This window comes from Cornus florida, unplaced genomic scaffold, assembly GCF_030987335.1.
Source record: "Cornus florida cultivar Cherokee Brave unplaced genomic scaffold, ASM3098733v1 CherokeeBrave_3.0.0_Hap2_Chr05, whole genome shotgun sequence".
In the NCBI taxonomy this organism is placed as follows: Eukaryota; Viridiplantae; Streptophyta; class Magnoliopsida; order Cornales; family Cornaceae; genus Cornus; species Cornus florida.
The window spans coordinates 102,197,984-102,342,162 of NW_026775575.1; the positions used below are offsets into that span (position 1 = coordinate 102,197,984).

Here is a 144,179-nt window from a genome sequence, read left to right on the forward strand (position 1 = left end):
TTTCCAAAATATCCTTAGGTCAGAATATGCAACAAAAGTAAAAAATGAATCCGTAGGAGGCTCATTTCACCAAAGAAGAAGCTTTGCCCGGAAACGACCATGCATGCAAACGTAAATTACCTAGTAAGATGTGCTACAATGGTCCATGGCCCAAAAATATGGCCAATACAAAATATGACCCCCCAATAGCCAAAATGCCAAAAACGAAGTTTGGAACGAAAACTTAGAATTTAAAATCATGAGATGGTTTCAAAATGCCATTTGGCCCTTGGCCACACTTCATACATGGTGAATGAATGTTAATGGAAGAATCAAAATGGAATTCCCACACCCAATGCAAACATGGTGAAGCAAAAACTCAATATTTTTTAATACTTTCATAATATTCCATGAGGCCAAAAATTACATAGGATACAAATTACATGTCATTGGTCTCTGGCCTCATCTCATACATGTCAAATACATCGTAAAGAGTGTACTCATGTACACATTACATATAAGGAATCAAATGTACACATGTTGACATATAAGACTACAATTGGCATTCCAAGCCAACCTTCACAAAAATGAAAGTCTCCAAGTCCACAAACCATCTAAGCATAATAAAGGCCTCAACTTTGATTCTTGTACCTGAAATATGCCCCAGTATCGTAGGGGTGAGTAACATAAAGCTACTCATAGGAAATGAGCATGCATCAACTTATGTTTTACAAGTTTGCATGATTTAATTATTGTGGTTCATTCCACCTAACGTCTATGTCAAAGGTAAGACTCATGGAGCATCCTAGCTACCTAAGATCATTTCTATCATCAATCACCTCATTCATGCAATTTTAGCAACATAGGATCATGCTTACACAAAGTAACAACATAGGAGCATGCTTACACAAAGCAACAATATAAGAGCATGCTTACACAAAGTAACAACATATAGATTCTCAAGGTTATCAACTTGAAGTCCAAAATGCAACATCAACTAAATATAACAATTTACCATAATAAGAATATCTAATACCACACATCAAGACATAGATTCTCTAGGTTATCAACTAGAAATCTAAAAGTGTGAATCAACTAAATATATCAATTTAGTATGGATGTACTTAACAACATCAAAATCGCCAATAGCCAAAACCACAAGTCAACAAGGTAAACATGATTGTCAACTTGGAATTGAATGCGAAAACAAATAGTGGAAGACTTAGACATCACGCTTGGAATTCTGCCGAGACCTCAATGGTTATTCCGGGCACTAACCCATAGGGAAGACCACCTTAAGTGCGCACTATCTCAATGACTTAGAGGACTCACATCCCCATACTAGTGCCAAACCCTAGCCATCTCAACTCAACAATATTCCAAGATTCCAAAATAAGCCAAATAAGTTCATAACTTATACATATTACTACTATATAGTAACAAGTTACCAATATAACTCTCAATTGTGCATAATAAGCATTTCATATCCATAATGCTACGAAATCACAAGCCAACAATATATTCATATAGAAACATACTCTTATGAATATAAATTTAACAACAATGCCCTTCAATGCATATAACACAATCAAGTGAATACTTCACAAGTCTAAATCCATGATCTTAAAATAGAAGCACCTTCTAAAACATGATTAAATCCATGGATAAATAAGATAGAATCTAATTACATCAAAATAATTAAACTCTCTAGATTTCAAATCATTTTCAAATGGCCTCAATTTAATATATGCTAATAGATATATCATGGTCATTACATATATTCACACAAAAGTTTAATTAGGCCCATGAAACCACAAAATTATATTTTAATTAATTCTCTTAATTAAAGTCTCTAAATTTTCAAACTCAACCAAATACTCTCAAATTAAAGTATGTTAACAAACATGCCAAAACTTAATTTAGAAGCATAATACAACTCAATTTCATGCAAGGTACGGCCATTAACTTTAATCTTTCACAAAAGATAAATATTAATTAAAAACAGCAATTCTTATTTAATTAATCCAAATTTAATATATGGTAACCAATATATTAAAAAAAGATTTTCTACCATGCCACAATTCAAATCAAAGTTATATATCATCATGAATTTTAAATCTTATACAAAGAATTAAAAATTACTAACTTTCTAAATTGATACAAGGCACATATATAAGTTGTATAATCATGCTAAATACTCAATACAATACACACAAAAGCCTAAAACATTCCTTACCTCCATTTGAGATGAAATCTCAAATCCCCACCAAAATAAATCGACTCCGAATCCAACGAAACTCCTAGGTTTTATCGGGGATAACACCACGAACATGAATCCCAAGGAAGCCCCATTAAAAACACAACTTGACTTCAAACCCGAACTCAAAAAATGGCCAAAACGAGATTTCAATCGGTTGGAATCGAAGGCCTCGCCAAGGGGAACAATAATCACTAAGGCATTAAAGTATTTCATTGAAGGGAAGAAGCTCAAAAGAAGAGAGAGAAGATGGCAGCCATGGCTGCCTCTAGATCTGGCCAAGAGAGAGGAGAGAGAGAGCAAAAATCTGATTTTTCACTTAAAGGCCCCCTATTTATGGAAAAACTCAAAAAGTATCTCGAACGGGCCTCGCCGGGTCCGGAAAAGTGAAATCTAAGCAGACGCGCTCAAACGGCAAAACTCTGTGAACGAAAAAGATTCCAAATGAGAAAATATAAATAACAGAAGAAACGACGTCGAAAACTGAGTCCCGAGCAAGGAGTTATGCCCAAAACAAGTTTGGCGCAAATCGGGGCCAAAAACCTTGAAACTGGAAAATATCGTTCAGGAGGAAATTCTAAGAGTTCACGACTCGACAAAATGTGAAAATGAATACCATACGAGGATTCAAGCTCAAAACAAGGCATTGAGCAACAACTTTCATTAATTGCACAATGACCCTTTCCAAAAAGTGAAAACTGCGAAACTGCCCCAGAATGAAAATATCTTCCAAAAGATATTTTCTTAGATACCCCTGAAATAAAATATCTTCAAAAGATATTTATGAAAAACACCCCAAGAAAAGAAAAAGTTTCTAAAGAACTTTGCATTTATGCCCCTATGGACACCGGGAACAACTAAAGTATTTTCTCACGAAAGTAAAGATACGTATCTCATAGAAATCATTGGGAATGAAGATACGTGAAGTCAGAAACCAACTCCGAACACAAGAAGTGTGGTTACGCAAACAGAGTGACAAATGAGGAAAAGACGGAATAGGGAAAAAGACAAAAAGTGAATAGTGTCGAAAAACGAAAAATGTGGGAATAACTCGGTCCTCAAAGGAAGTTGTCAATCTACAGAAAAAAGTCTCGGAAATCACTCCAGAGCACTCGAGACGACACTGATCGACAAGAAACCAAACTCAGAAGTATAAAGACAACGGAAAAAATTTATCCGAAAAATCCGGGTCATTACAGAGGGTGTTCTAGGTATTTACGAAAATTATTAATTATATTTCTCCACATTTATATTGAATATAATTAGTGTGTGTAATATTATTTTTGTTTTTCAATACTCATTACCAAGTGCCATCATTATCCTTTAATTTTAGATTAAAAAAAATGAATGTCCAACTAAGCCATGCTGTATTTAAAATCTTATTTTTGAGAGGTATTATACAAAAATTAATTTAAAATCAACAAAGTTATTGTTCATTTGAAAAGAAGATTAATTTTATTTTGTCAACTGATAATTTTAGGGGTAAATTATACTTAGACCTCTTGATGTTAGATCATTTTTCAAGTAGATTAAGGTGCTGTTTGATAAAACTGAAAATTAAGCACTCAAAATTTCAAGTACTGAATTTTAAGCGCTGAAACTTTAAGCACTGAATGTATTAATTTGAAAATTTGTTTGATAACGTTTTAATTTTAAGCGCTGAATTTTATTAAGATTGTTTGTTGTATACAAAAGCTGAAGTCTGAAAGTTGTACATATTATATTTTTGCCCTTAATATCTGATACTCATAACAGTTTTATATGAATATGAATGGTAACAGTTTAAAATATAAATAATTACATAATATATATCGTGAATCAATATGAATATGAATGGTAACAGTTTAAAATATAAATAATTACAAAATATTTATCGTGAATCAATAGAATGGTAATGGTTTAAAATATAAATAATTACATAATATTTATGTAGGGTATAAAAATGGTGTTAACAATATTAAAGAAAGTACTTGAAATTGAATAAAATTCTTATATAAATAATTATTTTCTATATATAGTGAATCAATATGAATGGTAATAGTTTAAAATATATTAGGTAGAATTATGTTTTTTATTTTTTTTGGAATTTGTTCCATGTAATTCATTTTCATTAGCAACAACAAGCAACTAAATATATATGAATCAATTTAAATATAACCAAAAGGCTATTTGTCGTATTTAAAATATTATAGGTAAAATATTTTTCATGAATTTGTAAAGAGGCCCTAGAGAAATCGCAGACAGAAACCCTAAAAGAGATAATGCGATTATATGAGGGTAGCGTAGTCATTAGAAATTTATTTTTTAAACCCAATCACTTATCGTGTTCTGCGATAAGTTTTAAAAATCACTTACCGTCTTATGCATTCAGCGCTGAATTGAAAAATCAAACAGGCCCAAAGATTTTGGTTTTAATTTTTACTTACACCCCAATTTACTTTTTAGCCTCTAATATATGCTAATTGACCATTTTACACTAAATTTTTTAATACAAAACATCTGCAATCTTAAATGACAAAAAGCCCCTATATATATATATATATATATATATATATATATATATTCAAGCACTCTAAGATCCAATCTGCTTTCGCGTCCCCATCAAGCTCTGACATAATCCAAATGATTTCTTTGAATTTTCCAAAAATAATTTCTAACTATATGGGTACAAAGATGTACTAAAAGATCAATACTATATCACAGATTCCTAATAGAGATCATATTTGATTTAGAAAATTTGTAAATTCACTGCTAAATATATATTTCCAACAAATGAAAAAATAATAATAATAAATTAAAAATTAAAAATTAAAAATTAAACGAAATTCTATAATCCGGTCGACAAGGAAGTATCATAGTGAATTAATTTGGACAATTTCTACAGCAGGCTCTATCTCCCTCTCAATTTCTACAAGATCCATGAAATCAACTATGAGATGAAGAATGAGATATTGAAGGAAGAAGAGAGGGAGGACGTGTTTTAGGTTGCTGAGGATGAGTCTCTGGTATACTGGTATAGCTCCCCTGTAGTGAATATGTCACCTCTTGGTTTAGGGTTGTCCTTTTAGTGTCCTAGGGTTTTGATGAAAGCAAGAATGTTTGAATAAATGAACTATGAAAAGAGGTTTTTTTTTTTTTTTTTTTTTTTTTTTGGGGGGGGGGGGGGGTGGGGTGGGGTTGAGGGATGAGTAGAATTGATGGGTGTCTGGGTAGTTTGGTTAAAAAAAAATAATCAATAATGAGGTCAAAGGGTAACATAGTCGTTTTATACCTAAAAGTACTTTGACATCAATGCAAATTGCCATTTAGGGTGTAAATGAAATATGAAATCACTCTAAAATCAAAATCTTTATCTAGGTGATAAATGACTTAACCTCAGAAAGTCTGAGTATAATTTATCCTAATTTTAGTCAGCGTTACTAATAGTTGCATAGCTTGATGTTTGAGTTTTCATCTACTTAATCATGAATAACTCATTTATAGGTTGACTAAGCTTTGGTCATTTAGTCATTTAGTGGTTCATTAAGAGATGGCATAAATGTTGCTATATGAAGTATTATTTTCAGCATAAAATAAATTTACAATATAAGAGTATATAGAGAGAGAGAGAGAGAGTGAGAGATATTTTTGGAATGAAATTAATTTACAGATATAAAATATAATAATTAAGGAAACAATTTAGGAGAATAAAATAATAGATGGTATTTATATTGAAAAAAGTATCTCTATTGTCAAGATCCCAAAAATAAAAAAATTAAAAAGTAAAAAAAAATTAAAAAAATATATATCTATATTGAATAAATTATCTCTTTCTTTTGATAGGACCCATAAAAAATTACCCAAAAAAAAAAGTTATCTCTTTTTGATGAAAAAAAAAAGCTAACTTTGTTGAATAAATTATCTTTTTTGATTGTTAAAAATAAAATTATTGTTATATAATAAATTATTTTCTTTGAGAGGACATCCAAAAAAACAAAAAACAAAAAGAAAGGGAAAAAATAGTAAAGAAGGTAAAAAAAGTAAAAGTTGTATAAAGGGTAATTATGACATTATAAATTGTGCATTAATGAATTCAAGGTCATTCTTGTCATTTTCTTTAAAAGAAAAAGGTAGATGGACTCCAATTGGAGGAAAGTGGAAGAAAAATATTGCTCATAATAAATTGTATAAAGTATATCATATAGAGTGATATTCGTACATATGTTAAAACAAAATGTAGTTGAGTAAATTTCTTTCTTCATTTGTTGATTTGGCATGCTCAGGCGGCACGTGCCCGCCTTAACTCGCTCCATTCCTGTTTACATGGAAGAATGAGAAGGCTTAAGTACCCTGCGTGGGATGATTGGTTTGACCAACTCTCAATGGAACAATTGAAGGGAGTTCATGATGTTCCCATTCCTTATTTGTTCGATCAAACTCATCACGGGCTTCCATTCAATCCTAATCAAACTCATCACGGGCTTCCATTCAATCCTAATTGAACTGTACGCGCCACTGAACAGGCCGGTTTATTGCAAAATTTGGCACTCTACAATTCACCGAAAGCACTAATTCACTGAACTATCGAAACATCTGGCTAATATGGTTTACAAGTATATTCTAACTTAATTCTCGTTCAATCCACATTAGATCAGAATATGCTCGTGAACAACCTAGGAGTGGTAGTAAATCTGCCTGTTTAGTGGCAACGCGCAATCACCATCGTTCATCATCATCATTCTGAGTCAAAATCAATCCTAAACTAGTTTAGCCGTGTGAATAAATATGGGTAAATAAGTCCTTAATTCATGCAATCACCTACTCTATAAAGAAGTGTGCCCTTTTATGGTTCCTTGATTGATTGCCCTCAACATGGAAATTTAACTAGGGTAGTGTGTATAAATTGTCTCAAATTATTGAAGACGGAGAAAATTCCAAATTTAGGTTTTGGTGGTCTAGTTCATGAAGATTCAAAATGGTGGGAGTGAAGTGTCCCCCGCACGGATGGACACAGGATCAAGTAAAACTCGGATCTTCGTATCTTAAAATTTTAATTTTCAAGTTTTAGTTGTTAACTAGAAGATTGAAGATTTACATTATTTAAATCTATTTTTCAATTCACAGTCTCTGTGGCTATTACTAACGAAGTAGCCCAATCAACAAGAGCAAGCACCGAGAAGCTCTCTGCATTGAAAATAATAAAAAGTTCACAATACTAACCACAATACTTTGAAATAAAGCATCACAATCCTTTAATTTCAGCAATTGTGTCGCTAGCACCATAAACAATTAAACATTCAGTTCATTAGTAATAATCCGAAATATAGTAGTAATTTTGTAACAGCAGTGGTAGCAGCATGTGCCACCAGCTTCCACAACCACCATATATCATAGATTCATAATGTACACATCCATAGAGAGAAAGAGGGGATGAAAAAATACATCAGGACTTGGAAGGTGCAATTGGAGAATCTGTATGTCTCATGATAAACTATATAGTTCACCAAGTTTTTGCCTCAAATACGACTTGAATCTCTCCCGAAAATGAATCGCCTTGTCCAATCAGACACCACTAACATCCTTGTGCGCCAGCTTACTTGCTTGCTGAATGTAAAAAAGTGATTCAACTGAATTAGATTCACTTATTGGAACAAAAATTTCATGCTCTACAGGAAATCAAATGATCACCTTGCATATACAGAATACCATAGCCACTGTGTGCTGTGTCCCAAGGAAACCCAGTCTCCTGGCAGTTCTGCTGCTGCCTGCTCGCCACCCAAGGGAGCAAACTGCCCCAAATGCTTGTACCTAGTCATCAAAAGTTATCGGCAGGTCCATGGGTTATCAAAGGGAAAAGGAAATGTGAAGAGGAACTCAAACAATTTTCCATTGTGTGCACCAAGTTATTAATAGGAATTGTTATACTATTGTCCTTGCAGCACATGATTGTCGATGGCATGCACGGTCTTAAGTGCAGAGTGCCATTTAATATCAGCTGGCATGCTTTGATATGCAATAGTAATGCAGGAAAACCGAAAGGCAAATCTGCTGAAAACAAACTTACATATGGAAAACTTATTGATTCGAATCTTATAATTTTGCTAGATAATTACAATAAAAGCTTCACTAGATGTGCCACTGCAATGATCTATTACACTCCTACAAAAAGATTGGGACATTAAAAAAAGGGTAAAATGCAAAAAGAGCCCCTGAAATTACTCAAAGATTTGCATTCCTACCCTGCAGTTTGCTGAAAGAGACATCATGTCTACTTCACTCGACAAATGAGTTAAAAAATTCCTATTTACCTTTTTATTTCGACTAAAATGTTCTCGGAATAGTTTACGGTGCTCTATTTAAATTTGGAATCACAGATGGAATTGCTACAATTTATAAGTTTTGAAGTTGAAATTCCATCCCCTGAAGAGCTGATGCCCTAGTTCCAAACCCTATTTACACCAATTGAATACTTTAACCTCGATCGAGATGATCAGATTCGTTATGAGAGGGGGGTAGATTGGAAATTCTTCAGCAAGTTCAAGAAAATTTGTTGCCAAACTAGAAGTACATGGAAGTAAGTTGCCAAAAGTTGATAGTTTCGGGAGGTTTTTTGCATTTTGCCTGAAAATAACAGTACTATAAAACTAATATGTAAACAACATACAAATTATCCACCAATAATTTATCAACTGAAGTATGTACTATATTTATTTTTTGGTATAACTATAAAATATAAGATTTTTAAAGATGGAATAGGAAACAATGAATGCTTATAAAAGGATGAACGCTGCAAATAGTATGGTATACCGGAAGGGTCGAAACTGATGACGCCCAGAACCTCTGAAATGGAGAGGACCTTCTGGATTACTTGCACACTGCTTCCTACGGTTAAAGCACCTGGAAAGATATGCACCTTGTTGTGCAGCAACCTAAAATTCCAAAATATCACCACTTACAGTAGTTGTTGATACATTCTTCTTGGCAGCAGAAAGCCATAGAACATTATGGAATTTTAGATCTTCTAAGAGAATGAAAGACGAGTACCTGAGCAGTTGCTGGAAAACTCTTCAACTGCGAATCCACATGACAAAGGGCTGCTTTAAAACCTTCGATATCCACTCCATCTCTATCATTTCCCTTCAACGCCTTCAAAAGATCTGTCACATCCGACAGATGCTGGCTTTTTAGATAGTGTTCCACTTGGGGGTACCTTATGAGGATGTCTTCAATTACATTTTTAAATTCTTCAATAGTTAGGGTGCCAGAGTTGTCTATATCAGCAGCCTTAAATATGTTCAAGATATCTTCCTACAAAACAGAATGAATTGAACTGCATATAATATTGAAAAAGAATTCATCCAAATGCAGCACTACATAAAAAAATTTCACAAAAACAATGTAACTAATAAAAACAATTAAAAATTATAAAATTTTAAAGATGTCACAGGGTTGAATGTGCAAAATATGCTCTGAGATGGGGTTTCGTGACAGGATTTAGAACCACCACTCATAATTAATTACCACTACTGCTATTATTATCATTTTCTGTGTTTTATGAGATATGCTATTTTTTTTTTCCCCTTTTTGGCTCTATCAAAATTAGTAAGAAATATATAAATATTGGCTGTCCTGTTAAGTAATATTTTTGAGAAATTTTGATGTTAAACAATTCTATCCAGTGTATTAACAATAGAACTTTTTAAAAATGGTAAGGGGGGTGGAATGGTAGAAAGCACCACACAGTCATTTTGTAACATATCCTAACCACTACCCCCATAAGTGAAGTGACAATGCATAGTTCAAAAAAGCATGTAGGTGGTCTCTAGAAGTTTACAAAGACAAGACAGCTTGGTGCCAACCAGCCCAACTCACCCCCACCTCAATCAAATTACCTGCATTGAACTAGGTATCACCGCTGTAATCCAGAAAAGGTTGGCTGAATCTGTGGTTATTTGAAACTACATTTTGAATAGATCTACCACCACCTTTAAATAACCAAAAGGAATAAACAGGATAAAGGCTTACATACCATGATTTTACGTTGATCTATAGTGGCACAATCACCAAGGGCATACACATCATCACAGCCCTTTACTCTCAACCATTCATCAGTTGCAAGAACACGTCTATGACCCTGTGTAAAGAGTGTCATAAAAATTGCAAGAATACCTAATTATAACTGATTAAGCATACAAAATTCAGTTGTTGTAAATCTTCAATTAATTCTAAGTAAGTAAAGAGTGTGTCATAAAATTTGCAAGTTCGTGTACATTGCAAAATGATTACTGTTTATTAAGCAAGCAGCGATCACTGATTTAAAATTGTGCAGCCTATTAAATTTAAGGGTTTATAATGCAACAAACCTGGCCAATTTGTTCCATCAAGTCCCTCACAACTGGACGGGTCCCAATGCCAGTCGACCACACCACCATCCCATGGGGTATTGAGGAAACCTCTCCAGTTGATTTAATCTTCATGTTGATCAGTTTATCAGAAATACTGACAACCCGACATCCTATTAAAATGTCAATACCATCTCTTTGAAATTTCTGCTCAGCAAATGAACTAATCCTTTCATCGAATCTACAGAGACATGAAATACAAGATCGTCTGAGTTTTCCAGTCATGATCTCGCCTTTGCACTTACAGACTTGCAGGTTGGAGAAAGTATGATGTAAAAGGAGTTACATGCACTGAAGTATCTCTCTCTCTCTCTCTTTCTCTCTCTTCCTGGTTAAGTACCGAAGTCCAATAAAGGGTAGCAAACTCCCTCTTATTTAATTTTTGTTGATATCAATGCACATCTTTACTTATGGTAAAGAATGTTTGGCAGCTAAGGAACAACAAGTCCAAAGATGAGCATAGCAGAGTGAGGATGTTAAGATGACAACAGGAAAGACTAGATCAATGACCTGATAGCTGAAGATGAGAAGCCACAGTGAGCACCAACTGTAGATAAAAAAACAAAAAACAAAAAAACAAGAAGGTTGACAAAAATGGTTTGGTAATGTGTAACAAAAGTCAACTAACATCCTCTCAGAGAGTGATTTGTTTAAGTGCAGCCGCTATATATTCAAGAAGGCCAAATAGGACAGAAATTTAGGCTTTGAGGAAAGAATGATGACCTATGATGTCACATGTTTTTCCAAGAGAAACAATCTCTAGACAGTTAAGATGGTATGATTTCTTAAGCCTAAAACATTGAATTAAGAAAATATGAATTGCGATGAGAATAGGTATACTAGATTACAGAAGGTACTCAAGAAACCATCAACCCTGTCCTTTGGTTGGCTGCTGATTTTGTCATTCCACATCATCTAAGTTCATATCTAGTTAAACACAAGGCAAAAGAAAAGGCCAAAAGTACAATTGGCCAGAAAAAGAAAAACAGTACTTTAAAGTGCACACAGAAATAAAAAACTGACCCTTACCAAAGTAAATAAATAAAAACTGACATCCCATAAAGCTAGAATATGGGTTTGGGATCATGACATATAAGAAAACCTCAAAATATTTTACAAAAGTTATGGACTGAAAATTTCACTAAAACCACATTTGGAACAAGCAAAAAGTGAAATATTATTTTTAGAAAGATGCCATGATACTACATTAAAATATGTTTAAAAAGAAATGTACAAATAAATTAGAGAAGCTAAATCTTTACGTGTTCAGGATATGATCTCCAGATTGGATCAATGAAATTTTTACTAGATCTTTAACTGTAGGATATAACTTGACTAAATCTTCGTTGAGAAAGTCATGCAGCTCTGCAGCAAATTCCACACCGGTTGGACCCCCTCCCACAATTACAAAATGGAGATTTGTCCTCCTCTCTTCTTCACTCAAGCCTGGAAGGACAGCCTTTTCAAAGCAATCTATTATGCCCTTGCGGATCTTTTGAGCATCCTCTACTTCCTGCATGAGATGTCTTAGCTTCTTTTCTGACAAAACAATTAAGAAAGGAATGCTAATAGAATTTTATTCATATTATTGCCTTAACAGAAAATGCTGATCAAATTATCAATTTTCAAGATGCACAAGTCATCCAAGGAGTCTAGCTATAATCTATAATATAAGCACCCACCCTGTAACATAATATAAATGTTCAAATGCTGTATTCTCATTCTAATTGAAACATGGAAGACTCTACCTTCAGAAAATGGCAATGTTCCAAGACGCCAGAGGTGTTGAAAGTGTTTACTTGAGCTCCTACTGCAATAATTAAATAGTCATATTCTAGAAGAAACTCATTAGTTCCAGCTAATTTTTCATCTAGATTAGACCGGCATAAAACTTTTTTGTTTGCTGCATCAATCTTGAGACAGTCTGCTTCCCAAAATTGAATTTCTCCGTTTCTCTGTCAATTGAAGAAAAAAGGGAAACATATTAACAACATTTTTTTTTTTTTTAATAAAGTGAAAATATAATTTGAATTTCCATAGAGCAAGGTCAAGCCGTCAAGGAAACCCTAGGACAAAAAATTTGCAATAACCACAGAGCCATAAAAATAGTCATTGTAAACAAAATATAAACAATGTGATACCAGTAGAGAGTGAGCATTAAGGGCGTATGAGAATATCCTTTCAGACAACATGCAGTAGAAAGACACCAAAATTTCTGTAAAGTCAATTTGTTTTCATCTTCCTTGTGAAGTATATCAAGACAACATGACTAATGACCAATGACGAGAACAAATAAATATAAATTTCATATACCAGTTTGTTCAACACAAGAACTGTTGCAAGTATCCAATATATAAAGTCACATTTACCTTCTTTATTATATTCCGAACTGGCTCTACAATACTTCGTGCCTCAACTGTTCCACATGTGACGCTAGGCAACAATGGTGTAAATGCGAAATAATTACAAGGGGAAACCACCTGAACATCATATGATGAAACATCCAAGTCCTTTAGAAAACTTGTACCAGCCCATCCTGTTCCAAGCACCACCACCCTCTTCTTCTTGGGTTCCGTTTCATTAAGCTCAACACTCTGTCTGCCTCTGTCTGACTGTGATTCTGAGTATGCCACGAAACCTCCGCTACTGCAATAATCAACATAATAGTTACGAAATACAATCTACTAGTGAAGACAGGAACAAACTCAAAAGCAGGAAATATGGTAAAGCGAGGAGAGGAAATCAATAAGCTAAGAGATCTTCCATGTTAATGGCAAACCTAGTGGAAGAACCTAGTTTATCACATTCTATGGAATGGTCACACGAGAATGATGAACTATCGAAGAGAAAGGTCACACGGTCACATTGTTAATCAGGGGGACACTGATTTTCAGGGAATTAGAGGGAATGGACTAGCGCCACAAACATGCACTCTATCTTGTCATTCATCCCATAATGCTATCACCTATCATTTTTTGTTAAGTGAGTCAATTAAATAGTTATGAAACATGCTTACAAGGTAAACCTAATATATTTGCCCTCCTTCCAAAGATACGTGAGAAGAGAAAAAATTGTTGTGACAAAATTTATCATGTAAGACTTTGGCCATCCAATCAAGCCATTATTATCTCAAGGAGGAAGCTTTGAGTATAGAATAACCAGCGTATTGACAGAAAATGGATTCTCTACCAACATATGAAGGTCCTCTCTTGAGTGTTGAACTAATTAGTATTACTTATACAAGGGCAACATCTTTTCCTCATATATCAAAGCTTCACTCCTCATTTTTGGACAAGGAGACCTCATCATGTCATTCAGGGATGAATGGAAAAGTAAGTTATTGTTTTTGAAATTCTCAAGGACATGTGTCGCTATAGCATCATTCAAGAGCATGAGTTTAAATTACTCCTATAACAATTATAATCGGTTTGTAGCCTCCATTGTACAGTTATTCAACTAATTCTGGGGAGAATCTGGTAAGTGGTGACATTAGTGAAGTGTCATATGTCACCTCTGAGCCTTGGTCTCCTATATACTTTACAAGATAGGAAATTGGTTTTCGAATTTCTTCTCTTTTAACCAGCCATAATATAGTGTAGAAATCACATAATTCTTATCACATTCTCACTGCCCCAACAGAAGAGTGGTTGCACACTTGACTAATTTTTTAGGAAATGAGTTTATGAAATTTTCCCACCATTTGCCAGACTTGTCAAGTTCAAGAAACTTCTTGATTATAAAGACACCAGAGGAGTTATAATGTAAAGAGAGCACAATTAACTACAACAAATAAAACCACATAAATTTAATCATGAATTTCGATAGTAGATTAATGATAGCAGGTTTTCATTTTCTTTCAGTGTTAACTAAATTCTTATTAATGGATTATGTCCTGAAATATTTTATAAAGATCCATTGTCATAAAATCAACTAACTTCTCAGTGAACCAGTGTGTCATGATATATGTTACCGTCAATTGTCACTTGCCAGGAATTTGCACATTGCAATTGGGCCATGAAGTAGCATATATTTTTATATAACTCAACCCAACAAGCCCTAGTCCCTACTATTCTGAGTCTGCTAGATGAATCATTTTCTGCTTTCGGGCTCTATGTAAAGACTCATACACATATCAGTCATGTGCTTTTCTCAATCACTTCAACCAGGAGCCTAATTTTACAATGAATCGGCTTAATCGATATTTCAGTCATCTAGATATGAAAAATATGAGTTGGATCAACTTCTCATGGTGGATCATATGATCGCTTCCTTGTTCTAAAGTCTAGAGCCCTAATAATATCTTGCTCCTAAAGAAAAATTATCAAATTAATTACGGAGTAGTTTTTAAGAAAATTTCATGTCATGTTGAATGAAGATCATTACTCAATTTCATAAGCACGTCAAAATAGAATGTTCTTTAACCATTACAGAGATAGATCAACATGGAACAACAATGCAGTGGAAATTACTCAAACAGAAACAAAACAATCATCATATTCAGGAATTTCAAACCGCAAAAGCAAAAATGGGTGTTCCAAACAAGAATATAAAATAAAAATAGAACACAAAAATCTGTAAGTAAAAGCAAAATGAAAGTGAAATCAAATGTGGGGTTAGTAAATGATGCAAGATATGAAATGAAACTGAAGGGGGGAACCAGCAAACCTGAGAGTGAAGATAGCCAGAAGGCCAGAGTAAGCAGGGCGGCCATGGATGGCTCTTTTGAAGTATGAGAAAACCTTCATCTGTGTTACGTAGCCGAGAGTTCTGATGACAGGGAGAGAAAGTCTGAGAAGTGCTTAGTTTGTGACTGTGGGTAGGGTGTGAAATCTCTGTATACTTTTTGGTTTAAGAAGATAAAGGGCTGTAAAAAGTTTTTCCCCTTTTTGTTTTTAATTATACTGTGGGGTCTACAGACTCTGCAGTGTTAGAACTGTTTAATCGGATATAACGGCGGGAGATATTTATAATTAATAACTACGTAGTATTTCGAACAAAGGCCTGCCTTTATTTTTTTTATTATTTGTTTATGGCCAATAATAAGTACGTTCTATGTAGTGTAATTTTTGAGTTTGTATGATTATCAATGTTCAGTATAAAAATTAAATGTCATTTAACTTCAGTGTAACAAATTTTTAAAAATCATTGCGTGCGGGTTCAAAATCAATTGAGTTATTCAATGTCAATTCTGTTGTTCCCAAAATAAGTTATAAAAAATTAATAATAATACTTATATAATATATTTTGTGCCAGTTCAAATACATAATATTTGCAAGAAACTTGTCTCACTTATGTCTATATCAAAGAATAATATTTGCAAATATTATTAATGATTATTTATATCACTTAAAAGAAAAAAAAAAAGAAATTAATATTGAAAATATATAAAACAAAACTATCAAATTTAGCAAAACATCCTAAATTTCCTTTATGGTATGTAGAAGCAACTTTTCTCTTACATCCAAATGACCATAACATTTTAATGGATAATATAAAGTAATTTGCAAATCTGCTATGTTTTTTGTTTAAATAATATAATGAAGGTGATGCAAATATTTAATGAATTAAAGCAATATAAAAATGATGGATGAATATTGTCCTATCTAATACTGTACAAGGTACCACATGTTTCACATGTTTTGAATGGATAGGGGTTAAAAGGGGAGATTTGTTATGCGAATTCAAACGAGAGTGACTAAGTATAAATAGGTGAGTATATAACATTGTCCAATAATTTAAGTTTTTAAATAAATAGATAAGTGTTCACCTGTTATAGTTGGTATCAGAATCAGACTTAAACCTTGATCCGGTACCACTCCAAGTGTCCAGTTCAGAAGGTAACCAAGTATGCAGGGTGGCCCGACCTCAATGAGGGCTTTGCGAGTTCGGGCGAAGGAGAATATTGCAAAGGAAAATTTGTCCCGTATCGAATCTGAATGAAAGAATAATTAGGTATAAATGGATGGGTATAAATTATAAGGAATTACTTTATAATTTATATTGTCAATGCTATATATATAAAGAATAAATTACATTATCCTCTCCTCTTGTTTGGAGGACATCACTAGTGGGATTAGTCGAGGTGAACGATTGTCAATATATATAAAGAATGGATTACATTACCTCTCTTCAGGTTTGGAGGACTTCATTGTATTTTCTTTTCACTAAATTTTATAAAATGATAAAAAAAATTCCTATTTTATATAAAATGTAATATAATAAGTTATTATAATATAAAAGTATTACAGAGTACTAACTTTTTACGCAATAAGTCTCTCTTTTTTTTATTAAACAATAAGTCACTCTTGACAATGGATTTATGAATGGTCAATATAATAAATGTTTAACATTTTATCGCATGTAACTTATCCAAAAGGTTCCACCACTTAAGAAGAAGTTCGAGGTGTGTAAATGGAATTGGGCCACATTACAGAACCCCATTGTACCCCATTAACCAAGTGGGACCTCTGGGACAAGCACCGAGCATAATTAAGCATGTTTCAAATGTGACAATAACTCCCCTGCTCAACTCTTATACAAACAAGAAAAGGTGTGTTGTAAAAAACTATAAAGTGTGTCTTGCCATGTAACACCTAGAAATGATGCATTAGTCTTGCTCAAAATTAGACAGTTCACAAATTGTTGACCCTGTTGGCCCCACTAAACTTCTTCTTCTTTTACCCAAAGTTTTCGCCCCACTAAAACAAATGGAAAAATTATGTATAAGTTGAGTTAGAAGTTCTAAATAACAAAATGATCTATTTTAAAAATATATTTTTTAATTTGATCGATTTAAACAAAATAATTATAAATGCATCAAGAATTATTATTAAAGTCGCAAATACCCTCTTTGTAATGTAACTTGTTTTTTTGTTGTTGAGTTGTTGTTTCCTTGCTTAATTTTCAATATATATAAGAAAGTTTTCAATTATCTTTTCAAAGTGATGTCATGCATAATTTGTAGTGAGTCCAAACTTACGAAATTATGGAATAAAATAAAATAAAAAAAAGCAAAATAAAATAAACTTACCAAGATAAACCTACCAATAAACAGTACCAATGTTATGGTGTAAAAGTCTAATTAAAGACACAAAACACTTTTTGAAACATAAAAATTGTAATAAGATTTTATGATATAAGGCATATGACTTATTGTTGCAGGCAATACTCTTTCAATTCTTTTCTTAATTTTATAATAAAGATAACCATTGTCTTGAGAATGAAATATTAGTACTTGCTACATTATTTTGTTGGAATCATGTGATACCCGTTGTGTTATTCGCAAAATAATATAGGTTTTCTATTTGTACGATTATTTTATTTTATTATATAATCTTGTAAATTTGATCTCACTAAAAATATACATGAAATCAATTTGAAAAGATAATTAGGGAAAATATATATTTGATATACATACATACATACATACATATATATACATACATACATACATATATATACATACATACATACATATATATATATATATATATACATATATATATATTGATAATTAATCAATTTGATTAAAGAAGGAAACAAGCAACACTTAAAAGAGGCATATTTCTGACAACCAAAAAAGTAAGTCAGATTACGAAGAGGGTATTTGGGACTTTAACAATAATTTTTGATGCATTTGTAATTATTTTGTTTAAATCTATAGACTTTTAAAATAGACGATTTTGTTATTTTGAACTCCTAACTCTACTTATGTGTAGTTTCCCCAAAAAAAAATCCCAACAAAGCATGTATTAACCATGTGCAAAACTACAATTTCCATCAAACCTAATTCTCACCTAATATGAATGAGGCCATAACATATCCTTCGTGTGCAAGAAGGGCCTACCGATCATAATATGCATTATTAATTTATTTTCCAAAGGCCCCTTAGTACCATTCTTACATGTCTAATATATGTGTGTGTGTGTGTGTGTGTGTGTGTGTGTGTGTGTGTGTTGAACATGTGGCTCAATTTGAGGCTTGCATCACCCAAGACATCATCTTATTGGCCTCCAAGTATATGTGTTCATCAAGCTTTATTCTTGGCCTCCAAGAATGTGTGCCCAGCAAGTCTTTTGAGTGGTCACCAAGTAGCCTCATTTTGGTGTCCCATTTTGGCTATAAATAGCCTTGCCCTCCATGGTGTTGAAGCATCCCAAATTAATTGAGTGAGTTTGTAATATCAGTTAGTGGGTGAGAGAGTTTGGGTGTAATTGAGTTTTGGGTGTGAGCCACTTTGCCTTGTATCTCTTTATTTCTATAATGAAATATTATTCTGTCTTATTCCCATGGATATAGGCATAACCGAACCACATAAATTCTTGTTTCGTTTGTGTGTGTGCCTATTTTTTTTCCTTGTCATTATATTTCTCTTGTTCTCATAAACTCATATTCGATCCTTTTTTCATAACAAACTGGTATCAGAGCTCAGGTTCGTGTGTACAAATACTATTCACACATACGATACTGTTCATAGATATTATTCGGATACTGTTCACAAATACGATACTATTCACCGAGTAATTTTTTAAGGAGTTTTTTGAGATGTAGACCAAATATGAGATTGAGAAATTTGATGGCAAAATTAGCTTCAGTCTTTGGCGCATTAAGATGCGGGCCCTGCTGACTCAGCAAGGTCTAAAGAATGTGTTGTTCGGGAAGGACAAGTTGCCAACAACTATGTCTGATGAAGACAAAGATGAGGTCGATTTAAAGGCGCGTAGTGCAATTATTCTGAATCTAGCTGATGAGGTGCTGCGTGAAGTTATTGATGAAGACACGACGGCAAAATTGTGGCTGAAATTGAAGAGTCTGTATATGACGAAATCTCTCACCAACAGACTTTACCTAAAACAGAAACTCTACACCCTTCGTATGAAGGAAGGTATGCCTCTTAAGGAGCATATTGATAATTTCAATTCTATTATTATGGATTTGAAAAATACTGATATTAAAATTGATGACGAGGATCAAGCCCTTATTTTGTTGTATTCTTTGCCTCCTTCCTATGAGCATTTTGTTACCACATTGCTCTATGGAAAAAGACACTATTAGTATGGAGGATATTAAATCCTCATTGAACTCTCAGGAGTTGAGGAAAAAGGTGTCTATGAATATTGAAGATGAATAGGCCGAGGGTCTATTTGAAATAGGCAAAAGTGAGACAAAGGGTTCTGGTAGTAGGGGCAAATATAGATCTCATAAAAATATGGAATGTTACTACTGTCACGAGATAGGGCATATCATCAAGCACTGTCCCAAACTAAAGGCATAGAATGGAAATGGCAAAGAGAAGGTTCAAGAAGCAGCTTCTGTGGCAACTGGTATAACGAGTGATTCGGAAAGTGACGATTATGTTCTCGTGACAACCTTGTGTTCAGGTATGTCATTTAACGATAGTTGGATTCTTGATTCTTGTTGTTCCGTTCATGTATGTCCCAGTAGGATTCTTTCCTATAAAGAGGTGAAAGGTGGTTCGATTTTGACGGCGGGCAGGAAAGCTTTCAAAATTTTAGGAATTGGAATAGTCTAGATCAAGACGCACAATGGGTTGGTAAGAACATTGTCAGATGTGCGCGGATTTGAAGATGAATCTTATTTCAGTAAGTGTGCTAAACTCCAAAGGTTACAAGGTTGTAACAGAAGGTGGAGCAATAATGGTTGTGATGGATTCTCTTGTGGTGCTACAGGGCACTAAGGTGAAAATTTTATATCTTCTCCAAGGGAATACAGTAACAGGTGGAGCTTCTTCAGGGTCTTCTACAGTTAGCAGAAATCTGCATTCAAGTCTTGGCAAAAGAAGTGTTCGAAAGAGGAGTTACAATCCTAGTTCTCAAAAGGGTTGTGAGGGGACTACACAACGTGGTGGGAGAATGACATCCATTGTCAGATGGCAACCAAAATTGCAGCAGTCCTTACAGGAAAGCAGACCCATGAGGACAGGTGTGATATTGACTTGCAATAATCTTTGTGGCAATGAAATAATCCATTCGAGTGCCATTAAGATGCGTGGGAGGCAAGTAGTTGGTCACAACAGAGATGCGAGGAAAAGTCAAGGACGTCCTGTTCTTCACAAGGGTGAGATGATGACTTTTCATTACCAGCAGGTGTTTTGTGGGCGGTTGGAGAAGGTTGCTGAAGGAGATGTCAAACTTTGAATTTCTGAGATTGCTTTTGGAAAGCATTTAGAGTTTGACACAAATACTGGAGGTATGCTTATGACTGCGCAAGACATGCATGGGTTGAAGAATGAGAACCCGAGAGTTAAGTTTGAGGATGACTCAAACTTAACTAAAATTCTTAATTAATTTGTTTTGTAGAGAAGATAGTTTATTTTGCAGAGATACAGTGGCTCATTTGAATTTTCACCAAGGTGGAGATTTGTTGAACATGTGACTCAATTTGAGGCTTGCATCACCCATGACATCATCTTCTTGGCCTCCAAGTATATGTGTTCATCAAGCTTTATTCTTAGCCTCCAAGAATGTATGCCCAGCAAGTCTTTTGAATGATCACCAAGTAGCCTCATTTTGGTGTCCCATTTTGGCTATAAATAGCCTTGCCCTCCATGGTGTTGAAGCATCCAAAATCAATTGAGTGAGTTTGTAATATCAGTTAGTGGGTGAGAGAGTTTGGGTGTAATTGAGTTTTGGATGTGAGCCACTTTGCCTTGCATCTCTTTATTTCTATAGTGAAATATTGTTCTGTCTTCTCCCCGTGGATGTAGGCATAGCCGAACCACGTAAATTTTTGTCTCATTTGTGTGTGTGCCTATTTTTTTTTCTTGTCATTATTTTTCTCTTATTCTCGTAAACTCCTATTCTGACAACCATAAAAGTAAGTCAGATTACTAAAAGGGTATTTGGGACTTTAACAGTAGTTCTTGATGTATTTGTAATTATTTTGTTTAAATCTATAGACTTTTAAAATAGACCATTTTGTTATTTTGGATTCCTAACTCTACTTATGTGTAGTTTCCCAAAAAAAAAATCCCAACAAAGCATGAATTATCCATGTGCAAAACTACAATTTCTATCAAACCTAATTCTCACCTAATATGAATGAGACCATAACATATCCTTCGTGTGCAAGAAGGGCCTACCAATCATAATATGCATTATTAATTTATTTTCCAAAGGCCCCTCAGTACCATTCTTGCCTGTCTAATATATCTATACTATTCTAAAAGTGTAACAAATTTCTTAACAATTTTAGATTTTTAAAAAAATATAAAATAAGTTTCATTAAATATTTTACATTACATTTGTTTTACTAACAATTATTATAATTTTTAAATCGAATTATGTTTGAAATTCTAAAAAGTACCAAATTAATCACACTAAAAGACACCAGATTATTATAATTGTTAACAATTTTGTATCTATATTCATCTATCTATATCTATACTATTCTAAGAAAATTTATATTTTTAAAAAATATAAAATAATTTTCATTAACTACTTTACATTAAATTTGTTTACTAACAATTATTATAATTTTTAATTCGAATTCTGTTTGGAATTCTAAAAAGTACCAAATTAATCACACTAAAAAACACCAGATTATTATAATTGTTAACAATTTTGTACCTATATCTACACTTAATTTTTAACTTTTATTTAGTTTGGAATTTTTTTTTTTTTACTTTAACTAAAAGTGTACTAAATTTTTTCTAACACAATTGATGGCATGTTTTTTTATCCTTTTATTTTTAAAATTTTCTATTCTAAAAGTGTAAAAGTCATTTTTTTATTATTTCATGTTATAATTTTTAAATTCATTAAAACACACGTTCTCTGTGCTATTAAAACAATATTATCGATTACATTTTCGAACCCCACTTCAAATCATTCCCTTCAACCACCTTGAAAACCCTAATTCCACTAAAACACGTCCTCAATCTTATTAAATGTGTTACATTAAATTTGTTTTACTAACAATTATTATAATTGTTAATTTGAATTTTGTTTGGAATTCTAAAAAGTACCAAATTAATCACACTAAAAGACACCAGATTATTATAATTGTTAACAATTTTGTATCTATATCTACAGTTAATTGTTCACTTCTATTTAGTTTGGATTTTTTTTTTTTTTTTTTTGCTTTAATTAAAAATGTACTAAATTTTTTCTAACACAATTATTATTTCATTGGTTATTAATGGCATTTTTTTTATCCTTTTATTTTTAAAATTTTCTATTCTAAAAGTGTAAGTCATTTTTTTTTTTTTTTTTTAATTTCTTAACATGTTAAAATTTTTAAATTCATTAAAACACATGTTCTCTGTGGTATTAAAACAATATTATTGGTTACACTTCTAGACTCCACTTCAAATCATTCCCTTCAACCACTTTGAAAACCCTAATTCCACTAAAACACGTCCTTGATCTTATTAAATGTGTGTGTGTTTTTTTAAGGGCTTTAAGTTTAAACCCTCCGTTTTTTTGTTGTTTTCATAATGTGTATTTAAGGACTTCAAATGTTTCATCATGTTGGGTTCATCCTTTGTTGCCTGCCAATGGAGTTTCAAACCATTAGAAGAAATCTTGAGTTGCAAATACATGTTTCAAAAATTCATCCACCAATACCTTCAAAAACTCCTATAAAAAAATATTGGATTTTCAAATGGGTTTAAGATCCAAATGGATTATTCCATGAAGGATGAGACCAAGTAATCTGGAAAAATGGATAGTTTGATTGTTAGAAGAAAGAGAGACAAATTATTGGAAGAAGCCTGGATAGTGTGTCTGAATCTAGATCGATCTCAAAGATAGTGTGTCTGAACCTAAATCGATCTCGAAGATTGATGCATCTGGTTAAGGCGAACTAGAATGACTCAAATCAAAAAGATGGGAAGCAAATCACAATAAGGCAATAGAATGGGCACGCATTGCCAGGATTGCAGACCAAGTTGTTAAACACAGGTCCGTCTAGAGTTTTGGTTGGTGAGAATGATGATTTTTGAAATTTTACTTTTTGTTTTGGAGACTAGCAAATAGTGATAAGTGCTGAAAAGTACACATTTAAACCCCTTAAGCTTGAGTATTTTAGGACATTTATCTATCTTATTTACCCGTTTTAGTACTTATTTGTGTTTTTGTCTATTTCAGGTCAATAACGTTAAAATGGGCTAAAAATGAGTTCTTAAGGCCTTTTTGGAGTCAAACTAAATCTTAGCGATGATCCGGAGCAAAAAGAGGCTGATTTGGAGCAAAAAGAAGCTGATACTGAAAAGCTGAAAAGTTGGATGGATCGTAGAAAAAGTTGAATCGATCAGAAAAGTTGGATCGATCAGAAAAGTTGGATCGATCGAAAAATAAGTTGGATCGATCGAAAAAGTTGGATCGATCGAAAATAAATTGGATCGATCGAACTGGACATGCTGGCAGCAAGCTGTCACTTTTTCCGTGCTCGCCCAAAAGTTCACCTACCAAAAAGTTGCAGGATTAGATATTTTTGGGCATATATTCTAGACTTAGTGACTAAGAAAAGGACCTTCTATATAAAGGGAAGCAACCCATTTGTAAAAGAGGATTCTTTAGGCTTTTTATCATTTTTATTTTCTACATTGTAATTTTTATTTCTCTCTCTAGAAAAGTTAAAGATTAGGGTTAGAAGAAAAGAGAGAAGTGGAGGCACATCCCAAGAACACATCTCTAAATCCACTATATCTCCATCTCTAGAGCTTCAAAGAAGAAGAAGAAGATGGAGCCATGTTTGGAGCTTGATTCCATGACTATATCCACCTCCTCCATGATTGACTAGATCTACACTTAGGGCTTGGATGAGCCCTAAGTCTTATGTAATCTAAACCCTTGTATTTATATTTTTGGGGATTTTTATATATATTGTTGTGATTAGTGTTCTAGCCTTGTGAATTTCATGAATCTTGGTATATTTCTATGATTTCCATGGTCTAATTATTCCTATTAATTCTCTAGTTTATTTACATGTCTATGTGTGATTAAATTAGGAATTATGTCTCACATGATTCATATGGGTTAATTCTTCCATTGATTCTCTATTTTAATTACATGTTGTCTTATGTGTGATTATTTGGGGAATTGATCTCTACACTAGTTTTTCTATATTAATTGCATGTCTATGTGTGGTTGATTGAGAATCTAATGATGGCTAGACATTAGTGCTTAATGGAATGCTCTTGTTATACCTCTTAATGGTTCATACTTATTCCTTGATGGATTGTGCCTCTCCTTTAGTTTATTTTCATGCTAGTAGTGTAGTTGTAGTGTAGTGTTAGATGGGGAGACAATTCATGCTTGTTCTTTGATATTCCATGTTTTTTAATGCAAGAAGCATATGCTCTAATATTGTGGTGTAATGGAATTTTGAGCTTAATGAAGGATTAATGACTTGATTTGATATTTTGTTCTCTTCACATGTTGTCTAGACAATATATTCCTCTTCCAATAGATATATTGTAGCCTTTCACATGTTGTTTAAACGTTATACACTTGTTGAGTCACCTTTGCTAGTCGAACCAATTTTGTTCACAACAATGTATTCCCCGTTAATGGAAAACAAGTGGTTAATTACATGAGCTTAGTGGTGATTCCAACACCCTAAGTCCGCTCTTCTCATCTCTTAAATCCCTATTTCTACTTAGTTTTATTTTAGGGAAAATTACATATAAATGGAGTCAAAGTTTCATATTTACTTAGAGACTGAGTCAAAGTTCCATATTTCTCTAAAATGGATTGCTGAGGTGGCACATGGTTTTTTACTGTTTAGAAAATTGTGGTGCCTAAAATGCCCTTCCCTAACAAAAAAGTAGTACCTTCAGTTCAAAAAAGTAGTACCTTCAGTTCAAAAAAGTAGTACCTTCGGAGAAAAAGTAGTACCTTCGCGGGTGTTTAAAAAACATGGTACCTGGACGCCAAAAAGTAGTACCTTCAGTTCAAAAAAGTAGTACCTTCAGTTCAAAAAAGTAGTACCTTCGAAGAAAAAGTAGTACCTTCGCGGAAGGGTATTTTAGGCACCACAATTTCTAAACAGTTTAAAACCATGTGCCACCTCAGCAATTCATTTTAGAGAAATATGGAACTTTGACTCAGCCTCTAAGTAAATATGGAACTTTGACTCCATTTATATGTAATTTTCCCTTTATTTTAATTGCATTTTAATTAATTCTTTTCTAGAAGTAATCAACATACCCAATTCTCTTTTGCAATCATTTGGTACGCTAGAGTCGAAGTTGAAATTCCAACACGTATAATCCCTTGGGACGATCCCTACTCACTCTTGCTACGTTAGTAGTAGTGTTGGTAGTAGTTTTTATAAATTTAAATTTGACATAAAAGGCTTTTCTTGAACCACACATTCACTACATTTAGTTTGGCGTTTACAAGCGACCTCGTCAGATTTTGGTGCCATTGCCGGGGATTAACGGTTTTGTTGGAATTAAACTAGACAATAGTGTTCACTAGATTACTTCTATTTTTATTTTATTTTCCATTGTATATTCTTTTCTCTTGATTCTCATTATTATTTGTTCAATTAGGTACTTGACTACAAGGAAGGCGAACTTTGGAACTTAAAACAATCATTGGAGCTTAAAAACTAAATTTGGAGTTGAAGTGCTAAAGGACCATTGTGAGCAATTCTTGGCACTCTTGTATTTTAATTGTTTCACTTCTTTGTATGCTTGTGATAGCCCTTGTTGAGGCTCATTTTATTGCTAAATTTTTGTCCAAGCATAGGCCCTTGTTGAGGCCAATTTTTTCTTGCATTTGGGTTTTAATTGTAAATGGATGAATTGTTTGATCCAAGTTTTGGGGGGAATTACATCCCTTCACCTTATGCTCCTCCATCACATTTTAATCCTTATGAGATTGAGTCCAATTCATTTCATGCATCATCTTATTATGGACTTGATCACTCATTTAATCATTCTTATGACTATTACCCTCCACCACCATTTTATGATGAATCAATTCCACCACCTTCTAAGTACTCACCCTGATTTGAAGAAAAAGTGTTAGCTTTACTTGATGTGCATATTTCACACACTTCATTTATTAATTCTCATTCTCAAACTTTAGCCAACTTAGAAACTCAAGTTGAGCAAATTGCAAGTACTCTTTCTCATCAAGAGGAGGAGGAAGAGGCAAATGAAAAAATGGCAAGAACTTCAATGTATATAGATGAGGATGATGAGAGTGAGGAGAATGAAACAAGTGAGCTAATGCCTAGCACTCTATCTTGTATAGAGGAGGAAGTGGCAAGTGAGTTAGTGGCTAATCCAATAGAACATAACATGATTAATGAGGACTTTCCTTGTTTTGATTATGATTTTATCTCGGAGATGGCTATTCTAGAGAGTGAGGAGATGTTGACCACACTTGAGGTAGGAGAGAAGGAGGAAGAACTTGTTGAAGAGGGCCTTCCTTCTATTATCTCTAATGACCCTCTTGAGGAGTGTCTTTTGGAAATGTATAAAAATTGTGGTTTTGACTTTAAAAGCTCTAAAAATGAAATAAACTCTCTAATGGACTCCTTAGCTTACTTAGAAGGTGAGGAAATGGTAATTTATGAGGAGGAGAAGAGGGATGAAGAGAGGGTGTTTCTTATTAATCCAAATGAGTCTTTGAAAAACAATGCCTCACCAATTATCAATATGGATGATCATTTGAATGTGTTTCAAGAACATAGCAAAGAGGCAAGCCTAACCATGATTGATTTTGTTTTCAAGACCGTGGATGAAAGGAACAATATCATCTCTTTTATTTCTTTTCAAGTCATTCTTTTGGAGGGTGATTTTATTGTCATAAGTGGGACATTAAATGAGAAAAGTGAAAAGAGGGTCAACAAGGATGTTTCATATCTAGTTTTTGATTCATTTGATTAGTGAGTTGACCTAACGTCTTGCTAGAGACGTTAAACACTAGTATTCGTAGAGTTTCACAACTCTATTCCTCCCTCATTTCTTTTTATTTTTCATTCTTGTGTACATTCTTCCATCTATTTTTCAAATTTTCATTCTTGTTACCATCATTGGGGCTTAGCATAGGATTTTCTGCACTTTCAGTTCAAAATTAGGCATTTGGTGCCAGTTCGATCGATCACAAGAGCACCTTCGATCGCTCGACTTGTTCTTCGATCGATCCAACTATGGATTCAATCGATCGAACTCCACTTGAGTCCCAACACTTAGAAAAAATTTTGAGCTTTCATCAATTTTGAAAGTGCATGCTCTCGGGATCTCCAGGATTTTCACTGTTCGATCGATCCAACTACAATTTTGATCGATCAAAGAACATTCAATCGATCCAACTTTATAGTTCGATCGATCTCGAGCTTCAACACTTAGAAAAATTTTGGACATGTTTCAATTCTGAAAATGCATGCTCTCGGGATCTCCAAAATTTTACATGTTCGATCGATCGAATTTCATCTCGGATCGATCACAGCTATGTTCGATCAATCGAACTTCATCTTCGATCGATCACAACTTTGCCCCTTTGACCCTTTCACTTTTTGACTTTTTCCTATTTCTATTTTTATTTTATTTTATTTTTTTATTTTATTTTATTTCATTTAGTTACCTCTCTCTCTTGACTAAAAAAACAAAAAACAAAAAAAAAAAAAAAGAAGTTTTGGAAATTTGTTAAAAACACAAAAATATTTTTGTTAATTTTATTTTATTTTCAAAAATTCCAAAAAGATTTTTATTTTATTTTCATTTTTACTTTTATTTCCAAGCTTTATTTTTATTTTTTTTTCAAATATTTAAAATTAAAAAAAAAAAATCAAATCCCAAAAAAACATTTTTCTTTTATTTTATTTTATTTCATTTTATCTTATTTCCAAAAATCCAAAAATATTTTGTTTAACTTTAATTTTTAATTCTTCTAACTTATCAAAAAAAAAAAAAAAAATCTTTACATTCCTTATTTTCTTACATTTTTATTTACTTGCCTTTTTATTTTTATTTGTGTACATATTTGTTTTGTCTAAAAAAATAAAAAATAAAAAAAATGAGACGATTTTTCAAAGAAGCATTCCGTTTTGTTGAAGACGTTAAACTTAGCACCCATTTTGCATATTTCTTACATTTTTCATTTTTCTTTGCATGTTTTCACATATATATTAAAAAAAAAAAATGAAAAACAAAAAGTAAGAAAATTTTGTATATACTTGCATCGTACATATTCTTTCCATTTTTTTTGCATTGTACATGTTCCTTTTCATTTCTTGCATTGCACATATTGTTTTTCATTTCTTACATTGAACATATTCTTTCATTACATTTTGCCTTATTTAATTTTCTTTTTATATTTTGTTCATGCATTTTATTCTTTGTTTTTCTTGCATTTTGTATATACTTGTTTTCATTAAATGAAAAATATAAAAATATTCATCATTGTGCCCTTATGTGTAGTCATGCATACTTTATGCTTTAGTTAGGGCTTGATCTTATATCTCTCTTGCATCATGTGTTACATTGCCTTAGAATGCTTGATTTGATTATTCTTATCCCATTTGATATTTGATGTGAATTTGTTAGCATGGTTATTCAAGTAGGTTGTTGATTCCAAGTTTGGGGGAGACGTCTTTCGAATTGGATCATGACCGGGCTTCATGTCTACACCACCACGCTATACTCCTTCCACTTTTTTTTCCATTGTTCTCATTGCACATTGAGGACAATGTGCGGTTTAATTTTAGGGGTAAGGTGTCTTGTTGCATTCTACTTAAGATTTGAGCTTTAAATGTATGATTGAGATTTGAGATTGATGTTAGCTATGATTTTGATCTTTTGAGGACCATATTGCTTAAAATTTAAAAATTGTTTGACTTGAGAGTCCAATACTCCTTGTATGCCTTGAGGATGCCATTTAGGAGTAAATTTTTCAAAAGATTGATATCTTGCTTGCATTTGTGGTCCACATCATCCTGAATTTGTGATTATTTTGAGATTCATTCTAGGATTCTACACTAGCACCGGTGCACACTAGCATTCATTTGTGGGGTACATGCTTTGTTGATTATTGAATTGGTTATATCCCAATTGGGCTAGTAGTGCATTGAAAGCTTTCATTCTTGATAAAGGTGGATAACAACTCCTTTTCATTGAGTAGCCGGGATTCTTGCCTCATTAAGCAGTGAACTTCTCGCGCCGAAAGGTGGAGGGCCCAAACTCTAGGTTAATAATTGATTAAAAAAAAAAAAAAAAAAAAAAGAGAAAAAGTTGCAAAAGTAATAAAAGTGAGGACTTCTCCCAAAAGGTGAGAAGTAGGAAATGATTAGATGGTTGTTGTCTTGATTTGTAGCCTAGTTGATTTGAGTTTGTAAGTCCGTAGGGGTATCTTAACACCTAATGCCCTAAAGCCATCTGGTTTGGGAGTCATTGACCTAACGCTCGCTACATGAATCTTCTAGAAAGCTTAAGAGATCAACACATTGCACAATATTTCCATCTTTGATCCTCAATAAAAAAAATAAAAAAAAAATAGAGTGAAAAGAATAAGTGCACCTAGAAAGCTTTAATAAAAGGTCCGCTCTCTTATCTTGATGATCGGTACTAGATTTGTGTGCTAGTTTGAGGGTAAAGATGTGATTACTTCTCTAGTTGGCTAAGATAGCAACACACTTGATGCTGGACCTCTCACATGGATTCTAGACTTGTTTCGATTTTCATGATCATTTTCTTGATGTGTGGAGGACCATGCTTACTTGTTTGATGTTGAGATTTTGGGAGATTGCTTGGAAATGGTTGAAAAATTGCATACTTGAGGTGGTTTTCTCCCAATGCTTGTTTGTTATTGGTGCCTCTTTTGAAAGAATGAGCTTAATGTTTGTGGGTACCATTTCTGGAAACCCTCACGAGACTTCACTCGTCCACTAGGGGTAACCTAGGGGTTTAAAAGGCTTGTTGCATATGCTAAATGCAATCGTGTTCCCTACGAAAGTGGCGCTATCATTTTATTGCTTTCTAGTTCATAGTTGTTTAGTTGTTCATTTCATTCCTTACTTCGTAATTCATTGCTATGGACTAGCAATATTTAAGTTTGGGGGTGTGATGAGCGCTGAAAAGTACACATTTAAACCCCTTAAACTTGAGTATTCTAGGACCTTTATCTATCTTATTTACCCGTTTTAGTACTTATTTGTGTTTTTGTCTATTTCAGGTCAATAATGTTAAAATGGGCTAAAAATGAGTTCTTAAGGCCTTTTTGGAGTCAAACTAAGTCTTAGCGATGATTCGAAGCAAAAAGAGGCTGATTTGGAGTGAAAAGAAGCTGATACTGAAAAGCTGAAAAGTTGGATGGATCGCAGAAAAAGTTTGATCGATCAGAAAAATTGGATCGATCGAAAAAGTTGGATCGATCGAAAATAAGTTGGATCGATCGAACTGGACATGCTGGCAGCAAGCTGTCACTTTTTCCGTGCGTGCTCAAAAGTTCACCTACCAAAAAGTTGCGGGATTAGATATTTTTGGGCATATATTCTAGACTTAGTGACTAAGAAAAGGACCTTCTATATAAAGGGAAGCAACCCATTTGTAAAAGAGGATTCTTTAGGCTTTTTATCATTTTTATTTTCAACATTGTAATTTTTATTTCTCTCTCTAGAAAAGTTAAAGATTAGGGTTAGAAAAAAAGAGAGAAGTGGAGGCACATCCCAAGAACACATCTCTAAATCCACTATCTCTCCATCTCTAGAGCTTCAAAGAAGAAGAAGAAGCTGGAGCCATGTTTGGAGCTTGATTCCATGACTACATCCACCTCCTCCATGATTGACTAGATCTACACTTAGGGCTTGGATGAGCCCTAAGTCTTGTGTAATCTAAACCCTTGTATTTATATTTTTGGGGATTTTTATATATATTGTTGTGATTAGTGTTCTAGCCTTGTGAATTTCATGAATCTTGGTATATTTCTATGATTTCCATGGTCTAATTCTTCCTATTAATTTTCTAGTTTATTTACATGTCTATGTGTGATTAAATTAGGAATTATGTCTCACATGATTCATATGGGTTAATTCTTCCATTGATTCTCTATTTTAATTACATGTTGTCTTATGTGTGATTATTTGGGGAATTGATCTCTACACTAATTTTTCTATATTAATTGCATGTCTATGTGTGGTTGATTGAGAATCTAGTGATGGCTAGATATTAGTGCTTAATGGAATGCTCTTGTTATATCTCTTAATGGTTCATACTTATTCATTGATGTATTGTGCCTCTCCTTTAGTTTATTTTCATGCTAGTAGTGTAGTTGTAGTGTAGTGTTAGATGGGGAGACAATTCATGCTTGTTCTTTGATATTCCATGTTTTTGAATGCAAGAAGCATATACTCTAATATTGTAGTGTAATGGAATTTTGAGTTTAATGAAGGATTAATGACTTGATTTGATATTTTGTTCTCTTCACATGTTGTCTAGACAATATATTCCTCTTCCAATAGATATATTGTAGCATTTCACATGTTGTTTAGACGTTATACACTTGTTGAGTCACCTTTGCTAGTCGAACCAATTTTGTTCACAATAATGTATTCCCCGTTAATGGAAAGCAAGTGGTTAATTAAATGAGCTTAGTGGTGATTCCAACACCCTAAGTCCTCTCTTCTCATCTCTTAAATCCCTATCTCTACTTAGTTTTATTTTAATTGGATTTTAATTAATTCTTTTCTAGAAGTAATCAACCAACCCAATTCTCTTTTGCAATCATTTGGTACGCTAGAGTCGAAGTTGAAATTCCAACACGTATAATCCCTTGGGACGATCCCTACTCACTCTTGCTACGTTAGTAGTGGTGTTAGTAGTGGTTTTTATAAATTTAAATTTGACATAAAAGGTTCTTCTTGAACCACACATTCACTACATTTAGTTTGACGTTTACAAGCGACCTCGTCAAATAGGACCCCTCTGGTGGTGGTGAAAAAAAGAAGCAAAATGTAAAAATTTTATTATTAGTTCTCTTGCCAGAGGTGATTGTATATATTTATATATATATTTATCTAATTTATTGTTGTATATATCTATATATCATACCATCTTACGACAAGATCCTTCAATTAAGTCAGCCAACTAGCATACTTTTTTCATGTAAAACAGTTTCCCTACATTATGATCCGACTCATGACATCCATTTCATTTTCATAATAAATTTTTTTCTATAATGTGACATATACTAGCTTATTATGCCTAATGTTTGAATTTTGATATCTTAATAATCATAAATTAATTTTGTTTGTAGTATTAACAAAACGAAGATATCCACTTGGCAATACAAAATGTTAGAGGAGACCAAGTTTTGAGAAGCTACCACTATCGACAAAGGAACTTCAATTAGTGCTAAAACAATTTAAAATTTTGAATTCATGGCAAATAAAAGATTAAGGGAGACCAAGTTAATTGTGTGATTTCATTCTTGTGTTGTGTATCTTTCTTTCCAAATCTTTGGAAGATGGCTCCAATTAGGGAAAGAGTTACTCGATCTTAAAGTTTTTTTTTAGGGTATAAAAGGCATTGCATATGTTGACCTTGGAAATTTTTAAAGATATTTTTTATATTTTTTCTCTTGAAATATGTTTTTGGGATTTTTTTTTTTATTCTTTTTTCTTTCTTGGTTTGTGTTCTCGTATACTTTAGAACTTTGCATATTTTTGTTCACAAATTGAATTTAATTAATCAAATATATGGCTCATATGGATAGTTTCAAAAAGTACGATATTACGAATTATACTTTAAATTTGAGTTTATTAGAGATTTTTAAAAGTGGTTTTGATCTTGCATCATAGAAATAAAAATAAAAAAATGACTTATAGAAATTTTTTGGTTTATACATGTACACATTTGATTTATAAACTAAATTTTCTATTAAAATTTTTATCAAAGATTTTAATCACGTGTATACGTAACTGATGGAATAGCAAAAAAAAAAATGTTTTGTATCTAAATCATAGAATATTAAGAACCAAAATTTGATTCCAATTAATCCGTAACTGATGGAATGTTAACTAATGAACATATAATTTTCATATTAAAATCATAGACTATTAAAAACCAAAAATTGATTGCCATTAATATGATACACATAATAATAATTGTATTAGAAAATTTTAGTGTCAAAAATACAAATAGACAAAGTTGGAAAGAATATTTTAATTCAAGTAATACAATAAGAACATTAATGTAAACTATTTAATATAAATGATTTTGTAATTTTAGAAATATAAAAATGTTAATAAATAGAGACTTTTACCATAATTCATATATTGAAAGAATGTTTTAATTGAAGTAATACAAATATTGTACCAAAAATAAGAATAGACAAAGGTGGGCCTTTTGCCACAATTCTTTGAAAGACAATGTTCATCAACTGTGGAGAGAATGCCCATTCAATCTCTGGACAAAGATCTCGAAAGAGTTTACAAACACAAATATTTTTTTGTTAAATTTTTTTCAAAAAAATATTTACAAACTTTAGTTATAAATAAAGAGTTTCATTAAACACCAACTCATCATTTTTAAAATTTTCCATTAATGTATTCTCTATTTTTTAAAAAATTACAAACTATATTTATAAATAAATAGTTTCATTAATGTATTCTCTATTTCATATTCATTATTGTGGACCTAATTTTTATAATAATTTATATACGGTATGTTTTAATTATTTTTATTTTAATTACTTAATATTTATTTTTATGATTTTGTAATACATAAATGAACATTATTATTATTAATATTATTAGATTATATATAATAGTTTTATATATAATTGTATTATTATTTATATTCGTTAATGATTAGACCACGTGCATCACATGTGAATTTTACTTGTATATATATATATATATATATAAACTTCATGAACCTACGAAGTTGAAACCATTTCTTTCTTTTATTAATGCAGTAAGCCCACTACATTTTGATAAGAAAATTGTAACTTTCACAAGTAGTTGGCCTACATTATTCATAACAAAACACTGAAGTACCTACATTCAAAAGTGGGTTAGCCAACTACATTCATAACAAAACCTTCTTAGGATGTCAGTAAATTTTGCTTCGACCGACTACATTCGTAACAAAAATTTCTTAAGATGTCCTCTAGATCCAGATTGGTAGAATGGAAATGAGAGGAAAAGAAAAGAAAGGTAAAGGAGGGAAATAAAAAATTGTGTTTGGTATAAGGAAAGAAAAGGGAATGGGGGACATTTGTTATCCTCTAAAAAATGGGAGGAAATGAAAGGGGATGAGAAGCTAATGTTATTTTTCTAATACCAAATTTACCTTAAATCAATTACTTAATTCAATTAAATCAATAAGAGAATTTGTAAATAGGCCACTGTCTTATTTCAGTGCATTATTTAGCGGCTGGAAACAAGGTGGGAAATTTGCACCATTCTTCTCATCAAATTAACCATTTTTCAAAAGCATCCTCACTTACAAATTTTTTTTGGGGTAAATGGTAATTCAATTACTGTTGTGAAAATTAGATCAAAGATTTATTTTGCAACAGCATTGATTTTTTTAGCTACCAATGGATGTTATGCACGCTTAATCTATAAATGTGCCCTTTAAATGTAAAAAGATATAGTGGCAAATGCAGGTTGTTATCATTACCTTATCTTTTCTTTTACCAAACATAACATTTTATATATATATATATATATATATATATATATATATATATAGTCATGATCTCTTATTCTCTATGGAACAAGAAAATTATAGACAGTTTTCTAATGGTTATTTTTCAAACCCACCTATGGCCTTTCCTTTTAACTATTTTTAATTTCTATATTTAATTTTACTATTATTACATACTATAACAATAAAAAGTAATTATCAAAATTAAAATAGAAACCTTTAAAAAAAATTAATACATGTACATTTTACTAAAACTTTGTTTTTGTTTAGAGGTTTCTTTGAAAGAAAAATAATACCAGTATTTTTTTTTCTAAAAAACATCTTGTTCTTCTCTGTATAAGTAAATAAATTTAGTTCTCTAGTATAAGTAAATTTACCAACAAATATACAGTAATGTTGCATTTTGGAATATTGAATTGATTAATTGGAATTGAAATTGAAGAAAATTTCATTTAAAGTTTGAACAAAAGTTCTTTCTATTTCAATTTGAAGTTGGACATTTGGTGAAATTCATTATTGAATGTGTGAATTTGTGAGTTTGATTATTGAATGATGATGATATACTACTGACTATGGTGGTGGAACTGTAAAATTCACTTCAGAAACAACAAGGTAACAAAAAAAAAAATAAGTGAAACTCTTCCCACAACCTTATTCATGGAGAGTAAATACATTTCAGGACAAGAAGGCACGTGAACTAGAGTCAAGAGGAGGGAAGGAGCTTCACAGATTTGCTTTGGGTCATAAGACCATTATTGTAAAATTTACTTTTCCTATTTTTACCTTTCAAAAAAAAAAAAAAAAAAAAAAATCTCTTCCTAGTACTTAAACAAAAAGCTTAACATTAGGTTCGAGGAACAGGTTTACAATGAAACCCAATGACACTAAGTTCAATTTGTTTGAAGCATCACACACTATTATGTTGGCAGAAATAGATCCAACATGGTTCTTTTTTCATATTGAAAGTGATGAAGTGAAAATATTAGTTAAAAATAACAAAAGTCTAACAAATTAAAACAATATGCTGTTCAATTATCAGCTAACATTGTTCTTTTATGTTAGGCTTTATAAAGTACGGTCTGTTTTCAACATAAACCACCAGTTCAAGAAACGTTTTTTTGGTTTGATCACCTAACGTTGCATATCTAGATGCATCCACATAATTGAGAAAAGAGCAAACTCAACCTCAAATAAATTTTTAATCTTCAAGAGCAATGGGAAAAAATATATACATAATACATGCCAAATTATTATACATTTTCAAAATATAAAATGAAAGTGCAAGGCAGTTATAACTGATAATCCAAATTCTACTCGGAAAGAGTACCAAGTACCAAGCATAATTTGTCGCATCCCCACAATTGAGCAATGTAGAAGATGCCACTCAACCTAGATTTCAATACTTCCATAAAAATGTCAAAGCAATATACCCAAATAAACACCAAAATGAATTCTAGCTTTCGATATTAGAACAATACCATTGTTTAAAACTAAGTCATCTTTTACATCAATAAGAAACTATTTTGCAGTCGAAAACTAAAACCCCATTAATTTAGGCCTACGAGAAGCAAAAGAGACCTTTTACAAATACTGACAAAACCCTCTACAAATAAAACAAAGATGCTCCTGAAACAATGTACAAGCCAAACCACAAAAGATATTTAACTAACATATTTGTCAATTTAAAACATAAGACAAGTTAACAGCATATCAAGTTTATTGTCATGGAAAACACTGAGGACTGATGCCAATTTATTTATTTCAAAAGGGCAACATTATGGCTGAAACTCAATCACAAAAGGATTTTACATCATTGAAATAATAGAATTGATACAGTAACACATCACAAATGAAAATGAAATGTTGCAATTCCAGTATACATTTAAAATTATAAGGAAATATAAACAACATTTTATTGCAAATATATAAATTCATGCCTGAGTAAAATCCAGTAATATCATGTGAAATGTAGCTTAACCAAGTAGGTTCTCCTTGTAAAAACAAGGACTTGGCTCAACTACACCTCATACAAATGGATTAAATCCTCACAGGCATTACAAAATCATACAGCAAAGTTTCGAAACCAATTACGAATTTCAATTTTTCAAGGTAGCTTACTAAAATCATGAGTCCACCAATGTCCAAGAGAAACCAGCAATTAATATACAAACCTGACTCTTAGCACATTAGCCAAACTTTCCAGAAAGCTATCACAAAGTTTTTCCAATCCACACCTCAAGAAAACATTACACAACTATATATTCATCAATTTTAACACATTGAATTAAGCACACTATTAAACCCAATTTTGTGAAAACAAAAGAAGAAACTCAACACTCACCATTCATTTAAAAGGGCAATAATATGCTCAAACTATTATAAATTTATGCATAATACATGGCAAATTATTATACATTTTTTAAATTTAAAAGTATATACTACATATTTATTCCAGATAGAGATTTATGCATCCAATAATATCAATATCAAAAGTACCTTAACCAAGTGGCCAATTTATACACTACTGCAATTCATGTGTGTTTAAACATCAAGTAGTAAAACCAAAAATTTCAACCATTGCAACAAATCTATCAATATCTTAAGCCTCTGTAAAATCCAAATATCATGTGAAATGTAGCTTAACCAAGTGGACTCTCCCTGAAAAACAGGAACTTGGCTCATCTACACCTCAAACAACATGGATTGAAACGTCACTAGCAGTAGAACATCACAAACATAGAATCTAACGTATATTAACAATTGTAACAGCCCATTAATGTCCCTAACATCTAGTAGTAAAACCAAAAAATTCAACCATTATAACAGATCTATCACTGATATTTTCATATATAGGTAAACACACAACATGTCTGCAATTAATAAGTTTCATAAATGAATAAGCTCAGAGTATTTAACAGCTCTATCAATCAAGGATTTTCAGAAGCAGAACTGGCATTTTAAGCTGTATATAATCAATCATCACGGCCGATCATAAAAATTAAATAAAAAATGAAGTACAAGCAATTATAAAAAAATGGGTATGCAAAAGAGTCGGCTCATATTAAGAAATTCAACCATTGTTATTTTTATGCTTCATGGATTGCTCTCAGAAGCGCGGATAACATCTAATCATAGCCAACAATATTAGTTCTCTGCACCAAATAAACCAACAGGAAAAAAAGAGGTGAAAAATAAGAGAAAATTAAAATATTTAGCGGATGATTTTAGAGGTAAAACACTAAGAAAAAGTTATACCCCCACGTGAACACCGCCGAGATGAATCTATGCCTCTATGACTAGACCTTTTTTCACTGTTTTTTCAGAAAAAAAGCTAAAGGTGTGGGGAGGCAAATAACTGAATTAAAAAGATTAATTTTTTGAAGAAACAACAAGATTTGGCCGTTGATTTGACACAGATGAGCCGTGGGAAAGAGGTACAAGGCAAAACTGCAACACTAAAACGGCGACGTTATAGCACGAGCATTGGGGCATTCTTCGTCACTTCAAAACTCAGAGAAGCCCGGGGTGCACCGTGCAACACATAGAAAATAGAGAAAAAATACAAGATAGAAGGTGGACTATATCTTACGGCATATAGAGATACAGAAGCGGCCACAAACCCTAGATTACCTAGGGATCTCACAAAAGAGACTATATTGAGGAGGAATTGCAATAGAAAAGAAGAGGTTTGGTTTTATTTATAGAGGCCAAAAGAAAACCCTAGCTTCTTTTCTTGGATTAAAAGATTAAAATCCTCGCGGTAAATTAGGAGGGGGTTAATGTAGTACCAATGTCTCGACCCGGACCCGATCCGGATCCTAACCCGTATACTTTGGGTCCAACCACAGTGGAATAGACTACCATTTTGAGCCTGCAAGTTCTGCAAAGACAATCAAGCAATATATTATTGCGAAACTATAAAAACGAAAATGCATAATTTTATATTGTTGTTGCATTATTGATTTATTGTTGTTAATTTAAATGTATTTTAATTTTTGAAAGTATCAAATCAAAATATACACGGAGGAGAGATTCTGATTCCAAATGTCAAGTATTATCAAACCATGTTGCCACCATCTCCTCATAAAATGGCCACATTTTAGAGGGAATAATTAATATTTGTAAACAAGAGAATAGTGAGTATTTATTTAACCAAGTGCCATATTATTGAACATCTCGGAATTCCTAATAATTTATTTATTATCAGAAATTTGTTAATTGTGCCTAAAAAATCATGTCCGTCCAAGTAAAGCTGAAACACTCAAGATATCAGATATTGAAAACCAGTGACATATGAAATTAAGAATTTCACACGTTATTCACTTGAAGAAGAGAGTAATGCATCCATTCTTTTTTCTTTTTTTTAAAAAAGGGACAATTCTAAATTTGACCTTATCAAATATCACCTACACAATAATTCAATTTTTTTTTTTTTAGGTACTAAATTTTCTTAACAAAATAAAAGGCTAGTACCATCTCACCCTTTCTTTACTCTAAAGTTCCAAATACAAAGAGATGTTTCCCCCTCCTAATCATGCCAACTCTTTCTTGACGCTAGCTTGGACAGATTATACCAAGAATGGGTACGATGAGTTTTTGCCATCCTATTAACTGAAAAATTGAATGCATCAAATCTGAAGATCAATCAAAATCTTATTGAAATTTGACAATCTGTCTCCTAATTCTATCCCTCTCCTACCCATACCATGCCACGTAGAATCTGATTTAGATGAACCCAAATTACATGTTTTTTACTCGTCTAAGAGTACAAACACAGGTGCTTAGCCTCTAATGAAGTAATACACAGAAAATTAGGCAGAGCAAGAACGAAATGCCAATTAAATTTCATGAGAAAATTCTAGATCCAGGTTATGTTGGGCTGAAGGCGGCAGCATGCCGGATCCAGGGCTCGTATAAAAATCACTCATATAACCAGAAAGGCATTCTTAGAACCTGCAAGAGACTAGCGGAAGAAATAAAGATGACAAAATTTCAATTGCCACCTCGTGTTTTTTACTTCCAGTTAGCTTCACACAAGGCAGGCACTCACTGCCTTTACAATCCAACAGGCGCAAAAAAGGTTATTTGCCTTGGGATAACAGGGACATTCACTCTGCTGGTCACGTTACCAGCCAAGTCAAATGGCAATACCCAGCCCACTTAGCAGCAACACGTAGGCCGTACAGATCACTGGAATGGGAAACTTCCTACCTGTTGCATCAGCTTCACCTTTGCCTTTACCTTCTGGTAACTTCTTTGAACTGTGATTAATAGCCAACATCAGATATGAGACTATCACTACAACTCTAACCCAAGGCTCTCCAATGGCAGCCAGCACAGCAGCAACAGGCAACGCAGAAGAAACATAATCTCTCTTTTTAATGAACCGAGCAAAACTAAATAAACCCAATAGAAGCATCCAGAAGAAAATCTCAGATATGAAGCTTCTCACAGCTGCAAAGCCAATTAGACCAGCTACTGCAAGAATATATGGTTGGCTGTGTACAGAATCCGGGACACTGTCTTCAGCAATGGCAAATACAGCAGATGCCAACAAGATTATCAAAGTCAGCTCTCGGAAAGGAACATATGCTATCACAGCTGAGCAAAAATCTTGAATGGTGTAGATTGTAATCTCGACACCCCTGATTAGAGAAGTGATTGGGCCACCTATGAAATGGAAAATAAAAGCCAATGCAAGTTTCAAGAGGTATCCTATGAAGTGGACAATACCCACTACAGCCTTTTTCCAGTTGGACAGCTCCCACAATACCGTTCTCCAGGCATAGATGAGGAAAGGCAGCACTACAAGTTATTGATAATAAACAAAGAAACGTCAGAGGCATGCTTCAGTTTTCATTCTGCCCTGGTGAAAAACCTTGCTTAGAAGAATGATAGACAACTCAAGCAAGTCCAGCAAGGAAACTGGCACCATTTGACCAAAAAAAAAAGACAAAGAAGTCACAAGAGATTAATTTATAAATGCTTGAATTGAAATATGAAGGCAAAAAATCTGATTGACTTTGATATCTCATGGCTAAACTCAACAAGCATGAAACTTGTACATCCATTTTCATCATCAGGAGCCCTCATCTTGTGTCATAGATAACCCTGAAAGGCACAAAAGCTAAAGCTAGAGTTTCCTGATACAAGAGCATAACATGATTTTTGGAACTTATGACCCCCTATATGCGCCATTGGTTTAGGGTTTCAAATAACTGAATCAAGCCGAGCTATGCACTCATTTTTTTTTTCCCAGTGTGTGTGTGTGTGGATAAACATGGGCTCGTGACAAGCTAAGAAAGCTAGCTCAAGCTCCACTCAAGTTGTTCATGAGTAGACTAGCCTCAACTTGTTAACTCGTAAACATATTATTTTTCAATTTTGAGGAATAGGAGATATTTTGAGGGGAAGGAGAGGCCTATTTCTTTTCTTAAGTTCTCTATTGTTTCCACTCTTTTTTGTTGGGTCTCAGGTAGAGATTATAGATCTTTAGATGAAATAGTTGATTTTTTGGCCTCTTTAAAAGTGTAATGGCTGTTTTGGCCTGTTTTTGTTCCCTTGGGATGCGCTTCCCTTTTGAGTGCTTTTTATAAATTTCTTACTTGTCAAAAAAAAAAAAAATTATTTTTCAATTTTTATTATATTTTATCAAATTTATTAATTTGTTTTTTGATAAATAGGTCAGAAATTGTTCAAAAGTACCCCACCGGGAAACAAAAAAATAAAACTATTATTTGTGTGTCACAAGTTTACAGAATACCATAATGCAAACTCAACATGTTCAATAAACAAACTAGTAGTTGATACTCAAGCTTGACTCATTCCCTTAATGGATAAATATGAGCCAAACCTGAGCTACTTATGAACAACTCGATCTATTTCTAGTCAGGGATGGGCCCAGCACAGACCAGGGGGGGAGCGGGGCAGCTGCCCCCTGGGCCCATGCTGGGCCATTAAAATAAATTATTTATGTAAATATATGTATATAATTTGACACAATGCCCCCCTAAAGTTATCTTTTTCCAAAATTTCTCTAATTCTTTCATTCTTACTCTACTTCTTCAAAAAAAATTTATTTTTATTTTTATATTTTATTCTCTTCAAATAAATCACATTCTGTTTCTTCAACCAAACCCTAATTTGTTATTCCCTTTCATAGTTCTCTCTCTCTCTCTCTCTCTCTCTCTCTCTTTCTTTTTTTTTCTTCTTCTGTGTTTTTCGTTTTTTCTTCTTCAATTTTTCTTCTCCTTGTGCTCATGTATCCTTGCTTAGTAAGAAATTTATTATTATTATTATTTTTTAAATCGAATTCCTGGCTCTGCACCTGTTTCTAGACCTAGCCACTTGATACCCCAAGGGTGATAGGATTGTTAGTAGCATAGGTCAATCAAGGATATTCTTGCTACAAACCTCCAATAGACAGTGAAACCTTAGCACTTCAAAGGTTGAGCCCAATGTTTAATTGGTAAAAATATTTTTATTGTATGCTAAACAACATTTTTCACGACTAATTGGGTAAGATCTATATCCTGAATCAGTCGATTATATAAATGTGATTAGAGTACTAAAATAAAATTAAAAAATCAGTTACATCCTTTAGTAGGTTCAACCTGCCTAATTTATGCTAGTCAATCACGGATTAGTGTTTATTACACTATTGTTTCAAAACAAATGAAGTGCTCAGAAAATAAAAGAAGAATATTAAATAAATAAATAATATGAAAATTTAGCTATGCTCTCTTGGGTTCGAATCCTCTTGGGTGCCAGCACTTCCTTGAGGAGGGTGTGTGTGAGTATCGACTAGGAAAAAAAAAAATGCATCCAGGCCCTGCACCCAACACTAGTACACCAGTCCTTGTAAAATAGGTTGTTCCTTTAACGGTTGCTTTTTTTTTTTTTTATAAATATTCCTTTAACGGTTGTTTATCAAACAAAAAAGGAGCATTGGCATGAGATGACAGAATTGGGCCAATTTTGATGCGTGCTTGCAATTAGAATTTAAAAGGCTAGAAGAGTCCCCCTCAACATTACAAAATTTCATGCTAATGGTTACCAAGTCCCGGCAATCATGGGAGAATAAAGGGAGCTAGCCATTAGTTGGGTATAAGGTGTGGAATTAGACCAAGGGGAATCTCCATAGGAACTAGACCCTTAGATTTTGTACATATGAGATCAAGACACAACTTCGAGACATAGCCCCAGGGTTATGGGGAAAGATAGAGATCCTATTACAATGAGGCCTAAGACCTATTACAATGGCTTCATTTAGAATGAGTGGGTTTATCATTCCACATTCAATGTGGAAGACGTTAATTGGATTTGGCCAAAAGAAGAGGGCAAAGAAGAGTCGAACATTTTAGTTTAAACAAGATAGTATCACAAACACCAACTTGCCTCCAAAAGTTCTCTTTGCCTTGGGCAAGTTAACCTTCCACCATTTGTTCAAGATGATTCGGGATCTAATAGGGTTTGGAAAATCCGACCTACACTACTCTACATCATTCAGCCCTAAAACCCGGACACAAGACAAAGCTTCTCTTCCACTTGGGAAGGGGCTGAACATTTCATTATAGAGAAGAACTAAGCTGAACATTTCATTATAGAGAAGAACTAAGCTGAACATTTCATTATAGAGAAGAACTAAATTAGCAAAACTGTACTCCTTACCTATAGCAAAGATTGAAGTTTTCTCCCATTAGTGAACCCATATACGTTGATATGACTGTGGCTTGCTTACTCTTGGCCAATGTACCAATAGAAAATACAAAAGGAAGATGAAGAATAGACGGTGACCAAATCAGGGCTTTTATTTGATAGACCTTGAATTCAGCACACTTGCATAATAAATAGCCCAACAGATTCTATATATTTTTTGGGTTTACAAGTATTCAGCCAAACCATATCACAATAGTACCCAAACCCAACATCAATCACCAACTATTTGAATTTGCTCTAAATGTAACACAATTTAATTTTTCCAGTGCTTTGTGTGCAAAAGCTAAGCAGCTAAAAGATTTAAGCTAATAATCAAGCATAAAACACATAAATAGATAATTCCGCACCAATCTCAATCTAGCATAAAACACATAAATAGATAATTCCGCACCAATCTCAATCTATCAATGTACACGTAAACACATACATAAACACATACAAAAACGCGTGTTTAGTTTTAAATAGAAGTGATACCTATGAGCAAAGGCCACCTTATAGGAAGGTCTGGGGCTTCCTTAGTCAAGTACCTGAACCGTTCAGGCATAGTGCTCTGCCCTCGCGCCTCTTCTTCAGCTTCGTCCACCACACTCTTACTCTCTCCGTCTCCATTCTCTGCACTTACACGAAACCCTAACTTCCTACCCAATAAAAACCCAGACTGTTTACCACAAAACCCTAACAAATTACGGGTGTACTCAGGTTTTAACGATTGTATTCTGACTGGAGAAGAGCGAAACGGAATGATATGGGAACAAATTGGAGTGGAGATAAGTTTCAGTGAGGAGAGTTTGAAGGAAAACTGAGGAGGTTTGAGGGATGGGATTGGAGAGCATATAGTAGAAGACAATGCCATCGACATGGTTCAAACTTACAGAATAATTAGAGAGCAAAGTGTAGAAGACAATGACATAGACATGGTTCAAGGTTACAGAGGTTTAGCGGCCATTTTCGGTGAATTCAATGGTGAGACGGTGAGACCTGATCCATCATACCATATAGAGTAATATGCTTTGGGACCTTACTCGTGTATAGGGCTCGGTTTGGTAACATGAGAAAAAGAGATCTCGTATATCGTATTCGGGAACAGAACACTCTTTATCCCCCTCCTCTTTTTCATAATCATTATATGTATGAGTGTTTCAGTTTATTACCTATGAAATATATATATATATATCAATATACGATTATTAAAAATGTAAAGATTTTTAGTATTTTAATATTTATTTATTAATATAAAAAAATTTATTAATTGATATAAAATGAATTTTTAAAAGAGATCTATAAAACTTTAACACAAATTATCTATTTATCATGAGTTTTATTTTTTTAATTAATATAAAGTGTTTAGAAGAGTTACTCAAATTAATTATTTATTATGAGTTTTTTAATAGAAGGAAATAAGGTGTTTAGATATTACGAGTTTTTAAATAAATTAATTAATTAGAAATAATAAGAGTTTCTATAAAATTCAAATTACCTATTTATTATGAATTATAAAAATAAATAAGGTGTGATATTATGAGTTTTTTAATAAAAGGAAATATAATTAGACAAATAAATATTTAAAGAAAATCAAACAATATTAAAAAGAAAATCTAATTAGACAAGGAAATATTATCATTATAATTGGTATTGAGAAGACATCAATAGTTGTTGTTGATCTGGTAAGTTTAAATTGGATTGTTAATTTTTTTTTTCTTTACTTTTTCTTTTTAGAAGCATTATTATTTCTTTTCTTTTTTTTCTTTTTTTATTTTTATTTTTCTCTTTCTAGTTGATGATTAGAAGTAGTTGATTTGTTTTATTTTTATTTTTCTATTTATAATTGATGTTTAGAAGTGGTTGATTTGGTAAGTTTACTTTGGATTGTGACTTTTTCTCTTTCATTTTTTCATCTTTTTTATTTTTGGTTCATTCTTAATTTATCATTATTATGAGTCGTTGCTGGTATTTTTTTTTTTTTTACTTTTTATTTTTCAGAAGTATCATTCTTCTTTTTTATTTAGTTTTTATTTTTATTTTACTCTTTGTAAGTTTACTTTGGATTGTAATTTTTTTCTCCATTTTTTATTTTTTATTTGTGGTTCATTCTTAATTTAATATTTTGAGTCAGTTTTTCAATGTTTTTTGAGTTTGGGTTGAACTTGATTTTGAATTAAATTTGTTACTGAATTTTTTTAATATGTTAATCTTTTGTTCAGTTTTTTTTTTTTTTTATTTTTGAAATTGATGTTTAGAAGCAGTTGATTTGTTTTATTTTTATTTTTATTTTTCTCTTTCTAATTGATGTTTAGAAGTGGTTTGTTTAGTAAGTTTACTTTGGATTGTGATTTTTTCTCTTTTTTTCTTTATTTTTTATTTTTGGTTCAGTCGTTATTCTTATTTTTTATTCTTTACTTTTTATTTTTCAGAAGTATAATTCTTCTTTTTTCTTTAGTTTTTATTTTTATTTTACTCTTTATAAGTTTACTTTGGATTATAATTTTTTTCACCTAATTAGACAAGAAAATATATAAAAAGTTTAATAATGAATTCCTATTAAAAAGTTTAAAAATTGAATTCCAATTACAAAGTTTAATTAATAATTAATATTTTTATCTCTTTAAAATTCTAACACAAATTACCTATTTATTATGAGTTTTTATTTTTAAATTAATATAAGATTTTCATAAGAATTTATATAAAACTCAAATCACCTATTTATTATGAGTTTTTTTAATAAAAGGAAACCGAATTAGGCAAGGAAATATATAAAGAAAATAAATAATTTAGTTTATCTAATTAAACAAGGAAATATATAAAAAGTTTAATAATGAAATTCTATTAAAATGTTTAATAATTGAATTCATATTAAAGTTTAATAGAATTCTTTATAAATTATTTCCCATAATTTAATACATAACCAATTTATACATTTTACATAAAAATAAATAATACTAGGTATCTCTCAATTTTTCTTTTCTCATTGATTTTTCCATTCACCAAGGAATTAGTATAAACTTACCTTACTAAAAAGGAAATATAGATTTTTATAATATGACATAAGTTTTTATTTATTTCTATATGACTTTACTTAATTTAATCCCAAAAGTAATGTTATTTTATACCGTTACAAGTTTAATCTCTCACTAAATAAAATATAGTTCACTAAAATCAATATATTTCTTTTCAATATCCTTCAAATTTTTTGTGTCCGAACTTTTGTTTTTTAAATTTGATGTATATATAGTTTATATGAAAATTTTAATCAATAATTATATTTGAAATAGAATTTTCCCCTAATCAAAGAAAGGATTCATACTATCCCAATTGCATTTTATATGTAGAAATCAAATTACACAAAGTCACAAATTCAATTATATTGGTGATTTTTTCACAATATTTGTCTCATACTCCATTTTTTCAGCTATTCACGATTCAACATTCACAAATAGTGGGTTTAAATTATCGACACCAATATCACTCAATTGTTAAACTTATATTGTGATAAAATGTCCGCTAGAGCTACATTGTCCAAGCAAAAAAAAAAAAAAAATCTATTAAAGCTTCACATCCAAAGTCAAAAAAGTAGTTAGAATTATTTTATACACTTATGATTTGCAATTATGACTAATGGTTTAAAACTATGAATTTTAATATTTATCTAAACTTAGTATTTATATCGTAGTTAATAATTACTTAAGTAAAAATTTGTAACTCCTTCAATTTTAATCTTTACTCTTATAATATTATTTGTTGCTCATGATTCATGATTATGCAAAAAAAAAAAAAAAACAATACATTTGATTTCATTAATATTTAAAATTGTAATTACTCAAACAAGTTACTAATTAATTATTTTAAAATAAAATTTATTTTGATAATTCTCTATAATTTTTTTATTAAAATTATAAAGTAACTTTTGATTACGTGCATCGCACCTGATTTTTACTAGTATATATATCTAATCTCAAATTAGGTTTACCATTGTGATTAGTTTAAAACCCATTGTCAAATTTTGGTACATTAGAGATATACTGAACTTGTTTAATTCAGTTTTCTAACCACAGTTTTACATTTTAGTTGTTTTTTTTTTTTTATTTTTATTTTTATAATTATAGTTGGAAAACAAAGAAAAATAGTTTTGTGATATTTTTTAGAACAATTTACACAAAACTGAACTGAATAGTTCCATTGTGATTGGAGCACGAAATTTAGAAGCACGAAATTTAATGCTCCTAATGGCCATTGAGATCCTTGAACATAATAGAAGATGATCAGTGATCCAATTGCTAATTTTTGAAACTTTTTAACTTCATAGTGGGAATGCATTTCATTTCAAAAATTCATAATATTTGACAATCCAAATAGTAGTACAAAAATGATCTCCTAAAAGATTAGTAGGTATAAGACAAATAGCTTTGAAACCGCAAATACACACTGTACAAGAATAAGGGGTCACAATGCTTCACATTGTCCAGAGTGGTAGAAACAATCCCCCAATGAATTTTTCCAGCATTGTAGATTTGATTAGTGGGCCTCATGTTCCAAACACAAAAGACTGACTCATACATTTGTTCCATATGACACATTCAAGCAAGTCACTCTTAATAGTCATCTCAATCCTGTGACTGTTATAGATCATGTTTTGGCTTTTGCCAACTCTTTGATCATCACAACTAATAAACCAGAACTGTCAATCTCCAGATGTATCTTCGAGGTTATTGTCACATGCCCGGGAATCACGCAGCACTCCATTATTAACATCAATCTTGATATATAACCCAACTACTACCTGGTGCTGTCTTCACTCCCTTCTCCTCCATTTCTCGTCTCATTCTCTGGGCTTCTTCATGTCTTCCTGCACTTGCATAAATCCTAGCCAACAATACATAATTGGCAGCATTGTCAGGCTCTATCTCAAGCAAAGCTCTACCGGCTATCTCTGCAAGCTCCAACTCCCCATAAGTACTACAAGCACCAAGAAGGGCACCCCAAGCTTTTGCAGTTACCTTCACTGGCATATCTCGTATGACTTCATATGCCTCGTATAATCTTCCCGCTCTACTCAAAACATCCACCAAGCACGAATAGTGATTACTGCTCGGTTCCACGCCATAATCATCACGCATTCGAGCAAAGTACATCCTGGCTTCATCGGCAAATCCTGAATGGCTGCAAGCTTTCAACACCCCGAGAAAAGTGATCCCGTCGGGCTTTACTTCCGCCAATTCCATTTGTCCAAAGATTTCCAGAGCAGCCCTTGCCTCCCCATGAAGTGCATAGGCTGATATCAAGCTGCTCCACGCAACTACATCCCTCTCCCTCATACTTTGAAACACAAAACGTGCATTCTCAAGACACCCACATCTTCCATATGCTTCTACTAAGCCACTCCTCAATTGTGGGTGAGGATCAATGTCGTTCCTAATGGAGTAACCATGAATTTCTTTAATCAAATTCAAAGCTGCTATGCCTACACATGAGGATAGCAAAGCAAGAACTGTAATCAAATTTGGCTTCAATCCCATATTTTGCATTCGTCTATAGAACATAATAGCCTTAAACGACCCATCTTCCATTTCCGATAAACCGCCTATAATTGAATTAAATGTCGATGCGTTTGGTGTAACATTGATACATTCAAACAACTGCAAAGCCTTGGGCAAATCATTAGAATGGGTGTAAAGCGAAATCATGGAATTCCACACAACAACGTTTCTCTCGGGAATTTCATCGAACAGTTTGCGTGCCAGGGAAAGCGAGCCGCATTTACCATACATATCCACAAGAGCGCAGGCGACAAATGGGTTTGAGAGCAGAGAAGCTTTCGCTGCGTGTCCGTGAATGGCTGTGCCGAGCTGAGGGCGGTGGATGGCGGCGCAGGACTTGAGAGCAAGAGGGAAGACGAATGAGTCGAGAGCTAGGGTGGAGTGAATGTGATGGAAGAGAGAGATGGCTTGCTCATGGCGACCTTGGTTGACGTGAGAGGTTAAGAGCTTAGTGTAAGAAAGCAAGCGGAGATAGTTTGAAGAGTATGAACCCATGGTAGTTTTTGGCCGTTGGAGTTGGAAGGATCATTTTAATGTTTCAGTTCATATTTGCTGCTACAGAATACGTTCAATTGTTGCTTATAAGTTATAAATACGGAAGGGCTTGTTGTTTGACCTCCGCTTTTGCATCTTTTTTTTTTTTTTTTTCACAGCAACACATTTATCTTTGAAAAAGACCAAAAAAAAAAAAAAAACTCAAATCTGAAAGCGTTTGTTGTAGTTTATAAAGTATATATTTTTTGTTTCTAGATAACTGAAAATTAATAAATTATATAATTTTTTTTTTAATTTTTTAAGAATTATTTTATAAAAACTCAATTATAAAAAGTCATATAAAGAATTCTAAAACAATGTTATGTTTAATAAACTGTTGAAAACGGTTTTATAAGTGACAAATTTATTTTTATTTATCTTTCGGTAACTAAATACGGAGTAATTGTAAATAATTTTTTTCTTTTAAAAAAAACAGAATATAATATAAATTCTAGTTATTATTTATTTTTACAATCATCTAAAACAGTTATCAAATATGTTTTTATTTCAGAATAAATCACACTACACCAAAAACATTTTTTTCTTCATATTAAATTTAAAATACAAAACAAATACAATTAACAAACTGATGGTAAGCTGGGGTATTAATTAAGCTGGGTTTTTATTTCCACGCACTCTTTATAGTAAAGAGTGCGTGGATTTTGTGCTCTAGTTACATGTGAGTTCCTAGGAATTAAGTTTTTTTTCTTTTTTTGTGCCACTTCTCCTAAAATAAATAAGAGTTAAAAAAAAAAAATCTTTTAATTTCAAGGCACCAAGAAACGGAACATATCTTTACTAGATTTTTTTATAACAAGAAAAAGAAAGTATCATTATTCAAGATAGTTACGAGTAATTTATGCTAGGTATTAGAAAAGAAAGACCAGTACCGACCATAGGCAGAGCCAATTAAGGCCTAGTGCCTGACCTGGCCCATATAGTTAATTTGTGATTTTTTTTTAGTATATATAAAAAATTATATATCGTTCTATTTGTGCCTCTAAATTTTTAATTTCTAAAATTATCTTAACTTTTTCTTTCTTTTATTCTTTAAATTTCTTTAAAAAAAAAAAAATCAAATTTGCCTTTTTGAATCATACTCTAATTTCTTTTGCGTGTTATATCAATGTTAGTTGAATTTTTTTTTTTTTAAAAAATTGTGCCCTCTCTAAATTAAAATTCTGGCTCTACCTCTAGTAACGACGATATTTTTGCATGAACAATGCTTGTTAATTACAACAGAATTTCACAAATAATTTTCATACATATTTTTTGTACTATATGAAAAAAATCTTAATGGTAACCCTTCATCAAACATATATAGTTACGTAGGTAGACAAAATATTCATTTAACTAATTAAATTATTGGTCCTATAAGAAGCGATACAAATTTAAGATTGTGTGTCCTAGGATTTGAATTTTTCAAAGTGAAAGGAAAGAGTCAAGTGAGACAAAACGGTGGGTGAGTTAATGAAATTAAAAAATAAATTTTTTTTTGATACAGCCTTGACAAACGGGTGGGTGTGTTGGACTGGGTTGGGCTTGGCCGAAGCCTACTAAAACTTGGGTTGAGCACGGGCATTCCCAACACGACTAACCCCACTCGCAGCCCTAAAATCTAGGGCTTTCTTATTCAGTCAGAATTCTCCTTGTATTTGCTAGCTACGTAACTCTTTCCTTATTCTTTCCGATCAATTGGCGTTGCCATATCCGATCAGGTTAGCTTTCAGTAACTCGATTCATTCTTCTCCTTCCTTACATTCACGGTTTGCGATGTAGCTGAGTTGTTTGGTTGCTTGGAAGATGTAGGGAAAAAATTGAACCTGAGACCTCTTAATTAAGAAACTTTAACTCAAATGAACCAAATTCAACTCTTTGGGATTCGTTGTGATAAGTTTTTCAATTATTCATGATTAGGGCAACTTGGGACATATTTTAATTTTATGATTTATCCTACTGTTATATATATATATATATATATATATATATATATATATATTTCCTCCAGCTAAAATTTTAATTTCACATGGCTCTCTCAGATTACTTGTGTTGTGATTTGTGTTCTCCATGCGGATGGTTTGCAGGGACAGCTGGGTATTGGAGTTTGGTAGCTAATGATTAACTGCTTTCCTTTTTTCCATCTCTCGTAAGTTTAAAGTTTTGAGTATGTGATTCTAGCATTTCAATTTTCTCTTTTGTATGGCTGAACATCTCTATTCATATAATATTATTTCTGATTAAAAGGGTTTACCAGTATAGTAATATTCACCCGAACTCACTGCTATCTGAGATTGTTACTACTCAATTATTCAATTTTTCTTGATCAGTTGTTTGTTTAGCTGTCTTAATTTGTTCAAAATTAGGTCTGCTCTCTGATCATACAATTCAATCATAACATTTCTTGTTATTTTACTTGAAATTCAATATTGCATTCATTATCTTGGTATTTTATTGTGCCTCTTCCCTTCCACAGCCCTGTAATTGAAAAAAATAGTTTCAGGATGCTATTCTTTGCAGTGTGACATGGCACGATAGGTTAGGTATTTGCAAGTATTATATGTGATAAGAGCTTCATCAAAGAAATGCTACGGTTGATAAAAATCATGACATGGTTATTTGATACATAAATGTCTATTATAAGTAAGCACACCAGAAGGGGTGCAACCAATGTACACAGTGTGCAGGCGCATATAATCTAAGCTCCCACTGGACAACTCAAATGAACTGTAGAATCTATTAAGGAGTATAAAGAATCCGGTGAATGCCAGAATTGAAAAAAAGAAAAAGAACAAGAGAGAAGTAGATAACATCCATCTTTAAGCCTATGAATTAAAAGCTCTAACATCCTTAATAGTACAACTTTTCTGTTGTAAATATAAAAATTATGCCTGCCAGGTTGTATGGACTTCTTTAGATACACAAACACCAAACCCACATTCCTACAACTCACACTTTGGTCAAGGCATAACCTAAAAAATCAACAAAGATGGAGAACAATGGACATCGAAGAAGGAGATTAGTAGTTCTGACTGCTCCACGTGTCATTCTTGCACATATAATATCAATTTGGGGTTTCTCCTTGTCAATGTCAGATTGTTTATTGTTAAAATAGCTTCCAAAATGGTGGTCCAAGCAAAAGGGGATACTTTTGGAAGGATGCATGGTAGGACTCAGACACAATATGGATACAGGGATATGACAAATTCTTAAAAAAAGGATGCAGTGAAGACATGGCAATATACACGTGTGTTCACATTTTATATGTGCATATAAATTAATATATATATATTTATATTAAAGTAATAATTTATATTTATTATATGTTTATCAAAAAAAATAATTTATATTTATTATTATTATTTGGTAAAAAGGGTAAGTATAATTGTAGTTATGCCATTTACGGAAAAATATTGGGTACCCCGGGGGTGGCGGTTACTAAATACCTCACCCAATCAAAATATACACGTGTGTTCATATTTTATATGTGCATATAAATTAATATATATGTATATTTATATTAAAGTAATAATTTATATTTATTATTATTATTTGGTAGAAAAGGGTACGTATAATTGTAGTTATGCCATTTACGGAAAAATATTGGGTACCTTGGGGATAGCGGTTACTAAATACCCCACCCAATCAAAAAATCATCTTTCCCTTAATAATAGGAACTTGGGTGGGGGTATTTAGTAACCGCTACCCCCGGGGTACCCAATAATTTCTCGCCATTGACATAGAAAGTGGCGAATATTTTCTTACATAAAATTACGACTAACAAGTAATTTTATGGTTTATTAAATGTTGTACTCCGTACATTTTTAGTTTAAAAATCAAATGAAAAAGTGGGAGGATTTGCTCATTATATTTCAACTCCCTTTTAAAAAATGTCCAAGTACGTGAAACTCTTTTTTCATGTTTATTCTAACAATTATAGTATGCTAGCATATAACTAACACATGATAGAAGAACCTCAAGTAGAATTCATCTTGGCAAATCCTACCACGTCTGAGTGAAACCCTCGACAACTAGCCTTGCCTTGTATCTGTCAAACATCCCATTCACCTTTGGCTTGATAGTAAATACCTTGTGGGCCATTGGTCCTGTTTCCCTTAAGAAGAGAGACCAATTCCCATGTTTCATTTTTTTTTTTTTCCAGGTGCTTTCATTTCCCTTATCATAGCATTTTTCCACTTGGGATCAACAAGGGTTTCTTTCCATCCCTGCGGAAGAGAAATTGAAAACAAGGAAGACACAAAGGCACGATAGGAAAGAGATAGGGAATGGTATGGAGACATAATTGCAGATGGGATATTGAGTGCAAGTCCATACTCCTTTTCAAATAGCAATCAAAGGATTATTGGTAAAGGCTCATTACCTACTTGTGGAAAAGATTGAAGCGAGAAATTAAGCATGATTGCATAAACAACACAAAAATATAATGTGGTTCGGCCACTACGGCCTACATCCACGGCACACAAAACCCTAAGGGCTACATCTTTTTCATTATATTCTTTCTTAATTTTGTTTACAATGATCACCTCTATTTATTGGTAAAGAATACAAACATGTGATAAATATGGAAAATATATTGATGGAGTAAAATAAATCCCATGAATCATTCTAATCAATATTTTATCAAAGTTATAAATTACTCTTACAATGATATTGTCTAATACTCCCCCCTCAACAGAGATTTTAACTCAAGTGTACCAACTTGAAAATAAATACAAAGTTGTCAAGAGTGAACTATAATTGGGCCTGTAATAGTGAAGAACACAATCCCAAACAACACTTGATCAAAATGTGACAACTAACCAACAATATTGATATCCGAGATGAGTAAATCCGATCACAGAATTTGAGCGAGAAGAGGATCGCTGAACTAGTCTAGAGTGAGGTATGATAAACCTGCTCTGATACCATGCTGAAAAACAAACGATTGAATAGAGAAATTAAGCATGGACAACGCAAGAATATAATGTGGTTCGGCCACTACGGCCTACATTCACAGCACACAAAGGCCAGAGGGCTACATCCCTTTCATTATACTCTCTCCTAATTTTCTTTACAAAATTTATAGGTGAAAGAACAGAAAAGTGTGATAAATTTGAAAATATATTGATGGAGGATTCCTAAAATCAATCTTATGAACCACTCCAATCAATATTCTATTAAAGTCTTGAATCACTCCTATGATGATATTCTCTAACATAGACTTTGCATCTTCCAACATAACGTTTAAATATCATTCTCCTTAATAAAACTAGAGAACTCACTCCTATGATGATATTCTCCAAGATAGACTTTACATCTTCCAATAGGATGTTCAAAGATCATTTTCCTCAATAAAATTAGAGAACTCACTAGTAGCTGCTGATATCCTCTCGCATCGTAGTTTCTCCCTCGGATAAGGAGTTACTTTAAAAGTTGACTCTAGTGTGCTATGGGTTATTCACCTATTTTCTTAACCCCGTCAGATCCTCGCAAACCTCAAACCTTTCCGAATTTTACACTGGCGCATGCGCCCTAAGAATAACAATAAAAAACTATGTGTAAGGATGGAAAATGGATAAGAGAGAGAATGATTTCCAATCTTCTCATCCATTCCCTTAAGCATCCACTTGATCCACATCAAAAGAATCCCCAGCTCCCAAGGATATTTGATCTATGATTCTTGACTTCCCATATATCTTCACAGCTTCTTCAAAATTATCCACACCATTGATAGCTCTATAGGTGTAATGATTCCTAGAGAGGTATATTCCTAGCATAGGCAAATTGGCTGAAAGCTGCAGCCACCTTCAATCACTCTCGTCAAGGTTCTGTTCAGATAAAGTCACAGACCACCTTCTCCTGTTAATCTGTGATCTCTCTCCAACTTCGACAGATTCCCCACTATTAGTGTCTTTAAGGAAGTTACAGTAGCAGCATTCTCCAACCTGGATGTTTCCAGTGGAACCCCCTCTCCCCACTGCACCTGAGACTTCTTTAAAGCAGTTCACTACCATCTAATGGCTTCCAAGCATGTCTATACCTAGAAGACAGCTCATTCATCTCTCTCAATTAACCTAAAAACTGCCGTGATGAGATCACACTTTTTCTAATCTTTCCAAATTATTACTTTCTGTGGCATCTCTCTCTCTCTCTCTCTCTCTCTCTCTCTCTCTCTCTCTCTTCTATTTCATGAGATACTGAATTGTTAGTTTTAGTACGTCAAAGTTATCTTCATTAAAACTTAAAATAAGTTCTAAAATAAACACTCTCGAACTTACTTGAAACATTTTTAACTAGAATAAGTTTATGTTAAAAGTTATCTCATGACAAGTCGAAATTGTTCTTATCCACTTAAAAAATGGTACTATATTGTTGAGTTGTAGGTTTAAAAATAGGGCAACCTCAACTCTTATGGTTTTGTTTGGCATAAATGTAAAATTTTGTTAATATTAAAGTGCCAAAATAAATTTCTAAGTGACTGTAGTGTTTGGCATGATTTGAGAAGAGGGTAGTTACTAATTTGTAAATAGAGTTGCTAATTATTTCTGATATTTATACTATTGTAAAGGTAAGAAACAAATCTGACGTTTCCAACCCTTAGGTCATCCTGACCATAGGTCATGCTTGTCACAGGTCCACAGGGCTTTACCTCCATCGGCCTTTTGATTTGTCTCCGGATGTAAATACTTGGAATGTCATTCCGTTATTCTGGTTATCCTGAGAATATAGCCAATTACAAGTTGACGTAGCTGATGAAGATAACAACTTATTTCAATCCTGTCACTGTGACATTCTCAACACAGACATGGGCAACTCTACTTGCTGGTACCTTTGTTCTGCTTACTCTGACGCTCTCAATCTACCTCTTATTTGAGCATCTTTTGGCATACAAGAATCCTGAGGTTTTTTTTTTTCTCCATCCGCTTCATAATTCACAGCATTTTCTTGCGATCAACATGCTTACTCCTTTTATTTGTTTACTTCTGTTTACATTCTTTTTGGGTTGCCTGACAGGAGCAAAAGTTTTTAATAGGAGTGATATTGATGGTCCCATGCTATGCAGTTGAATCAGTAAGTTTGTTTTACTGAAAATTATACCGCATTATTTGGATAGAACTTAAATTGTTTGCTGATCAATGAATATCCAATTTTACATACAAGTTACCCTTATTTTAATGAATAAAATCTATCTCATTCAAATTGTACACTGAACTTTTGATATATGCGTCCCAATACTAATCCAAGGAAGGAGGATATTAATAAAAGAAAGTTCAAACAAGGATCCCACCACTCTTAGCAAGGAAATGAATAATATATATATATATATATATATATATTTTCCTTCGGGGTCCACAACCATGAATATGGACACTCTTGAATCCAATGACATTCGTTCTTTAAGTCCTCCTACTGGGTCATTTTTGTTTATCAAATTTTTGGCTAGTTAGGGTTCCATCCTTTTGATTGGTAATCTGGTTTTTTAACCTGTCTCCACACTCAAATTCCTTGCTTAGGCTGTAGCTTTTTTTTTTTTTTTTTTTTTTTTTTTTTGATAAGTAATAATTGAATTAAAATAGGCGTTCAAGAGGGGAATGCATCCCTTATACAAAAGTGGAACTAGGGATTAAGATCCCAAAGAAGCCAAAAAAATAATTAAATCTTCGGAAGAAGAACATGACTTCCTCTTCACATAACTGAAAAGAGAGCGTATGATGTGAAGTTTCAGAATCGTTCCCTTTGAACATTCTACTATTCCTCTCCTTCCAAATGCACCACCAAACACAATGTGGTACAACTCTCCAATAATCGCGAATAGCGCTACTCACACGGCATCCTCGCCATATACAAATCAAATCCTTAGGATAACGAGGCATAACCCAACGCATACCAAACAGACAAAAGATAAGATTCCAACAATCCCTCGGCATAGGACAATGCATGAGAATGTGAGCAACTGACTCACCATCTTGTTTGCATAAGCAACACCAGTTAACAAGACAATTGCCCCTTTTCCTTAGATTATCAATCGTAAGGATCTTACCCCAAACAACGGTCCAAACAAAGAATGCCACTCTAGTTGGAGCCATAGAACGCCAAATAGTCTTCCATGGAAAATCAACAATATCGAAATCAAAAAGACATAAGAATAAGGAACGAATTTCAAAGCGACCATGGGAAGAGGGAATCCATGTCATATCATCACTACCTCTGCCAACTGCCTCCTGTCGATACAACAAATCCAGGAAAACACATACCTCGTCCACCTCTCAATCCTAAAAAGAGCGTCGAAATTGCACGTCCCACGTAATCCCTCTGTTATCAAGTTGATAACAGTTGGCTACGTAGGCAAGTCTATCAACTGTAATACTGTATAACCTGGGAAATGAACAAGATAAAGGCCGGTCTCCACACCAAAGATCCTCCCAAAAGCGTACATATGCCATCACAAACTTTGAATCTGATATGAGTAGAAAAAGCGTCCCATCCCTTCCTTATGAATTTCCATGCCCCAACTCCTCCCACAAGAGAAACCGGACGAGTAGACCAACCACCACTCTCTTCCCCATATCGACATGAAACAAGCCTTCGCCAAGGGCGATGTCTTTCCCTTCCATACCTCCACAACCATTTACCCAAAAGAGCTTGGTTAAAGGGGACCAGTCTTCTGATACCAAGACCACCAAACTTCATTGGCTTGCAAACTTGTTCCCAATTGACAAGGTGATACTTAAATTCATCACCTCTCCCACCCCAAAGGAAATCCCTTTGAATTTTCTCAATCCTATCAGCAACAGAGCAAGGAATTTGGAACATAGATAAAAAATATGTGGGAAGGCTCGATAAAGTGCTCTTTATAAGCGTAACTTTCCCTCCCTTAGACAAGTATTGCTTTTTCCATCCTGTTAATCTCTTCGCATACCTATCAATCATAGGTCCCAACACCCCACCGTTCTAGAGGAAACCCCTAAAGGCAAGCCCAAATACGAAATAGGAAAAGAATTCACCTTACACCCAAGGACTTCCGCTAAAGAAGAAATATCTTGAACATCTCCAACCGGAACAAGCACACTTTTAGCCACATTAACTTTCAGACCAGAGACAGCCTGAAAATAGGCCAAAATGCACCTCAGATATCTAAGCTGAGACACATTAGTATCACAGAAAACCAGTGTGTCATCTGCAAAAAGTAAATGAGAGACCTCCATCTGATGGACAGGATCTCTTCCTACCAGAAAGCCCTTGATAAGATCAAGATCCTCTGCCCTTCGCATAATTCTGCTTAAGCCCTCCATAACAATAAGAAAGAGGAAAGATGACAGGGGATCTCCTTGTCTTAAACCCCAAGAGCACCCAAAGAAACGGAGACCCGTTTACAAGAACAGAGAATTTGACAGACGAAAGGCATGTCCTAATCCATTTCCTCCATTTACTACCAAACCCCATTCTCTGAAGCAAATAAAGCTGGAAATTCCAATTCACATGATCATACGCTTTCTCAATGTCAAGTTTACATAAGACTCCGGGAACACCACTTCTCAATCAGGAATCCACACATTCACCTGCAATAAGAACTGAATCAAGAATTTGTCTTCCTCCAACAAAAGCATTATGGGAATGTGAAATAATCCCATCCATTACTCCCCTTAACCTAAGAGCAAGGACCTTAGCCAGAAGCTTGTAAATACATCCCAGTAAGCTAATAGGACGAAGGTCTTTAATGTCAGAAGCACCTCCCTTCTTAGGGATAAGGTCAATGAAAGTTGCATTAAGCGACTTCTCAAAGGCACCAGTAGAATAAAACTCTTGAGAAGTGATGACATTGTTTTTCACAACTGTCCAACTTTCCAAAAGAAACCGCATAGTAAACCCATTAGGCCCCGGAGCTTTGTCCCCATTACAACTAGATAAGGCCTGTAGAACTTCTTCTTCAATAAAAAGAATCTCAAGCCCTTCCCTATCAATCTCGGAAATGGCCTCGAAATGAAGACCATCAAGTTTAGGTCTCCAAGTAAGCGGTTCGGTATAAAGCTTCTAATAAAAAGAAGCAATCCCATTACGCACATCTTCCTCCCTCCACAACTCTACACCTTCCGCCCGAATACATCCTATATGATTACTTCTTCTATGAGAAGTTAGCGAGTCTGTGAAAATTTTTTGTATTGCGATCTCCCTCTTTTAGCCAAAGAGCCTGGGATTTTTGTCGCCAAGATATCTCCTCCATACTAGCAAACACCCGTCAAAAACTGCCTGACAAGAAGCTCTCCTAGAACGCAAAAACTCCACATCCCCACCCGCCTCTTCTAGGTGATCAATCTCATAAAAATCAGCATGGATTCTACTCTTCCTCCATTCAAGATTCCCAAAAACGTCTTTATTCCACTTTTTAAGATCAAATTTGAGAGCCTTCAACTTTGTAGTTAACATGAAACTAGATGAGCCTATGACAACAACTCCCTCCCACCAAGACTGAACTTTTCCTTGGAAGTCCTCCGCTCTTAGCCACATATTCTCAAATCGAAACGGAGACCTTTGAGAACTCAAACCTCCACAATCTAAAACCAAAGGAACATGATCAGAAATAACCCGAGCTAAAACTGCTTGAACGACATCCGGGAATTTCTCTTCCCACTCCTCAGAAATCAAGAAACGATCCAGCCTTGAAAAAGTGACTGGGTCCCTGCCATTTGACCATGTATAGGCTGCGCCTCCCATATGTAAATCAATGAGAAGATGCTCATCAATGAAATCAGAAACTGATCCATTTCAGAAGACCTCCTACCTCCTGTGGACCTCTCTAATGGGAATCTAACAGAATTGAAATCCCCACTCAAGCACCAAGGAAGAGACCACATTTCTTTAGCATGATTAAGCTCCTCCCAGAAAAAAGGCCGATCAATATCAAAAACTGGTCCATAAACCCCAGTCCAACTGAAATTGTCCTCTTCCAATTTGAACTTGCATGACACTGAGAATCTCCCCACCCACACATCCAACCGAGACACCCATCTACAATCCGACATAACTAAGATACCGCCCGAAGTACCTGTAGCATCCAAGACCTCCCATTCAACAAACCTTCCTCCCCACAAGCTCCTAACCACCTCATACGTAATGGATGCCAACTTTGTTTCTCGCAAACAAACAACTTGGGCCCCCCACTTCCTCAAAGCAACCTTAACCACCCTCCTTTTATTCGGGTCGTTGAGACCACGAACATTCCAAGAAATAATTCGTAGCTTCATTAAAAACCAGATAAAATAATCTCCCCTCTTCCTTTCTTCGCGCTCCGACTCCTAGTCCTTCCCCTCTCCTTCACCACCCTTTCTTTCCTACATAATTGACTTCAGAGATAAGATTCTTGATCTCCTGTGCCCCTTTCCAGGATGATAAAGGCCTCGGGTTCACTACCTCTTCAGTCACAGCTACCTCTCTGCCTTCCACTATTGGTTGAAGAATGGAGAGTGTCTGGTTACTGTTTCCCTCTGAAGAAACACCTAGCAACTCACTAGCTGCTATTATATTTTCAATCATCCAGTCCTTACCCAAATCAACATTTGTTACTGAACAACCAGATCTCTCAATTGCCAAAGGTCTCTCCTCTATCACTTCAGAAAAATCATTCTCCATCCAAGGTACAAACTCGTTAGAACAGACTTCTTGGATAGAAACCAAATCAGTAGCCACCTCCTCATCACAATCCCTTCCAAAATCAAAAGGCTCTGAAAACGAGTTAGAATCAGTACAGTCTCCCAGTCCACTGCTCAAGAAACTAACCAATTTATTCTCCTCTTCCCCGTCAGACGATATGCAATTAAAACCTTTCAAAGCAACATAAGGGCGAAGTTCTTTGAGCAGAGCCGTGGTTGACTCATTTTTTTTTTTTTTTTGATAAGTAAGATTTTATTAAAAACGCTCAAAAGGGGAGCTTTTTTTTTATAAGTAAGATTTTATTAAAAACGCTCAAAAGGGGAGCGGAACCCAAAGAAACAAAAGGGCCAAAGGGCGCCTTAGACCTTCAGAGAGGCCAAAAAAACAATAATCTCCTCCGTAGACCTTCAGAGAGCCATGGTTGACTCATTAGACAGCTGAAAGTGTAGGTCTCTCCCAACTTAGACCAAGACCCCATCTGATGAGTCCTGAACTTCACAATTGAGTGAATCAGCTTGGCCTGAAGTGACAATTTTGCTGGCAGTCTTCTTTGTAACCAGCCCAAACTCTTCAGCAGGTGCCGAGGGCACATCAGACATAACACAACTCTTCTCCATTGACATCTCAACATCGCCCCTCACCTCTCCAGAAAGGGTGGAATAAGAAGGTGCTTTAAGGGAGCTCTGAGAATGAGAAACAGAGGACATACCTGGGTCAGGGGAGGTCCATTTCTGTTTATCTTTCCTCGACCATCTATAAACATGGTTGCTTCTGTGAGAATCCCGAGATGAAAGTCTAGAGCTGCTTCCCATTATCTGAGTTGTAGCTGGAGGGGGCTTGAGTGAAGAATCAGCGCAACACTGTAGATGATGAAAGCCCTTCTTGTCTGTTCCCACACCAACCTCATCTTCACTTAATTTCATCCATCTCCTCTTCTCCGGCGAGTTCCATAAAGTCACAGAGGGAGCATGAGGAAAACGACCCTGTATATGATCAATAATTGGTTCGGTGGCAGGACTGGGTTTTGTATTAAGAAAAGAAACTGACTTCTGATTATTGGGCCCCCAATGAACCATTCTTTTTAAGTCTTCAAATGGCCCAATACGTAACTTAGCATTGTTTCGGCTGGACTTGGGCAACTGTGGTTTGGGTTTATCATTGAGGAAAGAAATGGATAGCTTATTGTTGGGTCTCCACATAACATTCCTTTTAAGTGAAGCTTGTGGTCCATAAAAACCTAACGGCCCATTGTTCAGCCCAAAAAAGAGGCCCATACTTACGCCCATCTGAGTCCGCTGCATGAAAGGCCCTCGTGAAGCCACATGGTTGCCCACGTGGTTGATTACCATCAAGGCGATCAAAAAGAGGATTTGAAAAGCATTGATGACGGGCGTGATGCGTACGCCTCGGATATCTATCTATCCCACTCACTGCCGGCACGTTGGCATACGCTCTTCGCTTTCCTTGAGAACTCAGTTGAGTCTGCAAATGCCGATGACGCCCACCGTTGAATTCTCCATCAGACGGAAGGGGAGAAGCCTCACTAAACCCATAATAGGATTTTGGAAGGATGCAAGGTGTGGTTTCCTCAATCAAACTGATCTTGAAGGCTGCTCGTTGGTCTTCAACAAAAACAAACTTCGGCACCACAGCTCTGGCGGAAACAAGAAGGAGAACTCGTTCGCCTCTCGCTTGATCATCCGCTTCCACTCCTCAAAATGGTAAACACAACTTACTTCAGTTAATAAGGACGTTCAAAGTTCTTCCTTCTCATGTTTGCGGTTCATCAATCAATTCTCTTAGAATTAAACTATTGAAGACAAAAGTATTGATGGAAAGACTGAAAGGATGGTAGTGTTCCCCTTGCACTGGGTCTAAAACAAATTCAAAGTACTGGAACCAAAGTAGGACCTCATCTGAAGCAACAAGATTGCATGACTGATGAGCCTAAGACTCTAAGACCAAAATAAGTTTAACTTTGTAATTTTTTTTTTTTGACTCACCCACAACACGACATGGTATGCTAGAAAATTCTTGTGGAACCATTTTTATTGCTCATGTTCAACTTCAAACTGAGTGTTATATCTTGCTCAAAAGAAGATTTTGTTGTCGAAAAAATTAAGTGGAGGACACACTCTCTTCTAAAGAATTTCATCTCTTGCAAAGAATAAATTCTCTCCCGTCCTCCCCCTGCCCCGCCCCGCACGGTAATATTTTCTTTTTCTGTCATTGCTTTTCGTCTTTTTTTCTCAATTAGTATTTTTCTGTTCAATTTAGGCATAAGATGCAAAATTTATGACTATACATCTCTCCAAAGGAATTCTTAGTTGGATCTGCACTGGTGATAATTTTTACAAGAATATGCATTCTTGTTCCAATGAATGGTATTGCCTTTCATGATCAACTGCTTCTCAGTGAGAATTGTTTCTCTATATTGCTTCATGTTACTAAACATTTGCCAAGTCACACCTAATTTTCAGATATCAACAATTCACATCCTTCTCTTCTATCATTTTGGTCGTGCTACCTCTTCCTTGAATAATCAAATGATTGGAATTTCCATGGCTTTGAAGAAACGGAAGATGATGCCGTGCCGCAAGTGAATCTGGAGCATAGTTCTTCTTTTGCTCAAGTTTTTGAACTTTGTTTTTCCAAACGCGGTCCAATTTAAAATTGAACTGATTATTTTTTATAAATAAAAGTATCAAATAAAAGCACCAAAAGTGGTGTAATTGCAGTACATGACAAATATAAAGGTTAGAGGCCCCCCAACAGGTCTGACACACCTAGAATCATGTCCCCTAAAAAATAAGAAAAAGAAGTAGATACAAAACCCTTCCCTGAAAGCCATTTGATAAAAAGAACTAAGCATCTGCTGCTTTGAATTGTTTACTGGAAGCTCCTCCATATCAAAAAAACCTTCCCCAAGTCCAAAGAAAGTACTAAAGGTCATGCAGACGTGTAAGAATTTCAGTAGCCACGACTTTATAGAATCATCCAAGGCTTGAAATCAAATAATCATTTAGGAAATTAAAATTTCTGTACATCTCTTGGATTTTTGACACATTTGTTATCCAACTTATTGATGCTAACAGTTTTCATACTGTATAGTTCATACAATTTTGAGGAGGATTATTGGAAAGAATGTTGAGATAGTAATAACAATACGGATTGTAGGTAGTCCAATAAAAAATCGGCAGCAGTTTCAATCTGAAATTTTCAATTAGTGCTGATTGGTGTCTATTCACATATTTAATTGTGCTAATGTTATATTAGCGAAATAACTAATGATTAATATCGATATGTGATATTCACACTCAATTATTGTACTCTTGCACTCCATTTAAATTTTTAATAAAGGAAATGACATTATCACTCCTCAACATTGCGGTGCAAGAGTACTTTTTGGGATAATTATGGAGTGTGAGAGTGTTTTTTTTGATAAGCAATAATCGATTAGAAAAGCATTCAAAAGGGAAACACATCCCTAATACAAAAACGGAAGTTGAACCTAAGGACCCATAGAGTCCAAAAGATCAACTATGTCAACGGTAGAGGAGCAAGTGCTTCCTTTCACATAACAAAAAATAGAGCGAAGAATATGAAGTTTCAAGGTCGCCAAAGGCGATTTCTTTCCTTCAAAAATTTTGTTATTCCTCTCTTTCCATATGCATCACCAAACACAGTGTGGAACTATCCTCCAGTAATCTTGAGCGTGACTTCTCACTTGGTATCCTCCAATTACCCAATGCATGCCACCTAAGCCGAAAATGTGGTTCCAACAATCGTATGCCACACGACAGTGCCTAAGGATGTGATCCACAGACTCGCCATCTCGTTTATATAGACAACACCAATTAACAATAGTATTACCTCTCTTCCTCAAATTGTTCAGCATCAAGATCTTACCCCAGACGGCAGTCCAAACAAAGATCTTACCCCAGACGGCAGTCCAAACAAAGTGTCATCACTACCTCTGCCAATTGCCTCCTGCTAATACAACATGTCCAAAAGGGCACATACCTCATCTATCTCCCAATCTTGAAAAGAACGCCTAAAGCGCATATCCCACGTAATCCCACTGCTATCAAGCCGATAACAATCAGCTACATAGGCGTGTCTATCGTCGGTTATACTATAGAGTCTAGGAAAGGAGCAAGACAACAGCTGATTTCCACGCCATAAATCCTCCCAAAATCGGACACATCTACCATCGCGAACCTTGAATCTAATATGGGAAGAGAAGACATCCCAACCCTTCCGAATGAATTTCCACGTGCCAACGCCTCCCACGATAGAGACTGGACGGGAAGACCAACCACCGCTCTCCCCCCCAAAACGACATGGAACAATCCTTCTCCACTGGCGATGTTGTTCCCTACCGAATCTCTACAACCACTTTCCCAAAAAAGCTCTATTAAAGGGAACCAACTTTCGGTACCCAGACCGCCTAGCTTCAAGGGCTTGCATACTTACTCCCATTTGACGAGATGATACTTGAACTCCTCACCCCTTCCACCCCAGAGAAAGTCCCTTTGAATCTTTTCAATTCTTTCGGCGACAGAGCATGGGATTTGAAACAGAGATAAGAAATAAGTGGGAAGGCACGAGAGAGTGCTATTTATAAGAGCGACCTCCCCCCCCCCCTCTCTCGACAGATATTGCTTTTTCCACCCTGCCAACCTCGTCTCAAACCTATCAATTACAGGATATCAACTCCCCACCCTCTTAGAGGAGACCCCCAAAGGCAGTCCCAAATAAGGAATAGGAAAAGCACCCACCCCACACCCAAGAACTGCAGTTGAGAAGGAAATATCCTGAACATCCCCAATTGGGAGAAGCACACTCTTGCCAAAAATTACCTTCAGCCTAGAAACCGCTTGGAAACAAACAAGAATGCACCTCAAATATCTAAGTTGGGAAACATTGGCATCATGGGTATCGTCCGCAAACAGCAAATGGGAGATCTCCATCCGATGAGCTAAATCTCTGCCATTTTGAAACCTCTGATAAGACCCAAATCCTCCGCTCTCCTCATTAGTCTGCTTTTGCAGGACAAACCTGTCATTTTTTTTTAATAAAAAGCAAGCGGAGCGTAATAGTACAAAAGTAGAGTGTGAATACCTTGAAGGGCTTAGCCCAAGTGATGTCTCTTCCTCTTTCCAAATAGAAGGTTGAGGGTTCAAGTCTCCGATGGACAAAAATGGGGGTCTGTGTGAATTGTGATTTACTTACCAAAATAAAACTCTGTTATATGTTCTTTATATTATGAAGTTAACTTTTTGTTTTGAATGTAGTTTTGGCATTGCACTGTAACATATTGCCTCTGGTATGGTGATACATCATTTAAATTCTAACTTGGATTTGTTTTGTACAGTTCATATCGTTGGTGAACCCATCAATCAGTGTTGATATTGGGATATTACGTGATTGCTATGAATCCTTTGCCATGTATTGCTTTGGAAGATATCTTGTTGCATGTTTAGGTATGTCTCTCTTGTGGGCTATTTGGAAAACAGTCTCTTGTGCTACAATGATTGATGGGATTATCTTAATTTTTGTATTATTCATTTGATGGATTACCGTTTAAATTTCATATTCATGATGACAATTTTTTAATTCTTCTTCTTATTTATTTATTTATGCTTATTTGTTAATGATTTTATTGTCCTCATAATATTATAAATTGCTTACTCATACTGGAAGTTTAGATTGCCCTAGATGTTTGAGTCAGACTCTATTGGTTTATTTAAATCAACGTACTTTAAATAATCTTGTAATAATAAATTCTCTAACTCCTAAGAAAAATATGTGAATTGTGTTTTCTTATATTTACAGTACATTTTTGTGCTAACATTCTGTGAAAGTTAGCCCCCCCCCCCCCCCCCCCCCCCACTTTTTTTAAAAAAAAAAAAAAAAAAATCTAATTTTAATATTTTTTTAATTAAAAAAATCTAGAGACACGGAGATGTGGATTAAATGATCTAATGTGAAAGCTAGTAGCCATATTTTCACTAATCAATGTGTACCCTAACATAATTATACAAGCTATATTTAATTTTTTTTTTTTTTTTTTAATTGAATCTTAACACCACCTCCCAAAATAAATAAATAAATTATGTCTCTCTTTTTCGAGGGGTAGAAGTATTTAAACCTAAAACCTGTAGATGTTTTAGCGTATTAAATAAGATTTGTATTGTTGAAGTCTAGAATGAATATGAAATCAGATTAATGCATACCTTCGTCCTTACTACTCCTTTCCTGAACTTATAAAGTTCAGCTAAAAATCCCTTCAGTCCTTAAGTGAAGGTCTGTTTACGAGTCGAACTGTCATAAGTTCAGGAATGTTCAGGGCTTAACAACTAATTATTAAGGGTGTTCACGGGCTCAAGTCTACTATCGATTAGAGTAAGAGAGGCTATAAACCGACAGGCTGGCTTTGTGGCCGGATTAACTGGCAAGGAATTTGCCTTACCCGGGATGCATATCAGTTTTTCCTGTATACTTTACTTGAAATTTTTTATGTTTCTTGGGGCTTCTTTGGCAACCGTGAAGTCACCAAATGAATTAACATATGGTATTTGGTATTCAATGTTGCACCTATGCAGACATATCCCTTATTGTAAATGCAAACGGGTATATGATTACCTTGTCTAGTAAATAGTATTCTGCCATTTTTGCATGTTTAAATTCTCCTCTCTCATTAAACTTAGGCATTTTAATTTTCTTTTACAAAATATCCTTTACCTCTTCCGTTTCCCTTTGTCCTTCCTTTCTTATTTCTGTTTTCTCCTCCCCTTTTCTTATTTTTTTCTCTTCCACTACCTTCTAATTGTAAGTATTTACCCTTTTCCTTCCACTATCATGGACATGGTAAATTAATTGCAATTGGTTTGAATTTGTTCACCTTTCTCATGTTCTGCTCCCTACTGAATGTGACATCTTTTGTATAGTTCCAGCTGGTTTGATTATTGGATTATCATTTTCTTTTCAGTTTAGATGTGGGTTTTATAAAAGTGCTTCACAATAATCATTCAACTTCTATATAATAGATCCGTATAAGTTTCTCACAGGTATAAATTCTATAGGAAACTCATGATTTGTTCGTTACATGCTTTCATTGTTTACATTTAGAACTGGTAGTTATTGAACGGACTCAACTTTGGTCAGAATTGGGTTGGGTTGGTTTGTAGATGGAAAATCAACTTGGTTTGGATCATGGTTTTAAGTCACAGACATGGCCGCAGACTCAGATGTGTGGTGAAGGGGCATCATGTAACATTATTCAAAATTGTGGTTGTGAAATTTTCTCGACCTTGCACACTATTAGATAATGTGTTGACTTGTCTGCGTCTCTATACTCACCACCATATCAGTGGGAGTCGGGATCACAACAAACTTGTCGGATGCAATTGCATTTGGTCACACGGTTGTCATTTATAAGATACTTTTAACTTCAAGTGTCCATGTGTTGAACACTTGCCAACAAACATTTGTCTGTGTGTTTGACACTAGTCAAGAACTTAAGACACAGATATGTGGAAGTTTGTTTAATTTTTATGGATACTTTCCAGAATTGAGTAATTTATGCATTGAATACTACCTCATAAAGTGCCGTTGGCTTCTTACTTGAAGATTTGGCCGTCATGCAAACATCCATGGTAAAGTTCAATATTAACATTGTAAACGTAATGTGCTAACCTAATCTCTGTTTGTTAGATTCAGAGCTCCCTTCTAGTTTCCATTCATTCACATGCACACACGGCCCTGGTTATGCAAGTCGTCTTCATGCATAAATAGGCTTTTGACCATTTTTGTTTTTCTTGGTGGTTTAATTTTTCCTTTCTTTATTTGAATAAGGTGGGGAAGAGAGGACAATCGAGTTTATGGAGAGGCAAGGCCGTGTAAGTTCAAAAACCCCCTTACTGGAGCACAGTTCTGAAATGGGAACCGTAAAGCACCCTTTTCCAATGAATTATTTTTTAAAGCCTTGGAAACTGGGTCAGTGGGTTTACCAAGTTATCAAGTTTGGAATCGTTCAATATGTAAGTTTGCCTCATGCAGAAAGCTTTTATTTTGTTGCTATTTGCTGTTATCAAGTTCTTGATTACATGGTTTATGGAAAAGCACATTGATTTCTTTTGCAGATGCTAATAAAGTCTCTTAGTGCTATTTTAGCAGTAATTCTTGAAGCCTTTGGCGTATATTGTGAAGGAGACTTCAAATGGGGATGCGGGTAATATAATCTTGAATGACTGTTGGACAATATATTTATATCTTGATTTATTGGCAACATAAAGTAAATTTGCTTATTTAAACACTTGTTTTCTGTCAATGTGCATCTGTTATAAGTTGTTATTGTGGATTTTATTGTTTTGTTTTGATTTATTTCTTTCATCTTTTTGAAAACATTATCAATGTAAACCAACATGTGTATACTTGTCAATCTGTGTATTAATTTAAATTGACTTGCAACCTGCAACGTGTCATTCTTGTGGACTTGATATGTAATTTTTGCCATGTATTTGTATCTTATGCCTTTCATGAGGCATTATGGCCCTATATAAAAGTAACAACATAAGATGTTATCCCTTGAAGGAAATATAGATGAAGACTTGCATGCACTACACGTGCTTGACATTTTCCCCTTTATTATTCTTTTATTGGGAGTGGGTGGAAGGTGGGGAGGGGAAGGGATTCTATTACATTTGGAGATATGGTTGTGGCACTACTTTCAAGAATTTATTGGCTGTTGCCTTTGTAAGGGCCTCACCGTTTGGTGTCTGTCAACCAGGACGTGACATGTAGCTTTATTGCTGTTTTGGATGCAACCCCTTGATTGATGACGTTTAGTGCATTTTTGGTGAAATGGTGCAGCAATGACAAATAACTGCGCGGGCCCACTGCTTAAATTGCATGCAATCTTGGGCAGAATGTGGGCTTTGCCTCATCCATTTTTGAGGACGCCAAAAAGGGCATGGGCCGGGCACGACCTAGACCGCTAGAAGCGGGTCGGATAAGTGACATTGAGCCGAACTAGGTCTTCACAAGTCAGGCCCAGGAATGGAAGATAATGTTTGAGGCCCGATCATAAGAATTAGGCCCATGGCTAAGAGGAGCCCAAAAGGGCAGCCCGATCCAAGGGGTTAGTTAGGAAGCTTCTTGAAGGTTTGTAACAGTCTATAAATAGGTTGAAAATAGAGGGAAAAGGGGATGGAAAAAATTCTTGAAGTGTAAAGTTATTTTGTCAAAATAGAGAGAGAAATTTCTTACATCTTCAATGGCGCCGTCTGTGGGAAACGATCAAGATTGATTCGCGTTCGATCAAGATTGATTCGATCAAGGCTGATTCGTGAAGAAGAAGCTTGATCTCTGGAACCTGGATTCAGGTTGGCGAGATTATGCTCTGTCTTGCACAGACCTGGTTCTAGTTGTTCTTTAGAGATTGGAATCAGATCTGAGAAATCTCGATCTGTTTACTGAGATCAGATTTGACAAGTTCACGGCAAGAATAGAATCAACAGATTGTAGATCAGATCCGGTGGAAAGAGATTGGAATTCAGCTAGTTTAAGGCCAGATCTAGTGTATTCGCATTAGTAGCGATCAGATCCGATCAGGAAGTCACAGTTGATGACTTTGTTGCGATCAGGAACGATGATCGAAGGTGAGAGCTCTAATCCACTAGGGAATGGCTAGCAGGCGAAGCTTGATGAGTTGATGAATATGATCGAGGCTCTAAGAAGAGAGAATGCAGAATTGCGAGCTGGAATGGAGCATCGGGAAGCTCCGGCGATTCCACGACCACCTCCGGTAGGGGAAAGAGTTATGCAACCCGGTGTGACTCACGAAGGTGAGCAGGAAGGTAACAATCGCGTGGATCCTCACCGCGAGGAGATCAGACCAGGCGATTTGCCACCAAATGCTCGTCACGTGGAAGATCGAGAAGGATCTATCCATCTGGATCCGCACCGTGAGCGGATCAGACGGGAGGAAGTCATGGCATTCAATCCATATCAAGAAAGGCCGAGGCAAGAAGAAGCCATGGAGTTCGGTTGCAACAAGGCTACACCGTCATGGCAAAGGGAGTTAATAGAGGAACGGTCTTATGATCCTCCATATCGACCGTTAATGGCCACACACGAATATAGAGGTCTGGACAGGGGGTCTGTTGAACAGAAGACATTCTCAAAGTATCCAAGGGAGAATGAAGCCCTTCGTTCATTAGCAAGAACGGTTGCTTCACCGTTTACTAATGAGATCTTGGACGCTCTGAATTCGAGGAAGTTTTCCATGCCAGTTTTCATCCTGTTTGACGGAACGAGTAACCCTATCGATCACATTTACCAAATTCAGTTGCAAATGGCTCTGAACACGGAGAATGATCCTTTGATGTGCAAGTGCTTTCCTACAAGTTTGACCGGACTAGCGCTCAATTGGTTTAAGAATTTGGCCAAAGGCTCAATCGTTAGCTTCTAAGACCTGTGTAACAAGTTCATAAGCCAGTATTATGGAAACAAGCGCCCGACCAAAGATGTCTCAAGTCTGTTGACAATGAAGCAGCACGAAGAAGAGCAACTCCAAACTTTCCTCACCAGGTTCAACCTCGTCAAAAGCATGGTAATGGAATGTCATCCATCCACAGCGGTTCAAACATTCAAGCTAGCAATGAACCGAGGGACACCGTTCCACACAAGTCTGGTGGTAAACACGTCGAAGACCATGGACGAGCTGAACGAGAGAGCTGACGATTTTGTGCGTTTGGAGGAAGAAGAAGCAGCTAATGCAAGGAAGATGCGATTATATCAACAGAGGAGAAGTTCAAAACCAAGATCTGGCAAAAACAAGCTCAGCCAGAGCGTCAGACCTCTTGGAAGGCAGAGAAGAGGCCTAGAGAAGAGGAGTTGGTCACTCCACTTAAAGTCACTCTCGTAAGGCTATATCAGGAGAACAAAGATAAGTTTCGCTCTCCCTTACTAATTAGACAACCTCTCGAGCAGAGAGATCAATCTAAACATTGTGCTTTCCATAGTGATTTTGGTCATCAAACTAATGAATGCAGGAATTTAAGGAGGCAAGTGGAGATGCTGATAGCTAGGGGAGAGTTTGCAGGATATATTCAAGGACTGGCTGTGGAACAAAATCGACCGGCAGAGCAAGTGAAGAAGAATCAAAAGCCAAGCTACCATAACGCACAGCCCGTTCGAATAATAAATGCAATTCACGGCCGACCTGAGCCGATCGAGGAGTCAGAAGAACTACTCCGAACGCGCCTCCGCCAAGCGCAGATGAAGAGAAGGATAGGCAGCGTTAACGCTCTGCACCAGCAGAGCGCATCAGTTCAAATGAAATTCGCCAAAACGGATCTACTGCGTGTACAGGTCCCACATGAAGATCCTCTGGTAGTCAGTCTGACAGTGGCAGAATGCTTGGTGCGGAGAGTTCTGATTGATCCAAGGAGTAGTGCGAATGTCATGCCGATAATAACGTTTGATCGACTCGAAATTAAGCCAGAAAAGCTCAAACCCATTGGAAATCCATTGCTGGGGTTCGATGGGAAACAGGTAGAGCCCATTGGTATGGTGGAATTGCCAGTACAAGCTACTAAAAGAGTTGTGACAGAGAGCTTTGTGGTCGTCGAGATCCATCCGTCTTACAACCTCTTGATGGGAAGAGGATGGATTCACAGGTCCCGTGTGTCCCATTAACTCTGCACTAGGTGATAAGATGTTTGAGCCCGGATGGGAGTAAAGTGATTGGCATCCATGGGGATCAAGTCGCAGCCAAGGAATGCTACTCCGTGACATTGAAAGCTGCTGGTAAGGAAAAAGCTCCAGCCCGATCTGACAATCCGAAATAGCAATTACAGGGACCTCCCCCCAAAGCGATCAGGGGGGAGGATGAGCCTTTGGTTCTTACTGAAGAGCCCCTCATTGATGTACAAATAGATCCTTATAAGCCAGATAGAACAACAAGGGTAGGGTCAGGCCTTGCAGAAGGGGAAAAACAACAACTAATTGATTTCCTGTCTCAGAAAGCAGATGTGTTTGCTTAGAGCCATTCAGACATGCCAGGAATCAGTCTCTCCATGTCTTGTCATTCCTTCAATGTAGATCCGAACGCCAAGCCTGTAAGGCAGAAGCAGAGGAGGTTCGCCCCAGAGCGCAATCAAATCATAGCTGATGAGATTGACCGATTGCTAGATGCAGGGTTCATCAGAGAAGTTCAGTATCCGGTTTGGCTCTCAAATGTAGTCGTTGTGTAGAAGAAGAATGGGAAATGGAGAGTATGTATTGACTTCACCAATTCAAACAAAGCATGCCCGAAGGACAGCTTCCCATTGCCAAAGATTGATCAAATGGTGAATGCCACTACTGGATACGAACGATTAACCTTCCTAGATGCTTACTCAGGCTACAACCAAATCCCTATGGACCCGAATGATGAAGAGAAAACTTCTTTTGTCACCGAACGAGGAATCTACTGTTACAAAGTCATGCCGTTCGGACTAAAAAATGCTGGAGCTACTTATCAAAGGCTGGTCAGCAAGATTTTCAAAAATCAAATGGGGAAGACTGTAGAAGCCTATATTGATGACATGGTGGTAAAGAGTAAGAAGGCCGAACACCTGGAACACTTGCAAGATGTCTTCGGGGTGTTGAGGAGGTATGGAATGAAGCTTAATCCAACTAAGTGCTCGTTCGGCGTAGGTTCTGAGCAGTTCCTGGGACACTTGGTCAATAACAGAGGAATTGAAACTAGCCCAGCCCAAGCAGAAGCTCTGATAAAAAATGCAGAACCAAGAACGATCAAAGAAGTGCAAGCACTCACAGGTCGATTAGCCGCATTGAGTAGATTCATTTCTAAGTTGTCAGACCGTTGTAAACCGTTTTTCGATACAATAAGAGGCCATGGAAGGCAGGCATGGGGGGATGAGCAACGACAGACACTGACCAGCTTGTAAGAGTATATGCGGAATCCTCCAGTCTTATCTGCTCCCGAGCCAAGTGAAAAGCTCTTTATGTACTTTGGTGTGTCCAGCATTGCAATGAGTGCCGTTCTGGTGCGATGTGAAGAAGGAAAGCAGTTCCCAGTGTTTTATGTTAGCAAAACAATGGCCGAATCAGAAAGACGGTATTCAAAGGCCGAACGAGTGATCCTATCATTGGTGAATGCAAAAAGGAAGCTCAGGCATTATTTTGAATCCCATCCTATCGTCGTTCTGACCACCTTTCCTATAAGGATGATCCTGCATAAGCCAGACTTGTCAGGAAGAATGACAAAGTGGGCCATAGAGTTGAACTCATTTGATATAACTTATGAACCCAGAACGGCCATCAAAGGACAAGCGGTGGCTAATTTCCTGCTGGAATGCGATGCAGAAGACATAGAAGAAGATCTTGGAGGTTCTTCATGGAAGCTCTTTATAGATGGCTCTTCAAATCAAATAGGGGCAGGAATTGGGATCAAACTCCAAACGCTAGAGGGGACCATGCTGAGTCAAGCTGTCAGACTTGAGTTCAGCGCAACCAATAATGAGGCTGAATACGAAGCATTGCTTACTGGACTAAAGCTGGCTAAAAAATTGAAGGTCAAAAGTCTAGTTGCCTTTAATGATTCACAGCTGATTATTCGGCAGGTGACTGGGGAATATGGAACCAAATATGAGACAATGGAGGCATATCGTTCTGCGCGAAGCAAAGGACTTCGATCAGATCAAATTCATCCAATTGCCGAGGGAATGCAATGAAGATGCCGATCAATTGGCTTGTAATGCATCGAGTTCTGGAGAAACATTGGCTAGGGTCATACTAGTTGATATATTATGTCAGCCATCCATCTTTGAGGAACCGTTCGGTTCAGACCCTCAACAAGTTAATGTCATACTATACGAGCCGAGCTGGATTGACCAAATCAAGACTTTCATACGAGATGGTGTGTTGCCCGAGCAGAAAGATGAGGCAAGGAAAATCAGGTCAAATGCTGGTAAGTATGCTATTGTGCACAATCAGTTGTACAAACGGTCTTTCTCGGGTCCGTACTTGAAGTGTGTTACCCCCACAGAAGCTAGACAGATAACCATCCATGAGGGTGTGTGTGGTAATCATTCAGGAGAGAGATCTCTAGCGCATAAAGCGATGACACAAGGATATTTTTGGCCGAATATGTCGCGAGATTTAGAAGAATTCTCTAGAAGATGCGATAAGTGCCAAAGGTTTGGACCATTGATCCACCAACCATCTGAAGACTTGCACGTAATGCCAAACCATAGCCTTTCGCGCAATGGGGGATGGATGTGGTTGGCCCTCTGCTGACCGCGAGATCATAAAACAAATACGTTCTGCTGGCGACAGATTACTTTACCAAATGGGTGGAGGCAGAGCCGTATCCTAGTGTGACCCAAACTCAAGTAAGTAGCTTCATCTGGAGTAAATATTATTTGTCGCTTTGGCGTACCAAGGTCGATCATTATGGACAATGGGACTAACCTCGATAGCAAGCGAGGGAGTTGCTAGAAGAGTATGGAATCAATCAAAAGTTGGCAGCGGTCAGCTATTCGCAAGCAAATGGTCAAGCTGAGATCACGAACAGAACAATCTTTGCTTGTATAAAGAAGAAGCTTGAAGATGAAAAAGGGTAATGGTTGAACGAGTTTCCGAACGTCTTGTGGGCTTATAGAACAACCCCGAGACGGCCGACCGGGGAAAGCCCATTCGCTATGGCGTACGGCACCGAAGCAGTAATACCGATCGAGCACTTAGTTCCAACTGTTCGAAGTTTAGCATGGAATCAAGAGCAGAACGATAGCATGTTGAAGTTTAACCTTGACTTGCCGGAAGAGAAAAGAGATGCAGCGGCAATAAGGCTCGCATCTTATCAGCAGACACTCGTGAATAGCTACAACAAAAGGGTGAAGCATAGAGACTTTGCACCTGGCGACCTGGTTCTGAAAAGAAGGTGGGGATTGTCAAAAAGATAATGTCACCATGGGAAGGCCCATACAGAGTGGCGGAAGCCATAGGAAAGGGGGCATACGTTTTAGAGACTATGGCTGGGGTACTATCAGTAGAAGTTGAATTCCATCCTGAACAATTTTCATTTTGAGTTACATGCTTATAAATGTATAGAATCTCCAAGATCAATGAAAAGAGTTCATTTTGTCTAAAAAGTTGATTTAAAAAGAATTTCTCACTTAGCAAAGTAAGTGGCAAGTGGCACTACGAGCCGAACGCCAAAAACTTGCACAAAAAATGAAAAGTGAAGTGGCAAGTAAGTGGCAAGTAGCACTACGAGTCGAACGCCAAAAACTTGCACTTAGCAAAGTAAGTGGCAAGTGGCACTACGAGTCGAATGCCAAAAACTTGCACAAAAATGAAAAGTGAAAAGTGGCAAGTGGCATTCTAGTTGAGCGCCGAACACTTAGCAAAGTAAGTGGCAAGTGGCACTACGAGCCGAACGCCAAAAATTTGCACAAAAATAAAAAGTGAAAAGTGGCAAGTGGCATTTTAGCTGAGCGCCAAGCACTTAGCAAAGTAAGTGGCAAATGGCACTATGAGCCGAAACGCCAAAAACTTGCACAAAAATGAAGTCAATTGGTGTAATGTTACCATTGATGAGCACCGGATGCGTGCCAAAAGAGAAAAGCAACAAGAGGATATTAAAAGTCGGAACAAGAGTCGGCTAAAAATTATTTATTTCATTCAATTCATAACAGGTACTGAGTTACAAGAATGAAGTGCCTTGATGAAATGAATACAATACAAAAATTGGCACATCTGTAGGGTCCCAACTAGCCCTATCTGCTCCCTCGGCCTCCTGACCACGCTCAGCATTCTCCTCACCATCATTAATCACACCATCTCCTTGGGGAGGAGAGTCAAGCTGGATAATCACCTCATTTTGTTAAGTTCCGCCCTCAGCAACAGTTGCAGGGGGGACCATAGTAGATAGAGGAGGAACATCCAGAGGTTGATCGGATGGTGGGATAGGAATGACCCCAGAAGATGCAACCTCTTTGCACTCTTCAAAGATATGCTCGGCAGGATTGGGTCCGGGTCAGAATAAACTCCGGGGGGATTGATTTTCAATTTGTTGTCAACATCATCCGGGTCGGCAAAGGAACTGGATTGACCTTCAGGAGGAGAACGATCGATGTAGCCATCTCTGTATCCTTCTGCGTACCTGAGGGCTCCAATCCAAGAGAAACGAGCATGGAGAGCCCTCATTCCACCATCGACCCTGCTGATGATGCCGAGTAGGGCATCACGTTCGTCCGAAGCTCTCTTCTCAAGAGCCAGTCGCATGGCCCGTTCGTCATCTAGCGAGCGCTGAAGATTGTCCCTTTCAGCCTTAAGTTCTCGCTCGGTCCGTATAACGTTCTTCTCAATTTGAAGAGCGTTTCTTTCATCCTGAAGGGAGTCTGTTTCTTTCTTCAGAATGTCCCTTTCTCACTCAACATTATTCAGCTGCACCATCAATTTAGCATTTCTGGTTCTGATGATTTTGTTTTCTTTGTTGGCCGAGTTAAGCGCGCCGACAAGCCTGCGTGCCCGAGCGTTGGATGACTCGACATGCTTTTGCATTGTCATCATTCCGAACAGAATCTACAAACAGATGCACGAATACTAATTAAGCCGAACGTATATTAAAAAAAGGTTGAGGTGTAAAGGCTTTTTTGATCTTACCAGATGAGGGATGGAAAAGTACTTCCATAGCGGCTAGGGGAAAACGGCTGAACGTTTCCTTCTGGGTCAGAGCTTTAGCCACCTCGATGTCTTTTGGGGACCATAGATGCTTATAATAGGCCAAGGCGGTTTGGCCTTCTTTGAACATGGTCTCGTTGGAGTTGACGACTGATCCATCCGCCCGGATGAATCGGGGAGTCCATGGAACTGCTTCAAAAGGAGAAGCAGTAGCTTCACCAGTTCCAGAGGTGTTGGTTGTCCTGTTTTGGGAAGTTGCAGTTGCACCCACCCCAGAGGCTCGAACCCTCCTTGATAGAGGGATGTCATCCGGGTCAGGTTCGCTGTCAGGCTGGGGTCTTTTCCTTCGGTCTTTATTCCGAACAAGCACAGGGGCGCTGGAAGGGTTTCTTGCCCTTGGAGTATTGTTTGAATTGGCAGGTGGAGTGTTGACGTTGGGGTTGATGGCAGGTACAATGTTCGGAGTGGTACCGGAAGTGGTGGCAGAAGTAGATGCTGAAGCCGGAGAAGAAGCCAAAGCAGGAACGGCGACGTTCCTTGGAGGGTTTTTTCTTCTGCTGAAAGAGGGGATCTGGATCTGATCCATTAGAGCACTCGAGAGTGATATGTCGCTAAGATTCTCGAATACGAGGAGTTCCGAGCAGGAAGGAACGTTGTTTAGAACGTATTCCTTCAGGTGGTTGGTCCTATCTCTGCAAATGTTGTAACTCAATTCGTTATGAGGAATACCTAAAGAATCATAAAGAAAAGTACAAAAGCGGGGAATGCAAACTTCACAAGGGCAATCACTCTTTTGGTTTTTGTACTTTTTGTATGAAGAGACGAGCATTCACCAAAGGCGCTCAGGATGGGGTAATCCCTAGCAACCGGAGCAAACCAAGCCCCTCTAACCCCAATTGTGTTTTTCTTCCACCCTTTCTCGGAATCAAGTTTATCCGTACAGATGGATCTTTTTTTAATGGGATAAAAATGATAGTACATGTCATCCAGTCTAATCTTAGTGACCTTGTAGCAAAGGAGAAAATCTATGATATCAAGATCTAAACCCCTGTCACGGTTTAGAAGCAAGAGAACGGACAAAACCCTAAGAAAATTGGGGTTTACTTGCAAAGGGGAAAGTCTTAGCCTATTAAAGACGTAATAGAAAAAGGGTGCAAAGGAAATCTAACAACGTTGAGGTGAAAGAGGGAGAACAGGATTTCACCAGGAATAAGACCCGCACCGGTTCTAATGTTCACATTTTTGGGGCACTCCCTAATAAGAATATTACTGGGGAGTTGAAGTTTCATGCGAAGAATGTCTAGGTCGATAGTCATGGTAAGGGCGGACGGGCCTCAAAGAAATGTGAAAAATTTTCAGAAGATAAAGAAAAGCGAGACTAACCTTAAAGGGATTGAAGATTGCAAAAAATGCTGCAAGATAGCTGAGAAGGGAGAACCTTTCGCAAGAATTCGCCAGAGAGGATTTGATTTGCTTGGGATGAAAGAGCACTAAGTTGATTGACAATAGATGTGACAGAGACAGTAGAGAAAGCTGAAAGTACGGATTGGGGGATTTATAAAGGAGAAGTGGACCCAGTAACCAAGACGTCATGAAAGTGAAGAGATTTCAAATTTCAAAACATCAACTCCTGAACCGACCGCTCGTTCCCCCACACCATCATCTCAAGCTGTCAATTCATGATTTGGTCCCTTCGATAATCTCACCCTAATTAATTAGGGAGAGATTATGGGGGCAGATGAGGACGCCAAAAAGGGCATGGGCCGGGCACGACCCAGACCTCTAGAAGCGGGTCGGATAAGTGACATTGAGCCGAACCAGGTCTTCACAAGTCAGGCCCAGGAATGGAAGATAATGTTGGAAGATAATGCCGGAGGCCCAATCATAAGAATTAGGCCCATGGCTAAGAGGAGCCCAAAAGGGCAGCCCGATCCAAGGGGTTAGTTAGGAAGCTTCTAGAAGGTTTGTAACAGTCTATAAATAGGCTGAAAATAGAGGGAAAAGGGGATGGAAAAAATTCTTGAAGTGTAAAGTTATTCTGTCAAAATAGAGAGAAATTTCTTACATCTTCAATTTTGTATTTCAAATGAGATTAATATCCACCATTCGTCTTTCTCTTCTGCAATCCTTAGTCCTAACCATGTGGCAGGACATCTCTCCAATTCTTGACTACCTACTACTTGAAGTACGGAAATCAGTCCCTCATGCAAGGCCTATGAGCAGTTCCCTGGCTGTGGACCTCCAGCTGGGGGTATTACTGGGTGGCCATTCATAGGTTTCTACTTTGGCCTCTCATCCTTGCTGCATCCGCGAGGCATGCTTCCTGATGTATTGGTTTTGTTTGGATGGGGAGCAGGGTTGAGGGAGCTCCTTGAGCTTGACACACGTCTACATTCTAACTCTGGCTTGTCTCGTTGATCTCCTGGGATGTTTGGAGTTTCATGACTTGGCGGTTGGAAGATGGGGGCTAGTCTTGCTGTGCCCTTTTTTTTCTATGTTCTTGAGGGCATATAGTTGCATAAAGGCCAGTCCTCATCACTGGGGAGGAATATACACATGAGCGCATTGAGTTGTCTTTCTATTATCTTAATATACTTCCTTTTCATGATTATCTGGGAATTTAGGAGTCTTCTAAGAAGGAAGGTGGTCTAGGATTTGGTAATCGGTCCTTTCTTAGTTAATTGTTTATTGAAAGTAAGCATGGCTTTTATGGTTAGGATGCTAATCTTTTGAGACTTTCTTTGTCCTTGGAAGGCCATTGTGGAAGGAACCGAAGAATACTCAGATTTCTTCCGTCCTACTAGATACATAATTGGACATGGGTCTAGGTTATGTTTCCGGGAGATCTGATGGTGGGTTAAAAAAGCTTTCTTCCTATTTTTGAATTTCAAGTCCCATGGGGCTCTCATCCTTGATTCTATAGTTCATTACGAAATTCTTGGAACTTCTATTTTTATAGAAATCTATTAGATTATGATGCCTACGAGCTTGCTTCCCTTCACTTTCTCTATAATGTTTATTTATCCGTTTCTTTCCCATATCCTGGATTAGAGGTGTTGGTGATTAGAGGTTAGTGGATCTTGTCTTCCAGTTTCAATTTCGTGTTCCTTTCTATATCCAGCAATCCTCTGTCTCTCTCTCCGCCCCCCCTCCTTCAAATTTCTATTATGAGTATTCTAATTTCTATATCCATTTAGTATCAATGTGGTGTTCAAAATTAAGCTGCCTCGTAAAGTACTTGGCCTAGATATATTTTTTCTTTGTAAAGGCAGTAATGAAATATGATTATTAACAGTCGTATTTATTGCAGGACACTTTATTGACAGTGTTTCTAGACCATTTACTGATTTGTGCATATATAGGAAGGACATCGGCATTGGTAATGATGGAGCCAATAATTCATTTGAGGGGGGAACGACGTTGAATAATAATAATAATAATAAATTTAAACAAAATAATATATACAAAAACTTAATATTGATTGTTAATTATGAAATTTGATGTTAACCAAGATTTCCATAAAAATTGAAGAGAAATTATGTATATTTAAGTACAATTATTATACAAAACAAAACAAATGTGTGTGTGTGTTCTAGTGTATCCCTTATTTCCTCTTATAATGAATAATATTAAGAAATTTTCAAGAAGTCAATTGGGGTGGGTTGGGGGTGGGGGGGAGGGGGGAGACTCTTCTTCGCATTGAAACTTAAACTATAATTTGTTAGGTTCTTCAAATAAAAAACTAATGGATAATTAGATTAAACCAAATTGTCACGACCCAAAACCGGAGTCCGGGTTGTGAACCTACCAATGAACAAGAAAGGCTAACATGCCCCCTTGGCTACAAGACTATCCTGAGCCTTCCACACCTGTCCCAACATACATTTCACAGCCTACATTCATGTAGTCACGTAGTACATACAATAGGAGAAATGATGAAACCGAAAGGCGATAGACGAACATTCATCATTTTTCCCAAGTACATACATCCCAAAACATAAGTCCTTAGGGTCCGTTAATTACATGCCGTAAAGAAAAGTGTACTGAAATTACAAGTTTACAATTCACATGGCTTCTACATGATTACAACATATACAGTGATACAAAATAGATGTCACAGAAGCTAGTCCAAGTCCGTCTAAGCCTGTGGAGGGAGGTCCTCGACAACCTCTTTTCCATGTCCTGAAAAAATATAATAAGGATGGAGTGAGCACGACGGCTCAGTGGGAATTGCTTAAACCGCACTTCTTAATACTTCCGTGAATCTACACAAAGAATAGCTATAAGTAAAGGGGTCATGCTTGCCCGGGAAAAATAACTAAAATACTAGGAAATGTAATGAAATGCAATGTCACTCCCCGTTTTACAAAATTTTCATCCGACACCTCAATCATCAAACCATTAATGTAACCCCGCCCTAGGTAACTCCCCGGCACCACGAGGAGAGGATTGGGCATCTATCCCTGACCTAGGGTGACTCCCTAACGTCATTTGGGGCCTAGTGACCCAACCACGTGTAAGGCGACTCCTTACATCCCCTCTAGGTCCCATTAACGACATAGACACAAGGTAACTCCTTGCCGCCTGGTTTTCGCAAACATTGTTCAAAACAATTTCCCAAAAATCAGTTTATTTTCCATTTCAAAACTCCTCCTTTTCAACAAATCAGTTTTGCCCCTTGTGGTACCCAATGCAATGCGTGAGTAATACCTACTTCACCATATTCTAATTCCATAGCATTTTCGTATTTAAATACTATTCTACACACCACGCATTAGCAAAATCTTACTATGGCAGCATGCGTCATAGAGATATGTTGTCACAGCATTCAAGAATTCAACTCAAGCATGTGATCATTTAAACCATACAATTATACAAGACATTTTGGCCTAGAAACTTATAATTATTTCAAGAACAAAACTGCAATTTCATAAAGGCTACTATGGCAGCATGCTAACTTCTAATAATTTCAAGAACAATCATACAACTTCATATAAGCTCATGGGCATGTAAGATGTCAGTTTGAACACACTAAAACATAACCAACACTAGAGGAGTTACCAATTCAATCCCTAAGTGCTAAACATACACTACTTGAAAGCTACAAAAATTCAGTTTTTATAATCAGAATTTGCAGAATTTCAGTTTTTCTTTGTCAAGTATTTTGCAGCTCAAATGAAGGAAGATAATTGACCAAAAGTAAAGATTGTGGGATTTAGGACAACCCTACCTCCAAGGAGTTCAAAATCTGATACAAACACTCCAAAAGATCACAAATTGATGGATTGAAATCACCAAATAATGAGGAAGAGATGAAGAACAAGGTTTCCTCTAGCAACCCAATTATAACACACCACTTCTAAGGGAATTTCTGAAAACCAGGCTTGAAGAGAAGGGTCCAAAACTTACATCAATGGAAAGCTCATTCTCTTGGGAACATTCTTCATTCACATGGCAACCTCAAATTCACATCACAAAGCTCTCAAATTTGAGCTCAAAAGAGGGTTACCATGGGGGAAGAAAATGCTGAAGGAAAGAGGATGAAAAGAGAAGAAGGAAATGCTGTAGTTGCTAATGTGTAATGCTGCATGCAATAATCTGCCAGGCATATGCAATATAGATGGACAAGTATAGTGTATGTGTCAAGCCTCAAAGTGGTCAAAGGTGTGACTTTGCAAAAGTACTAAAATGCTCTCCCAAACCATCCTAAATCACTAAAATGTCACATCAAGGCCAAATGACCAAAACGCCCTCCAAACCTTCCTAAATAACCAATATGCCATTAACACAACAAATGTCTATATCACCCCTCATGAAATTGTCAATTGACATACAACACCAATAATTATATTAAAAGAAAAATAATGCGGAACTCGGCCATAAAATAATAAATGCATAAATGCGGAATAGGCCCAAAAAATCGGGAAAACGAGAAACATCACACAAATAAACAAGGGATTTCCGTGCCTTTACAATACAGGTCTTCACATTTTCTAGAGGGTGTATATTCTTGATTTGTATTTTTCATATGCAATAAAAGAGAAGTAGACAAGGATACCTTCGTTTTTTTTTTTTTTTTTTACATTCTTAGAGATTGTGATCCTTCATTAAAGAAAAAATAACCGAGAGAAAGTGGGGTAGTATAGAAAAGAGAAGATTAAAGATGGAGATATGGAGTGTCTAGTGACCAAAGAGAGATTAAATTGTGGGCTGAAGATTAGAAGTGTGGAGCAGACTTTAAATTCTATATTTGCAAAATGCAATAAAGAGAAATTTGAAGGGGGCAGTTTGAAAATTATAAAAAATTATACATACAAAATGAAAATTTTAAAAGTTGAGGGGGGGCACTTGCCCCTGCTGGCCCTACTTATCTCCGGCACTGGGCTTTTGATACAAACATGACAAATTCCTGACACATATAAAAGTAAATCCAATTTCTCTACAACTTAAAATTTGCGATATATTATAATCTACCATTGGGCCTTATCATGTTGAGAAACATATGGAGTAATATGTAAATTTGTGATTCTAGTAAATACGGTTTGTGTTTGTGTGTGTGTATATATATGACATTGGGCTTGGCTGGGCTTACAATGCCTAAACAAGGTTGAGTTGTAAACTAAACAGGCATATTCCTTGCCTGGATGAGGAGCCAATATTTGGCTTAGAATCGGTTGGGCCTGAAATTGAATTCCCTAGTTCAGATAGGACTAGTAAATTTCTGTTTTATTGCTTTTGCAATGTCGTGTTCATATCACCTCAATGTTTCCCATAAATGGTTTATTTATAAGTTAACGTCGTGATGTAGGTGGGTTTATTGAAGAGATCAATACTGATTTATTTTATGGTGTGAATTTTTGTTGAAAAAGAGATATTTGGTTTTAATAAGACCATATTTTAGGGGATATGATAGGCGTGTAAATATAGATAGTCAATGACCAGATTTTAGGGGATATTTTAGTGTATAACCTATAGCTTCTATTAGTGCACAGCCTGTAGCTTCTGTTAGTATACAGCCTGTAATTACAGCCTGTAGTTTGCTGTCACAGCTTGTAGTCAGCTTGTAGTTTCCTTTTTTTAGCCCCTTGTATGTCCTATTTAACTAAAGCATTGTAAACCATTCAAAGGAAGGCAATATACAGATTTTCTTTCAATCTTGAAATCGCCTATTTGGTATCAGAGCATCTTACCGATTCTTCTGAAAAAAAAAACCCCTAGCTGTTCCTTTTTTTTTTCTCTTCCAAACAACTCTAATCACCATGTCTGATGACATACCTGAGTCCAAGACCAAGACCTTTGAGTCCCAAGTCCAAAACTCTCAGACACACTCGGTCCAGATTACCACAATTCGGCTAAATGGTGAAAACTTCCTTCGCTGGTCCCAGTCCGTGCGGATGTATATCCGAGGCAGAGGCAAAATCAGCTACCTAACAGGAGAAAAGAAGGAACCAAAACCTGAAGATCCATCCTACTCGACCTGGGATGCAGAGAATTCGATGGTGATGACCTGGTTGGTGAATTCTATGGAGGAGGACATCAGTTCTAATTATATGTGTTACCACACAGCAAAAGAACTTTGGGACAATGTCAACCAAATGTATTCAGACCTAGGAAATCAGTCTCAAGTCTATGAACTAACGCTGAAACTCGGAGAGATCCGTCAAGGAGATAACAGTGTTACAAAATATTTCAACTCTCTGAAACGTTTGTGGCAGGACCTTGATTTGTTCAGCGATTATGAGTGGAAATCGCCTGAAGATTGCAACCATTACAAAAAGAAGGTGGAAGACAACCGCATCTTCAAGTTTCTCATTGGACTCAATGTCGAGTTTGATGAAGTGAGAGGCAGAATAATTGGACGACAACCCTTGCCTTTAATCGGTGAAGTCTTCTCCGAGGTTCGAAGAGAGGAAAGTCGCAGGCTGGTCATGCTTGGAAAAAAGTTATCAAATGGTGCTGTTGAGACCTCTGCCTTGGTCGCATCTGAAGCGAATATTGGCAGGAAACATAATGAAAAGCCCCGTCTTTGGTGTGACCACTGCAACAAGCCTCACCATACCCGTGAAACCTGCTGGAAAATTCATGGTAAACCAGCGAATTGGAAGAGTAAGCAGGAAGGCAGATTCAACCAGGAAGGCAGATTCAACCGAGCCCCATCAGCTCATGAAGCCGAGGCACTTCCCTTCAGCAAAGAACAGATGGATCATCTTCTAAAATTGCTGAAATTCAATTCCTCATCTGGTACTCCTAATGTTTCTCTTGCTCAAACAGGTAACAACCCGAAGGCCTTATCTTGTCGTTCAAATTCCAGTGTTACCCCATGGATCATTGATTCAGGGGCTTCTGACCATATGACAAGTTGTTCTCATTTATTTCAAACTTATTCACCCTGTTCTGGCTCTGAAAAAAAAATCAGAATAGCTGATGGTTCTTATTCTCCTATTGCAGGCAAAGGTTTAGTGAAACTTTCAAAAATTATTGATCTTAAGTCTGTCCTTCATGTCCCTAAGCTTGCTTGTAACCTTTTATCAGTTAGTAAATTGTCCAAAGACTCTAATTGTCGTGTTATCTTTTTTGAATCCTATTGTGAATTTCAGGACCAGAGCTTGGGGAAGACGATTGGCAGTGCTAAGATGATAGATGGTCTCTACTATTTTGAAGATGATATTTCAAGTAATAAAAAGGCTCAAGGTTTGAGTAGTTTTCGTTCTATCCCTGTTAGAGAACAAATAATGCTATGGCATTTTAGACTAGGGCATCCTAGTTTCCCTTATCTTAAAAAATTATTTCCTTCTTTGTTTAAAGGATTGGATTGTTCATCTTTTTATTGTGAGAATTGTTTTTTATCAAAGAGTCATCGTACTACGTATTCTCCTAAACCTTACCAAACATCAAAACCATTTTATTTAATCCATAGCGATGTTTGGGGCCCTTCTAGGATCACAACTCTTTCTGGAAAAAAATGGTTTGTGACTTTTATTGATGATCATACACGTTTGTGTTGGGTGTATTTAATGAATGAAAAATCTGAAGTTGAAAAATTATTCAAGGATTTTTATATGATGATTGAAAATCAATTTCAAACAAAAATTGGCATTCTTCATACTGATAACGGCACCGAATACTTTAATGAAGTTTTAGGAAGTTTTTTAACAGAAAAAGGAATTTTTCACCAATCCACTTGTGTTGACACACCCGAACAAAACGGAATTGCTGAAAGAAAGAATAAACATTTACTTGAAGTTTCTCGTGCCATCATGTTTTAATGAATGTTCCTAAGTATTTGTGGGGTGAAGCCGTTTTAACAGCAACATATTTGATTAACAGGATGCCTACTCGTGTTCTTAACTATTTTACACCCCTTGAAAGCCTTAAAAAATCTTTTCCTGAAACTCGGATTTATTCAAACCTGCCTTTGAAAGTATTTGGGTGCACTGTCTTTGTCCATTTACCTAGTAGACTTCGATCTAAATTGGATCCTCGGGCTGAAAAATGTGTATTTGTTGGGTATGCCCCGAATAAAAAGGGGTACAAATGCTTCAATCCGACAACAAAAAAAATGTTTATCAGTATGGATGTTTTTTTTCTAGAAAATCATCCTTATTTTCAGAAAACTTTTCTTCAGGGGGAGAAAGAGAGTGAAGAAAATTTTTGGGAGATTTCTACTAATATTCCCTTACCTAAAACTATTGTCTCACACTCTACTCCAAACACTGATCTTTTTAAACAAGAAAATGATGTTCTAGAATCAGGAAACCCGGGGCCTCCTAGTCCTAATCTGCCGAGCCTTACTGTATCTCCAACAGGGGGGGAAATCCTACCAACGGTTCCAAAAAAACCGAATCCTGAGCTTCTGGTTTATAACAGAAAAAAGACTCATCAAAAGAGTAGAGAGCCTACTATTGTACCTGAGCAAGGCCAATCAGAGGTCCCGAGCAATGACTCCCTGAACACTCAAGGTACTCTAAATCCTAACTTGTCTACAGTTGTCCCTACTATTTCTAATCGTACAGAGACACCTAGCCAAGTTCCTGTAGACCTTGATATCCCTATAGCTGTTAGAAAAGGAATCCGAACCTGTACCCAGCATCCCATTGCCAAATACTTGTCTTATGATAAACTTTCCCATAAACATAGGGCCTTTACTTCAAATATTTCTCACTTGTTTGTTCCAAGAAACATTCAGGAAGCACTAGATGATCCGAATTGGAAATCAGCAGTGTTAGAGGAGATGAATGCTCTTAAAAGGAGTGGAACGTGGGAAATAGTTGACTTACCCAAAGGAAAGAAAACTGTTGGGTGTAAATGGGTTTTCACTATTAAGTGTAAAGCTGATGGTAGTGTGGAAAGGTACAAGGCAAGACTTGTGGCGAAAGGTTTTACGCAAACGTACGGCATTGATTACCAAGAGACGTTTGCTCCTGTAGCAAAAATAAATTCTATCCGAGTCTTATTGTCGTTGGCAGTCAATTCTAATTGGCCATTACATCAATTGGACATAAAAAATGCCTTTTTAAATGGAGACTTGGAAGAAGAAGTGTTTATGAGCTTGCCACCTGGGTTCGAAGGAAAACACAGTCAGAGCAAAGTCTGTAAACTCAAAAAATCCCTGTACGGTTTGAAACAGTCTCCAAGAGCGTGGTTTGAACGTTTTGGAAAGGCTGTGAAGAGTCATGGGTATCATCAGAGTCAGGCAGACCATACCATGTTCTACAAACACGGTGAGGAAGGGAAAATTGCCATTTTAATTGTGTATGTGGATGATATAATTTTGACAGGTGATGACATTGAAGAGTTGACCAGACTGAAGAAGAAACTTGCTAAAGATTTTGAAGTCAAAGATCTGGGAGCATTAAAATACTTCCTTGGAATGGAATTTGCCAAGTCAAGAGAAGGAATTTTCGTGAATCAACGAAAATATGTACTTGATTTGCTTAATGAGACAGGACTACTCGGGTGTAAAGCTGCTGACACTCCAATTGAAGTCAACCTGAAGTTAGAAGCTGCCGAACCCGAGAATATGGTTGATCGTGAAAGATATCAGAGATTGGTGGGAAGACTAATTTACTTATCTCACACACGCCCAGATATAGCATTTGCAGTCAGTATGGTGAGTCAGTTCATGCACTCTCCTGGACAGGAACACTTTGAAGCAGTGTACAGGATTCTGAGGTACTTAAAGGGCTCACCAGGTAAAGGACTTATGTTCAAGAAACAAGGTCATTTACAAGTGGAGGTGTACACAGATGCTGATTGGGCAGGCAGTATAGTTGATAGACGATCTACCTCAGGATATTGCACCTTCGTTGGAGGAAACTTAGTCACGTGGCGAAGCAAGAAACAAAATGTAGTAGCGAGGAGTAGTGCAGAAGCCGAGTTCAGAGCACTCGCCCATGGGATTTGCGAAGCTATATGGTTAAAAAGACTCCTTGAAGATTTGAAGGTTATTGTTTCTCCTCCAATGAGAGTCTACTGTGACAACAAAGCTGCCATTTCAATTGCTCATAATCCAGTCCTCCACGACAGAACCAAACATGTGGAAGTTGACAAACACTTTATCAAGGAAAAGCTTGACTGTGGTATGATTTGCATTCCTTATGTCTCTACTACTGAACAAGCTGCAGACATCCTTACCAAAGGACTACACAAGAAACAGTTTGAAGTTTTAAGAAGCAAGCTAGCTATGGAAGACATCTACAAGCCAGCTTGAGGGGGAGTGTTGAAAAAGAGATATTTGGTTTTAATAAGACCATATTTTAGGGGATATGATAGGCGTGTAAATATAGATAGTCAATGACCAGATTTTAGGGGATATTTTAGTGTATAACCTATAGCTTCTATTAGTGCACAGCCTGTAGCTTCTGTTAGTATACAGCCTGTAATTACAGCCTGTAGTTTGCTGTCACAGCTTGTAGTCAGCTTGTAGTTTCCTTTTTTTAGCCCCTTGTATGTCCTATTTAACTAAAGCATTGTAAACCATTCAAAGGAAGGCAATATACAGATTTTCTTTCAATCTTGAAATCGCCTATTTGGTATCAGAGCATCTTACCGATTCTTCTGAAAAAAAAACCCCTAGCTGTTCCTTTTTTTTTTCTCTTCCAAACAACTCTAATCACCATGTCTGATGACATACCTGAGTCCAAGACCAAGACCTTTGAGTCCCAAGTCCAAAACTCTCAGACACACTCGGTCCAGATTACCACAATTCGGCTAAATGGTGAAAACTTCCTTCGCTGGTCCCAGTCCGTGCGGATGTATATCCGAGGCAGAGGCAAAATCAGCTACCTAACAGGAGAAAAGAAGGAACCAAAACCTGAAGATCCATCCTACTCGACCTGGGATGCAGAGAATTCGATGGTGATGACCTGGTTGGTGAATTCTATGGAGGAGGACATCAGTTCTAATTATATGTGTTACCACACAGCAAAAGAACTTTGGGACAATGTCAACCAAATGTATTCAGACCTAGGAAATCAGTCTCAAGTCTATGAACTAACGCTGAAACTCGGAGAGATCCGTCAAGGAGATAACAGTGTTACAAAATATTTCAACTCTCTGAAACGTTTGTGGCAGGACCTTGATTTGTTCAGCGATTATGAGTGGAAATCGCCTGAAGATTGCAACCATTACAAAAAGAAGGTGGAAGACAACCGCATCTTCAAGTTTCTCATTGGACTCAATGTCGAGTTTGATGAAGTGAGAGGCAGAATAATTGGACGACAACCCTTGCCTTTAATCGGTGAAGTCTTCTCCGAGGTTCGAAGAGAGGAAAGTCGCAGGCTGGTCATGCTTGGAAAAAAGTTATCAAATGGTGCTGTTGAGACCTCTGCCTTGGTCGCATCTGAAGCGAATATTGGCAGGAAACATAATGAAAAGCCCCGTCTTTGGTGTGACCACTGCAACAAGCCTCACCATACCCGTGAAACCTGCTGGAAAATTCATGGTAAACCAGCGAATTGGAAGAGTAAGCAGGAAGGCAGATTCAACCAGGAAGGCAGATTCAACCGAGCCCCATCAGCTCATGAAGCCGAGGCACTTCCCTTCAGCAAAGAACAGATGGATCATCTTCTAAAATTGCTGAAATTCAATTCCTCATCTGGTACTCCTAATGTTTCTCTTGCTCAAACAGGTAACAACCCGAAGGCCTTATCTTGTCGTTCAAATTCCAGTGTTACCCCATGGATCATTGATTCAGGGGCTTCTGACCATATGACAAGTTGTTCTCATTTATTTCAAACTTATTCACCCTGTTCTGGCTCTGAAAAAAAAATCAGAATAGCTGATGGTTCTTATTCTCCTATTGCAGGCAAAGGTTTAGTGAAACTTTCAAAAATTATTGATCTTAAGTCTGTCCTTCATGTCCCTAAGCTTGCTTGTAACCTTTTATCAGTTAGTAAATTGTCCAAAGACTCTAATTGTCGTGTTATCTTTTTTGAATCCTATTGTGAATTTCAGGACCAGAGCTTGGGGAAGACGATTGGCAGTGCTAAGATGATAGATGGTCTCTACTATTTTGAAGATGATATTTCAAGTAATAAAAAGGCTCAAGGTTTGAGTAGTTTTCGTTCTATCCCTGTTAGAGAACAAATAATGCTATGGCATTTTAGACTAGGGCATCCTAGTTTCCCTTATCTTAAAAAATTATTTCCTTCTTTGTTTAAAGGATTGGATTGTTCATCTTTTTATTGTGAGAATTGTTTTTTATCAAAGAGTCATCGTACTACGTATTCTCCTAAACCTTACCAAACATCAAAACCATTTTATTTAATCCATAGCGATGTTTGGGGCCCTTCTAGGATCACAACTCTTTCTGGAAAAAAATGGTTTGTGACTTTTATTGATGATCATACACGTTTGTGTTGGGTGTATTTAATGAATGAAAAATCTGAAGTTGAAAAATTATTCAAGGATTTTTATATGATGATTGAAAATCAATTTCAAACAAAAATTGGCATTCTTCATACTGATAACGGCACCGAATACTTTAATGAAGTTTTAGGAAGTTTTTTAACAGAAAAAGGAATTTTTCACCAATCCACTTGTGTTGACACACCCGAACAAAACGGAATTGCTGAAAGAAAGAATAAACATTTACTTGAAGTTTCTCGTGCCATCATGTTTTAATGAATGTTCCTAAGTATTTGTGGGGTGAAGCCGTTTTAACAGCAACATATTTGATTAACAGGATGCCTACTCGTGTTCTTAACTATTTTACACCCCTTGAAAGCCTTAAAAAATCTTTTCCTGAAACTCGGATTTATTCAAACCTGCCTTTGAAAGTATTTGGGTGCACTGTCTTTGTCCATTTACCTAGTAGACTTCGATCTAAATTGGATCCTCGGGCTGAAAAATGTGTATTTGTTGGGTATGCCCCGAATAAAAAGGGGTACAAATGCTTCAATCCGACAACAAAAAAAATGTTTATCAGTATGGATGTTTTTTTTCTAGAAAATCATCCTTATTTTCAGAAAACTTTTCTTCAGGGGGAGAAAGAGAGTGAAGAAAATTTTTGGGAGATTTCTACTAATATTCCCTTACCTAAAACTATTGTCTCACACTCTACTCCAAACACTGATCTTTTTAAACAAGAAAATGATGTTCTAGAATCAGGAAACCCGGGGCCTCCTAGTCCTAATCTGCCGAGCCTTACTGTATCTCCAACAGGGGGGGAAATCCTACCAACGGTTCCAAAAAAACCGAATCCTGAGCTTCTGGTTTATAACAGAAAAAAGACTCATCAAAAGAGTAGAGAGCCTACTATTGTACCTGAGCAAGGCCAATCAGAGGTCCCGAGCAATGACTCCCTGAACACTCAAGGTACTCTAAATCCTAACTTGTCTACAGTTGTCCCTACTATTTCTAATCGTACAGAGACACCTAGCCAAGTTCCTGTAGACCTTGATATCCCTATAGCTGTTAGAAAAGGAATCCGAACCTGTACCCAGCATCCCATTGCCAAATACTTGTCTTATGATAAACTTTCCCATAAACATAGGGCCTTTACTTCAAATATTTCTCACTTGTTTGTTCCAAGAAACATTCAGGAAGCACTAGATGATCCGAATTGGAAATCAGCAGTGTTAGAGGAGATGAATGCTCTTAAAAGGAGTGGAACGTGGGAAATAGTTGACTTACCCAAAGGAAAGAAAACTGTTGGGTGTAAATGGGTTTTCACTATTAAGTGTAAAGCTGATGATAGTGTGGAAAGGTACAAGGCAAGACTTGTGGCGAAAGGTTTTACGCAAACGTACGGCATTGATTACCAAGAGACGTTTGCTCCTGTAGCAAAAATAAATTCTATCCGAGTCTTATTGTCGTTGGCAGTCAATTCTAATTGGCCATTACATCAATTGGACATAAAAAATGCCTTTTTAAATGGAGACTTGGAAGAAGAAGTGTTTATGAGCTTGCCACCTGGGTTCGAAGGAAAACACAGTCAGAGCAAAGTCTGTAAACTCAAAAAATCCCTGTACGGTTTGAAACAGTCTCCAAGAGCGTGGTTTGAACGTTTTGGAAAGGCTGTGAAGAGTCATGGGTATCATCAGAGTCAGGCAGACCATACCATGTTCTACAAACACGGTGAGGAAGGGAAAATTGCCATTTTAATTGTGTATGTGGATGATATAATTTTGACAGGTGATGACATTGAAGAGTTGACCAGACTGAAGAAGAAACTTGCTAAAGATTTTGAAGTCAAAGATCTGGGAGCATTAAAATACTTCCTTGGAATGGAATTTGCCAAGTCAAGAGAAGGAATTTTCGTGAATCAACGAAAATATGTACTTGATTTGCTTAATGAGACAGGACTACTCGGGTGTAAAGCTGCTGACACTCCAATTGAAGTCAACCTGAAGTTAGAAGCTGCCGAACCCGAGAATATGGTTGATCGTGAAAGATATCAGAGATTGGTGGGAAGACTAATTTACTTATCTCACACACGCCCAGATATAGCATTTGCAGTCAGTATGGTGAGTCAGTTCATGCACTCTCCTGGACAGGAACACTTTGAAGCAGTGTACAGGATTCTGAGGTACTTAAAGGGCTCACCAGGTAAAGGACTTATGTTCAAGAAACAAGGTCATTTACAAGTGGAGGTGTACACAGATGCTGATTGGGCAGGCAGTATAGTTGATAGACGATCTACCTCAGGATATTGCACCTTCGTTGGAGGAAACTTAGTCACGTGGCGAAGCAAGAAACAAAATGTAGTAGCGAGGAGTAGTGCAGAAGCCGAGTTCAGAGCACTCGCCCATGGGATTTGCGAAGCTATATGGTTAAAAAGACTCCTTGAAGATTTGAAGGTTATTGTTTCTCCTCCAATGAGAGTCTACTGTGACAACAAAGCTGCCATTTCAATTGCTCATAATCCAGTCCTCCACGACAGAACCAAACATGTGGAAGTTGACAAACACTTTATCAAGGAAAAGCTTGACTGTGGTATGATTTGCATTCCTTATGTCTCTACTACTGAACAAGCTGCAGACATCCTTACCAAAGGACTACACAAGAAACAGTTTGAAGTTTTAAGAAGCAAGCTAGCTATGGAAGACATCTACAAGCCAGCTTGAGGGGGAGTGTTGAAAAAGAGATATTTGGTTTTAATAAGACCATATTTTAGGGGATATGATAGGCGTGTAAATATAGATAGTCAATGACCAGATTTTAGGGGATATTTTAGTGTATAACCTATAGCTTCTATTAGTGCACAGCCTGTAGCTTCTGTTAGTATACAGCCTGTAATTACAGCCTGTAGTTTGCTGTCACAGCTTGTAGTCAGCTTGTAGTTTCCTTTTTTTAGCCCCTTGTATGTCCTATTTAACTAAAGCATTGTAAACCATTCAAAGGAAGGCAATATACAGATTTTCTTTCAATCTTGAAATCGCCTATTATTTTGATATGTTGACATACCACCTAGTGTCGTGGTTGGAGATGGAGTTCTCTGATTGAAAATTCTCATGATTCTATGACCTATCTAATCATTTTTCCTTCACGGATGTTTGGAAATCTCCTTTATGTAGATATTAAATAGTCCAATTGTGCAGGCAGAATGAATAAAATTCTGTCAGTAGAATACCTGCGGATACCCCTCTCAAATCATAAGTAAAGCAGCACTTGAATGCTCTCTACTGCTTATTGATTTCTTCTGCATGCCTGTGCTACAGCTTTGACTTCAAAGTTAACTTGTGAGATTTTCTTTTAACTTGTAAAACGTCTGGCTTCTGTGTATTATATAATGCAATTATGTTATTTTGGTTTAGAAAATATTTTCAATTGTTACCATCATACCGGCATATATTCAATAATGCTATGCTCTAAGTCCTTATTTTGTTTTTGTAGGTATCCTTACATTGCTGTGGTTCTAAACTTCAGTCAGTCATGGGCTTTGTATTGTTTAGTTCAATTTTATGCCATTACAAGTGATGAACTGGCACATATCAAACCATTGTTCAAGTTTCTGACATTTAAATCAATTGTATTCTTGACTTGGTGGCAAGGTGTGGCTATTGCGCTTTTCTATGCCCTTGGTTTATTTAAAAGTCCAATAGCTCAAGCTTTGCAGTTTAAGTCAAGTGTACAGGATTTCATCATTTGTATAGAGGTAGTTGTCTTCAATTGAATACAATTTTTTTCATTTTACGAATTAAAAGTTCTACTTTATATAACTTCACATTTGGGGATATTCAGTGAATATTTTATTACCTTGATTGCTTTGACTTTTTTTCAAGTGATCTTCAATGACAACTGTTACTCTATGTGGTCAGAATCTGATGGACCAATTGGTTGGCTTTTTATCCATTCAATAAGGACATGTTTATTTGTGTGAAAACTGAAAATTGATATGTGACTCCTTGGGTCTGGATGTGCTGGGCTAACTGGTATAGAATGTCTTCATTAGATTATCACTTTTTTCATGTCTTCAACTGGTTTTGTCACTTGTTCTTAAGAAATTCTGGATTTAAAAGATTGTTCTTACATGAAAAATATTGATGAGAAAGTTATTATTCGTTAATCCTGGCCTTGTATGAGCACAATAAAATCATTTCCATAGAGCAACATACTGGAAGATGAATTGTTGGATATAACGAGGAATGGTATAAAGCACATAAACTAAAATTGGAAAATATTGATAGGTTGATCAACTATATATAGCAACAGCACTTGTATTAAATTTTAGAACTTAAATAAAATCCAGCTACTTCTAGGTACTGCTCGAATATGAACCAATTTTCCAAGTTTATTATTATTATTTTGGATGAATTTTCTTTTTAATTGGGCTTCTCATGATCTGAATCCAGTAGGGTGTTGATGCTCGTCTTGAAATTCGTACTCACAATGAATGGGTTTTAGGTCGTGGATGACTTTTATTTATTCAGATGTAATATTCATATTGATAAAATTTGGGAGAATTGTAAATTTAAAGTTAGGTTTGTCAAGTGAGTATTTTAGGAATAAGGTATCCACTGTCTCTTGCAGCCACTTTTTTGAATTTTTCTGCTTTCTTCAACAACCCAAATATTTTATATTTTGGCGCTTTTATATTTTCTTTTGCCCCAATTGTCCTTGGAAGACTTCCTTGGATGCCTACAAAACATGGAATATTCAGCTATAGTTTTCACTTCATTCTTGTCGACTATATGTTCTTGTTACTTTTTTTCTTTTTCTGCTGATATTCTCGTATACAATATTTAAGTTTAACAGGTGTTTGTATTCGTCCAGCACAGATGGGCATCGCTTCTGTTGTTCACCTATATGTGTTCCCTGCAAAGCCGTACGAGCTAATGGGAGACCGCTTTCCTGGAAGTGTTTCAGTTCTTGGAGACTATGCATCTGTTGACTGCCCTCTAGATCCTGATGAGGTTAGGGATAGCGAGCGCCCTACAAAACTTCGCCTTCCCCAACCTGACATTGATGTCAGGAGTGGAATGACCATCAGAGAAAGTGTTCGAGATGTTTTCATTGGGGGTGGTGAATATGTAAGATCCTTCTGTCTTTTACCAATTCAAATATGACTGTATGAGCTGTCTTGGTCATTTCAATGGCTAGTAAAAATACTGAGTACGGCTCTATTGACCTAATACTTGTGTTGCTGTTAGCTGGAAACTTTGAATTTTTGCGAGCACGTAGAAGTGTTATCATGGTGCTACAATAATGTAGTATCACAAAGTAGGAGACGTTGAGATCAGCAATTTCTTTTCATCTTGGAGGTCACATGCTAACTTGATGTGATGATGGTCTTGATTATCTGATTTCACATTTATTTTGGATAGTCAGATGAGAAGTTTCTCCTCTGGGGAAAGAAGAGATTGTGTTGGGTAAAACCAGTAAGGTGCCACCCCCTTCTTTAGCTCTTGCACAATATCCTATTTGGTTATGTTGACGAGATGTTAGCAGGGGTTTGGTGCTTTTGGAGCTTGTGCTTCAATGATCCTTGTTTATAGGAGACTTAAGAGTTTGTTTTTTAGTACATTATATTTTGTTCCAAGGCTTTATTTATTATTTTCAAATCGATTGTAGTAGAAAAATATATATGTATCAAAATGAGGAAACAGAAAAATGTCATTTTGAACAGATTAACTAGGAATAAACTTATCGTATAAATTCCCCTTCTATGGTCTGCTTATGGCTATGTTGCATTTTATTGACTAGTAGCAGAAAATTATTTGGTTGACTTTGTTCACGAAGTACTACTCTGTGCAATTTAAAATTGATATCATTTACATTTCAACCCTATTATTGATATTTTGTACATGTTTGTTACTTTTGCTTGTTTTCCTTCCTTTCTTTTCTTTTTTTAATTTATTATTATGTGCCATAAAAATCCCCAAGTGTGAGAATCTACGTTAGGGTCTGAATAATCAGTCTGTGCAGAATATTGCTAATCACTTACGGCCTTTCTAGTTTTGTGCACTTCGTAGGATATTTGGCAGAGGTTTGGGAAGCAAAAAGAGTAAATGTTTTTGTGCCATCTCCTATTTTGCTTTTGCTGTAAATAAAAATAAATAAAATAAAAAACATGTGTATTTTGCCGAGGTTTGTGAAACAATAAGAAAGCATTTGTTTGCATAGTAGAGCCAATGGTCGCAGGAATTGTTATTTTGTGAATCGCAGTGATTGTAATTGCAGCAGGGTGGGGGTGGCTGAGTGAGGTGGTGGGGTTTTTCCTTGTGGCAGTGTAGAGTATTGGTGGTAATATAAGGGGCAGAGATGATATATATTGTGGCAGAGGTAGGAACGGTGTCAGTTATGATGGAGGCAGATGTTACAAGCAATATGACATTTACGTTTCTGTGCTAACATATATCGTCAGGTGATGCTGGAGGTTTGTGGCAACAGCACTTGTGGTGGTGACTGAAAGATAATGGTAGTGGTATGGAGAAGGGAAATATTGATGGAAAATGATGTTCTACTTTCTTATTTGCCTTACAGTTTTTCAAATAATAATAATAATATGCATCTTCAAAATTCTTTTCCAAATCTTATACTTGCTTTCATATATTGCTGCTTCCAAATACATTGAATTGAAGCGAAGATACCAGTAGTTTGTTCCTGCTCCTATTTTTTTCTATGCATACATATGTAGCATGTGTATATGCATTCATATAAATAAGTAACATATAGGTAAAATACATACACACACACACACTAATTGTGTTGAAATACTTATTGGATGATATATGAGAGAAAATGATTAATTTACACCTATTTCAAGAATTTCTTTTCATAATCAAAACAATTAGTGGAACCTAATATCTGTGAATTCTACCGTTTTATTAAACACTGCTTCCATGCTTGTCATGCTTGCCATATATCAAGGCGATATGAAACTGTCTGCTGTCTCATCAGAGTCAAACTATAAAGTTTTATTTATTTATTTAAATGTGACTTCATTTTGTCTGAGAACTACCCATATTTGGTTAACCCAGTATATGGTATGCATGACAAGCATGTTAATCTAATCTTATACACGGTGGGTTGACAAAATATGTAACTCAAAAAATCACTGGGGTGTAATTATTTTTATTTATTTTTTATATTTTTGGGTAAATGAATAAACACTGGTCAGAGGATAAGCATTACAAATCCTACACCAGTGTAAATTGGTTTTTCATGTGTTAATGTGTGTGTTTGTTGTTTGTATAAAGCTAATGATATCAATCATCGATCTCACTTCAGATCTAATTGGCTACTGCAAGCACATCAAGTAAAAGTTGAAAATATCATAACGATGCATTTACTAGCTCTTTATAGATGCTCCTTTAATGCAGCATCTTATTTTCATCTATAAATTGCTTTGATCAAGTAAATCTCTTTTGTGCACGTCTGTAATTGTATAATTACTAATAATGCTGCTTCACCTCCTTACATACAGATTGTGAATGATGTGAAGTTTACGGTAACCCAAGCAGTGGAGCCTGTGGAGAAAGGAATCACAAGGTTCAATGAGAAATTACACAAGATCTCCCAGAACATAAAGAGGCACGACAAGGAAAAGAGAAGAACAAAGGATGACAGTTGCATTGCCACATCTTCGGCAAAGAGAGTTATCCGTGGAATTGATGACCCCCTCTTAATCGGAAGCATCAGTGATAGTGGAGTCTCAAGGGGAAAGAAGCACCGTAAAAAATCAGGGTATACAAGTGGAGAAAGCGGTGGGGAGAGTAGCAGTGATCAAAGCTATGGTGGGTATCAAGTCCATGGCCATAGGTGGGTTACCAAGGAATAGGAAGCAGAAAGCAATTGTACCAAACCGAAAAGAGGATGGATAAGAGGGCATTGTAATGAAAACATGCCACAAGAGCACTATTCACTGGCTCGCATGGTTTCCCTCACATAAAATGGCTGGGAGAGTGAATGGTATTGGATTCTCCACTGCATTTTTTTGATTCATGAAGAAGGTTGAGTTTTTGTTGAAGGGTTTTTTTTGTTATATGGATGCATCTTTTTACTGATCGGATGATGGGGTGGTGGTGTTTCATATGCAAAGGGGTGGTAGATTCGTGATTCATGTATTGTTATTATGTTGTATAGAGCCCTTGATAGGGTTGACTGGTTACGAACTTCAATTGTGAAAATGTGTTGGGATAAGATTTGCCTAATAGAGAAATCATCAGTAGCTGTTTCTTCACGGATGTTCAGAAGTGCACATTTATTTCAAGTCCTTGTATCTTGCACCATTATCCTATTCCTATCTAGCTAGAAATCTGATCTCTGATACTTTGCTTTTGCATGCATGGCTTAACTTTCTAGTAATTTGCGCGATTGAGACGGGATATGAACTGCTGCAGCGAATCTGCTGATAGCAAGAGGATGGTGCTTCTTGTGGACAAGCTGTTTCCTGTTTCCTGCCCTTGCATATTCTTTTTCTGTCCGGTCAAAGTTTGTAGTTGCCCGTATTTTTTTAATTCAAATTTATTTTAATGCAATCACAAATGTTAGATATATCAAATATCTAACAGAAGTGATGAATGTGTGTTTTTTTTTTTTCTCACTCACTCCAGTTGTTTACTGGACAAGAAACCCTACCTGCAAAGTGATATTTTGGCTGCACTAGTAGGATTAAAAGTGAGAACAATTTCTGTTTGATGAAATATTATTTATGGGTTAAAGCGGCGTTGATTTTCAACGCCATTCTGTTTATTTATTATTAAATCATTTAACCATACCGCCTCCAGCCCATAGTTATATCATATGAAGAGAAATTTTACGGAAAAATATGACTCAAGATTTTCATAATAGTCATGATACAGTGTTCGACATCTAATTGCATGAGTAGGTGATAACATCATTAAGATGGTAAGTGTCATGATGATGTCAATTCCACTTACAAAATCTAATTAGTCCAACTTTTGTACAACATATCATTTTTTTTTTCTTTCATAAATGCCAAATTCTTCAAGTCTTTCAAAGCCCTATCCAGGCCATCACTTATATATATATATATATAAATTGGTTAAAACGAACGAAGTAACTTCACATTCTTGGTAGTCATTGCAATAAACATGGGAAGTTGGATTGGCAAATGGCAATACTTACAACTCAACTGTTGGCTCACGAAAAAGTTGAAGAGTTCAAGCTGCGCCAATTATTTTAATAGGGAGAATATATTTACTTGAGAAAAAGAATGCTAAAATGGAAAAGATGCTCATTTTATGTGTGCGCATAACCTCAATTTTTTAGGACTGCAATGGGTGTACAAAACTATGGATTCTAGAGTGACATTCAAAAGGTAAAACTGAAATAATTGAAACTATATATATACAGAGAGGAGAGAAGAGAGAAGAGAGAAGAGAGAGAAGAGAGAAGAGAGAGAGAGAGAGATTTTCTTTTCCATGGAGTGGAGATGTGAACTGAAAGTTATCCCACAATAGCAAGCTTTCTTTTCATGTACAAGCTGTGCAGTGGAATATGAACAATTTGTACACGCCATCTGGAGGCTGCCTTCAATATTTGACAACAGTACAAAAATGGCCTAGAGCAAAAGGGTGGCAGCATATTAGACGATGCTAACTTGCCATGAAAACGCCAAAATTGGAGTATACACTGAGTTTGGTGAAAGATTTTATGTAACATGTAATTAGTCGTGCAATTCAACATCATGATTTTGCACGAAGCACAACCTGAGTGAACCACCACGGTGAGCCAACATTTTCATGCGTAAATTGGAATGTAATTTTCAGTCTGCCTGCCACATCAGCCGGCAGTACCATGGTTCTCACCCTTCTTTATCAATAGCGATTGATCACGGATCATGTCTCCGATATGCTGATTAGGTTTTGAGCGATCAGCATTAATCCCCTCTTTTCTTGTGGAAGAATTAGCTGCCGCCTGTTCTCTGGCTTCCTTCTCCAATTTCTTCTTTTCAGCATCCGCCTTCTGTGCATTCTCCTCACGTGCTTTGTTGAACATCTTAGCAAAGATGAACAAGATTTGCGTCACTGCACAGACATAAAAAAAGCTCAAGGGTGAATCCTCATAATCCACAAAGTGACAACAAAGAATATCAATTATCTATTAGTATTCAACAAGTCCATATTGCAATCAGAACCTTCAGTTATTAGGTGAAGAAAATTAGTCATTCCAAGATAAGGTTCCATAAACACTAAAAACCAGATGAGATGTAAACAAAACTCATTTTATAGACACTTTTTTAACATCTGATGAGGCAATGTTTAAGGAAGCCTATATAAACTCACACACCAAGGGTCTAAAACATGAAGGAAAAAAAAAAAAAAAAGCATGTTTGGTAACATAAAATTTGTTGCAAGATTTTTGAAATAAAAAACATGAAAACAAGTTTGGTAAAAAATCTATTGCAAGTTTGAAAAATAAATTAGCTAGTTAAAAAGGTCATTTAAGAGTTTTTCATCGCTGCAGTGTTGTTGCTGCAGTGCGGAAACAACCGGAAAGACCAAATTCGTGTTTCTGGTTTTGGCCTCTTTTTCAGAAACAAACACAATACTGTTCAAATCACAACAAAAGTTGCCAAACATGTTTCTGTGTTTTGCTTCGCTATAGTACACCATCCACAACCAAAAACACGAACCAAAAGTGGTTCCCAAACAGGGCCCAAGTATGTCCCTTTGCCCCTTTGGGGATTTTAACATAAGCATACATTATATACACGCACACACACATATAGAGAGAGAGATTACCAAGATTGGTAGATGAAGAATGTAAAGAAAGCGAGGGGGGTTGTGGGATGGTTCTGGGACCATTTGGGACTTGTTGTTGATGGATGATCCGATGCTGTCATCGGATTTGGAGGAATTAGTGTGTGGTTTTTTGGAGGATGAATCATAGGGTTTGGGTTTTGGCTTTGGAATTCAATTCAGGTTTTGGGATTTGACGGAGGAGGATGAGGAGAAAGAGGATGTGATGGTGATTAGGTAGTGTGATTCAGTAAGGGATTTCTCTTCACTCATCAAGGTTTGTTGTGTGTGTGTGTGTGCTGTTAATATTGTCGATATTGCATACTTCTTCTAGATCAAGGTTTTGAATATTAATGTTTGGACTCTGAAATGGGGGGATCTGGTCCTCAAATATAGGAGGAGATCTGAAAATGATGAAGAGGTACAGAAACAAAATAGTTCCCAAAAGCAGGGATGGAGTAAGGATTTTATTTTAGGGGGACACATTCAACATGATAAAAATAATAAATAAATAAAATAAAGGGTAAAGTGCATTAAACCAGCCTGAGCTTTCTTCTCTCTCCCACAAAACCCCCCTAAACTATGACAAAGACACTTAACTCCCTAAACTATTCAATTTGTTGCAAATATTAACCCACCGTTAAAAATTTAACAGAAATGAGAGCACTCAAGTCACGTAAAGGGTCAAAAAAAATTTAAAGGACAAAACTAGCCCTTATGACACAACTAGGTGTTTCAATTTTGGGGGTTCTCAATTTCTCTCTCTATGTTTGCACACTCTCTCCCTACACCGTTCGCTAAATTCAGTACGACTTTCCGAAGAAATTTTTTTTTGGGGTTCTTGGGATTCGTTGTCGGATGATGATGATGTGATGAAGATTTGGATGTCGGAGGTGTTGCGGAGTTCTTGGAGGAATTGGCGGCAGTGGCCGCATGGGGCGGTGGAGACGGCGGTGTAGAGGAGGCGGGGCTCGCCGTGGACAGCGAGGTTGGTGGCGAGGAACTGCTCGGTGTCGACTCTGTGGTGGAGGGGGAGGCCGGGGAATTCGAGGTTGACGCCGAGAAAGATCCGGCCATCGGAGCCCAAACCGACGGCTCAGATGGAGAACTTGGAGATTGGTGGGCGTTCGAGGTTTTCTTTGATGGGTAGGTGTGATCAAATAAGCTCTTTAGCTGAATTCAAAGCAACCCTTAATGATTCAAGTCCTTGAACCTCATCATCGCCGTCATCTCAAACTTCATCATTGCCAAGCTCTTCGTCGCCGTAGTTCAATTCCTCAAACAGAGGGCTCAATAGCTTCACTCTTTTTGTTTTCGGTAAGTTAATAGCTTCATCCTCTAAAGCAGATTACCGTACATCTTCTTCAAGGTGTGCCGGCACTCGGGTAGCCCAGAGCAATTGAAGATTTTAGAGCAATTGAGAGATTTTAGAGCTATACGAAATACTCACAAAAATTGATGATTTTAGAGCAATTGAGAGACCCAGATGAGAGACTTGCTTGAATTTTGATGGTTTTAGTTTGATCTGGGCAGGGATGGAAGACCATGTTGGTCCAATTAAAGAGGAAATATATCATCAATGATCCATAGACATACATAAACCTGAAAAGCACAAGCAATACATATACAATATGCATACATATATTGATGAACACATAAAATGCAAGAGAATTAGAGAACGATGCAGATGGTTTGTCGATCATAAATCGTAATGGATATGTATATATAGATACCATACATGTTTGTGGTATACATGCAGAAAATTGAAGGGCATTGAGTTTCGGCATAGATCAATGATTTCTTAGTGCTGAGAGAGATCAGTATGCATGATGGAGGCAATCTGGGTTTGTACAGCATCACTGAAACAGATGAAAGTGAGGGACTGTTTGGCGTAGAAAAAAAAATCAAATCAAACAATTGTGATAACTGATGAGGTTGATGTGCTTTCGATTTTCTATTGGAAATTAAGATTGTACTTGCCACATCAGCAGCTGAAATTCTAAATGACGTCATTCAACTTTAGGGCTAAAAGGTAATTTACTATTTCTGTTAACGGGTCATTAACGGTGTGCAGCAAAATGATAGTTCAGGGGGTTTTGCTTACTTCAGGGGTTTTTTTTTGCAATCTGGTCATAGTTCTGGGAGGTTTAATGCACTTTACCCTAAAATAAAAAATCAACTAGCATGACAAATATATAGAAACACGCAAATTATATTTAAGATAGATAACGATATTCAGTCCGAATATCTTATACCTGTCTTGGAATGTTGTATCGCAATTCTTTAAGATAAGCTATTTTCAGTTTGACAAAATGTAAACTAACAAACATCAACATATTCAATGGATTTAAAATACTATTTGAATTGAACATAAGCCCTCCGTCCCAAAATAAATGTTCACCTTTCCATATTTAGTTGTCCCAAAATAATTGTCCCAATTCAAAAGTCAATGTACTATATTTTATAACATTCCCAATTTACCCTTCTTGCATTGAACTTATAAAAACAATTAAATGTAAAACATCATCACAACACTATGGACCCATCATGGATAGATTTGGTAATTCATTCACTACCAATATAATAAAAAAATATAATAAAAGGCACATCTTAAAAAGTTGGGTTCCCAAAAAGGGACACTTAAATAGGAGGGAGGGAGGAAGTACTAAATCAAGTTATGAATAAAATACAAAAATATGGGTGTGCGAGTTTCAACTAGAAAAATAAAATAACATAAAATACCAAAATGCATGTATTCAGTAAAACAAACAGTCAAACATATTAGCATAACCTTGAAAGATAGAAAACAATATACAAAAAAGTACAAAAATAGATAAAAATATATATCAAAGAAACAAAGAAACAAAAGGGAAAATAAAAATAAAAGTAAAAGATTTGATGCTATGCTAATAATATATATATATATATATATATATATATATAGAGAGAGAGAGAGAGAGAGAGAGAGAGAGTTTGATATTTTGGAGTTTAGGCAAAGAAAAAAGGGGGTGTCTGACCAACACTTTTGAAAATTAGGGGGGCATTCTGTAAAAGTACACAAAAATATATAATATAAATTAAGGGCAAAAAAAAATCAGGGGGCAGCACATGGTAAATCCGTCCTGCCCAAAAGGAAGTTTCTGAAACATTATGATGATAGTGACGCAGCGGACAAGTTAAAGAATGTAAAATAGCTCTGGGAAAGGGATTTTGGCTAAAAATAATTATACTTAAAAATTGAAATATTATTATTATTATTATTTTTTTTTTTTTTTTTTTTGCACACCCACCATTTGTCCCTAAGGGGACTCACATTCACCTTCCATTTTGGGAGGAAGAGGAGATATCACTGGCTACACCCCTTGGTGGTACTTAAAAATTGACAGATCAAATGTATATTATTGCAAAACGAAATTTTTGGAAGCAAATTCAAGAGTTCAATGACTGCAAGGAACAAAACAACACTATCTGATTCAAGGCAGGAAAGAGATAAATCAGGAAGCTGAAAGAAGGTTAACACTAGGGCGAATGAGTAGAATAGTTGCAAAAGTTAGCTTACTAATTTCTAGTTCAGAAAAAGGAACGTTGTGGTGATGCATTTTCTAATATTTATTTTGATGATGATATTGAGAATCCAACCATCTCCAACTGGTTGAAGACCTTCAGATGCATTAGCCACAGCAAGGGTCACAGAACTTGACCAATGGTTTCTTTGCTTTCTTCTCCAGCAGTGTTTGAGATATTACTGATTCAAGTATACATGTAATAGCATCACCCAAATCAAGGCTTTTTCTATCTTCACCCACACTTAATGAGCCATTAACTGTGCAGAGAGTATGTGACTTACATTTTTCCTGATAACCTCAAAACGACATCTCTTACATACTCTAAATCAAGCATTTTATAAAAGTGACTTCTTCCCTTGCATTAATTTTGCCACCCTCTATTTTAGAAGAAATTAGATTCATGTACACGTTAGGGTTAGTGTGACCAAATATGATGTAGATCTATCACCTTTACAAGTTAATCAGTCTACGAAAAATGGTGTGATTCTTGTTTCGCATTATATGGTACTGATTTTGAAATTGTGTCAGAATATAGTTAGTTGTCCCTGTAAAATGCAGTGCATATCTTTAATTGTTCAGAACCATTTTTATATGTTCTTATCCATCTCCTAAATCTGTGTTCTGAAGTTGCATATGCCCTCTTAGTACCTAATAAATTTTGAAATTGAGACGACAATGTGTAATGAAAGCACCAAAGCAGGATTAATATTCTCGAGGCCTCAACTATTACCTTAAATTGATCCGTATGTAATGTCATGAAGTATGCAAATTTCCTTTCCATTTTGACATGAAAAACAAATATAGACACCTCTATAGCAGAATGTAAATGAAATTATGAATTATGGAACACTGTTGACATCAGAGACAGAAACAGGTCAAACAGAAAAAATTTGGTAAGACTTTTCATGTAACAGCTGTAGAAAATTAAACAATTTAATTGATATGAAAATAATATCAAACCTTGCTCAAAGGGGCATCGAGCAGGATCCTCTCCAAAATACTGAGATAGTGAATCAGCGCTTCTTCCCTGCAAAATATGTGTTTGAATATAAACAAGTGCTGATCAACAGATTTATTTATTTCTAGTTAGAGACACACTCACATGCCCACTTGTTCAATAAGGACTTGAATCCTCAACCTCCTCTGTAAGAGGTGGGGAGATACCACTCATGCTAATGCTTAGTGGTGATCAGTAGATTACTAACAAAAAATAAAGGATAAAAAGTTTTCTTACCACTTCAGAGTACAAGGAAATAAGCGACCTTACTTCAGCTTCAGCAGTATCAAGGAAATTCTTCAAGACCTGAAAAGGCAAAGAATTGACTCTTAGTTGCGTATAACAAGGTCATTTGATTTTTTGTTTTATTTTTTTATTCTATTCTTTTGCCTCTTCTGCTATGCAAGGTAGAGATTGGTTAGAAAATTGCGGAGGACGCATAATTCCAACAATCAAGATACTGTCAAGTGGAAAACAAACAGAACTTTAAAACACGCCAAGAGATACTGAAACTGAGACTCTATCATGCAAATGATGAAGATAAAATTTACTTTAAAACATCAACCTCAAAATTAAAGACAATTTAGCATATTGGAGGAAAGGAGGAATCGAGTTGTTTTAGTAACTTGAATTTTCATTCCTTAAAATTCCCAACTATGAAAAAACACAAGCAGATACCATCATAACATACTGTTGCTTAAAAGAGTAACTGCTAATATAAATTTAATGGAAAAAAGACATGAGTGCCTTTACTGTGCGATGCACCTAGACAACTAGCCCCCATTAGGCAACAATTAGCCAGAAAATGATCTTACGGGAGCGGATTCCTTTATGAAGTAACACACTATCCCATTACTTTCCTCACCTTCTGGAAGCCCAAAGAGATAGCACCATCGTTATCTGAAGCAGTGAGTTCCTGCTCAACCTTTTCAAGTCCTTTGCTCACTGCTTGCATTTCTTCAGCCAGAGACTTCAATTGAATCTAGCAATTTAGCATGAAGGCCAAATGCATTGAGACAAGCAGCCAACGAATAGTACAAGTCAGCTATAGACCACCCTATTTACAAATCACAAGCCACACAAACAAACCTATTTTGCAACATATCAAGCATACCTTCGAGGCTGCTTCTAGATGAACAAGATCCTTATCAAAATCCAGCAAATCCGGCATTTTCTCTGCTAGAAGCTAAGGGAGGCATGAAAGCGATTTACCATAGTATCAATGAGTATCCAAAAGATCTTCAAAAGAATTATGTACACAAGAAAATTCAAATATGCAAAATAAATGGACATTGAGAAACACGATATAGTGAACTGTAGAAGATATGATCGACAATTAAATAAACGATCTATCAACAAAAACAGTTCTATGCAACTTTATAAAATAGTACATACGATCAACTTGCAAAAATTAATGTGGGCCTGCAAAATCTGTTATATAGTCAAATTATTGAATATTAAGTGATATCCATAAATCAGAAACTCCTTTACAAGTTCCAGCTTAAAAAGAAGATAGTTACCATGTCTAAGCAGTCATATTTCTAAAATCTAACATTTTTACAGAAAATATATAATGTCTGCTCTGGAGCAAAGAACTACTAATGCCCTGATGAATAGATGATTAATCGATTACTAGCTCCAAACTTGCGAAAATAGGTCAAATAAGTCATGACCAACTGGAAAGCAACTAAAATCAAAATGCAAATAAAAAATTGTGAGGCGTTTCATAAGTAATATTTTGCACATTTCTACCTTGCACAGATAATGCATCAAGGTCATTTTGTTGTTTCTTGCACGAGTATCAGACAGTTTAAGAAGGCTGTCCAATTTAAATCCTACGGCAGATCCTGTGGTATAAAAACAGGAATTTATAAAGTCAGAAGCTATCAGGCAGACATAGCATACAAAGACTACAAAAACGTTGAATCTTGCAGACTGAAACCTCGAGCAGTGCCCTGATTCAATGCATTTCCTAAGGTGAGAATTGTCTGCATTATTTGACGCAGTTTCGCAGATTCTTTTACCTACAATTATGAACACAACTTAAGATCTGGTTGACAATGCATTTTGATCAGTATTATTTTTGTAAATCCACATATAAAGATACCTCTCTAGTCGCATCATTTATTGTATTCAGGTTATGTTTCAAGTCATTCACCTGAACAAGTTCAAAGCTATAAGCATGACCAGCTATAAAAAATAATAGCATTCAAAGATGAAATAACATCAATATAGGTCCTAGAACAATATACCTGACTAGAAAAGGTAATTCTAAATGAAAATACACGTAACTTGGATTCAACTCGTGGAACTTTCATTAGCTCCAAGAAAAACTGCATTATCAACCGCATTATTTGTTAGCAAAAAGAATACTGGATGTTCATCCTACTTGCATCCATGATGAAGACATGAGAAAGAACCTGTTCACACTTTCCAAGCATTTCCTTGTCCCCATTATAGTTCTGAAATAAGAAAACGAAACCAATAAGAAACATAATAAACAAACAAACACATTTGTCAAAAAAGAAGCAGAACACTTAATTCGAAAATCAACACCATTCAACTTTTTTTATTTTTCCAAAAAGGAGCATTAGGTTCTGTCTAAGGCCATATCATCCAGTAAACTATAGTCCATCATGTATTTCTCACCACCTCATGTCCACCCTCAATACCTTGAATAACATTATAGGGCTGTTAGAACTCCTAACACTCAGAACCTGAACACATTTATTGAAAATTCAATAACCCCAGATATTAAACATGACATCACCTTAATATCACATCATCGTATTATGTCAAAAATATTACAATTCAGAACGCAGGGGGAGAGAGAGAGAGAGAGAGTACCTTCAGAAGCTCCATTTCTTCTTTTGTTGGGCAGAATTTGATGAGATTCTCAACTTGATCAATGTCCAAGACCGAAGAATCCAAAGCCAGAATGGCACTCTGGAAACCAAGCATGATTTTGAGTTTTGCACTAATATTTTACAATTAAGTTTTCTAATACATTATCAACCTCAGGGATAAACAAGTACAAGAGAATTACCAGTGTATACAAGGACAAACAAAGTGTTCAAAAGAAATAAGAAAATAAAATTTTTTCCTAATTTTGCATTATAGCCTTAATAGTATGTTGTATTTTACACAAATGGAAGGACAGATGCTATTGCAGTATTCGGATATAGTATTGTGGGGAATATTCGGCCCAAAATCTATTATATTTTACTTCTATTAGATATTAGAAATATTATTTGACTGAAAAATGATATCAACAATAATATTGGACCATATAGATGCTGCAATTAAAATGAATTTTGCACAAACGAAAGGACACTTATTATTCTAGTATTCAGAAGTAATAGCAAGGAGATTACTAAGCCCACAGTCTATTGCAATTTACTTCTACCAGCTACTAAATATTATTTTTGCAAATATAACAATTTTTTTTTTTTCCTGAATAAATATAACAATATCAAAACAACAATATGAGACAATATACTAGTTGCAATCACAGATGAATCAATATCTTTCACAGCATTGCAACTAATTATCTAAATGATTAACATCGAAGCTATAACTTGAGCATCTCTTTGGTCTTCTTGGGGGGAGAGAAAATTCTTAGTGCAAATGTGGCTTCTAATCATTTTAGCGCTCATGTCCATGAGACAAAAGCCTACTCACAAATCATGATTCAACAAACTCCTATCATTTTCCTTTCAACCGTGATGCATTTGGGAAGAAAAATACAATATAAGAAATTGCATTCAGCTATACTTATGGCTTGTTACATAGACTGCAAAGGAAATATGAGCTTACCATCATATCAGGCAGAGGAATTTTGATTTTTGTAAGCATGATTTCACAATTATATGCCCTGCGCAAATCAACCTGACAAAAGGTGGCAAAACAATAGAATAACCACAACAAAAAATAGCAACTCATTTTCCATACAGAAGTATTGAGAGAAAATTCACAAAGAGAGAAAAGAGGTGGAAATAAAAAAAAAAACAAAAAAACAAAAAAAACAAAACAATACCCTTTTCATCTGCTACATATAATAAAAAATATTCTGTGTGTCAATTAATTAAGTCAAATGGATACCAAATATAAAATGCATGTGAATACAAAGCAATGCATCTTTCCCCGTATCAGGATAATGCAAGAACTAATTGTTCCGTAACAGAGAAAGTGTGTCTGTTTAATTAGAACAGTAAAATTCAAGCTGCAATGTAAAGCCAATGCATGCTATTATGCCAACTGTGATGTCGTGGCCCGAATTTGGTGCGAGGTCACATTGTGACCCTTTTTTGCTTGTGGGTCGCGGACCCTAATTAGTACTCTCTTGTAACCCGATATATAAGGCGCTTAGGGTTTGGAGTGCAGTATTGAGAGACTGAAAATTGCAGAGAAAGAGAGTGGGGCTGAAACTTGTAATCTCCTATTTTTGCATAGTGAAGACTTTTGCCGGATCTCCACTGTGTACGTAGGCTTTGCCAAACCATGTATAAATCCTTGTTTTCTTTGTGTGTGGCATATTTATTTTCTGTCGTGATTCTTGGCTTTATTTTGGGTTCACTATGTTTGTCATAACACCAACTTTAAACAGAGTACCGCTCTAGGCTTTGATACGTCAAAGTACGCTTAAGCCCCTAACTAAAAAGCCCCTAAACTAAACCAAGAGGGGGAGTGAATATGTCTACCAAAACTTTTAACTGTCAATAACAAAAACTTAATCCTACAACGATAATCAAGTAAACAATAATCTATAGTGGTTAAATAACATAAATTAGAATAATAGCAATCACACAGAGAACACCAAGATTTACATGGAAACCATAAGAAAAAACTATGGGACTTTAGGCCAGACAGATCATATCTACTCTAAGAAACGGTAATACAAACTTATGATGACTTGACTTTTAAAATCAGCTTTAGAAGTTCTACAAGCAATCTGGTTACCTTGAATGGTAAAATTCTTTGCAACAAAATATCAAGGTACAAATAATATAAGAAAACAAAATTCATGATTTTTCTTTCCAAACAATCATAATTTTCTCACATAAATTTGTAAAATGTTGTTTTCATAAAGGTGAGGACTTCGTAACAAGTTTGGGCATACTCTGTTGACAAAGGTTTTGAACAAAGTTGTAATCAAAATTTACGATATTAGCTCTTAGGACTGAGACACTGATTGTTCGAGATTGAAGAGACGTGATTGAATATTAAAGCCAGACTTCTAGAGTCCTTCATCACTTGGTTCTTCAATAAATTGGTTCCACGCATTGACACACGACAAGTTGTGTTTAGATACAAACCAAAATGAAAGAGAGGATGAGAATGAGAAGATGAGATGAGGGTAGACAAAGGAGGCGAGAAGATAGCCGAAGGGGATGAGAAGATGGATTGAATGAGGAAGATTAGAGAGACTTGAGGGATCGAGAAAAGCAAGAACAGAGAGGGAGAAAACACAGAGGAAGAGAGTTTCGATCGTTTTGGTTTAGTTAAGAGAATCGGGTTAACTTATCAAATAAAAAAGTTACAAGAAACGGGTATGGTTGAATAAACAGTAGGGTAGATGTGTTTTGTTTGTGCTGTCTATGGTGTTTTGATGTTGCTTGTATTCAATGGTTACTTGGACCTTTTGCTCTGCGACCAATTGACGCAGTACAAATACTAAATTAATATAGAACCAGAAAGAAAGAAGGGGATGAGAACGAGAAGATGAGATGAGACTAGACGAAAGAGGTGAGAAGACAGACGAAGGGGATGAGAAGATAGATTGAAGGGGATAGGCCAAGAACACGAGGGAGAAGAAGACAAGCGGAAGAGTTCTCAAACTCATGATAAAATTCAACATTCCAAAGCTGAATTGTCTGATTACAAAAGAGCCTTTATAGGCAGAGACATAGCAACACCCTAAATAATAAAGTACTCTAATATTCCAACAATCAAAACATTACCAATAATAATAGGCATAATTTTTTTAAAAAAAACCCTAATTTACATCAATTCCTAACTTCATTTCTCTTTACCCCTTCTCCAAAAGTAGAGGCGGAACACGAGCGGCCATAGTTGTTAAAGGCTCAAGGCGCACTAAGGCACCAAAGGCCTTCTGGAGCCTAAGCGCAAGGCGCAGTATAAGGCGCGAGCCTGATCGAAATAAGGCGCGTGTATATAATAATGCATAGTTAAACATATATTATTATATATAATCATAATCAAGCAATAATTGTAGTTAATGTTAGTGGTAAACCATAAATTTATGAATTTTGTCAAATATTTCATAAGGTTAAACAATACGATATATGATATAGAACCTTTTAATTTAGTAGTTATTAAGTAAAAAAGAAAATGATACGAATAAATGATTAAAAAAATACAAGGCGCGCCTTTTTTGAGCTTGGCCTGTAGTACGTTAAGGCGCTCTAGTTGAGCCTTGATGAGCTTGGGGCTTTTTTGGAGCTTAGGCGCGCCTTTAACAACTATGCGTGCGGCTCATCTATGAAAATCATAGCTCATTCTCCATCACATTAGATAAATGGTTTATGACTTAAAGAACTATGGTTAGGGATGGCAATAGGGGCGGGTGTACTCTCCCCCGCCCCCGCAACCGTTTAATAACCCCTCCCTCGTTCCCGCCCAAAACCGCAAAAACTGGGGGACTTTCCACACCATCCCCGCCCTCGTTTAACATTTTTACCCCCGCGGGTACCCGCTCCCAGGGGCAGAGCCAGCATAGGCCCGGGGGGGCCCATGCCCCCCCCCCCGGCCCATGTTGGCCCATTAGTTTTAATTACAAATTGGCCTATCATTTATAAAAGTTTTCAAAATGCCCCCCCCCCCCCCCCCCCCCCCCAAAAATAATTTTTTTTCTAGAAAATGGCCATTAATTTTTATTACACATAGGCCAATAATTTATAAAAAAGTGAAAAATGCCCCCTGAAATAATTATTTATCCTTAGGCCAATTAATTTTTATTGCAAATAGGCCTATAATTTATAGAATTTTACAAAAATGCCCACTAAAATAATTATTTTTAAAAAATATCTTTAATTTTTCCCTGCCCAAAACCACAAAAACGGGGGAACTTTCCACCCCATCCCTGCCCCCAATTAACATTTTTACCCCGCGGGTACCCGCTCCCAGGGGCGGAGCCAGCATAGGCCCATAGGGGCACCATCTTGGCCCATTAGTTTTAATTACAAATTGGCCTATAATTTATAAAAGTTTTCAAAATGCCCCCCCTAAAATAATTTTTTTTCTAGAAAATGGCCATTAATTTTTATTACACATAGGCCAATAATTTATAAAAAAGTGAAAAATGCCCCCCAAAATAATTATTTATCTTTGGGCCAATTAATTTTCTTCTTCTTCTTTATATTCTCTTTAAAAAAAAGTTGCATTCCTTTATTCAAACTATATTTTTTTTTTTTTTCTCTTCTAAGTTTGGTAATTAAATTTGTTACTAAAAGGACTTTTAAGGTCGGTATTTTATGTTTCCAATTTCTTTAAATTATTATTTTTCAAATTATTAAATGCTATTATTCCACCATTATTACAGTTCTATTTTCTGACTTATTGTCTTGCATCACTATTCGCTTGAATATAATTTATCATCTTTAATACGGTGCCCCCCCTAAAACAAATTCCTGACTCAACTCCTGCCCGCTCCGCCCTGTTTAAGACCATAATTTATTTATTGTTGAAATAGATTTGCTCTTTTTTTTTTCCCCCTCATCTTCAGTTCTTCACCATTGCAACTTTCCTTCTAATCAAATTCATTTGTTACTTTAATATTGTTATATAGAGTACTTAATATATATACTGGGAAATATATATACTAATGAAATAAGGGTACTTAAGTAATTTGCTTATTTAAACAGGGGTGGGGCGAGGCGACCTCCCCCCGCCCCCGCACCAAACCCGCTCGAGTTTTTATTACATCAAACCATCTCCGCCCAAATAAGCTAAACAGTCCCCCAAAACCGCCAAAAAGAAGTGGGGCGAGGCGGGTAACCGCGGAGGCGGGTCAAATTGCCATCCCTAACTACGGTGAACGGAATAAGTTCTTATCTAATTAAGTGTGTTTGATAAAGTAATTCGAATAACACTTGAAAAAGGAAGGCTCACTTAAATTGGAATAACATTTTAAGAGAATAATAAAATAACTTATCATTGAATGTTCAACACTTAAAATTTAAAAAGATATAAAAATATCTCAATTTTTAATTATGACTTAAAAACTTCATCTCTTAAAATTTTCAATGTTATCAAAGAGCACCTAAGTTTTACCATGTCTAATAATTTATTGGAACTACACGACCTAATTGACCCCTTACAATAATAAATATAATTCAACCCCCCTTCTGATCCTTGATATGCACCGAATTCACATTATCAAAATATATCGTATTAAAAAAAATTTAATATGTATATAAATTTTTAAAAAAAAAACGTCATGGCTTTATTTTTTTTTACTAAAATGCCATAAACAGTTTATAATATGACATGTTATTGAATAGTTATTTGGTGTAAACTTCGTGAGCATATAAAATAATAAAATATAGTTACTGCAACTATTACATAATATATTTAAAATATACACCACTAACCAATTGCACTCTTTCTGGTTTGTTGATCTTTGAACCACGTCGACCTTTGCCAGTGCCATCTGTAGCAGAAGCTGCTGAGAACAGACTCTCAAGTTCTGATATATCAATTTCAGGGGCCCTACCAAGAACTTTCATCATGTGACATCAGAAATTTACTGGGACACCAAAGAAAAACAAAAACAAAACAAAAAAAAAATAATGATAGATAAATAACATAGGCAAAGGCCAACACATACATAGCCCGCAAAGAAGTGCATTTTTTTTATCGATTTTGACAAAAGTAGAGAGAAGGCTATCCATTGTGAAACTACACTAAATTTATTGACAGTAATTGCCCTCTAACATGCTATGGCCAACCACGAAGCTAGCACATCTAAAACGATCCAGCACCAGTGTTATCAGAGGCCCAAGGCACACTGAGGCGCTAGATGTCCTTTGAGCCTAGGCGCAAGGTGAGGCGCACGCCTGAGTGAAGCGAGGCACACAATAGAAAAATTAAATTACTATTAAAGCATATTCATATTCCATATTACAGGAGAAAATGCTATCAAAGGTGCACCTGGGCAAACAACAGGCGCAAGTGTTGCGCCTGTATGAGCCTGGAGCCTAGGCGCACCTTTAACAACACTGTGAAGCACTAAAGGACACTAAAAATCTGATTAAAGCACTTTCGACCAAAAGATTTAAGAAATTTGCATAATACTTCCACACCACCAAAATAGTACAGAATGAAACAATTATACATGACATACAACTTTCAAATCCACATACCTAGACTGATTTTCTTGTTTCTGAGAATCAGCCCACAAACTCCCTTGCATTGCTCGTGAAACTTTCACCCAATGTAACGGCTTTAATGAAGCTCTCTTGGGGGGAATTGAAGAACCTCCAGAAACTCGAGCTCTTCCATGATATGTTGGCCCCAAAGAGCCTCTTCCCTTTCCAGTTGATGGGGGTGGCGGGGGTGGCGCACTTGAGCCCTTTGCTCCAGGTGGTGGAGGTGGACCTGGTGCCAAACCACGACTTGGAGGTGGAGGGGCACCAGGAGGCTTTGGTGCTTGAGGGGGAGGTTGGGGGATTGCACCTTGCCGAGAGACTCCTGGAGGTGGTGGAGGAGGAGGTGGCCTTAAGCCAGTAGTGCTAGGACTATGACCTAAAGGAAGTGGAGGAGGTGGTGGTGGATTTTTAATTGTAGTACCAATAGATGTTGGCGGCAGCAATGGTGGTGGTGGTGGTGGTGGTGGTACAGACGTGGATGGTTGACTGAATCTAGAGGAAAAAGGTGGAGGTGGTGGGGCTGGCGGTGGAGCCTTAGAAGAGATGGAAGGAGGAGGTGGGGGAGGTGGAGGGCCTCTACCAGTAGTGGGAAGTGAGGGTGTTGAAGGATCTCTATTAGAGGCACTTAGGGGTGGAGGAGGTGGGTGTGGCAGAGGTGCTCTATTGAAGTTAGGGGAAGGTACCAGTGGAGGCGGAGGCGGAGGCGGAGGTGGAGGTCCTCTTCTAGAATTAATAGGGGGAGGTGGAGGTGGAGGTGGAGGTGGAGGTGGAGGTGGAGGTGGAGGTGGAGGCGGTGAAGGTCCTCTACTAGAATTAATAGGTGGAGGAGGAGGTGGAGGTGGAGGCGGTGAAGGTCCTCTACTAGAATTAATAGGGGGAGGCGGTGGAGGTGGAGGTGGTGGAGGTGGAGGAGATCCTTTACTAGAACTAGTAGGAGGAAGCGGAGGCGGTGGTCCTATACTATAATTAATTGGGGGAGGAAGAGGGGGAGGTGGTGGAGGTCCTCTACTATAATTAATATGAGGAGGGGGAGGGGGAGGTCCTTTGGTGAAATTAATAGCTGGAGGAGGAGGCGGTGACGGTGGTTGAGGGACATTTGAAACAAGAGAGGGAGGTACTGGAGGCAGTGTTGTCCCAGGCGGGCATGATGGAGGCTTTTCACTTGGAACTGATGATTGCAGCTGAAGAGATGAAGGAACAGTTCCAACAGACACTTGATTTGAAGATGTTAATGCAATGTTTACATCATGTGAACCATCACTTCCTAAAGGCAAAAGAGTTGACTCAACGGTGTGTGATATAAATGGCTTCACTGCATCTATTGAGGGCTTAGAATCAGATGCTTCATCTGAAGCAGAATCCTGAGACGAAGGATCATCAAGGAAACTCACCCCCGGTGCAGAAGTGTATGTCAAGTTACTAACCTTTTCAGAGTCCAGAAAATCCAGACTATCAGCTGTGCTAGATGCATTATTTTCTTCTTCAGAGTCAAAAGGTGATGAATATGTACTCACTCTGTTCCGCAGTATTGACAAATCTTTCACATCATTTAGGACTGATAGTTGTTTGAGTAACCATAAAGCAGCGTCATCACCGCTATCAACCCATTCAACACCATTGAAAAGTTCTTGAACCCTAGAAAAAGCTTCAATTGGCAATCCACCTGTCTCCGCACCATTTAAAATTGTAGTTGGAGCTCTCGGTGGAGAGATGCTCTCAACCTCGCCAAAAAGAACCTGAAATAATAATTCAATGAGATGCATCGGCAATATACATCAAATAAATTCCTTAAAGAGTCAACCTAAATTTTCATTAAATAATTCACCTCCGCTCGAAATCCTTTTGGAAACCGCGCTTTTGAATCCCAAAGAATGTCCAAGTTCTCCCAGTTGAGTATCAAGATGTTTGATCGAATAAAAGCAGTGTTGAACATTATACGAAACATCATAACTTCCCTATCAGGTTCCAAGTCTAAATGGACACACTCCAATACAACATCCCCTTGCACCAAACACTGGATGTCAATCTTAATTACATCACTGTCGTTCTGCAATAGAAAAATATATGTATTGGCACTGGCTGAAACAAGTAGCAGAGGCTAACATAAATTGATTGGGCAAGCAACAAAATCTGTTTACCTGGCGATAGTGCCGAACAGTTTTATTTTTCTTTGGCATGGGAAATAGCATTTGGGTTGACAGGCCACCCTTGCTACCAAGATTTCTACCAAAAATACGGATAATTGGCCTACATCCATTTTGATTATCAAACCGTGGAATAGCACGAAAAATGAGACAATCCAAAGAAAGAGCACGTTCATGGGGAGGCCATTCTGGGGATATATTTCTTCTTGATACGTATTGGACGTAACGAAGTTGAGACGGAAATGGGTTTAATGGTGACAACAACTGTAGAAAACCTTTAGGAGCCTCTCGATGGACAATTTCAAGAGTCTTCCGCTCTCCGCTATGCGATTTTCTGAAAATCAAGAAACTAGCTAAAAGAAACGCTAAGAGGGGCCAACCCCCTCTCTCACAATGTAGTAGAATAACATTTTGGTGATTCCCATGTGAAAGCCAACTCTCACAAACACGAAGAAAATGATTAATCAAAGATAGAGGTAAAAGGGGACAACCCTCGTATTGTCGTGGATAATCCATGACCGTAACGTCATACTCGCACAAAACGTCAGCAAAATTGCTCTGTTTCTCACCTTCTCGGAAATTGAAAGCAAGAAAGGATGACTCTGGGAATCCTTCATGTAATTCAGTTATAATTTCATGCAAGTAAAGTTGGTACATTTCATCAGGCAAAACTTCGGTTGAAAAGCAAGAATCAAAAACTGCAAAGATACACAAAAATACCAACAAAAGAGATCAAAATGTGTATATGCAACTCCAACACGTAAAATAGAGTGAATCAATATTAACAATTAAGATTAGAGACCAGAAATTCACTACCATATACTCTGTCTACGAATTCAAGCAAGCCATCCGGGGGTCGTCTGTAAAAGAATCTACTGAGAAGGGACATATTTGTCAACGAGATTATAAGCAGGTGTAGTCCAGTGAACAAAACCTGAAGAAAATGAAATTGCAAACTAAGCTCTGATCTTCAAATTCTTAAAATATATTTACAAAGAACTGATGTCTGTTTGTTTGCTGATAATTCAATAGTATAAAGAAGAACAAATGAAATTTCGAACGCGAAACAGTCCTTTTCTTTCTCAGGTAATTAAGTTCTAAAGCTTGAGAAGAATGAAAACAAGCCAAACCGTCGTCCATTGTTTCAGACCCACAAAACATTTAACTCAAATCTACACAATTTGATACTCTACCCGATTTAGTTAACGAGATACTTGTTAGCATTTTTCCTTTTCCAGAATTTTCTCAGCAACCAAACGGTGGGAGAAGCATTGGAGATTTGGGGCCAAAAACCCATGAATCTAAGAACTAACGAAACCCAATTCTCGAAGCAATAAAAAATAATTTCAACAATATGAAATTTAAACACACGCGTATAATAAATAAGTGATTAAAGGGTGTAGAGAAATTTTAGAACACAACAAACCTGAATGGCAGACCCTTGTGGGATTACCAGAGAAGCGGAGAGTTGTGGAGTGGGTTGCTTCTGTTTCCACCTAGGTTAATAAGGGTTTGGTGATGAGTTCAATTTGGGGATACGCCTTTATCTTTGATTTTGAATGTTCATGGTTGCAATTGGTGAAATGACTTTAAAATGAGACCCCATTGATTTGAATTTTGTAACGCCTTGCGTTCCTAATCTTAATGTTTCGTGCAGTTGTACGTTTACCTTATTTTCTGTTGATAAATAAATAGAGAGTAAATGATAGGCGATGCTAAGGCCATCTGCAGCGGCCCCGCGAAAGCCCAACTTTCGCGAGCCAAGGGTCAAATGGGCGCACAGCGCCCTAACTAAAACATGTGGGCCTAATTTTGCTCGCAAGTCAGCGATATTCAACAAGTCGGTCCGCGATCGTTGAATTTTTTTTTTTGTTTTTTTTGCGTCGAAACGGCACCGTTTTTGCTGCACCGTTTTTTGTCTTATTCCCTGCTCCTTCCATAGTGTGTCGAACAGTGCCGGCACTGTTCGGCAGATTTTATTTTATTTTTTTAAACCTAAAAATAGGTTATTTTGAGCTTTTTTTTTTAAATAAAAAATAAAATATATTAAATAAAAAATATATTGTTTAGGCACTGTTTGTCAAAAATAAATTTTATTTGGGCCAAAAATAAATTTAAAAAGCTTGTTTTTTTGTTTTTTTTCCTTAAAATTTGTTTTTTATATTTATTTTTTTGCTTTAAATTTTAAATGTGTACCAAAAATAATGCATTTGGCCGTTAAGACACTGTTTGGACGACACAAGTAGTGTCTTAACGGCTATAATTTTTTTAAAAAAACTTTTTGTAAAAAAAAAAATAATTAAAATAACAAATCCATCTACTTAAAAATATAGCCATTACAATAAAACCGTTTAGGAAAAGTTAAAAAATTAAAAAAAATTTAATTTTAATTTTTTATTATTATTTTTTTTTTAGAACGAAAATTTGGAAAGTATGATGAAGTGCATGTTTCTGAAGAGCGAAAACTGCTGACGTGGCTCTTGGAAAAGATAATGTGGCATTTTTAGGGAGCCAAAATTCGGAGAGGCTGGTGTAGATGGCCTAAAGCCATGAGCAGCGGGCTAGCTATAGCCTAATTTTAGCGAGAGAGTGGCTCTTTGGTTTTGTCACTACCTAGCTTAAAATTGGGGGGCTCAATTTGCCTTAGCCGGTCTGCGATCGTGATACTTTTTTTTTTTTTTACTTTTGCAAAATAGCACCCATTTTGCCTGAACAGTACTGAACAATGCTTAAGGTAGCCGTATGTTTTTTTTATAAAAAAAACCTAAAAATAGGTTATTTTGAGCTCTTTTTTAAAAAATTAAATTAAATAAAATTTATTAAATAAAAAATATATTGTTTAGACACTGTTTGTCCAAAAAAAAAAATTTATTTGTTCTAAAATTAAATGAAAAAACTTTTTTTTTTTTTTTCCCCTAAAAATTTGGTTTTTTTTCAAAAAAAAAATTGCTTTAAATTTTAAATGTGTACCATAAATAGTGTATTTGACAGTTAAGGTTAACGGCTATAATTTTTTTAAAAAAAAGTTTAAAAATTCAAAAAAAAATTAACTTTATTAAAAAAATAATAATAATTAATTATAAATTTTAAAATCACTTTTCTTCTATAAATACTCCAACTCCTACCATCATTCATCACATCTAAAACATCTCTATTATCTACCATTCAACTTATTTCTTCTTATATTTTCTCAATCTTAGCTATTATTTTCAAACTCGATCATTTCAATTCTATGGATCTTCCACATCCATTTTATTACAGCACCCAATTCAACCCATCAAACGATGAGTTTTTACCATTTTCCGAAGATAATATCAATTATTATGGAGGAGATTCTCAATTTCCTTCTCGTCAACCATCCCAAAACTTCTCATCAATATTGTGGTACTAGTGTTCCACAATCAAGTAACTCAAAACCCCTACCAAAACAACCCGCTATCCAAAATAATAATTGGACCAAGGTTGAAGATGAGGCTTTATGTTAGGCGTGGATGTCCATTACTTCTGATGTGATTATGGGGACAGACCAAAATAAGAAGAAGTTATGGGAGCGAATCTTGAAACAATAATTTTATATATATATATTTTTTTGGAGAGCAAAAATTAGGAGAGCCTGATGGAGTGCATGTTTCTGGAGAGCAAAAGTTATTAGCGTGGCTCTTGGAATTGCTAACGTGACTCTTGGAAAAGGTGAAATGGCATTTTTTTAGAGTCAAAATCCGGATAGGCTGGTGCAAATGGCCTAAAAAGAATGGAAGAAAGAGTTTTGAAAAAAAAAAATTCTTTCCTCTCATAAATAGTAAACTAAAAAATCTCCATAATTAGAGGGAGAGAACAAAATAAAATAATCACAAACCGAAAATTACCTGTTTCCAGAGTAAAAATTCCTAGAAGTATACAGTTTGAATATATCAAATCATTTTAACAGTCAAAACTTCCTTAATTACTGATTTTAACAAAACAAATACAATATTATGTATACTTGTTATATATTGCGATTTAAGATTTTGGTAATGAAAAAATTTGGGAATTTTTAGTTTCATGTTTGTGAGGGGAAAAAGGAAGCACCATGTTTTTCCTTTTTATTGTTTTCTTTTCTTCCTTTTTCCCTTTCCCTTATACCAACCCGAGGTAGCTCACTCGGACGCCTTTCGGATTGGGCATTTGGCGTGGCACCAAATCAAAGACTGGGTCTGGCTTTGCTATCAACTGTAATGGGTAGGCACTTATTCATTTACCCAAAAGCAACAGTTGTTAGGTAGTGTTGCATACCTACCCACTTATACCCAATCACTTTCCCATTCAGATTCGATGTGGGATAAATGACCCATTGTAACAGTTAGCCAGTTATACCATGTAAGATATGACTCTTTCTTTATTTAACTTTGACGTGACCTAGTCAAATTAAATTCGGAAGTTTTTGCGTTTTCTCTTTCGCGTTGCCTATCATTTACTCATGAATAAATTTATCTCATTTGAAAATGAAAATTTATTTAAAGTAAATTTCACTAGCTGTCTTTGAATTTTAACATAATTACACACTGTGACAGAAAATAATCTTAATCACACCAACCTTTAAAAATAATGTTATACAATTTTTCCAAACTTACGTAGTAATATGAGAGTTCTTTCACGTCCTTACTTAAACAGTGAATTAAAAGATTTAAGAAAAAAATTATTTGACTTTTCACAAATATCAATAAACTGTCTTAATCTAGTTGCTCCGTAAGAGAGCTCATACATCTTGTTATGAGAGGACTCCCATAATAGCATTACTAGCCTCCTCAATACATCAGATTTTGTTTTGAATCAAAGTAAAAAATTAGAATATTCAATTCCATAACTCGTTAGTAATCTGAATTTGATAATTCGTTAGCTAGAAAAATCAGATATGAATTATGGTCGATCCAGTTAGATAATAATTCGATTTGAAATAACATAGACAAATAAATTGTGTAATACTATTAAAATGTTGTTTATCCTTATTTTTGTCATTCTTCTCCCATCTCTTTATTTTGTCTCATTATTTTATTTTATTTTATTTTTACAAAAAGTCAAATACCTAATTTACTAATCTTATTTGTTTTATATATTATTTTATTAGGTTCTTTATATTCTTAAGTAAATTATTTTTTCTTTGAAATTATTTTTTTTTCTCTTGCTGCCACATGAATTTTTTTTTTATTTAAAATGCATCAAGATTTATTTTCCTATTCTTTGTGAGTTAAGTTGTTTTATCTCTATTATGCTGAAACTATTTTTTTTTCTCCATAGTGGTGTTGTATTATTTTCCTTGTTTTAGGTAGAAGGGTAGGCTAAAGATGCAATTAGTTAGCTAAGTTATGCGGGTTCATTATTAGAGGAAATTGTGGGGAAGTATTGTTGTTCCTCTGTATTTAAATTAGATGGTGAGGAACACTTGCAATTTACACAAGATTTATATATTAGTGGGAAACACCTGTCATTATTCCTAGCATCCTAAGGACATGTTTGCTTTCTAAGATTGACACCAAGACACTAAGCTTAGGCCCTTCCACATATTTTCTCTTCATGTAAGAGTATCTAAAAGTAACTAGCAGAAAAGGGAAAGAGGAAGATCGAGCAAGGAAAAGAGGAAGAAAAAGGGAGGCCGAGGAAGGCTGGGGAGTTGTTTATTCATCTATATAATTCGTAGGGATTATCTAATTTTGCTGTTTTGGGAGATTTTCATTCTCTAAAATTTCTTTGATAGTCCTATATGTTATATTGAAATTTCTTTCTCTGTAATCTCATGAAATATTTCTCTCTAGTTGTTATACTTAAAATTTTTGAATGTCATGTTTTCTAATATGTGTAGGTTCTGATTTTTCCTTTTTGAAAGATTAAGACAAGCATTGTCTATATCATGTTAAAAACTAATTTTTTTCTTTAATTATTTAAAAATAAGGGTACTTCCAGTTAAGGTTTTATGAAATCCCTTTATAAATATTGTGCTAAAGTGAGATGTTTACTGGTTTGTGCACAAGAAACAAATTTAGTAGACTTCCTTTAAGTTTGAACTTCTAAGTTGGTACAGTAGACATCATGAGAACAGATTTTCTTGCGTGAATTGAGACTGGGTGCGTGAAGTCTCGAAAGGGAAAAGAGGGTACGAGCTACCCTAGGGTGAAAGTCCCAAAACCTGCAGTGGTAGACCCTTGTTTGGGTATTTGGGAGATGTTTACACACTAATCGGTGTGGGAGTGACAGTACGGGACACTCCGGGATGAGTTGAAGGTGTTCGATGAATTGTACCAAAGAAAAGAAAATGTTTTTTTTTTTTTTAACAAATTTCCTGAATATTTTGTTAGCTCACAATGAGTTTTGTCTGTTCTTTTGTATGAAAATATAAAATTCTGATATATACAACATAGTCTATAATTAAAAGAACAAAACCTCATTGAGGCATCATTAGAATTTTCCTATTGGGCATTGTCTCACTCCTAACAATTTTCAGGTACCGTCAACCGAGATGGTGGATGTGGGGATGCTAATTGTGGTCCATGACTTGCTTTTGCACTGGGATATATTTTTGGATTGAAGCCTATGTTGCTTGATGAAATTAAGCTGATAGCATGATCAGTTTTATTTTGGCTTTTATTATAGTAGTTATAGTATGACTCCTGTAGCAGGTTGTAAAATTGTCACTCTTTGTGCTGGTTCGAAAATGTAAGCATGCTCTTCTATTGTATATATTTGGTTTTGATGTTGTATATAGTTGGCTTAAGGTGTAAAGCATGTTATGGTGTTAATGTATGGGTTTAGCCTATTTCAGGTATTAGTTGTACCCTCTTTTATGTGTATACCAATGTAGTTTTTATGAATTGACTAAGTTTCTACCCATCTGTATAAAAACCTTGGTGTGTAAATGTATCTGTTTCTATGTAAATGGATATCTAGAGACTTCTTGCCTATGTTCCTTGTGGGCTTGAATGATGGAATTGATGATAGGGAATCAAAAATTGTTTTGTTGCATGAAATTCACTTTTCTTTCAATTTTGCTAAAATTCAAAAATTTCTCCAAGGAGCTGTACTGATCCAAATGCTTTCAAATTTTACCACAACTTTATTTATGCATCTAGTATTTCTCCATAAAATTTTGTAATTTTTGGACCGACAGATATTTTTCTAAAAATTCGAGAGTACCAGCTGTCCGAATTTTACATCTGCTAGAAATCAGATTTTACTTGAATGATTTGACCAACTTTTCGAGACCGGATCTTTATAAAAATTTCCAGTTTTAATCTTCCCTAAGTCTACTTTCTGAAAATGAATTTATTGGAATTTTCATAGCTCCGTATATTTTCAAATGAATGAAGGTTTCCGAAACACTTTATTTTCAGCTCATTCTTAGAAAGCCATTTTCCTTCCAAAAACTGATTTTATCTGCAAAGCTTAAGTTGTTGGGAATTGTAGTGTCATATAACCCTTTGAGTTTAGGTTTTAAATCATTTTCGTTTGCTCCATTTCGATTTAAAATGAATTTGCTACGGATTTCTGAGTAATCGTTACTTAGTTTTCTTCCAATTATAATGACCTGTCTATTATTATTTTTTTTTTGGAACCATACTTTTTTACGCCCTATGGTTTCGGGGTGTGACAGGTTTGGTATCAAAGCCTAGTGTCACGCCCACCTATGGAGGTTACGCCACGCAGGTGCTGAGTAGGACGCTGCATGGTGACTGCATGGCATGGGAGTTTCTAGAGTTTTCCGGAGTAGTCTAGAGCTGTGTAGAAGATTCTAGATATGTGTAGTATATTCTAGAAGTGTGTGGAAGGTTCTAGAATTCTCCAGAATTGTGTGGAGTAGTATGGAGGGTTCTAGAATGTTGTAGATATGTTTGGAGGTGTGTAGAAGGTGCAAGAAGATTCTAGAGAATCAATCTCCACCATTGGTTAGAATGCATCCTAGCCATCTATTAGGGATGGGGATGCCTATAAATAGGAGTAGGACTTCATTTTGCAACCAACAAGTCCTAGAGTAAGTCTTGAGAGCCTTGTAGAGAGTTTGAGTGCTAGCCTTGTACAAAGCATTCTCTGAAGTAATAGAAGTGTTATTTCATTGCCAACTTAAGTGCCTTAGTGTGTGTGAGTGTGCAAGCCAAGTGAGGAGAAGGCGAGGGCCACTACAACACTAGTAAGCGCACGAGGGGAGTGTATTGGCTGAGGTGTGCATGGGAGTTAGGTTGACCAAGCACTTGCAAGAGTAGAAGCAACGTCTTGGTGCCGCACGGGAGTAGCTAGAGTGGTGCTGAAACTAAGCCCGTGACAGTTAGTATCATAACAGGTTTGTCAAGAGAGCTTTGTTGGAGTAGACATGGCTAGCGGAGGAGACCGCCAAGTCCATGTCTTGGAGCAGAGCTTGGAAGAGAAGCTTACCACACACTTGGTCTATACGGAAACCAAGTTTAACAGGCTCGAGAGAAAGATAGCAGAGCTCTACGAGCTGATTGATGGCATCGCCAACAAGGCACAAGAGAATGAAAGGGACTTGCATGATCGGGTAGATGACTTGCGCGTGGAAAGAAGGGGCATTTCAAACGAAACTGTCTATCTCTACATTCAGCCCTAAGAAATAATCAAGCTCAGTCTCAAGTTCCTAGTCACTCTCAAATGTCTCAACAATCACAGCTACGTTGGGGGTACTCTTATCCTCCACCGGCAACAACCACAAATCAGCCTCGCTCAACTTACAAAGGGAAAAACGCAGACCAAGCTTCCAAGCCACAAGGAAGGGTATTTTGTATCAGTCCAAATGAAGCCGAAGGGCAAGCTAGCAATGCGGTTGTTGAAAGTACTGTTATGATTTTCCATACCTAGGCTCGTATATTATTTGACACTGGTTCCTCCCATTCCTTCATTTCTGAATCTTTTGCATTATCTTTGGGGCTAGAAGTTGTTCCTTTAGATTTTCCACTTGAACTTGTTACTCCAGTAGGGGAACTTATTAAGAGCATTTTAGTTTGCAAGTCTTGTACTGTTTCCATTGCGGGTTACTCTTTGGTTCTTGACTTGATCTTGTTTGACATGAATGAGTTTAACGTCATACTCGGAATGGACTGGTTATCTTCTCACCGAGCCATAATGGATTATTATTATAAAAAGGGTGACCTTCCAGGAAGAAAATGGAACTACCTTCTGTTTTCGGGGAGACGCACACATCCTTCCACCATTGTCTTCTTCCAAAATGTTTATGCTAAAGGGAAGGAGCCGAAATTTCCTTGGCCTTCTAGCTTCCATTTGTGGGAAGCCGAGTTCTTTGGCACAATCTGTTACAACGCTTGTGGTAAGTGAATTTGAAGACGTTTTTCCATCCGATTTGCCTGGATTACCACCCAAGGGAGAAGTAGACTTTTCCATTGAGTTGTACCCTAGAATTGCTCCAATTTCTATTTCTCCTTACCGAATGGCACCAGCTGAGCTTTAAGAACTCAAGAAGCAAATACAGGAACTCCAAGAGAAAGGGTTTATTCGGCTTAGCTCTTCACCTTGGGGTGCTCTGGTTCTTTTTGCCAAAAAGCACGACGGTTCTTTACGGCATTGTATCGACCAGCTCAATCGGGTAACAATAAAAAACAAGTACCTGTTGCCACGAATAGATGAATTATTTGATTAACTTTAGGGTTTTAGTTTCTTCTCAAAAATTGATCTACGATCTGGGTACCACCAACTGCGAGTAAAAGAAGAAGACATACAAAAAACAGCATTTCGAACTCGATACGGCCACTTTGAGTTTCTTGTCATGCCCTATGGATTGACCAATGCCCTGGCAGCATTCATGGATTTAATGAATCGCATCTTCCAACCATATTTAGATCGATTCATCATTGTTTTTATAAATGACATAATGATTTATTCCAAAAACCAAGAAGAACACAAAAAGCACTTGAGAGTGGTCTTGTAACTTCTTCGGGAAAATTAGTTGTTTGCTAAGCGAGAAAAATGCGAATTCTGGATGACAGAAGTAAAATTTTTGGGCCATGTAGTGTCTAAAAATGGCATCTCAGTAGATCCATCCAAAGTTGAGGCTGTTTTAAATTGGGAAAGGCCGAAGAATGTTATAGAAATTCGAAGCTTCCTCGGATTAGCAAGGTACTATCGTCGTTTTGTAGAAAATTTTTCCCGGATTGCAATGCCATTAACACAACTGACAAGAAAAGGGGTCAAGTATGAGTGGACTAAAAAATGTGAAACAGCATTCCGAGAGCTGTAATGCAGGTTGACAACGGCACCCGTTCTCATCATCCCCAACGGTGAAGACAAGTATGTTGTCTATAGCGACGCTTCTTCAATCGGCCTTGGGTGTGTTCTCATGCAACAAGGCAGAGTTATGGCTTATGGTTCACGCCAACTAAAGCCACATGAGCGTCATTACCCGACCCACGACTTAGAATTGGCTGCGGTCATTTTAGCACTCAAGTTGTGGCGATGTTATCTTTACAGCTCCAAATTTGAGGTGTACTCTGATCACAAGAGCTTAAAGTACTTGTTCACCCAAAAATAATTGAACAACCGACAAAGAGGATGGCTGGAGTATCTTGAAGATTACGACTTCACACTTCATTACCATCCAGCAAAGGCCAATGTGTTGTAATAACCCTAATTTTAAAAAGGACTTAATTGGAATTTAATTATTATATGTTAGGGTTTTTGTGAATATGCGTTTTAATGTGATTTCATGTTTATGTTTTATTAACCTAATTGTTTGATTATGTGTCTAATTAAGTGTTTTATTTACATAAGTGTTAAATGAAATTAATTGTTATTTGATTTTGGATGTTTACTTTAATTAATTGATTCCTTATTTTATTTCTTTTAATTGAATTTTTTGTTTGTTTAATTGTATTTTATTTCCTGTAATTGAATTATTAATTTTGATTGTTTAAATGATTTATTAGTCTTTTTAAATGGAATTAATTAGATTAACGTAGTATTTCTGATTGTAATGTTAAAATAGGGTTCTAGTCTTTTATGTCTCACGCCGACTAGACTGGGAATTAATTAGGTTTCCATCGCGGATTAGAATTGGGCTTAGGGTTTTATTGGTGCCTATATATACTGTTGTACATCTTCAAAAGGGTTTTAGAACCCTATGCACATACAGTATTATAGAGAGAAAACAGAGAGAGAGATTGTAAGGAAAATGAGGGATTTTTCGTTAGGGTTGCGGCTGCGGATTAAAGGACGGACCTAGGAGGATGAAAGGTTGAGCAGTAGGAGGTTGAGTTGACAAAAAACGGACGTCGTCGGAAAGCTTAAGAAGACGGCGACGAGGTTTTGATTGAAAAACCAAAGAGGCAAGTTATTTTCTTTCTCTCTCCCGTTGGCCCGTGTTTTATGCATACCTAGATAGTATCTAGGGTTTTAATTAATCATTAATTGAATCTTGCATGTTTTTAATATGTCAACTTGATCATCTGTATGTCTTTATCTTGTCTGAAATAATTCTTCCAACTTTGGTGTTCGTCGTCTGTTTTAAAGCATGCAATTTGTACTGTTTTAATTGTTGTATTAAGTCTTGTTGTTATAAACAAAGGACTGGGATGATACTAGATATATAATAGACTGTTAGGATCAGTTTAGATGAAGCAAAGTAAGGTTGGAAGTAGCCGGAGACGAAGCAGATGGTCGGAAACAGAGGAGAAGTGGACCAAAGCTCTCAAAGGAGGAGAGAGCCGGCTCCAGGATGTTGGGAGCCGGCTCCCCCCCTTCGTAGAGCCGGCTCCAAGGGCTAGGGAGCCAGCTCTAAGGTGCATAGAGCCTGCTTTGTTGATTAGAGAGCAGGCTCCCTTGGTTTGGCCGTGTTTGGTTGCTTTCCGGAACTGTTTGGACACTGTTTTGGGCGTGTTTATGATTCTGAATTGTTTCAAGGACTGGACTGAGGATTTTAAAAGTAATCTCAAGGGATATTAGACTCCCTAATTGCATAATTTGATCCATAAAACAAATGGAATAAACAGTATAAAAATAAGCAACTTGGCAAGGTGCTAACAGATAGGAAGGACTGAATTGTTTAATCTTGTTTTAAAATTTTAAAGGATTGTAGCATGGACTCTAAACATGATATTATGCTGTAATTGAACCCACATGGCATAATTTATCTCTATATGCTAAGAGTTTTCACCGTGTGAAAGTTTTAAGTAATGTCGTACACGGTTGACGGTTGTAAAGTATTTAGTTGCTTACATTTAGTTTAGCTACCTAAATAACTGGAGTAGGATTTTTAAAGTTGTTTTGGATGCATAATAGGGTCTTATGCATATTAGATTCTATTATGTTTTTCCTGGATTTAATTGAAGAATTAATTACATATTTTCTGTCAATTACATGGATGTTGGTCTGGTTTTAATTGAAGAATTAGTAAATTATATTTTTGTCAATTATATGGATGTATATTAGATTTTGAATTGATGAATTATTAAATCTTGTCTCGTCAATTACATGGATGGGTTTTGGAATTGTGATACCCCTCGATTCTAGAGCCACGGGTGATCAAGTCCGAGCACAGATCCGAGGGATACCAAACAATTAATATTTAACCGAACACAGAATACAACATGAATTTAAGAAATAACAATAATAAGCTGAAGGAAATACTAAATTAAAAAAAAAATCCTCAAACATAAATATTTAAACTCTGATAATCCAAACTTCATAAGTTTACAACTCGGGAATCCATCTCTAGTGGCCCCCTATTAAAAACCCAAATCGAACGAAAATAAATAACTGAAGATAAAGCCCAAATCTAATATCTGGAAAGAAGTCCTACGTCGTCTGTAAAATGGAAGATCGTCTCTACTCAGCTTGAACAAGCCCTAAGACCTCAAACGTCCAATACCTGAAAAATGATAAGTGGGTCAGGCCCACTAGCAAGTTCTATACTACTACTACCTAAGCAAAAACCCGATACGTATGTACATCCTAACCAATCCAACAATAACTAAATAGTCTGTAGATACATATATATATAATCACACTATAGGACTCTCACTGGACTACAGGCCCGTTTCAACCTGACTAGTAGACACCATGCAAAAACGCACCTGAGTTGGGCATGACTACCTAGACCTAGCATGGTACACATCCAACCATCATCGCCAGCTATGCATCCCAATGCATATACGCTCCCTAGCCAACGACTCTGAGACTCAGGCTCATATCGAGGCACCATAAAAATATATTTAAAATCCGTTCCAAACCAAAAGTGTCACTTAACTATTTAGTGATCTGACACAAAATATAGGTACGACTTAACTTTTGTAGTTAATCCATCCCTTAATCCAGAGTAAGTATGACTTAGCGTTTTCGAGCTAATCCCCTGGTATGACACCGTCCCATACCGGTGCATACAAACCATCCATCCAGTGTTGATTATTCAGATAACAGTATAGTATATCAATATCAACATATCCATTACAAGTATAGCAAGAATGTGTAAATAACATGCTTATACGATACTACCAGTACTTGATTCTCTAACAAATATAAATTGTTGAGAATAAATGTAACCATCTTATAACCCACAATAAGCATAATAATAATTATAACATAATTAACATGCTTACATATAACCACTCCACAACATCCCATAAGTTGATATATATAATTCTTTAAAAAATATCAGCTAATTTCTTATTAAGCATTAACTAAATTTATAATAGTTAACAAGCTTAATCTTATACCACTGTCATATGATTTAAATATAAAATTTCTAATTCAATTGCTAATTTTAAAACAAGCAACCTGAATTATCCGCATCACAGTAAAATTGATCTCTTTCCTAAGAGTTTCCGGCGGTTCCCTATTTTAGCTTCTTATGGAAAATTATGAACTACCAGGTCTTCTGAAAATTTAATACAGGTTTAGACCTTACTGAATACCTTTAGAAACACTCTATTTTCAGCCTAGAACATAAAGAATTCAATCCCCGTAGCCCAGGTCTCGTGATGAGCACTGAAAAGTGCGCATTTAAACCCGTTAAGCTTAAGCATTCTAGTACCTTTATCTATCTTACTTTGCCGTTTTAGACTTATTACGTGTTATTTATATTTTCAGGCACTAATCCCAAAATTGAGCTAACTCAGCCAAATAAGAGCTTAATTGAAGCAATCCTGAGATAAACCAAAGGAGGGAGCAAAGTGGAGAAAGCAAGGAGCAAAAAGGAATCAAAGTTGTGCAGCTGAAAAGTTCGATCGATCCAACTTAGAGTTCGATCGATCGAACATCTATGATCGATCACAGTACTTCTCGATAGATCCAACCTTGGCCTTTGCTGAAATTCCAAGTTCGATCGATCGATCGAACCCTATTTTGTCATATTCAAATGATTGATCTTATCCACAGCTGTACGCCTACCAACCACTTTTGTCCTTTTCCCCATAAATATCTTCGAAATATCTCAGGCTTGTCCTTATTCGGAGGAGTCAGACCACTTCGATCAATCCAAGATGCAGTTCGATCGATCGAACCCATCTTCGATCGATCCAAGTTAAGGTTCGATCGATCGAACTTCCTCCAGCGAGAAAAAGTTAAAGTCCAGCTCATTTATTCCGTCCTTCACCCAATCATTGGAGAATATGCCTTGCACGACCACAGCTCATCATAGGGTGTATTTGACCTACCTATATAAGGAATATGATACACTTTTTGGTGAGGAGCCTAGAGTCTCTTGTCACACATTGAAAATCATCTTGGAGGCTATTCTTGGAGAGGAAGAAGGGAGGAAGCTAGAGCAACCATTGGAGGAGATCTTCATCTACAAGGATCAGCCATAGAGTTAACCCTTGAGGGTTGGATCATCACTACCATGAGTGGCTAGACATCTTCTTGGGGCTAGAGTTAGCCCCAAGCATGCTTTCTATACTCTAATCTTGTGTATTATTGAGGGATTAGTGTTGTATGATACATCTTGATATTCATGTATATATAAATCTTGATTATTTCATGGTTTGTATGGTTTAATGCTTCCAATTGACTATTCTATTCTACCCATATGTCTATGTATGCTAGAGTAGGATATTCATGTGCTTATCTCTAGATTTAGTGTTTTTGATGCATGTCTATGTGTATTGATGCTATAGATCTAGAGATTATCAAAATGATATGCTTAATGAATGCTATTTTGGTTCATTTGATGGTTTATGCCTATTCTTGATGGTTTGTGCCTCTCCCTTAGTCTAGATAGCTTTATTTTCATGCTAGTAGTGTAGATTTAGTGTAGTGGTAGTATAATGTTAGATGGGAGGACAATCTACTCTTGATGTTTGATGTTCTATGCTTGTGAGTCCAAATGGTAATATTGTGTTGCATGTGGATTGTGAGCTTAATGAAGGATTAATGACTTGTTTTGATCTATTGTGCTATCCCCATGTTGTCTAGACAATATATGCTCTATTGCTTAGATATATTGTGCTCTTCACATGATGTTTAGACAATACTTGCTTGATTTGTCATCCTTGCCAATTGAATCAACCTAATGCACACACACCCTTATCATATTGCAACACATCCATTACCCTCAATTGATCACTTGTTAGTAGTATAGAAAAGTATTGCTTGGTGGTGATCTCTACACCCCAAGACCTCTCTCTCTTGTTTACCTCATATTATTTTATTTAGTTGAATTCAATTTAGCTTAATCAACCAACCAACCAATTGTGTGATCACTTGACCTACTAACCTTAATTACCATAGTTTCACAATTCGATACACCATCAAATCCCTTGGGACGATCCCTACTCGCCCTATCTATATTTTATATAGAGAAAGGTAGTAGTGGCTTTTTATAAATGTAAAACTTGGCCACCTCTTAAACACACACAACTCTTCAAGCTTGACTTGGTATCGCGACCCTTGTAAAGGACCGGTCAGTTTTTGGCGCCGTTGCTAGGGATTTTAAATTGGCAACGTCGAATTGTGAAATTCAATTAGGATTAGTACTCTTTTGATCGTGTCTTTACTTTCTTTTTATTTTCTGTTTTTGATTACTTATTAAGTTTGTTCTTCATTAACAAGGTGCATTGAGCAAGGAGCTAGCAAAGAACTTCCAAGCTATGGAGCAAGGCAAAGCAAAGGAAAAATGCTTAAAATGAAGAGTTGTTAAAAAATTTTTGCTAAGCTAAGCTTTTAAATTTGGAGTTGAAGTGCTAAAGGACTATTGTGAGACCTTCTTACTCAACCGCCTTAGTTAAATCGGGGGCCCACATGGAGGCATTTATTTGACATATATTGCATTTGAAAATTGTGGTTGTGAAGTTTAATTGCATTGTTGAGAAAGTTGCTTATTGGTGTAGCATTGTGCATGCATGGTCGTCGTTCATTGAGACCTACTCTTGTCCCTCTTGATTTGCATTTAGAATCCACTATTAGGAATCCAAGGGGAAGAGGAAGTTCACATAGAACCAATCTACCAATGGATGCTCTCAATGATGATCATGTTGAAGACCTTGGTCACATAGACCAACAAGGCATCATTCACCCTAATGTGCAAAATGATAATATGCAAGTTCCATTAGGCATTCCTAGGCCATACATTCATCAACCTCCTCAACAACAAGGCCAAATTCCAATGGGAATTCCAAGGCCAATGTATGCACCACAGCCCCCCATCATTAATCAAGCTCAATATAACCAAGGTGTCCATGTTGCACCTCAAGTTGCTAATCCACCACTCGCATTGAGAGATCACTATGTGCCTAATGAGTATAATGCACCCACATGCATTCAATTGCCACCATTTAGAGCACACCATTATGAGATTAAAGCACAAACTATCCAAATGCTACCTAACTTTCATGGACTTCTTAGTGAAGAACCTTACAAGCATTTGGATGAGTTTCTTGAAGTTTGTTCTACCGTTCGATACACGGACATGCCGGAAGAAGTTTTAAGGCTGAAACTTTTTCCATTCACCCTTAAAGATAAGGCGAAGTATTGGTTCAACAACCTTAGGCCTTTTTCTATAACTTCTTGGGTAGAAATGCAACAAGAATTTTTGAGAAAGTACTATCTGGTTTCGAAGACCAATGCTATGAGAACCGCAATTAGGGAATTCACACATGGGGAGGGAGAAACTTTCTACGAGGCATGGGAACGCTTCAATGAATTGCTTAGGAAGTGTCCTCACCATGACATGCCTAAATGGCAATTGGTCCAATTCTTCTTTGAAAGCTTATCGGACAATTATAAAGGCATGGTTGATGCTTCAATGGGAGGTTCTTATATAGGCCGGCAAGAGGAAGACGTGTGGCGTCTTTATGAGAGCATGAGTGAAAACTCTTTGCATAGAACATTGTCATCTAGGAATGGTAGAAATTCTCAAGGTAGGAAGAGTGTTGGCTTACATCAAGTTGACCACTCAAATGATATAACCGCCGAGATGAAGTCTTTATCTCAAAAGTTTGATCAATTGATCAATCAAAACTCGGCGAATCAAGTGTCTTCCTTTCCTAATCATTCTCCTAGAGCTCAAAATGAATCATGTATGACTTGTTCTAGTGTTCTTCATTCTACTTCTAATTGTCCTCATGGACAAATTCAAAATGAACCCATTGAGCAAGTTAATGCAACATTTGTGAACCAAGGGAACAATCCTTATGGTAATCATTACAATCCCGGTTGGAGGAATCATCCTAATTTTTCTTGGAAAAACCAAAGGGAGGGCTCAAACTCTTCCCAAGGCGGTTTTCAAGGGAAATACATTCCACCTCCACTTCAAAACCAAGGATCCCAAGGTTCAAGACCATATAACTCACAAGGAAATCAATTTGCTAATTCTCATTTTCCTAACCAATCATATTCTCAAGGAAATTCTAGAGGTTCCGCTTTTGAGGAAAAGGTTTTAAATGCTTTGAGCACTCTAGAAGCAAATACCCAATTGTTGCATTCTCATTCTCAGTCAATTGCCAAGCTAGAAACCCAAGTAGGGCAAATAGCTGAAACACTTAATGCTAGAGAGAAGGGAAAGATGCACGTGAATGCCCCAATCAAACAACAATGTGTTGTAGAAACCAAATCCTCATTGGAAGGGCATAATGTTGAGCATGTCAATGCGGTAACAACCTCGATAAGTGGTAGGGTAGTAGACAATCAAGTTAGAATGCCTAATGAAGAGAGTGAACCGGTACAACCTCAAGTTGTCACCCGTCCCGTTCCACACACTATTCCTCCTTCATTGCATGTGCATGATCTTGTTGTGAGTTGAAAGATGATTTCCAAAGAGATTCATTGAAAACAGTGTTGAAAAATGTGTTTGAGAAAAGTTCTTTGAAAAATGTTATTCATGATTCTTCTTTGAAAAGTGATTTGAAATCCAATGAATCGAACAAGTCCAATGCTGAAAATTCTTTGAAAGAAAATGCTGAAAGAGTTTTTGAAAAAGCTCCATTTCCGGACGCCTTGAAAGGGTCCATTTCAAAAGAAAGGCAAAAGACCAAGAACAATGCGATAATGGATATGTTTAGGCAAGTCACAGTTAATCTTCCACTTTTGGATGCAATTAAGCAAATTCCGGCTTATGCCAAATTCTTAAAAGACTTATGCACCCAAAAGCGGAAGAACAAGAGCCAAACATCAAAAAAAGTGGTCTTAACCGAACAAGTGAGTTCCATTCTACAACACAACACTTTGCCAAAGTTTAAGGACCCCGGTGCACCTACAACATCTTGTGTCATTGGTGAACATGTCATCAACTGGGCACTTCTTGACTTAGGGGCTAGTGTTAACCTTCTTCCCTATTCGGTTTATGTCAAATTGGGCCTAAGTGAATTGAAACCGACGTCGGTGGTTTTACAACTTGCCGACCGATCCATTAAGAAGCCTAGGGGGATAATTAAGGATGTGTTGATTAAGATTGATAATTTCTTCTTCCCGGTTGACTTTGTCGTCATTGACACGGAACCGGTGCCCAATCCAAAGAACCAAATTCCGGTTATCCTTGGCCGTCCTTTCTTGGCAACCTCAAATGCCAACATAAATTGTAGGACGGGGATAATGAAGATTTCTTTTGGGCACATGAGAGTGAAGTTGAACATCTTTAACCCCACACCCAATCCATTTGACAAATATGAAGAAGAGGTTAATGTGGTAGAGGAATATCATGATCTTGCTTGTGAAAGAAATGAGCTTTTGTGCATGAACAATGTTTCAAAGCCTTCATCTTCATCTTCAACATTGCATGCCAGAAAAGTGATTTCGAACTCTTGTTGTGAAAGGGCGTGGAAGCCTAAGGAAGGTTTTGACAAAGAACTCAAGACGTCTTTTGAGTTTACCCCAACAAGTTCTTCTAAGAACCATTTGTTGGGAGTGACTCGAAACATCTCTCATCCCAAAAAAGAGGGGATGCATTGCAAGATCTTTGATCCGGGCTAAAAGAGCCCAAGGTCTTGCTAGAGACGTTAAAGACTAGCACCGAAATTCGTAGGATGTCAAAACCCTATTCCTCCCTCATTTCTATCTTGCATTTTGATTTTTTGCGAAGTCTAGATACTGGTTTTGTGGTTCATATACATTGGAAGGAACTGAGTAAGGGATTGCATGAGCATTCAAGTCATTTTGAGCATTTAGACATAATTTCGATCGATCCAAGTCTTGGTTTGATCGATCGAACTTTGGTTTGATCGATCCAACTATGGACTCGATCGATCCAGCTCTCATTTTGCACCCAACACTTAGAAAAATTTTGGACCTGCATCCAAACTCCAAAATGCATGCTCTCGGGATCTCCAAATTTTTAAAAGTTCGATCGATCGTAAACCATTTCGATCGATCAAACTACCTTTCGATCGATCCAACATGTGGTTCGATCGATCATGAGTCCAAACACTTAGAAAAATTTTGGACCTGCATCCAAATTCCAAAATGCATGCTCTCGGGACTTTTCAAAATTTTTCATGTTCGATCGATCGAATTCCAAGTTCGATCGATCCAAGGTTCCAACACATATCAACTCTTGAACCCTTAAACTTGTACATTCTTTATCCTCTTCGATCGATCGAAATCTTTCTTCGATCGATCGAAATTTGCATCTCATTAAAAAAAAAAAAAAAAAAAAAATGCCATTAAGAGTGGAGACCTAAGTTCGATTGATCGAACTCCATCTTCGATCGATCGAACTCTGCATATCGTGTTTTTAAAAATATAACCGAGTTGGATCGATCACTTTGGATCGATCCAACTTCACAAAGAAACCAAACCCTAGTCTCCCTCTTCTCTCAATCTCATCTCAATCCGGCCAACCTCCATTCTAATCATCTTCCCAATCTCCGGCGAGCCAATTCCGGCAAGGTAGAGCCTTGTTTTCATCGCGGCTTCGCACCCTCTCTCTCATCTCATCCCTCTCGGTTTTGAGGTAAATCGCGAGCCACTTCTTGATTTAAAAGTTTAATCAATGCATGATTCATGATTTTCTATATTGATTTATGTTGTATGTGTATTAATCATCCATTTTGAAGCATCAATTTCATGATTATGGTATACATATTCACACATGCATTCGGCCGAACCAAATTGGGGATTTTTGATTTGATTTGGCATTTGGGGAGTGTTTGGATGTTGAGGATGGGATGTTTGGTGTGTAGATGGGCCCACAAACACGTTTGTGTGGGCCCCGTGCTATAGATCTCACAGATCTGTGACTTTTCAAATTCGGCATTCGCACAGTTCGATCGATCGAACTTGTGCTTCGATCGATCGAAGTAGTGAACTTCATTTCACTATCTTCGATCGATCCAATCTTATGCACTTTCATGCTTCGATCGATCCAAGTGTTGGATTGTTCCAATTCACTTCGATCGATCCAACTTTTGAACATTTTTCACTCCGATCGATCGAAAATTTCTGTGATCGATCGAACTTAAAGTTCGATCGATCGAACTTTCACAGATCATACATACACACTCCATTCATCTTGTGTCGTCTTCATGCTATCTTTATATGCACAATGCCTGTGATATTCCACATTGGATGCATTTCATACCTACATTGCTTAGCATGATTCACATATCACCATCATCATAGATTCATGTCATCTGTATTTTGTCTATCTTATTTGACATACATGTTTCTATTATGCACTTAAATTCTTATATATCTGGCACTGACTTATATTGAAAATTTCTTGTCTTTTTGCAGATCATGCCTCCGCGGTACAAGAGTATAGCCAGGAGATCTTCTGGGCCACAGCGACCCCGCAGACATATGCGGCCCAGGATAGAGATGGTTGCAGAGCCATCTCATGCTCAGGCGGAGCCCGCACAGGCTACTCCCCCTCAGTCCCCATCCCACGAGGCTGAGGAGGGAGCTGACCACATGCCATCTACATCCCAGGCTCCTCCAGCCTTCACACCATCACCTTCTCCTGTGCGCCATCAGGCAGATGCAGCCGCCATGCCATCACCGCAACCACCTCTACCGGCTCAGCGCCGTGACCAGTTGCTGTCGAGATATGCAGCTATGACCGTGGCTCAGGAGTCGTACTTCGATGCTGCGTACTTCTCCGAGTCTATCCTGACCCGGTCTGGCTATCAGGATATCATGCAGCGGGGCCTCTCAGCCATCTTTGCCCCAGTCACCGGCCTTGTATACCCGCGACTGGTGCGGCTATTCTTTCAGCATCTCCGGCCCTCGCCATGATCTACCGCGGAGATGATCACTACACTGAACGGCCACGAGATTGTCATCACAGTTGACACTCTGGCCCGTGCTTGCCAGTGCCCACACCGGTGTCCACCTGAGCTTGCAGAGACATACCCGAGGCTGCATAGGCCTTCATTTTCTGACATGGCTGTCTCCTTGACAGGCCATCATGCCGGTGGTCAGACATTCGCCACCGGGACCTTCTTGCCTGACGACCTCTGGTTCATTGACACAGTTCTTTTTCAGAACATTTACATGGCGGGCCACAAGATCCAGAGGTGTCATGACTACTTGACAGCTCTTTACGCTTTTTACACGGGCTGCTGGGTATCTATCCCAGTCCTCATCTGAAGCGTGATGAGGTTACTGTATGATTCTTTCGTTTCCAGGAAGGACCCTAAGCGGTCCAAGGCCTGCCCTTCGGACACCTCATCACGCAGATCCTTCTTGACCAGCGCTACAGAGTGCCCCCAGATGAGGAGCCCCTTGCACGATCCAGCTTCTATAGGAGGAGCGACTAGAATAAGAGCTACAATGCTCTTATTCGGAGTCTTCAGGAGCCAGCTGTAGAGGCAGCAGCTGATCTAGAGGAGAAGGAGGCAGCCCAGGCACAGCCGGCACCTCCAACAGCAGCAGATATAGCAGCGGACGACGCACCAGTCGGTCCGGCTACCGATCGCATGGACATTGACCTGGAGCGACTTGCGGAGGAGTATGCCGATGCTGCAGTTGATGCTGATACCGATGATACCAGTGATCGAGCCGCTGCTCAGGAGCGAGTTCGGGAGTCTTCTTCAGAGGCATCTCTGCCTGAGTCTCCAGTTCCCACTCCCGGATTCGGAGCACGCTTGCAGACATTGGAGGAGGACGTAGCAGCCATGCGAGCCGACATCACTGCCCACAGAGCTGAGTTCACCTCTTTCAGGGCGGATGTCATGGCTTGCTTTGCCGATCTCTCCAGCCGACTCCCTGCACCTGCACCCGCACCCGCACCTCCAGCCACTGCAGATCTTCACGATCAGGCCTCCTGAGACTCCACTTCCAGTTGTTTTATGCTTTCATTTCTTTTATTCTGGATCTGTATTATACTGTCACTGTTACTGTATTATATTTTGAGGCCGGTCTGTCGGCTTTATTATTTTATTAATGTACCTGCACTTTATATTCTCTATATATTACTTTTTGATTATGGATGTCTCTTAGTATCTCATTTTCGTATGTTTGACTCCATCAGGTACACCACAATGACTTCAGTGAGAGAGTGCTGCCTAATTTTTCAGGACCACTCTTACACCTCTCTCTCTATTCTCTATTTATCCCATCTTACACTTGCATGTCCACTGTGCACTGATTATCCTATCTTGTTATCTAATGAGTTTATCCGAGTGCAAACTTTTCAGGACCACAGTTTATCCCAAGTTTGGGGGGGCCATGCCACCCACCTTAGATACTTCTATCCCGATCATTCATGTCTAAAGCACTGGTATACTCTTTCCTTTGTTCTCTTCACACATTGAGGACAATGTGCAGTTTAAGTTTGGGGGTATTGGTATATGTTTCAGTGTTACTTTAAAATTTAAATTTTGAGCATGTCTTGTGTATTTGAGGGATATTTCTATACTTGGTCCATTTTTAGCCATGATTTTGATCTTTTGAGGACTATATTGCTTAAAATTTAAAAATTGCTTGACTTGAGAGTTCAATACTCCTTGTATGCCTTGAGGATAACATTTAGGAGTAAATTTTTCAAAAGATTGATATCTTGCTTGCATTTGTGGTCCACATCATCCTGATTTTGTGATTGTTTTGAGATTCATTCTAGGATTCTACACTAGCACCGGCGCACGCTAGCATTCAATTGTGGGGTACATGCTTTGTTGATTATTGAATTGGTTATATCCCAATTGGGCTAGTAGTGCATTGAAAGCTTTCATTCTTGATAAAGGTGGATAATAACCCCTTTTCATTGAGTAGCCGGGATTCTTGCCTCATTAAGCAGTGAACTTCTCGCGCCGAAAGGTGGAGGGCCCAAACTCTAGGTTAATAATTGATTAAAAAAAAAAAAGAAAGTTGCAAAAAGCAATAAAAGTGAGGACTTCTCCCAAAAGGCGAGAAGTAGGAAATGATTTGATGGTTGTTGTCTTGATTTGTAGCCTAGTTGATTTGAGTTTGTAAGTCCGTAGGGGTGTCTTAACACCTAATGCCCTAAAGCCATCTGGTTTGGGAGTCATTGACCTAAAGCTCGCTACATGAATCTTCTAGAAAGCTTAAAAGATCAACACATTGCACAATACTTCCATCTTTGATCCTCAATAAAAATAAAAAAAAAAATAGAGTGAAAAGAATAAGCGCACCTAGAACAATAAAGCTTTAATAAAAGGTCCACTCTCTTATCTTGATGATCGGTCCTAGATTTGTGTGCTAGTTTGAGGGTAAGGATGTGATTACTTCTCTAGTCGGCTAAGATAGCAACACACTTGATGCCGGACCTCTCACATGGATTCTAGACTTGTTTCGATTTTCATGATCATTTTCTTGATGTGCGGAGGACCATGCTTGCTTGCTTGATATTGAAATTTTGGGAGATTGTTTAGAAATGGTTGAAAAATTGCATACTTGAGGTAGTTTTCTCCCAATGCTTGTTTGCAATATTGGTGCCTCTTTTGAAAGAATGAGCTTAATGTTTGTGGGTACCATTTCTGGAAACCCTCACGAGACTTTACTCGTCCACTAGGGGTAACCTAGGGGTTTAAAAGGCTTGTTGCATATGCTAAATGCAATCGTGTTCCCTACGAAAGTGGCGCTATCATTTTACTTGCTTTCCAGTTTATACTTGTTTAGTTGTTCATTTCATTCCTTTACTTCTTAGTTCATTGCTAGGGACTAGCAATATTTAAGTTTGGGGGTGTGATGAGCACTGAAAAGTGCGCATTTAAACCCGTTAAGCTTAAGCATTCTAGTACCTTTATCTATCTTACTTTGCCGTTTTAGACTTATTACGTGTTATTTATATTTTCAGGCACTAATCCCAAAATTGAGCTAACTCAGCCAAATAAGAGCTTAATTGAAGCAATCCTGAGATAAACCAAAGGAGGGAGCAAAGTGGAGAAAGCAAGGAGCAAAAAGGAATCAAAGTTGTGCAGCTGAAAAGTTCGATCGATCGAACATCTATGATCGATCACAGTACTTCTCGATAGATCCAACCTTGGCCTTTGCTGAAATTCCAAGTTCGATCGATCGATCGAACCCTTTTTTGTCATATTCAAATGATTGATCTTATCCACAGCTGTACGCCTACCAACCACTTTTGTCCTTTTCCCCATAAATATCTTCGAAATATCTCAGCCTTGTCCTTATCCGGAGGAGTCAGACCACTTCGATCGATCCAAGATGCAGTTTGATCGATC

At 36.4% G+C, this 144,179-nt stretch overlaps 5 protein-coding genes, 5 non-coding genes and 1 pseudogene across 18 annotated transcripts; 1 reads left to right on the forward strand and 10 right to left on the reverse strand.

Moving 5' to 3' along the window:
* Positions 1-7,440: 7,440 nt before the first annotated feature.
* LOC132308056 (external alternative NAD(P)H-ubiquinone oxidoreductase B1, mitochondrial-like) lies at positions 7,441-15,451 on the reverse strand. Its single transcript, XM_059806013.1, has 10 exons — positions 15,283-15,451; positions 12,987-13,263; positions 12,366-12,572; positions 11,880-12,130; positions 10,579-10,798; positions 10,245-10,349; positions 9,260-9,523; positions 9,023-9,144; positions 7,904-8,023; positions 7,441-7,819 (listed from the first exon to the last, which is right to left on the reverse strand). Exons 1-10 carry the CDS (start codon positions 15,360-15,362, stop codon positions 7,732-7,734), a joined length of 1,734 nt encoding a protein of 577 aa, XP_059661996.1. The 5' UTR covers positions 15,363-15,451; the 3' UTR covers positions 7,441-7,731.
* A 21,729-nt stretch (positions 15,452-37,180) lies between these two features.
* On the reverse strand, positions 37,181-37,298 carry LOC132310915 (small nucleolar RNA Z278). Its single transcript, XR_009482746.1, has one exon. It is a non-coding gene; the product is annotated as a small nucleolar RNA Z278 (small nucleolar RNA).
* A 550-nt stretch (positions 37,299-37,848) lies between these two features.
* Positions 37,849-37,964, reverse strand: LOC132310918 (small nucleolar RNA Z278). The gene has a single exon (XR_009482749.1). It is a non-coding gene; the product is annotated as a small nucleolar RNA Z278 (small nucleolar RNA).
* Positions 37,965-38,140: 176 nt separating this feature from the next.
* On the reverse strand, positions 38,141-38,236 carry LOC132310909 (small nucleolar RNA Z223). The gene has a single exon (XR_009482742.1). It is a non-coding gene; the product is annotated as a small nucleolar RNA Z223 (small nucleolar RNA).
* A 61-nt stretch (positions 38,237-38,297) lies between these two features.
* On the reverse strand, positions 38,298-38,383 carry LOC132310955 (small nucleolar RNA U36a). Its single transcript, XR_009482783.1, has one exon. It is a non-coding gene; the product is annotated as a small nucleolar RNA U36a (small nucleolar RNA).
* Positions 38,384-38,636: 253 nt separating this feature from the next.
* Positions 38,637-38,783, reverse strand: LOC132310966 (small nucleolar RNA snoR134). Its single transcript, XR_009482793.1, has one exon. It is a non-coding gene; the product is annotated as a small nucleolar RNA snoR134 (small nucleolar RNA).
* Positions 38,784-39,880: 1,097 nt separating this feature from the next.
* On the reverse strand, positions 39,881-45,087 carry LOC132308057 (uncharacterized). The gene is given in 3 exon segments (XM_059806014.1): positions 39,881-40,427; positions 40,430-41,050; positions 44,438-45,087. Coding segments are annotated over 3 exon segments (1,068 nt in total). The 5' UTR covers positions 44,823-45,087; the 3' UTR covers positions 39,881-40,365.
* A 3,174-nt stretch (positions 45,088-48,261) lies between these two features.
* On the reverse strand, positions 48,262-50,178 carry LOC132308058 (putative pentatricopeptide repeat-containing protein At1g03510). Its single transcript, XM_059806015.1, has one exon. The coding sequence runs from the start codon at positions 49,987-49,989 to the stop codon at positions 48,709-48,711; it is 1,281 nt and encodes a 426-aa protein (XP_059661998.1). The 5' UTR covers positions 49,990-50,178; the 3' UTR covers positions 48,262-48,708.
* Positions 50,179-51,629: 1,451 nt separating this feature from the next.
* LOC132308060 (protein LAZ1) lies at positions 51,630-100,505 on the forward strand. Of its 9 annotated transcripts, XM_059806019.1 has the most exons (11): positions 51,630-51,746; positions 52,113-52,174; positions 54,188-54,391; positions 56,659-56,927; positions 57,040-57,096; positions 67,052-67,160; positions 69,535-69,719; positions 69,822-69,910; positions 95,713-95,974; positions 97,098-97,349; positions 99,746-100,505. In XM_059806019.1, exons 4-11 carry the CDS (start codon positions 56,778-56,780, stop codon positions 100,097-100,099), a joined length of 1,458 nt encoding a protein of 485 aa, XP_059662002.1. In that variant the 5' UTR covers positions 51,630-51,746; positions 52,113-52,174; positions 54,188-54,391; positions 56,659-56,777; the 3' UTR covers positions 100,100-100,505. The 9 variants fall into 9 exon arrangements, with proteins under 9 accessions (XP_059662002.1, XP_059662003.1, XP_059662001.1 ...); XM_059806020.1 differs by lacking the exon at positions 54,188-54,391 and having other exon boundaries at positions 52,068-52,174; XM_059806018.1 differs by lacking the exon at positions 54,188-54,391 and having other exon boundaries at positions 56,627-56,927.
* A 1,084-nt stretch (positions 100,506-101,589) lies between these two features.
* On the reverse strand, positions 101,590-120,790 carry LOC132308059 (formin-like protein 14). The gene is made up of 18 exons (XM_059806016.1): positions 120,548-120,790; positions 119,938-120,055; positions 119,116-119,819; positions 118,803-119,024; positions 116,972-118,713; positions 116,201-116,318; positions 111,405-111,476; positions 110,436-110,534; positions 110,009-110,050; positions 109,841-109,921; positions 109,696-109,746; positions 109,531-109,612; positions 109,341-109,435; positions 108,703-108,774; positions 108,454-108,570; positions 107,826-107,894; positions 107,552-107,618; positions 101,590-102,311 (listed from the first exon to the last, which is right to left on the reverse strand). The coding sequence occupies exons 2-18, from the start codon at positions 120,008-120,010 to the stop codon at positions 102,067-102,069; spliced, it is 3,951 nt and encodes a 1,316-aa protein (XP_059661999.1). The 5' UTR covers positions 120,011-120,055; positions 120,548-120,790; the 3' UTR covers positions 101,590-102,066.
* A 15,383-nt stretch (positions 120,791-136,173) lies between these two features.
* On the reverse strand, positions 136,174-136,272 carry LOC132310737 (small nucleolar RNA R71; annotated as a pseudogene).
* Positions 136,273-144,179: the final 7,907 nt, after the last annotated feature.

Coding starts and splice junctions, on each gene's coding strand:
- LOC132308056 (XM_059806013.1), bottom strand. CDS start 15,362: ATGAAGGTTTTCTCATACTTCAAAAGAGCCATCCATGGCCGCCCTGCT. Junction 12,131..12,365: donor AACATTGCCATTTTCTGAAG/GTAGAGTCTTCC, acceptor CATCTCATGCAG/GAAGTAGAGGATGCTCAAAA. Junction 8,024..9,022: donor CATCAGTTTCGACCCTTCCG/GTATACCATACT, acceptor TTTGATGACTAG/GTACAAGCATTTGGGGCAGT.
- LOC132308058 (XM_059806015.1), bottom strand. CDS start 49,989: ATGGGTTCATACTCTTCAAACTATCTCCGCTTGCTTTCTTACACTAAG.
- LOC132308060 (XM_059806020.1), top strand. CDS start 56,778: ATGAAGATAACAACTTATTTCAATCCTGTCACTGTGACATTCTCAACA. Junction 67,161..69,534: donor ATATCTTGTTGCATGTTTAG/GTATGTCTCTCT, acceptor TATTTGAATAAG/GTGGGGAAGAGAGGACAATC. Junction 97,350..99,745: donor TCATTGGGGGTGGTGAATAT/GTAAGATCCTTC, acceptor CCTTACATACAG/ATTGTGAATGATGTGAAGTT.
- LOC132308059 (XM_059806016.1), bottom strand. CDS start 120,010: ATGTCCCTTCTCAGTAGATTCTTTTACAGACGACCCCCGGATGGCTTG. Junction 119,820..119,937: donor ATTCGTAGACAGAGTATATG/GTAGTGAATTTC, acceptor GTATCTTTGCAG/TTTTTGATTCTTGCTTTTCA. Junction 110,051..110,435: donor AAGAAATGGAGCTTCTGAAG/GTACTCTCTCTC, acceptor TTCTTATTTCAG/AACTATAATGGGGACAAGGA.